At 44.3% G+C, this 144,179-nt stretch overlaps 2 protein-coding genes and 4 non-coding genes across 8 annotated transcripts; 2 read left to right on the top strand and 4 right to left on the bottom strand.

The window, feature by feature from the left end:
• Nucleotides 1-87,737: 87,737 nt before the first annotated feature.
• Crh (corticotropin releasing hormone) lies at nucleotides 87,738-89,827 on the top strand. Its single transcript, XM_041667777.1, has 2 exons — nucleotides 87,738-88,054; nucleotides 88,749-89,827. The coding sequence occupies exon 2, from the start codon at nucleotides 88,763-88,765 to the stop codon at nucleotides 89,324-89,326; it is 564 nt and encodes a 187-aa protein (XP_041523711.1). The 5' UTR covers nucleotides 87,738-88,054; nucleotides 88,749-88,762; the 3' UTR covers nucleotides 89,327-89,827.
• Nucleotides 89,828-91,027: 1,200 nt separating this feature from the next.
• Nucleotides 91,028-127,058, bottom strand: Trim55 (tripartite motif containing 55). Of its 3 annotated transcripts, none has more exons than XM_041667673.1 (10): nucleotides 126,763-127,058; nucleotides 126,111-126,283; nucleotides 120,014-120,179; nucleotides 117,864-117,959; nucleotides 110,705-110,938; nucleotides 110,292-110,314; nucleotides 110,066-110,190; nucleotides 108,883-109,121; nucleotides 107,413-107,700; nucleotides 91,028-91,960 (listed from the first exon to the last, which is right to left on the bottom strand). In XM_041667673.1, the coding sequence occupies exons 1-10, from the start codon at nucleotides 126,928-126,930 to the stop codon at nucleotides 91,838-91,840; spliced, it is 1,635 nt and encodes a 544-aa protein (XP_041523607.1). In that variant the 5' UTR covers nucleotides 126,931-127,058; the 3' UTR covers nucleotides 91,028-91,837. The 3 variants fall into 3 exon arrangements, with proteins under 3 accessions (XP_041523607.1, XP_041523609.1, XP_041523608.1); XM_041667674.1 differs by having other exon boundaries at nucleotides 91,824-91,960; nucleotides 107,448-107,700; XM_041667675.1 differs by lacking the exon at nucleotides 107,413-107,700.
• A 10,080-nt stretch (nucleotides 127,059-137,138) lies between these two features.
• Trnaa-agc lies at nucleotides 137,139-137,211 on the bottom strand. Its single transcript has one exon. It is a non-coding gene; the product is annotated as a tRNA-Ala (tRNA).
• Nucleotides 137,212-137,333: 122 nt separating this feature from the next.
• Trnay-gua lies at nucleotides 137,334-137,422 on the bottom strand. Its single transcript is given in 2 exon segments — nucleotides 137,334-137,369; nucleotides 137,386-137,422. It is a non-coding gene; the product is annotated as a tRNA-Tyr (tRNA).
• Nucleotides 137,423-137,776: 354 nt separating this feature from the next.
• Trnay-gua lies at nucleotides 137,777-137,869 on the bottom strand. The gene is made up of 2 exons: nucleotides 137,833-137,869; nucleotides 137,777-137,812 (listed from the first exon to the last, which is right to left on the bottom strand). It is a non-coding gene; the product is annotated as a tRNA-Tyr (tRNA).
• A 325-nt stretch (nucleotides 137,870-138,194) lies between these two features.
• Nucleotides 138,195-138,267, top strand: Trnar-acg. The gene has a single exon. It is a non-coding gene; the product is annotated as a tRNA-Arg (tRNA).
• Nucleotides 138,268-144,179: the final 5,912 nt, after the last annotated feature.

The raw sequence follows: 144,179 nt of genomic DNA, 5'->3' as shown, positions 1-144,179 counted from the left end.
CATTTGCCTATAAATTTCAAGATGTCATTTTTTTAAACCACTAAGTAATACTCCATTGTGTAAATGTACCAAATTTTTGTCATCCATTCTTTGGTGGAGGCGCATCTAGGTTGTTTCCAGGTTCTGGCTATTACAAATAATGGTGCTATGAACATAGTTGAGCAAATGTCTTTGTTATATGAGAGTGCATCTTTTAGGTATATGCCCAGGAGTGGTAATGCTGGATCTTGAGGTAGATTGATTCCCAGTTTTCTTAGAAACCATCACGCTGATTTCCAAAGTGGCTGTACAAGTTTGCATTCCCTCCAGCAGTGGAAGCATGTTTCCTTTACTCCACATCCTCTCCCGCATAAGTTATCATCAGTGTTTTTGATCTTAGCCATTCTAATAGGTGTAAGATGCTATCTCAGAGTCATTTTGATTTGCATTTCCCTTATGGTTAAGGATGTTGAACAATTCCTTAAATATCTTTTGGTCATCTGAGTTCCTTCTGTTGAGAATTCTCTGTTTAGATCTGTACCCCATTTTTAAACTGAATTATTTGGTATTTTGGTGTTCAGTTTCTTGAGTTCTTTATATATTTTGGAGAACATCCCTCTGCCAGATGAGGGGTTAGTGAAGATCTTTTTCCATTTTGTAGGCTGTCATTTTGTCTTATTGACCTTGTCCTTTGCCTTACAAAAGCTTCTCCATTTCAGGAGGTCCCATGTATTAATTGTTGCTCTCAGTGACCGTGATACTGGTATTATATTTAGAAAGTGGTCTCCTGTACCCATGTGTTCAAGGCTACTTCCACTTTCCCTTCTATCAGGTTCGGTGTAACTGGATTTATTTTGAGGTCTTTGATCCATTTGGATTTGAGTTTTGTGCATGGGGATAGATATGGATCTATTTGTATTCTTCATGTCAGCATCCAGTTATGCCAGCACCATTTGTTGAAGATGCTTTATTTTTTTCCATTGTATAATTTTAGTTTATAGGTGTGTGGGTTAATATCAGGGTCTTCAGTTCAATTCCATTGATTCATGTGTCTGTTTTTATGCCAATACCATGCTGTTTTTATTACTATAACTCTATAGTAGAGCTTGAAGTCAGGGATTGTGATACCTCCAGAAGTTCCTTTATTGTACAGGATTGTTTTGGCTATCCTGGGTTTTTTTGTTTATTCATAAGAAGTTGATTATTGTTCTTTTAAGGCCCGTCAGGAATTGTGTTGGAATTTTGATGGGGATTGCACTGAATCTGTTGATTGCTTTTGGTAAGATGGCCATTTTTAATATATTGATCCTTCCTATCCAAGAACATGGGAGATCTTTCTATTTTCTGGTATCTTCTTTAGTTTCTTTCTTCAGATACTTAAAGTTCTTGTCATACAGGTCTTCCACTTGTTTGGCTAGTGTTACCCCAAGATATTTAACGTTATCTGTGGTTATTATAGAGGGTGATGTTTCTCTGCTTTCCTTCTCAGCCCATTTATCATCAGTATATACGAGAGCTACTGATTTTTTTGAGTTGGTCTTGTATCCTGCCATATTACTGAAGGTATTTATCAGCTGTAGTAGTTCCCTGGTAGAGTTTTTGGAGTCGCTTATGTATTATTATTATTATTATATCATCTTCAAATAGAGAAAGTCTGTCTACTTCCCATCCAATTTGTATCCCCTTGATCTCCATTTGTTGTCTTATTGCTCTAGCTAGAACTTTGAGTACTATGTTGAACAGATATGGAGAGAGTGGAAAGCCTTGTTTTATTCCTGATTTTATTGGAATTGTTTTGAATTTCTCTCCATTTAATTTGATGTTGGTTGTTAGCTTGCTGATTATTGCCTTTATTATGTTTTGGTATATCCCTTGTATCCTTAATCTCTCCAAGAATTTTATCATTAACGGGGGTTGGATTTTGTTAAAGGCTTTTTCAGCATCTAATGAGGTAATCATGCATTTTTTCTTTCAGTTTATGTAATAGATTACATTGACTGACTTTTGTATGTTGAACCATCCCTGCATCTTAGGGGATGAAGCTTACTTCATCATGGTGGATGATTTTTTTTTAATGTGTTTTTGGATTTGGTTTGCCAGTATTTTACTGAGTATTTTTTTTTTTTTTGCATCATATGTTCATGAGGGAGATTAGTCTGTAATTTTCTTTCTTAGTTGAGTTCTTGTGTGGTTTAGGTATCAGGATAACTGTAGTCTCATAAAAAGAGTTTAGCAGTGTTCCTTCTGTTTCTATTGTGTGTAACAATTTGAGGAGTATTGGTATTAGCTCTTCTTTGAAGTTATGGTAGAATTCCGTGCTGAAACCATCTGACCCTGAGTTTTTTTGGTAGGGAGACTTTTGATGACTGCTTCTGTTTCCTTAGGGTTTATAGGTCTATTTAAATTGTTTATCTGGTCTTGATTTAATTTTGGTATGTGGTACCTATCCAGAAAAATGTCCATTTCTTTTAGATTTTCCAATTTTGTGGAGTACAGGTTTTCGAAGTATGACTAAATGATTCTCTGGATTTTCTCAGTGTCTGTTGTTATGTCCTCCTTTTCATTTCTGATTTTATTAACTTGGATGTTCTCTCTCTGCCTTTTGAGAAGTTTGGATAAGGGTTTGTCTATCTTGTTAATTTTCTCAAAAAAAAAAAAACCCCAACAAAACAGCTCTTTGTTCCATTGATTCTTTGTTTCTATTCTATTGATATCAGCGGTCTATTTGGTTATTTTTCTGGTATCTACTTCTCTGCGGTGAATTTTCAGCACTTACATTGGTGTGATCCTGAGCAAATGAATCTCTCTGTGCTTCAGTGTCCTCTCCTGCAGAGAAAGGACCATAACAGTGTCAACCTTTTAAATGTACTGTGTTCAATGTGGCAATGCTGGTAAGACGCTTCACACGGTGCCTGGTACCCAAAGCTCCCGGTCATTAGCTGGCACTGGAAGATGGGGAGCTGCTACCCAGACTTGCCTTTCCTCTCTGAGTAGAAGAACAAACCCCACAAAGAACCTCAGGGTATCTAACTTCTGAGAGAGATCAGGACCGATCATAAAGAAGAATTTCAAATTCAGGGAGTAATGACTTCTTCAGTAAATCCAAAGTGTTCATGACGTCACTTGATCCCCATTTTAGCATGCTATTGAGAGTACAAAGTAAATTTAACATTGGTATCCACATTAAAAAAAAATCACTTCTGTAATTGTTAATTCTCCTGGGTGTGAAGGCAAGAGATTCCACTTCTAGGTCAGTGTCTCCTCACTTCACGTGGTCCTGGAGCCTGCGCTCCACACACATTGGCCCGGTGCCGATAAAACACCAGTGAGTCAAGCCCTTCAGCCCTGGAAGGGCGCTGCCCCATGACTACTAAGGCGTACGAAGGATAAGGCGAAACCCTAGTCTCTAGGGAGATCCGGGAGTTAGCGATGTGTGTGAACCTCCTTAAACTGAATGTCAAATTCTAAACATAGCTTCCTTTAACGAAACGTGGTAAGTTGCTGGGTGGCCCGGTCCTTTGATGTGGCATTAGGGAATGTATTTGGAGCTTCAGTCTAGTCTCTGTGTTGGGTTCTCTCGATGATTCTTGAGGTGGGCAGTAACCTGAGATACACAGTTTCTGCTTTACCGGGTGGCGGGGGAGAACACAATTGAAAGTCTCATTGCAGTGTTTACTATAAAACGACAGTAATCACGACCACGGATTAGTACGAGGACAGAAAAACACAGCGACGGGTTAGAATATGGAGCCTCCAGACAGTCCCAGACACAAGTGGAAGTTTGTTTGGGGACGAAGATGTTAATACACAGCGGTGGGGGGAAACAGCTCTTTAAACAAATGGGTCCACTGATTATACACACGGAGAAAGAATCTTGACGGCTGATACCAACCTAAAACCACATGAGCCATCCAAGTAAACATGAAGGTGATGTGCAGGAAGGATTTCCTTAGGGTTCCGATAGGAAGGATCTCTTAGCTGGGAATAGTGGCGCTTGCCTACAGGTCTAGCATTGAGTCTGAGGCCAGCCTGGGCTACACACGTAGAGAATTCAAGGTCTAGTTTTCAAATGGAAAATTGCCAGTAGAGCTCTAAGTAGAGTCAGATGAGGCAAATCGGGAAGATAACATTAGACTCCTGGCTCCACCGTTCAGTCTCTTCTCTGACACTACCCTTTAAAACCGGGCACTTCCACCACAATCATTGCAAGCAAAAGAAAACCCGCAGCTGCTCCTCTTCCACGATTCAGTTCAAGAGTCCCCGAGAACGCTGCATGGGAATTATGTTGGAACACTTGCTGTACTGTCTTCACATGGGTAGTTTTGAGGTTTTATTTTCCCGTTGAGACACGTAGAGACACTTTGCAGGAGGCTGGATTAACAGTTGAGCAAGCCAGTTTTTGGCATAAGCTGCATGAACTATGGCCAACGTTGGTTCAAATGTGGCCAATCCAATCTATAATCTTGGTAGCAGTGTACGAGAGTATTGCAGTTCCACATCCTTGCCAATGTTTAGTAATGCCCATTTTTATTTGGAAAAGCTATCTTATTATTGTTGTAATTAGTAGTTATATAAATAACAATGGTGTTTAGTGGTTTTTTTCCTCTTCATCTGTATTATCCATTCAGGTACACTTAGAGTTTTCAGATAAACTTATTTTCTTTCTGCGCGTTTTCTATTAGTTTTGTTACTCTTTGGGTCTCTCTATGTATTTGATAATGATATTTTGTCGACTCTTTTTTATTTTTCTGAAGTTTCCTTGGCTACTTGAGTCTCTGTACTTTTGCATCTCCACAAAGCTTTTAGATATACTTATATTCCCACCACAAACCTGATGTGATCTTTTTCACTTAGTCCATAGATTAAAAATGGGAGTAATTGAAATATTCACAACATTTAGTTTTTAGATGTATGTACATGATAATTCCTTCCATTTACTAGGTTTTTGTTAGTACTTATCAATAAAATTTATAATTTTATTCCTTTTCATACTTTTAGGTTGAAATGTAGAGGTAAAGTAAAATTATTTTATATCCAGAAATGCTATTATTAAAAGCACTATTACCAGTCTAATTTAGACCATCATGAATTTTATATGAACACAGCTATATCATTCAATAATAACAACTGTGTTCTCCCAGTACTGCAATATTTTCCCGTGATGCTCTATATCTCTTAGTCTTTATCTTCATTTTCTCTTATTATACTTGGTAATATTGTTGACCACTTTCCAGTTCACTGAGTTTTATTTAGCTATATCTAATCTGGAGTTAAACCTACTCATTGTGATTTTAATTCCAATTACTACAATTTTCTTCTTAGAAGTTTCATTTTCAAGTTTGCTGGTTACCTCATCCTAATTTTCATATTTCTTAAAAATATTTTCAACCTTGATTTTTCACAGTTCAAACAGAACAGACTCTTAAAAATTATGTTTGGTAATGCATTTATTGAACATATTTTTTAAAGTCTGATTATAATGCTTTTTTTTTTTATGTTGTATCTGCTCCCAGTTGGGTAGAAACAAGCCTGGCATTATTCCAAGCAAGAACCTGCTGTATGCATTATAAAGACTGTTTGTTAGGCTATTTTGCTGTATAATTTCAGGAAATGGGTTCTGTCCTTTCCAAGGGGTCATAAATTACATCTAGGTCCAAGTGAAAATTATCCAGCTACAATATGTGGCTGTCAGCACAGGGGAGGATTCATCTTTATATTGGGTTCTGCTCCATGATTACCACAATGCCCTATTTTCCAAACGAAGCCAGTCCACGGAGGTTTTATCAGGGGGAGCAGAGTGGTCATTCCCTCCATATCACTCAACCACTTCTGGAACACCCCCGAAACACCTGCATACAGATGAAATCAGTGCAAGTTGAGACATGTGTGTGTGCGTGTGTGCGTGCGTGTGTGTGTGAAGTTTCCCCTCAGAGAAAATAACTCTGATTGGCCTGGAAAAATATTAATGAATTGCCCCTGGATTTTAATGCTGTTGTGCTATGTTTATTACCAGGTTGAACTAAAGTTTAATGAAGACCTGCTAATATGTTCCCAAAAGTGAGAAGAAAATTTAGTTTTAAGCATGCATGAAAATGAAAAGAATTTTATTGTGAGTAACAGTGCGCCTACCGCCTAGATTGCACACCTACTGTTTCAGAAAGCTACCGTGCAGCCCTCTGGTGTGAATAACAGTGTGCTTACCACCTAGATTCCGCACCTACTGCTTTAGAAGCTACCACACAACCCTCTGCTGCATCCAGCTCTTCCTTTGCATTGGCAGACCCAGCTTCTTTACGATGCATTTCCAAGCTTATTGAAGACATTAATACATTTTACCTCTAAGTAATTCAGTAGGCATATCATTAAACAGAGTTCAATATTTATTTGGTTACTTCTTGCGGTGAATTTTATATTTATTTTGTGGCATTCACAAACCATAAATGTGACAGTTAGTGATTTTTTTTCTTTGTCTTTGCAGCAGGATCTCTCTATGTGACCCCAGCTAGTCTGGAATTTAATATGTAGTCCAGGCTGGACTTGAACTCATGATCCTCCAGCCTAGCTTCCTAAGTGCTGGGATTACAGATTGGTTCTATCAGGTTCAGTTTTCATGAGTGCCCGTTAATACCCCAGCATTTAAGGAAGAGCATCCCACAGCTTGGAAACCCTCCAAACCCTTCTCAGTCATTTCCCGGGAGCCCCCAGAGACAAGCACGCTTCTTGTCCCTCCAAAAAAAAAAAATGTGTACAAATGGATTCATACTATATAAATTCCTTTAAGAAAATATTTTACTTTGGAATAATTACAGATTCTAAGAAGGAAGAAATAACTTGGAGAAATTCAGTGAGCAGATAGGATGAGATTATCCCAAAAAATCTGCTGTAAATTAAATCTTGGTATCGGTAATCTACCTCTTTTTAAAACTAGTATTTGGCTCTATCATTAAAATAAAGCCATCTGCTGGGTGGTAGTGGTGCACACCTTTAATCCTAGCACTTGGGAGGCAGAAACAAGAGGGTCTCTGTAAGTTCAAGACCTGCGTAGTCTAAAGAGGGAGTTCCAGGACAGTTGCCAAAGCTACAGAGAAACCCTATCTCGAAAAACCAAGTATGTATATGTTTTATACTATCCCTGAACATTATATTGAATTTAATAATTTTAATTTTTACATGGTCTCACACAGACACAGACACACAGACACACACACACACACAGACACACACACACACACACACACACACATTGAAGCCATCCTTCGAGAAATCCAACTTCAGTTCAGCATGGTCTATGATTCTTTGGATTATGCACAGAATGAGACTCTCCTAAACACAGGACCTGGAAGACGCAGCTAACAGAGGAAAAGGCCCCCAGAAAACAGTGGAAGGAAGAAGGTCAGGGGACCGAAAAGGACAGTGTTGACGCTGGCAAAAAGTGAGTGGAGCCCGGCAGAGGAAAGGGACTTGATCTGCTGTGAAGTCCGGAGTCCTGAGAGCGCGAATAAACCAAAAGCTTCCGCGTGCCTGAAAAGAAGCCGCTCACAAACGGTGTAGTATCGCACATACTCATTGCATCACGGCTCCTTGCAGGCTTCCCTGGCATTGCCGTCGTTCTTAGTGGTGCTGAGCCGCTTTCCCGTGCTCCTCCGCTGTCTGCATAACCCCCTTGGCAAAATATCTTTATACCTTTCAGCCATTTTTAACTTGACCAAAACAAAACCGTGACTTCTGATAGTTCTTCACTCAAGAAGCAGCTCCTTGGTCGGTAGTTTGCAAATTCTCATGTGGAGGCTGCCATTTCATTTTCTTCATGGAGTGTTTTAGTATGAACATTAAAAACATTAGTTTTTACTGAAATAGAATCCACATATTTAAAGTGAACGTCAAAGTTAATGCTGAAGCACATTGACAAACATGTGTAGCTACCACCACGGTCTATTACAGACATTCCCATCGACGCCACACACAACACCCTCCAGCCAACACACTGTTCTCCAAAGCCACCATGATCTGTTCTCTGCTGCTCCAGATTCCCCTGTTCTGGGCTTGCACAACTGGAATCACACATCATGTAGACTTTGTGACTAACTTCCTTCATTTAGCACAATGTTCTCAGTTGTCTAAGCTGCAGCAAGTGTCAGGTCTCAACCCTCTTTGTCTCCCATCATAAAGTTGTACCACATTTTCTAAATCCACTTGTGTGTTGATGAGCTTTTGGATTATTTTTTCTTTTTGGTTATGAGCAAGTATTTTGTTTTTTTTTCTGGAGTAGTTATAAGTAACATTTACAAGATCCATTATTTTTATTTATTTTATTGAACATCTGTCATATACCAGTCATTGTTTCTGCCCTTAAGCCTACATCATGGAAAAGTACAGTTATTACTTTCATTGATCTTGTATTCTAAACCTGGAATCATCAATAACCGTGTTTTTAATAAAGTTTTATTGAAATCTTCCTATGCTCACTTGTTTACCTATTGTCTAAGACTGCTTTGCTGTTATGGCTGAGTTGAGTTGTGACAGAGACTGAAAGATTTTCAAAACCTTGAGCATTTTTTTCTTGCACTTTTTACAGAATGTGATTTCTGGTCCGTTTTATTCTATCCCTGAACATTATTTTGAATTTAATAATCTTAATTTTTACATGGTCATATGAATATATAGAAATGTAAGTTATTAAAAGAAAAACCAGATCGTAGCATGTTTTATGTTGATATTTCTCTTTTAGAAGACCTATTTTAGGGTTGTTATTGAAAGTGCTGCTCAAAATCTTACTCATTTAATATAAATTCCACAAGATATTTGGTAGCACTTTGAAAGGAATTTAATTACTGTACTTGGAGAGATACTGAACAGAGGGAAAGAGACAATGAATTGGCAGATTGCAGATAATCTTCATTTTCTCCTTGGGCCCACTTGAATTTATTTTTTGTTAAGGACAGAGTCCAAGCAGTGGAGACAAGCTGGATTGTCAGGGAGACAGAAAGGGAATAGACAAGGCATTCTACACTAGGCAGTACGCTCAGGGTAAAGTCTATGGTATATTCTAGAGGATTTAAGGGTTTTCCTTATTTTTATTAGTGTCTATTAATTGAACAAAAAGAATGGGTTTAGTTATGGCATTTTCTGAAAAGGATTAAAAAATATGTATTAATGTTTTCCTTTTAAAGATACACTACTTCCTGTAGGGACCACAAAAGGGAAAGCAGAGGTTTCACCAATCAGAGTCTATTTGTCAAGTTGTTCAATCACTTCTTCAGTCCACATGGGCTTTGGGTATCACTGACACTATCCACAGCCAGTAATTGATGTTTGGAAACCGATGGTTATCCTTCTACCCTAAATTTGCTTCTTATTTTTCAACGTAAAATTCAGTTCAGTCTGCTATTACTGCGGGGCTGTGCTCTTACAATTAGTCTCCCCCTGATTTTGAGCATAGCCTCGTTAGCCATGAGGACCCTCAACTTTCCTCCTGCATTACCTCTGGGTGTGCCCAACCCGACACACACGTGAAGTGCAGTGCAAGACCAGGAGAGACGTTGTCTGTGTTCTCATTCTCGGATAAATTTATGTGGTATAATTGATTAGGAAACAGCATTTTCAATTCCATTTTATTGTATGCATCAGAGTAATTTCCTGTCAGCTTCACTGATGTTAGTGACTTCACTACGCCTTAGTATAACTATCTAGGGACAAATGAGACATCTGAGAGACAAATTGTTCATTTCATCTGAATCAGTTTGTGTCTGACTCACTTGCCGTAGGTTTCTATTGTATCAAAATAAAGGTTCTTTATTCTAATAGGACAAAAAAATTCACTTTAGGGATGCTAATGGGGGATGCTAGTGGGGATACTGATGGGGAATGCTGATGGGGATACTGATGGGGGATGTTGATGGGGATGCTAACAGAGGATGCTGATGGGGATGCTAACAAGGGATGCTAACAGGAGATGCTGATGGGGATGCTAATGGGGGATGCTGATGGGGATGCTAATGGGGGATGCTAACAGGGGATACTGATGGGGATACTAACAGGGGATACTGATGGGGATGCTAACGGGGGATGCCCCAAACTTATGTCCGAGTTCATATTATTTTTGGTTTTGAATACATTTCTTATCTTTTACATTCAGAGGTGATGCTTATGACATGTGGTAGCACCCATGCTTCATGTGATTTTCATTTATTTATTTATTTATTTATTATTTATTTATTTATTTTTTACCAAGTAGTAACTGAAGTCCTGCTTTGTGGCCTGTTCTAGGCACCTCGTGAGTAGGCAAATGATGTAGAGGCTATAGAATTCTTGAGGAGACAGGAATAGGTATCTGCAGCATATCATAGACAAAGTACCTCAGTCCACTGGAGAGCTGCCCAGATGATGCAGAGGTGTCCAGATGATGCAGAGGTGTCCAGATGATGCAGAGGTGTTTAGATGATGCAGAGGTGTTTAGATGATACAGAGGTGCCCAGATGATGCAGAGGTGTCCAGAGGATGCAGAGGTGTTTAGATGATGCAGAGGTGTTTAGATGATACAGAGGTGCCCAGATGATGCAGAGGTGTCCAGATGATGCAGAGGTGTTTAGATGATGTCGAAGTGTCCAGATGATACAGAGGTGTCCAGATGATGCAGAGGTGTTTAGATGATGTCGAAGTGTCCAGATGATGATACAGAAGTGTCCAGATGATACAGAGGTGTCCAGATGATGCAGAGGTGTCCATAGGATGTTGAGGTGCCAGGTGAGCTCAGGTTTTATAGGGCAGCAACCATGAGGTACACACCGGAAATCAGGGGAAGAAGTGTAGTCCTTAGAGATAGCATTATCCTTTTCTATTTTCTTCATACCTCTTATTTATTATCTGAAGTGGGTAATTAAATATTTATTTGTTTCTTGCTCATAGTTTTTTTTCGTTTTCCTCCAAGAATGTGATTTATGAGAGCGTGGGTTTATTGTGGGGCTACTTCTCCCCGCAGCGACACAAACAGCTCAGTAAAGGGAGGACTTGTGTGCTGCAGGGGACAGAGAGAAGTTTCTAGAGAGGTGCTGAGAATTACTGTGCAAGAAGAAAACCCAACCATTTATGAGTTTCTACTGATCAAAGGGAAATGCCTATTTAAAACAATGCCCATCGACACACCTCCAAGCTGCTGCTTTGTGTTTCGAAGGTCTGTGGAACTTCATTTGTCATAGATGGATTGGAAGAGGATGGTATTCCCAGAACAGGGAACAGCAGCTGCGAAGGAGGAGGACAGGCACAGCATGTGGGAGTGGTCTTAACACCGCCGGAGGTCCCCCGTAGAAAATAGCTGGATAACAAGAGGTACAGGAATCCAGGGATTGTTTAGGGCTTTAGGGCAGACAACTGAGAGGCAGTAATGAGCATCAAACACTGGAGTGGTGATAGACTGTAAGGTAGGGAGAGGTAGTGGCTGTGATCTGCTACTGTGGACAGTCTCCAGCTGCCTCAGACTGACTACGACCCTGATCTAGTCAAGGCATTTTAAAAGTTCTCGTCCTCCTCCTCCTCCTCCTCCTCCTCCTCCTCCTCCTTCTTCTTCTCCTTCTCCTTCTTCCTCTTCCTCCTCCTCCTCCTCTTCCTCTTCCTCTTCCTTCTCCTTCTTTTCTTCTTTTTCCTAGCAAGGGAGACACATGGTGATTGAATAAAGAAAGAAGGAAAAAGACTTAGGGAAGAAAAAGGAAATCCAAGGGCTGGTGATCTGGTTCAGTAAGGTGTTTTCAGAGGAGCTGAGGTCAGTCTCCAGAACCCACACAGGCCATGGTACGTGCCCCGCAGAAACAGGACCCCTGGGAATCACTTTCTGGCCAGGGTGGCTCGATTAACAACTTTAGGGTCAAACGAAAGACTGTCTCCAAGGAAGTGGACGGACAGCTCCTGAAGTTAACACCACAAGCTGCCCTTTAGCCTTCTTGTGCTCATGCACACACACGCACTCATGCACCCTGAATCCAGAGAGCATCAATGCTATGGGAAAATAATGAACGGAAAGGGAGTGGAAGGTGAGCATTTGGTGGCCAGAGGAGCGGGGAGGAGAAGGCCACTTGGGGAGCAGAGGCTGCACTTTCATCTCCAGCTGAAGGCCTGGCCCTGCCCCCAGATGCTGCGACTCCCAGGACACCCACACAGCAGGGCTGATGTGCCCCTGCTTGTTTATGCCTTTCCTTTCCCCCCTTTGTTATCTCTTTTTCATTGCCAGCGGGAGCTGAGCCCTGACATGTTTAAATCACACATTGAAACACAGCGCTCAGAAGAACAAAGCCTTATTTTTGTTAACAAATTCTATTGTCAAAAATAGCACCGTACAGTTTCTAGCTTCTTTTTTCTTGCTTCTCAGGACAGTGGCATGAAACATCATCTTTTTTTCCCAAGGAGCTTGTCCCTCCCACTGAGCTCCTGCAGCACATCCGCCCCATGTGGGTGACAGCCTCCTCCTTCCTGTTGGGATAAGATAAAGGGCCTCTAGTGTGTCGCGGCTGACCTCATAATGAGAATTGCCAGCAGGCGTAGACAGAGTCCCAAGGAACGGACAGGGCCTGCGAGTCTTTAATAATTAATGGGAGGAGGCAGAAGGTGTGATGCATGTATTTCTTTAATATGGAAAGTCCCAGTGGATTGTCAGTGCTCAAATTTAAACTAAACAAGAAAAGAAAGCTATATTGTTTGGGGCTTTTGTGTATACCGTGAAATCATTTCAGTTTGGAGGGAGATAACGACTCCTTTGGGAGCAGAGGGGTTTTGAGAATTATGGTCACAGCCTGGCTTTGGAGAAACTGCAGATAGTTGCAGAAAGGGTTGATGCTATTCATAAAGGTACTTCAGAGAGGAGAGAGGAGAGAGAGAGAGAGAGAGAGAGAGAGAGAGAGAGAGAGAGAGAGAGAACAAAAATTGTATGCCTGTTTTTATCTCTCTTTATCAAAAAAAATTGACTTATGCAATTATGGGCATCTGAGAGTCCTCTGATTCTATAGTTGGCAGACTGGAAACTCAAGAGGCCAGGACAGACTTCCTGTCCAGCGTCTGAATGCCCGAGAACTTGGGGAGCTGATGACATAAGTTCAAGTCCACGTCTGAGTTCACTAGGAGGCAAAGGCCAAGGCCCTTGTTGGAACGACACAGAGAATGAAGCTTGCCTGCTTGCCTTTTTGCTCTATGTTGGCCAACTGAATGAAGGCTACCCACACTGGGAGAGTAATCTATTTTCTGCCTATATGTCCTCACAAGTCTGACCAGAACAGTGCTTAACTCTCTGGGCACACAGGCAGCTCATCATGTCCTGGTGAATATGAAGTGTCCCTCGACGAGTAGAGGATGAGATTAGGAGAGTCTCAGAAGGGTTCTTTGGGGAGTTTGCCGAGTGCTGTCCAATGTGTGTTAACTCAGATCACTTCAAACCACTGTTGATTCCTGGTAAACCAGGTGGCTTTCCTGGCAGCAACATATCCCAAGATTGCAAGAATATGGAAAGAATGGTCTAAATTGCATTGTGTGTGAGTGTCAAGTCCCGAAGTCCAGACAATGCAACCATCCATGAAGCAAGGTGAGTCCTAAAGAAAATTCTCTTTGTGAAGAAGGAGGCCACTAAAAGGCACAGAAAGAGGGGCAACTTGCAGGGGAAACTGGGCTCTGACACAGTGATACTCCCATGAAATGAATGGCCACAAACAAGGTGCTTCTTGAACCCTAGTGTCAGAATCCTAAATGAGTCCAACATAAAGTCAGAGGCATAATGCCAATTGAAACAATAAAATTGAAGATTCTGATGACCTAATCCAAACTGATAAAGGCTGTGTCATTGAACTATAGTGGTATCGTTGAAGACTAGAGAGAATATCTAGTTATTCCTGCTCTTCCTCCTCTTATGATATATAATAGCAAGCCAAGTAGAGAGAAGATATTCTAAAGAGACACTTGCATCTCTGAGTTAACTGTCAAACTATTGAAACAACGGGCCCCAAAGAAATGGAGATTTTCCCAGGCATCTCATGTAAGGGGGGCCACCCAGAGGGGACACTTGTCCCCTGGAAAGGGATTTCCCACAGTACTATGGGATGAGACCAGAACCCAGAAGGATGGGTCCTGAGTGGAAAGGATCACAACCTGACTGGGACTGGTTAGATGTGCCAATCCTGGACGCTCCAATTAAACTTGGGTCTCACTCCAGGGTCCTGAAGATGGACTTGAGGGTTTTACATGATCTCTTTATAGCTGTTTCTAACGTGGCCACACTGAACGAATCTTTTTTTGCTTTCTACTTTAATCTGGCTTTTTTAAAAAAATGAGTTTATTGAGGATGTGTGGCTGGACCTGACTTGGGACATGAGCTATGACCCCCAAGTTAGATAAAATGCTCCCCAGCACAACTCCAGCACACCTCCCCAACTCAGCTTTTCTTTCGTTCCCGGCCTGGGGATTCCTTTACTGCGCAAACATCTGTTGTGGTCAATGACTTCATTGCACTGGACTTGAAGAATACAACCCAAAATTATATGTAATTTGACTTGTTTTAGTCCTCCATGCGTTTTCCTTTACTCCTCTGAACATTTAATGGAACTACTGACCCTGCCTGATGTTCTTTCTTATTCTGTGGTTGAGGTGGGCTGGGTGGGGGTAGCATGGGTAGAACTGCTTGTAGCTAAGAGGCCAATCATGTCACAGCAGGGAGGCCAGGACATGTGCTTGGTAAGCGGGAGTAAGCAGCAGGCATGCTTGAAGGGAAGGGGAGGGTTAACCTCTGGAGCCTGTTTCCAGTGATGCCTTGGGGGCCTGGCTGGACTGGAATTCTGCCAGTGACTGCCCTGTTGGGACTCGAGCAGGAAAGTAACGGCACCTTGAAATGGATCATCGAAGAGAATGAGATGAAAGGAATTTTTATGGGCAGCGCTAAGGAAATCAGATAAGGATGGGGAGGCACCTGTATGGTATATAGCGACATGGGGAGTGCCATCTGGTTGAAGTGTGACAATCTCATGGGGATACTCTCGGGAACCATGCCCTAGCCAAGGACTCTGACTGTATGGTGTAGCATCCTTTACTAACTGGAACATTTACAGGGATAAGCAAACCCACTTTATTGATGAGGCATTAGGTCAAAGATTAACCTAACACCCCCTATATCCAATGGCTGGGGGGCTGAGAGTTGAGCTCAGGTGTGCCTGCCTTTAGACGTCATGCTTTTGCTGGCCACGGCCATTTCATTGTCCATTCAAAGCCATCAGAGAGGGAATTAAGGTGTAGGACCACCCTAACCTTTCTCTTTCGTGAAGAAAGAATAGCTACCTCAGACACTTCCGGAAGACCTAAACTTCTTTCTCCATAGAGCTGTGTGTGGACTCCTTGCATGAGTCCCTTACACAGGTCCCTTGTGTGCCCACTACCGGGCTCCCCGTATCTTCAGGGCTGCTCATTGTTGCTGCAACAGACAAAGTGAAGAACAGAAATTTAACTGTCACAGTTATATAAGCCAGGAAGTCCAAACTCGGGCTTGCATCTGCTCAGAACTTTCCTGCTGTGTCATGATATGGGAGCAGATATGATGGGAGGAAAAGGGGCTGGGGGAAGGGAGGGGAGAGGAGACAGGAAAGGCTAGTTTCCTTTAAAACTAACCTGATCCATTGATCCATCCTTTCTGAGTGACTCAGTTGGTCTAAACCTCTTCCAGGCAGTGCTGCTAAGGTTTCTGCTTCTTCCAGGTAGCTGGTCTGGTCTCAGTGTCTTCTTTGCAGCTCAGCTCTGCTCCTTTCAGGGGTAATCTCAGCTTTTATAGCTACTTTGGAAGGGAGGGGCCTAGTGAATTTGGTCAGTTTTAGGAACTTCCTGGTTATTTTGCATTGTTTACCTTCCTGCATAAGGAGTTTCTTGCCGGAGAGAATGTTTCAATCTTGGAGGAAACTGTGACACAACATCTTCAGACACACTTTCTATCTTTTTTGCTTGCTTGTTTGTTTGTTTTTAAGACCTTGTCTCTCATTGACTTGGAACTTGCCAAGTGAACTAAGCCAGCTGCCAGGGGGCCCTCGAGATCTGCCTGTCACTACCTCCTGGCTTATGAGCACATACTATTATACCATGTATACTGGGTGGTTTTGTATGTCAACTTGACACAAGCTAGAGTCATCAGAGGAAGGAGCCTCAGCTGAGATCCAGCTGTAGGGCATTTTCTCACTTAGTGACCAGCGAGGGAGGGCCCAGCCCATGGTGGTTGGTGCCATCCCTGGGCTGCTGGTTCTATAAGAAGGTGAATTGAGCAAGTAATGAAAAGCAAGCCAGTAAGCAGCTCTGCTCCATGGCCTCTGCATCAGCTTGTGCCTCCAGGATCCTGCCTTCTTTGAGTTCCTATCCTGACTTCCTTCAGTGATGAACAGCAATGCTGAAAGGTAAGCCAAATAAACCCTTTCCTCCCCAACTTGATTTTTTGGGTAGGCATTTCGTCGCAGCAATAGAAATTCTAACGAAGACATCAGTTTTTTAAATTTTATTTATTTATTGATTGATTGACTGATGTAGCTGTGTATGTCCTAGAACTCACTATATAGACCTGGCTGGTCTCAACTTACAGAGATCTGCCTGCTTCTGCCCCCGACTACTAGATTAAATCTGGGTGCCATCCTTTACATTTCTTTTAATGTAGGTTCTGGGAATTAAACAAATCTTTATACTTTGAAGGAAAGTACTTTACCAGTTGGCCCATCTTCTTCATCCCTCAGTAAACATTCTATGCTTTAGATTTCATTTTTATGTCTCAACTGTGTGCCTGGGTATGGGTGTGTGCTTGTGAGTGCAGTGTCTGAAGAGGGCGACCAGGGCATCAGAGCCCTTAGAGCTGGACTTAGAGGCAGTTGAGCACCCTGTCATGTAGACTGGGAACCAAACTCTGGCCCTCTGTAAGAGCAATATGCATGCTTAACCAGTGAACCATCTTTCCAGCCTCAATGAACATCTTAGATGCTAAAGACACACAACAGAGATGCGGTACAAAATACAAAAACAGCACGGTGTATTAAGTTACACCTGAGCACACTGAACTGTCTACGAAGCCCGAGTTCTTATTGTTCGTTCTGGTTCAAGGGTGTCTGCCATCCAAGAAGTGTGAAGAAATTCATAGCTGTTCACAGCTAACTGGGCAAGTGGCAACTGAACCTGCACAATGGATCCATTGTCTGTCATGGCCTGAGGGCACCTGCTGCCCGCTGGTGCTGATAAACACGCTGCCACAAGGACAGGTGAGTGTTTAGGGTAGAGGAAACCGACAGCAAATGAACCCTGACAGAGTTCTTTTCACCCCTCTGTACTCAGCCCTCAGTGTCTTAACCTTATTTGGATCTCCTCCCCTTTCTGTGTGTTTTGAGTTTATTTTAACAAACCATTCTATGACCTGCTTGTAGTATATTTGATGCCCATGATAACATTTAGGTAGTTTCCCATATGACAAAGTTAGGCTCAGGCTATTGAGATGAATCAAGTCCCTTGGCCATCACACTAGGTTCTTCTGCTGCACACACAGAAACTGGGAGGCACCCTAAACACAAAACTTTTGGCCCGCTACTGGCACAAGGTGAGGGTCTAGTGCCCAGGAAGATGCGTCAACTCCTGCACAACCATGCAGTCTGACGTACAATGGAGATGGATCAAACAGAAGGACACGGAAGCTACTGAGAGCCTTTCACGTTGGAGAGAGGTTTCATCTTTGATTCTACACAATAGTCTGGGGAATATCAGTTCCATTTGTGAAGGATATTATGGGGTACTGAGGTTTAGAAGTTTGGGGGTTAGTCTAGAAATGTACTAGGGTAGAGGGTTGGAGGGGCATAGCAGAGAAATGGGGAGGCACGGCAGCCAAGTCTGAAGCAGAAGCTAAGACTAGGAGGAATGAGGAGAGTACCAGCCCAGGTGTGTGTGGAGGAAGAGGACTGAGGAAGCAGGTTCCAGGTAAGGAGTACCATAGAGCAGGAAGAAAAGGAGGCTGTGGATGCCCAAGCTGAAGGCCCAAGGGTTTCCTTGAGGTATACAAAGGAGCTACCTTTACCTAGTTTCCTGGCAATCTCGCCCCAGGGTATGCTTCACTTGTGACAAGCCAGCTGGGGTCTCTGTACACTGTTAGCTGGCATATGGGAGTATCTACATCTCAGGAATATTTAAGAAATCCAGACATTTATGTTTCTGATCAATTCTTGCTCTGCTTTCTTCTACCTCTGAGTCATCAGGATGTGAGCTTTCGGATGGGAACTTCAGAACCTGGCTGGATTAGTCAATGTTCTCTAGAGAAAAGGAACTGATAGAATGACTATATATGCACATTAAAGGGGATTTATTAGACTGGCTTACAGGATGTTGCCTGAGTAGTTCACAAATGGCTGTCTCACGATGGAAAGCTCAATAACCTGGTAGATGTTCAGTCCAAGAGGCTGTACGTCTCTGAAGTCTCAATCTCGTTCTGGAGTCCAGAGGAATTCCTGTACAGCTGCCAGCCACCAGTCTTTGCTGGATTCTGAGGACACTGGATTTAATAGCATCCCCAGACAGGAGAAACTTGCCAGGTAATGAGGGCCAGGAGACAACAGCAGTTTCCTTCTTTCGTGTCCTTTTATGTGGGCCACCACCAGAAGGTCATGGTCCATGGAGAGGATGGGTCTTCCTGCTTCAGATAGTCTGACCAAGAAAATAGCTCAGGGATGCTCACGAGCTTAGGATTTAGTTGACTCCAGTTATAGTAAAGCTGAAAACCAAGATTAGCAATCACACTAGTTTTTCCTAAAGAAGTTGCTTTCGATTATTGTTATCTTTTTTTGACCGTGACCCACTGTTGACAGAGGTTTTTATCCCTTCTGGTCCCACAGCAATTCAGTCCCAAAGAAATACACAGATATCTACATTAAGTATAAACTGGTTGACTCAGGCTTCTTATTAACTCTTATAACTTATATTAGCCCATAATTCTTGTCTGTGTTAGCCATATAGCTTGGTACTTCTGTCAGAGAAGCATTCTCATCTTGCTTCCTCTGCATCTGGGTCATGACTGCAGACTGACCTTTTTCCTCTTCCCAGAATTCTCCTGTTCTCATTGCCCCACCTCTACTTCCTGCCTGGTTGTCCCACCTATACTTCCTGGCTGGCTACTGGCCAATCATCATTTTATTAAATTAAATTATATGAAAACAATACAATTGAAAAATCTTTAAAGGATATAAGACCATTGTCACACAGCAACCCACGATAAGAAAGACATCATACTCCAGTTTATACATACCAGTATTTCTGCTTCCTCTTCTGTGATAATTCCCTGAGCCTTGGGGAGGCTGATATAGAAGTCCCATTTGGGGCTGAACAGTGAAAATGCACTTATTCTCAGGATACTGACGAGTTCTGAGTCTTTGCTTTTAACCCTTACCCCTACCAGAAGAAGTTTCTCTCACCGAGTTGAGAGCAGCAATAATCTATGGGCATAAAAACAAATATTTAGAAAGACTAGGACAGCATGCCCATGTGGTGAAAGAAGTAATAGTAGGGCCCCTCCTAGGCCTAGGACCTCCTCTAGCTGTAAGCTGTTGACGGATGTACTGTGTAAGGCAGGTAGTCCCTCCCACACAGCTGGCCTCAAATCCAATCAGAAAGTAGTGTTTATTCAGGAGGATGCCTATATGTTTTTCTTTGGGTTCTCCTTATTTAGCTTTTCTAGGATCACTAATTATAGGCTCAATGTCCTTGGTTTATGGCTAGAAACCAAATATGAGTGAGTACATCCCATGTTCCTCTTTTTGGGTCTGGCTTACCTCACTCAGGATAGTGTTTTCTATTTCCATCCATTTGTATGCAAAATTCAAGAAGTCCTTGTTTCTTACTGCTGAGTAGTACTCTAATATGTATATATTCCATACTTTCTTCATCCATTCTTCCACTGAAGGGCATCTAGGTTGTTTCCAGGTTCTGGCTATCACAAACAATGCTGCTATGAACATCATAGAGCATATACTTTTGTTGTATGATAAGGCCTCTCTTGGGTATATTCCCAAAAGTGGTATTGCTGGGTCCAGGGGTAAGTTGATCCCGAATTTCCTGAGAAACTGCCACACTGCTTTCCAAAGTGGTTGCACAAGTTTGCATTCCCACCAGCAATGGATGAGTGTACCTCTTTCTCCACAACCTCTCCAACAAAGGCTATCATTGGTGTTTTTTATTTTAGCCATTCTGACAGGTGTAAGATGGTATCTTAAAGTTGTTTTGATTTGCATTTCCCTGATTGCTAAGGAAGTTGAGCATGACCTTAAGTGTCTTTTGGCCATTTGAACTTCTTCTGTTGAGAATTCTCTGTTCAGCTCAATGCCCCATTTTATAATTCGGTTGGTTAGCCTTTTACGGTCTAGTTTCTTGAGATCTTTATATATTTTGGAGATCAGACCTTTGTCAGTTGCGGGGTTGGTGAAGATCTTCTCCCAGTTAGCCTTCACAATTAACCTTCAGCAAGCGATGAAAGGAGACAGAGACAGAGACCCACATTGGAGCACAGGACTGAATTCTCAAGGTCCAAATCAGGAGCAGAAGGAGAGAGAGCACGAGCAAGGAACTCAGGACCATGAGGTGTGCACCCACACACTTAGACAATGGGGATGTCCTACTGGGAACTCACCAATACCAGCTGGCCTGGGTCTGGAAAAGCCTGGGATAAAACCAGACTCTCTGAACATAGCGGACAATGAGGACTACTGAGAACTCAAGAACAATGACAATGGGTTTCTGATCCTTCTGCATGCACTGGCTTTGTGGGAGCCTAGGCAGTTTGGATGCTCAACTTACTAGACCTGGATGGAGGTGGGGGTTCCTTGGACTTCCCACAGGACAGGGAACCCTGATTGCTTTTCGGGCTGAGGGGGGGGGACTTAATTGGGGGAGGGGGAGGGAAATGGGAGGCGGTGGCGGGGAAGAGACAGAAATCTTTAATAAATAAATAAATAAAAAAATTTAAAAAAAAAGAAAGTAGTGTTTACCTCCCAGACAGTTGTGCCGCTACTTCATTACTGGGCACACCTTATCTGGTGGAACCTTGCCCTTCTCTTACTTATAATTATAGCAAGAACTTGCCACAGGTAGTTAAACGTTTTGTGGCAGTACATATCTTGTTTATTTCCTTCTTCAGCATTCTTTGTTTTTAGAATATTGAAAATATGGTCAAAATTGTCATTTTTATATGCCCAGTTCTGGTGTGTTTCCATACATGCAAGTAATAGAAACGCTTGCTGAAAAGCAGCCCATGTCAGTTGCTAGCATCAATTTGCTCACTTACAGGGTTTTAACTGATGAGGGGCTCTTCAGGCACACTTGCTTTATCTATAAGAAATACGGGGTTGAAGAGATGGCTGGGTGGATAAGAACATAGCTGCTGCTCTCATGGAGGATCTGAGTTTGCTTCCAAGCACCCACACTGGGCATCTTATGACAGGTCGTAACTTCAGCTCCAGAGGATCCAGTACGTTCTTCTGGCCTTTATGGGCATCCCCACACATGTAAGCTTACAATACACAAACAAATACATAAATAAAATAATAGAGAAGTAAGTAATGAAAGGAAATGATTATTGGTTTCATATAATTGACTTTATGCAGCACACATCCTTCTTTATGCAGCACACCACCTTCTCTGTGCCCTGTCTGCACACTAGCCGAGTCCCAGTCATGATCAATCATAGCTGATGGTGTTGAAGAATTAAATAATTGGTGTCAACTTCAAAAGAACACCTTTTATTAATGGCACTGCTTGACAAATAGATTTCCCTTTAAATACCAAGTTTCCATAATAAGATGTTTCAGTAGGCTTTATAGTTACTAGGTTTTAAAAAAAGGTTTTTTTCCTTCATTAAAAAGGAGTTTCAAAGGAAAAACACCCTACCATTTTCTGTTTCTCTATTCATATGTGTGTGCATGTCTATATGTATATGTATGCATGTGTGTATATGTGCATGTGCACATATATGTATGTGTGTAAGTGTTGTGCATGTATGTGCATATGTGTATTTGTGTTAAATCTTTATTAGTCTAGATATGCTTTAAGAAGTTGTATTTTCAGGCTGAGAAGGGTCTTGAGCATTTTCAAGAATATTTAGAGTCAAGAAATTAAGCCTCCACAATCAAATGGATACAACTTTTGCTGAAGTCTGGTTGATTTAGGGAAAAATGTTATTTGACAACCCCATCTCTCTATTTATTTATTTATGAAAGATTTCTGTCTCTTCCCCGCCACCGCCTCCCATATCCTTCCCCCTCCCCCAATCAACTCCCCCTCTCTCATCAGCCTGAAGAGCAGACCAGGTTCCCTGCCCTGAGAGAAGTCCAAGGACCTCCCACCTCCTTCCAGGTCTAGTAAGGTGAACATCCAAACAGCCTAGGCTCCCACAAAGCCAGTATGTGCAGTAGGATCAAAACCCCATTATCATTGTTCTTGAGTTCTCAGTAGTCCTCATCCCCATTGTCTCAGTGTGTGGGTGCACCCCTTGCGGTCCTGAGTTTCTTGCTCATGCTCTCTCTTCTTCTGTTCCTGATTTGGACCTCGGGGTTGTAGTCCGGTGCTCCAATGTGGGACTCTGTTTCTGTCTCCTTTCATCGCCTGATGAAGGTTAAAATCCAGGAGGATGACTATATGTTTGTCTTTGGGTTCACCTTCTTATTTAGCTTCTCTAGGATCACGAATTATAGGCTCAATGTCCTTTATTTATGGCTAGAAACCAAATATGAGTGAGTCCATCCCATGTTCCTCTTTTTGGGTCTGGCTTACCTCTCTCAGGATAGTGTTTTCTATTTCCGTCCATTTGCATGCAAAATTCAAGAAGTCATTGTTTTTTACTACTGAATAGTACTCTAATTTGCATGCAAAATTCAAGAAGTCTTTGTTTTTTACTACTGAATAGTACTCTAATATGTATATATTCATACTTTCTGCATCCATTCTTCCATTGAAGGGCATCTAGGTTAGACTCTAAAAGGCTAATCAACCCAATTATAAAATGGGGCACTGAGCTGAACATAGAATTCTCAACAGAAGAAGTTCAAATGGCCAAAAGACACTTAAGGTCATGCTCAACTTCCTTAGCAATCAGGGAAATGCAAATCAAGACAACTTTCAGATACCATCTTACACCTGTCAGAATGGCTAAAATCAAAACCACCAATGATAGCCTTTGCTGAAGAGGTTGTGGAGAAAGGGGTACCCTCATCCATTGCTGGTGGGAATGCAAACTTGTGCAACCACTTTGGAAAGCAGTGTGGCGGTTTCTCAGGAAATTCGGGATCAAATTACCCCTGGACCCAGCAATACCACTCTTGGGAACATACCCAAGACATGCCTTATCATACAACCAAAGTATATGCTTAACTGTGTTCATAGCAGCATTGTTTGTAATAGCCAGAACCTGGAAACCACCCCATCTCTTTTATACATTGATATTATGCATGAATTTATTCATCAACTTGTTTGATGACTGTTTATTAAATTGGAGTCAGTATGAATAAGGATGATTCTAGGCTTTGAGGGAAAACTTAACTGAGTTTATAATTATTGAGAGGAAAAATCATTAACATATGTTATTGAGAGGAAAAATCATTAACATATGTCTAACATAGTAGTTGATACTATAAAGTGAGACGAAGCATGCTTAGGGTACTATTTTAGGTTGGTTGCCGAGCAAAGCCCATAAAAGAGAGTGACATTTCACAAGGTTTATGATTGGCTGGAGGGAAGAGCCATGGAACAACATCTGGAAAGTGAGATGCTCCAGAGCACACACACACATACACACACACCCTATAGATTGGACAGATTATCATATATACTACTTCACTTAAAAATGTACTCTCTTAGAAATTTTCATGTACACAAAATGTTATTAATTATGGTATGAGGATTTCTTGGGAGATGTGAGGAGATGAGCTAGCTGAATTGCTTGCTATTCAGCTTCTCTGGGAAGCTGGATTCTACCTCAACTTTTGAATCTTGAGTTCTTTAGCAGGACAAAGATTTAGATAAGTTCTCTTAGTAGCTTTGAAAGAGTCCGTGCCTGAGGGAATAGAATTTACTCAGGCTGTGGCTCTTGCAGCTTAGTCACTGCTGGTAGCAGTAAAGTTGCAGTTGCTGACTGGGATAGTTGTAGCTTAAAAGCCAGCAACCATTAAAGAAGAGGACAATAATTGGCGCGCCCAATGTGGGGCAAGAAAATGTTGTGTGATGATTTTTACTCTTTTGGGGGTTTTGAGGGACCCACGGCCCAGCTCCCAAATAAATCCCACATACAGAGGCTTATTCTTAGTTATGAATACCCAGCCTTAGCTTGGCTTCTTTCTTGCCAGCTTTTCTTAATTTATCCTGACTAACTTTTGCCTCTGGTCTTTTATCTTTTTCTATTCCTTTATATCTTTCTTCATGACTTGCTATGTGGCTGTGTGGCTGGCCCCTGATGTCCTCCTTGTTCTCTTGTTGTTCCTCTTTCTCTTCACTTTTCCTTCTAGTTATACTCTCTGCCTGCCAGCCCCACCTATCCTTGCCCCACCTTACTATTGACCATTCATCTCTTTATTAAGACCATTAGCTCTTTTGGACAGGCACAGGCACAATAACACAGATTCACAAAGTTAAATAAAAGCAATGGAAGCAAAAGCCACACATCTAAAAACAATATTTCCCAACATGTATAGGCTTATATATTTGAATGCTTAGTCACCAGGGAGTGGCATTATTTAAAAGGATTAGAAGGATTAGGAGATGTGGCATATTGAAGGAAGTATGCCACTGGGATTAGGCTTTGAGGTTCAAAAGCCCATGCCAGACACAGTCAACTTCTCTTCTTCTGCTGCAGATCAGGATGTGGAACTCTCAACTCCTTCTCCAGCACCATGTCTTCCTGCATGCTGCCATCTTTCCCACCATGATGATAATGGACTAACCTTCTGGAACTGTAAGCTAGCCCCCAACTAAATATTTTCCTTTATAAGAGTTGTCTTGGTCATTGTGTCTTTTCACAGCAGTAGAGCAGTGACTAAGACACTCTCCATATGGCATGAGAACTTACAGGAAGCTAGGAAAGCATCTTTCTTCATATGGAGAATTGTTGCTTGAGGTATAAGTGTAATGTGAGAGGGTTCTGTTCATTTGATACCAACTGAGATGTTAAGTGAATTCTAACTCTAGAATTAATGTTTTATCCTGGAATTCTTCATTTTTTAGAAATATAAAAGGTAGACAGAGAAGTTAAAAAAGAGCCTGGGCTACCATCAATCTAAGGAAGCAGGTTGTCACTAATAAACACCTGTGGGAGAATTAAGCATGAGGCCTGTTTTTCTTGTAACCTGTCACACATAGAAGCATGTATTTGTAAGTCAGTACAAATGTATTGTCAGCAGCATTCATGATATCAAAAATATAACTCAATAGGATTTTGATTTTTTTAAAATCAACCATTTTATATTGTGAGAAAGCTCATGTTGCTGTAAAAACAGCAATTTTCTGTTGTTATATATCAGAATAGTTCAGACTTAACTTGAGATTGTTTTCATGTGTGATTACTAGTGTATTGTTTACCTGACAATATAATCATTAGCAGCTATGCTGTCTCAAAACACCTGGGCCAGTGCTTTATTCCCTAAAAATAGTTTTTGTGAGACAAGGTTTTACTGTGTAGCCCTGGATGTCTTGGAACTCACTCTGTAGACCAGGTTGGCCTTGAATTCAGAGATCTGCCTGCTTCTGCCTCTTGAGTGCTGGGATTAAACATGTGGGCCACCACTGTCCAGCTCCTTTAAATATTCTTAATTAAAGAGCAAAGGAAGAAATACTTCTGCTTCTGGAAAACTAGAAGGCATTCCTTTTATTCTTTCTGCCAATACAAGAAGACCCCAAACCTAGAAAACACATAAAATAACCCAAGAATTCTGAAAGGTTCAAAGGAGAAGCAAACCAGGCAGAAACTTGATACCTAAGGATCAGCAGCATGGAAGGTGCTTAGGGGTTTCTTCTTGCCTGACAAGTCCCAGATTTGAAACTTCTAATGTCACCAACCAGGAGATGCCGACAGGCAAGGAGCAACAACAGGAGATCCTTGGCCCTACCCTGCTGCTCAGCCAGAGGATCAGAATATGGGACCACTTAGCAAGAGAAAACTACTGTACTAAACACCAGAGGAGAACTGTGGCCCCCTTTGACCTATGCCAACCGGTGGACCCTCACCCAACTCTAACGTGGAAAATTATCACATAGGTTTCACAGAAACTTGGTAGAGAGTCAGGAGTTTTACCAGAACTCATTGGCAGTGAGGCTACCTCTCTGACTCTACACTGTCATTAAAGGTGGAAATTACATGTATATCTTACAATAATTAGAACAATCACCAAAGAGACAGATACAAAACAATATAGATATATCTCAGTGGAATTCTAAAAAAAAAAAAAGGTTAAGTGACCAATAGGAAGATGATGTAGGTGGGTCTTCTATCTATCTGTTGCTTTCATTGGTTAATTAATAAAGAAAACTGCTTGGCCTGATAGGTCAGAACATAGGTAGGTGGGAAAGACAGAACAGAATGCTGGGAGAAAGAAGGCAGTGAGGCAGTCACTATAGCTCTCCTCTTTAAGATGGATGTAGGCTAGAATCTTCCCGGTAAGCCAGCACCTCGTGGTGCTACACAGATTATTAGAAATGGGTTAATCAAGATGTGAGAATTAGCCAGTAAGAGGCTGAAACTAATGGGCCAGGCAGTGTTTAAATGAATACAGTTTCCATGTAATTATTTTGGGTAAAGCTAGCCATGTGGGAGCCAGGCAGCGGGAAGCGGCCTGCAGCTCCTTCTACAGGAAGACAGGAAAAATAAAGGTGAAATGAGAAGCTAAGATAAACAATTAAAAGTGGAACTGGCCAGATTTAGTCACCATGTATTGGTAATTAGTTTAGATGTGACTGGCTTAAAAAGACCAACTAGGAAACAGGCAGAATTACTAAAAGGCATGATTGAGCTGTGTGTTTCGTGTGAAGCAGAACAAAATAGAAATGTTGAAGGGAAGCAGATGCAAAAAGACAGCATGCAAGCAATCAAAATCAATCAGGAGTGGCTGTATTAGAGACACATGAAGTGACATCAGAACTAAGAAAAGCACAGCTACAAGAAGACATTACATAATGACATAGGTGAGCACACCAATCAGAGACAGAACTACAATGGCTACTATTACTCCAGGGTGTGAACTATCTGGAGCTACCAGGGATGTTTTCCCTAAGTGTCCTGGAAGAAAGAAGCAGCTCCAGTCCTCCACTGCCCACCGCCAGCGTGCACCACTGAGCGCTCACCTCCATGCCCGAGAAGATGCACCGTGGAGGATGTGTGCCCAACGGCCTTCCATGCCCAGATGCAGTAAAAACAAAGGAAAGTGACTCTTAGTCTCCAGTTTGTTAAATAATGGAAGAGGGGGAATGGGGAACTAAAATTTGCTGGAATATTTTAGAGTGCTTGGTTTCTGAGAGCCCTTCACATCCTGCCTGCTCTGCTCACCCCCAAACTCAATGTTTCCAGGGGTTTCTTGGTCTGTTAAAGTGTCTACCCAAGAAATTCTCTTTCTATGTAACCCAGAAACAATGTAATGAGGTAAATACTTGAAATTAATCAACCTGTAGTCCAAATCAAGACTAAGCATTCACAGGCCCACATTAGTGCTCCTTCCAGTACCTCTCTGACTAGGGGTAGTGGTGGTGGTTTGGGACTGTACTGGCTAATTTGATTGTCAATTTGACTAGACTGTCACTTAGCAGACAGCCCGCATGTGATGGAGTTTCTCGGTGGGGTTTATAGAAGAGAGAAGACCCACCCTCTGAGTAGCAGCGTTCCATGGATGAAGGTCTTAGACTGAATGGAAGCGGGGAAGCTAGGGGAAGGAGCCCCAACACCCATCTCTCTCTGCATCATGGCCCGTGAACACCACGTGATGGGCTTCCTTGCTCTCCCACTGCCGTCCTGCCTGGCCATGATGATGGATTCTCCTTCCTAATGGTGAGCCTCCATAAACACCTGCTTCCTCAAGTCGCTTCTGTCAGGGAGCTTGTCACCACAGCGAGGCAAATACATAAGAGAAGGACACCTGGGGTATTTAGCGTGCTCTTTTTACCCTTTTCAGCCTTGGGATCAGGGCTCATGCAAAGTCACATGACTGTCCAGCGTGTTAAGAGTAGGGAACAATCTGCAATAGGTTGGGAAGCTCAGCCTTGACCGTGAGGGAGTCTACTGTAGTTGACATCTTGGCCTGAGTAACCTCTTTTATTTCTAACTTTCTCCACAGCTTTGACTCACTTAGTCTTAACACCATCAATTCTTCAGTTCACCAGAATTTAGAATGCCACTGTAGGAGAGAAAGGGGTTTGGAATCCCTATTGTTTGGGTCTAGCACATAATGTTTTCCTCCCCTGTTGGAACTATTTGAATAAAGCTTATTTTATTATCCTTTTGGTAGATTTTCCTTCATAGTTTTTATATTCTACTATTATTCAAAGTTGCTTTCAGTTGTGTGGCTCAAAATGTCTTTGTTTTGCAGGAGTCTTCAGGCATAAGTGGCATTTGTCAGGGGTTTTCAGCATCCACAATGTATAATGTACATGTATTTATCTAGTCATTTTTGTGATAAAGTCTTCTGAGATATGGGGTTGTTACAGGAGCCCACAGAGATGGTCACTCAGACACAGTTATAGGCAAGTGAAAGTCTTTATTCCAGCTGGCTGGGACTATACTCAGGTATTTGGGACCCAAGCGTAGCCCTGAGCATTTATAGCAAGAGCTTTTTAAAGACAAAACCCATATCCTTTTAGTTTCTCAGGAACAGGGGGAGGTTTTGCTCAAGGAAGCAGTTTAAAAGAAGCTAAGTTAGCTGGGGCATCTTAACCTCGGGTTCCTAGAATAGAGTTGGGTGATTTTCCATGGGGATCTCCATCAAGGATCAGATTCTAGTTAAACTTGAAGTGAGCTCAGCAAGAACACAGGATGGAGGGGAACCTCTGCCCCGTCTTCCTCTGTCTTCCTCTGTCACAGGGTGACAAAACTGTTCCTGAAAGAAAATTTGGTTATAGAAAATAAATTTCATATCTGAGGTGAATAAAACTTCCAATACATTATCAACTTACAGTGTTTATCCGTAAACCACAGTTCTGTGAGGACCCGATACTTGGACAATGAGAAAAATCAATTGAGAGATCAGTGGAAAAAAAAGCAGAAATGAAAGTCTGCCATGAACAGGAATTATTAGTCACTCTCCAGCCCCAGGCCGGAAGCCTCAGTTTTCAGTCATGAGGTTTTAGGAGAGCATCCCTCGCATTTCCGGGACGAGCCATCACTCAGTGACTCAGAGAGCAGAGGTGTGCAGGAAAGCCACTTGGGGTTGTTCTTACCAAGAACAAGACAGCGTGATGTCAGAGTCAGCCCTGGGTGATGCGTCATCGTGTGCCATTACCAGGCAGCTCCTTCCTTGGTTCTGAATCTCAGAAAGCTCTGTAGGATTCTGGAGGGGCGAATCTGTCTAACAACATCGTCTACTGTAGGCATAAGATGAAAACCAATTTGATGCATCGGAGGTACCTCGACTCCCCGAAGATCTGGATGTACCCAGCTCCTGCCCCAGGGGGATTACTCACACTCCTCCAAACGCTGCCTCCACTGTGTCAGGAAAGGCAGGCCCCTCTAGGCAGCCCGCTTCTGAAACAGCTTTTATTTTGAGTAAGACATGAAATAGCATTTCTAACTTGAATGGCAGGAGAAATTGCAAGAAAATAAAATGTAATGTCTCTAGCTGGAATTTGACTAAATTATACAGATTAATAATTCTTTTTCAAAAGACTGTCTGATTCAAGGGGGAAAGCTCCTCTATTGCAAAGGAGAGCATGAGCTTATGGGGAGTTGTACAGTATGAAGGTGTCACAGCCCTGGTTGGGAAAAGAATGAACAGAAGCCAATAGCAGCAGGGAGAGGAAACCAACAACAAGGTCAAAAGGATGAGAAAACTGTAGGAGAAAGTGTGCCCGGTGCTTAGAAAGCTCTGTTCAATCAGCCACCAAAGGGCAAAGTGTGGTTTTCTGGAAGCTCTCTCCGTCTGTCTGTCTGTTTCTTGTGTATGTGTGTGTATGCTTGTGGAGGACAGAGGTTGCCCCTGAATATGTTCCTTAATCATTCTCTGCCTTAGTTTGAGACAGGGTCTCCCACTGCACCTGGCTGGCTGGCCAGCAAGCCCCAAGGAGTCTCCTCTCTCTGCCTCTGCATTGGGCTTTTTATACAGACCTGCTTTTTATACGGGTGCTGGGATTGAACATGTGTCCTCATAATTTCGTGGCAAAGACTTTGATGACTGAGCCTCCCAACCACCCCCAGATCCTGTTGAAGCTCTTGAAGACCTGTTTTTAGAGATAGGGAGTCCCTGGGACTGGAGAAACGGCTCAGAGAGTTGAGAGTACTTCCTATTCTTGCCAGGGACCAGAGTTAGGTTCCCAGCACCCACATGGGAAGACTCACACCTGCCTGCAACTGTGGCTCCACATGACCTGACCTCTGTGGCACTGGCACACATCATGTGTACACACATACATACAGAGACACAGGTTAAAAATAAAACCTTAAACAGAGGGTCCCTAAAGACCATCTTCTGTCTTCATACTGAATTGTTTAAAACAAATACAGAACAATGAAATGGATTCTGCGTGATAACAGAATCGCTGGGAACAGATGCCACAGCAGCAGGCAGTGTATTACCTGCATAATTCCTCGGGTTTCAATGAAATAGAGCTCTCCTTCGTCTGTACTTAGAGGAGAGTGGTAGCTTTTCATTGTGTGAAAATCATTCCTTCACTTGAAAGACCTTGTTACAAGACTCGTGAAAAACCCAGTGCTCCAGTCCCTTAAAGACTCTTAAGTTCTGCTACCCTGCTCCAGCCTTGTAAACGCTCACCTGAAGCACTGATCCAGACAGGGACCTGCAGCTGGTCAGGACTGCAGTTACTTAAAGATTTTTTACTTATGAATTCATTCTAGAAATTGACAGAGGAGATAGCAGTGAGCTGAAGGGCTGACATGATAAAAAAAAAAGCCAGCTATGTCCTACAATTTTCATATGTAGGATAAGTGCCAGAGACATGCACTGGTGGTAGGAAAACTGGAACAGAATCAGTTTTGGTTGAACTGAACTTTCAGATGCCCAACGATCAGAAGTGCCCAAGAGTGTGTGACACTGCAGAAGACACAGCTAGCGTCTGTCATCTTAACCTAGAAAGAGGCTGTAAGGTTTAAACCCGGTTGCTCCTGTTTTCCCCTTAACCATTGTGCCACATGGCAGTCTTGCAAGCATAGTTCCCAGGAGTGGTGGGGGTTAGTGGAAGAACTGTCATCGCAACATAGTCTTGGCTTGCAAGGATAGTGGTTTCCATTGGATCCCCTGGGTCTGTAGCTAAAAGCAGCTGTGTGCTAACCGACACGGGTGTTATGAGCTGAACTCTGGTCCCCTGCAAGCACTGTGTGTGCTTTTGACCACTGAGCTGTAGCTCCTGCCCCGATTAAATTCTTTCAAATGTGTTTGCGTTGTTGCATCCTGGAGCTGTGAGCTGGTGAGCTCTTGGCCTCAAGGTATCTGTGGCAAAGTCTTAGGTGGAACAAACCAGAAGCCCTATTTGCCCTGTCCTTGACTTCAGTGGTAACTTGAACCAAGTTCACACTCCTTTCATGATCAGACTACAAGATTTCCACACATTTCTACTCTTTCTCACTGAGAATCTGGGCAAATGCAGTAAGCAGCAAGCACAGCTTGAATGTTGTGCTAACATTTCTTCTCCCAAACACTCTGGTCCATTCATTTTGAAGTCAGTCTCACTCAAATCTTTACACCACAGGAAAAACACAGCCAGCACATACATACTTCTTAGAATATAGTAAGAAGGGTCTCTAGCTGAACTCCTTGTCCAGTTCTGGATTCCCTCTGAAGACCCAGGAACTTGGCCTCCACTGTCCACATTGCTTTCATCATTCCCCTTGCCCAGCAGTGCCAAAGCTCAGAAACCATAATCAGGTTTAGGGCACAACAGCCCATTTTTCTGCCAGTTTTCTCTGTTAGTTAATTTTAGTTACTGAGACCAACTGCCTGGCAAGACGCAACAGGGAGAAGACGGCATCATTTTGGCTCGTGGTTTGAGGATAGAGTCTGTCTTGATAGGGGAAACACGGTGGCAGGTGGAGGTCACACAGGTAATAGTGGGATCTTGTTCACATCTGGGCAGATCTGGACTGCCAGATGTGTGGCCAGATGCAGGGCTAGACTATTATTGTCAATACTTACCTCACAGTGATCCAGTTCTCATCCGTAGTTCTTTAGTTCTTCCTAAAGGTGCAATACCTCCCAAACTATACATGTACAATCACAGTACCGTGTGGGATATTTATATCAAAACTGTAGCAATGGATAACTGTATTGAAGCTAACATTATGTGTTTTTAATTTGATGAAGCTTCAAGCTCATTAGAACACTGAGATTTATGTAATATACAGCCGTAACATCTGAGCTACTTTTCCATTGCTGTAATAAAACACCATGACCAAGTTAGCTTGTTGATGAAAGCATTTAATTTGGCTGACATTTTCAGAGGGTTGGAGTTCATAATGACAGGATGAAGGAACAGCTGAGTGCTCAAATCCTGCTCCACAGCCCTGAGGCAGAGAGAAGGGGGCGGGGAGAGCACACTGGGAATTGCACAAGTCTTTTGAAACCTCACAGCCCATTGCAAGGAACACACTTCCTCCAACAAGGCCACACCCACCGATCCTTCCCAAATAGGTCCACCAATCTGAGACCAAGTACTGAAATATATGAGCCTATGAGGGTCATTCTCATTCAAACCACCATACATAGCAAAAAAAAAAAAAAAAGATAACGAATATAATTTTCATCAAGGTTGAACTTACTTCCATTCTGTCTTTTGGCTAACCCAGATTCAAAGAGAAATACTTCCAGAAACTTTCACTTGGCAGATCTGCTTTAAGGCATCTACCAAGTGAAGCACTGAGCATCCTTTAGCACTTGCTAGACGCTGGGTTTTCTATGATAAATCCCAGAGCTGACTCCAGTTCAGTGAGATCGTCTGTTCACAGAAACACAGTCTTCTGGTGGGTTGCCCTTATCTTTGGAAACCGTGGTTGTTTGGGGATTACACAGTGCCTGGGGTCCCCTTCTAGTTTCTGAATTTTAGAGCTTTGGTTGGGGAAATGGTGCTTTCAACGCTTGGAAGTAGTAGGGACACCACAGTTTAAAGTAGCTCAAGTGAAGGGCAGCTCTTTGATGGCCTCCTCCAGTCCATTAAAAGAAAGCATTGCTTGCTCCCTTTTCCTTGTAGTGAAACAGAAGAGAATTTTGTTTAGAGCATGGGTCCTGTACTACTTAATTAATCGATCTATTTATCGATTTCCCAGGGAATAAGTGCCCTGGTGGCTTCCAAGTCACGTTAGCTTTCCTCCCCTTCCATTACACGAACAAGTTAGCTTTATCTGCTGTGACTTTTTAATAATGGTTGTAGTGGTCATAGATTTACTTATGTTTTTAAACAGCTATTTATCAAAGTACATTAATTAAAATTGTTCATGATAATCAAATTTGCGAAAAGAGATATGTAGGAAAAAAACTGACATTCCATCTTCTAAACATGTTTTATATATTATATATATAATTTGCTTCCATCTATTATTTTAAAATGCAGATTCATATACTCTGCACATATACTCTACACCCTTTGATTTAAATCTTAAAGATATCCATAGTGCAACACTCTTTTCAGAATCTTTGTTTTAAATGTGTTTTTTTAAATGTGTTTTTAAATCTTTGTTTTAAATATTCCATTCAATGGGCTCACCTTATTTAACTCTATTCTCTTACACAGACGCCCAGTTTTTCACTGTTATAAGCAAGAAGAGTACAGCTGTGTAGATCAAACTAAGAATGTACCAGTTTCTATCTGGATAATCAACAAGGCACAGGGATTTAAGATGCACTTTGAATGAATGCAACCATTCTTGCATCTCCGGAATAAATCACGCTTGACCACACTAGACGATCTTTTGCATGCACTGTTGAATTCCATCCATTTCCTAGTGAGGATTGACCTCACAGGCTCATGAGCTTAAACACTTGATCCTCAGCTGATGGCTCAGTTTGGGGAGGCTGGAGAGCCTTTAGTAGGTAGGGTCTGGCTAGAGGAAGTGGGCTTCTTCTGGAGGGCAGGCCTTGATGCTAGGGCCTGGCCTCACTTCTGGTAGAAGGTCTCTAATTGTAATGGGGAGCAAGGTGCTTATTAGCCTTTTCTTCAAACTAATTTTTAAAAACTTTAGCTGCGTACATGATGTCATATCTTGTCAAAATTGTGTGGTTAACCTGAGCCCTGGGATATTATTTCTCCCCAGGCCGTTTCCTGCTGTTTTCTAGAAATGGGTTCTATGAAATCTTAAGGAAGAATTTTCAGTGGATGGAATCAGTCCTTGAGTTGACAGCTAGCATGTTAGAAAGGGGAGAACTTGATTTGAGGGGTGGAGTTGAGACGAGTGGATGTCTGAAATGACAGGCCCAGAGGGGAGCAGCCGCGGTTGGTTTCTTGTTAACATCTTTGCTTTTGTAAGGGGAGGAGTGATGTTCAGAATCCGTGGTGAGGATGGAGAGAGTGTGCCCCTGCCGACTCGTTGGTACATGGGAAGCAAACAGATGAGCGGCCTCTTGAGAGGCCTCTGAGGAAGACGATACTGATACCCATCCAGTAGATTGTTATTATCGCCCCTGATATACCAGGTCTCAGCTCTAATGCTGGGAAAGCAATATTCCCAGGCTGCTATAATCCTGGAAGATAAGCATGATACAAAGCCAAGTTGCACCCTTGTGAGCTAGCTGTCAATCAAGCCAAAGGGGGTCAGAAAAGGGCAGGCAAATCTTTCTGGTGTTTGAGGGTGGGGAGAGATTAAATTACAGTGGAGAAGGGCTGGGATCAGAGGTAGAGAAGAGAGTACCAACAGGCAGGGAGCAGTGAGGGTCACGGTGAGGAAGCCTAAGATGTCCTTCACCTTCCTTGACTCTGGCTTTAGTAGTTAGTATTACCTTGTACTTTTTTTCTTTTCCTGCACTGACTTTCTTTACACAGTAGAATATGGCTGCCCTCCAAGCTTGAGTGTGTGTGTGTTTGTGTGTGTGTGTGTGTGTGTGTGTATGAGTGTGAGTGTGTGTGTATGAGTGTGTGTGTGTGTGTGTGTGTGTGTGTGTGTGTGATTATCTTCAAGACACCAGCCTGGATTGACAGTGGGCACTCTGTAACACACATTAGGTCACCCTTGACCAAGGTACAGGTAGCACACAAATATACTTAAGACACATGTGTTGACAAAGGATGCTTTCCAGGGGGTGGCCAAGACTACTGGTTGCCGTCCCAGGGTCACCTTTCCAGCGTCCAGAGCTTAGGGGGGATGTCAGGGTCACAAGTCCCTGTGTGAAGTTTGTATGAGGAGATGCTGGGATTTGGTTTCACTGCCACAATGAATGGTTCTTTCAGACCAAAACACCAAGTATCTTTTGACCTAGTCAGGTCAACCTTAATAATAAACAGTTTGACTATTCCTCTGATGTGAGAAAGAATTAGTATTGGCTTTCTTACTCCTAAGCAGGCCAATGGTAATTAACAGCATGTTTTATTTATTTATTTATTTTTTACTTTTTATTTCTTTTTTGTTTTTCAAGGTAGGGGTTCTCTGTAGCTTTGGAGCCTGTCCTGGAACTAGCTCTTGTAGACCAGGCTGGCCTTGAACTCACAGAGATCCACCTGCCTCTGCCTCTGCCTCCTGAGTGCTGGGATTAAAAGTATGTGCCACTACCACCTGGATACATGTTTTAATTTGTAAAAAAAAAATGGTATATGTTTAATCCAAGTGAAAAATTAATATACATCTTAGTAACAAAGTAGCCTACGACGCTGGACATGTGTGGAGTTCCCACCTCATTGCAATAAGAGACCTCGTCATTTCCTAGACGTGGGACTGGAGTATCCAGAGACAATCTTTCAAATCCCGTGTAGTTGCTGGTGCCCTTGAGCTGCGGAGCCTGAATCACCCTGCTCATTTCCAACGTCAGTGTTAAGATCATCCTTGTTATTGATGATGGCAGGTGTGGCCTTTGGTAGCTGATGGATGGCGCCTTGGCCCAGGTTTGTGGATTCTCATTTCAATGCGACACAGTAGAAATCCAAATACTAAGGTGGATCTTGGGCTTGGTCCTCCCCTAGGTGTCCAGACCCGAGAACAAGATGATTGCAGGTGCAAGGGGCCTCCCAAGGGCACGGGCATCAAGCTCCTGTACTCATTCATATCATTCGCTCATCGGGACATGTTCAACATGATACTGAAGTCATATTATACACAGCAAGAAGACAATGATCGAGCCCGACTTCCAGGGACCTTTCTGCTTCCCCAGGGCAGTGTCCACCCCCATGATGATTACTTCTGTAGAGGAATAGAGTTGCAGTTGAGAATCTAGGAAACAAACTACCTTGGGCCTCTGAAGAGTTGAGCCAGCTTCCAGGTAGGGAAGTCTAAAGCATGAGTGGGTGTCAGCTGGTGAAGAAGGCATGGAAACCTTGTCCTAGGTCTGGAGAGACCCTGGAGAGACCAGAGCCAAGCATGCTAGATTGGTAGATTGGTAGATGTCTAGGAGCACAGTACAGCAGTGGCAGGGGCTGGAGCGGGCACCATTCTGTGCAGGCTTCCTACTCCACAAGACAGTGGGTGCCGCCTGCTAAGAGGACACAGATAGGGAGATAAGGAGTCCTCTCCTTTATCACCCCTGGCTACTGCTTCAGGGTCACAAAGCTTTATACCAATCTCACCGAAGCAACTAGTCAACATTTTTTGTTTTTGTTTGTTTGTTTTTTGTTTTTCAAGACATGGTTTCTCCATGACAACACTGGTTGTCCTGGAACTCACTCAGTAGACCAGGCTGCCCTCAGACTCAGAGATCTGCCTGCCTCCGCCTCCCTGAGTGCTGGGATTAACGGTGTGCACTACCACTGTGGGGCTGACTAGTTCACTTTTATTAATACTCCCAGGATCCTAAGTGCAAGTGTCAGACACAGATTCAAATCTGCATCTAACTTGTCCTAGTTTGCCAACTATTTCTGTGACGAACACTATTGGCCAAAACTAACCTGGGGAGAAAGGGTTTATTTGGCATAAAGGTTAGGAACCATCATCTATTCTAAGGGAAGCAGGCAGGAACTCAAGGCAGGATCTTGGAGACAGGAACTGAAGCAGATACCATGGAAGGACGCTTCTCCATGGCTCTTCAGCTTGCTTTTTAAATACAGCTCAGAGCCACCTGCCCAGATTGGCACTGCTCACAGTGGACTAGGCCCTCTCACGTCAATCATTATCATGAAATGCCCATTGGCTTGCCCTACAGGCCAATCTGATGGAAGCATTTTCTCAATTGTGAGTCCCTCTTCTCGGTGACTCTAGCTTGTGTTAATTCGATAAACACTCACTAGGCAAAGGATGAAGAAAATTCGTGTGTCTCGTCCTTTCTCTGGGGTTAAATGAAGTCAATTTTTTAGCTTCCTCTTTTCGTACACACGGTTTCTGAGCCAGTGTGATGAAAGGCCTTTGTCTTGGCACGTGAGCGACTGATTTAAAAAACCTGTGTCATAACGCATCCCCCAAGCGTGGGAGAGTACTTGGTAGACGTGATAGGATCCTTCTCATCCGGGATGGCAGTTCTCACAACACAATCATCTGTTTCCATGTCACCACAAAGGATCCTGGGGCATTCAAAGGACACATGACACAAATTCAAATTGGAACTCTGCTGTCAACAACTGTCCTCTAGAAACTTCCCAAGAGGACACCAGGAATGATTGTTGGGGGAAAATAATCATAAAAAAAAATCCCTCTTCATTTTGGCAACCATCTATGACCAGAGCTTGAAAGACAACTTCTAAGACAACAATTTGGTGCTCCTGAAGCTTTGCTTGCGAGTTTTTTCTCCAAAACTTTCCAGTTGTCAAGAACAGGCTGGCATACGACAAATGGTCTCAGAGTGCTGGCTCATCCAGTCCTGGGCCAGAGTCTGGCCAGAGGTCAGTGACCATGTGTTCACTTGTCATCCTGTGGTGAAGGCAGGGAACGGAGCCAGCTCCACAGCTGGCGAGACCCATCACCATCTGCATCCATTCATCAGCAAACTCCTGATGTTCAGTGCGTACCTGGACCTGGACCGAACAAGCTCTAAGGGTATAGAAAAGAGAGTCTCTTCCTCTGACCTAAAATTACAGTCAGAAGGGAATAACACCTAGGATCCTCAATGTGGTATGCCAAGGACCCAACAGAACACCTGAGAAGCAAGAGCCCACAGCCGCACTTGACCAAGAAGTGATGCTAAATTGTAGGTTTCAGAACCATTATGAGCTGAATAGCACCCCAAAGAAAAAGATCCACAGAAGTCCTAAGTCCTGGCGCCACAGTTCTGTTTGGAATTAGGTTTCTTACTGAGGTAATCATCAGGACAGGCTTTAGCCAACCGTTACTGGAGTCTTGAAAGTGAAGTATGGCATAGACTAGGAAACCACCAGAAGCCTATCCTCTCCAGTCCCTTTGCAGAGACAGGGCCTGCGCTAGAGTAGGATGCACAGGAAGGTGCCAGCGAGACTGTGGTCATAGTCTATGCTAGAAGAGCTGGAGGGTGCCAGAGCCCCTTTGCCTCTGCTGGGTTCAAGTGGTTGTGTCCTTACCAGAATTCTCAGGAGACATAATCCATAATAAACCAGTGAGGAAAAACACGACCTTGAAGAGATACTTAGACCGTGAAGGATCCTCTATCCTGAGTAGATAAATTTATAAAAAGCCTACATGGGTGAGGCCCTCATTTCAGTCTCTTCCGACAAAGTGAGCATCTGATCCCTTCCGGACACACAGAAATGAGATGCCATCTTAGAATCAGACAATATCATTCCCTAGACCTGGCACCTTTCCAGACTCCAACACTATGAGAAACAGGAAATTTCTGTTCGTCTCACAGAAGCAGAGGTGGAAAGAGTGTGAGAGCCAGAGGGGAAGGAGGACACTAGGAGAACAAGGTCCTCTAAATCTTGAACAAAGCTCCTACGAGCTCATAGCATCCAAGGAAGCAAGCACGGGACCTGCACAGGTCCCCACCATATCCTCTGAGCATATGTCATGGATTCTAGCTTAGCGTTTTCATGGGAGTGAGATTGAGCAGCTCTCTGATTCTCGTGCCTTCTCTTGGGTTCTTTCCCTTCTGTTCATTTGGTTTGTGCAACGCCAATGCATTAGTTTCTGTTTTATAATACTTTATTTTTGTTATTAACCTTTGGAAGCCTGTTTGTTTTATAATGAGAGATAGAAAGCAAGTGGATTGGGGTGGAATGGGAATTGGGAAGGAGCTGGGAGGGGAGGTCATAATCAGGATATTTTGTGTGAGAAAAAAGTCTATTTTTCAATAAAAAAATAAAGAGAAATTTATGTTTGCTTATAAATTACCAAGTCTCAAGTATTTTGTCCAAAACCAGGAAAGGATGAAGACATTCTTTTTTGGACTCAGCTGTTAAGTAGACCTTCCTGTTTTTCCTGAGGACCAGAGTTTGGTTCCCAGCACCATTGTTGGGCAGCTCACAACAACCCATAACTCCAGTTCCAGGAGATCCAGAGCCATTTTCTTGCCTCCATGGGCACTGCCTCCAGACATGTGGGACATTGACACATACACAGATACACTTTTTAGGGACATTGTTTTCTTCTCCAGGGTAACCTCTGAGCCCTGGACTAGTCCTTCCAGATCCTGTTATTACAAAGGCCAGAGAGGAGGCTGTCACTTCATCTCATGAGATGTCAGCCCAAGGGTACAGCTAGAAGCATGTGCTTTGTCATAACCTGTGATGTCATGAGATTGTGATATATGAGATGTCAGCCTGAGGGCCCAGCCAGAAGCGTCATAACCCATGGCACAGTTGACTTTCCTGTTGGGCAGCACAACCACAGGCTTCACAGGCTCATGGTGAAGGGGGCACTGATGCTCCTCAGAAGCTATGGCCTGAGCCAGGAGTGTGTGAGGAAACCCAGCCTCGGGTCACTGCTAAAAACACAGGGAGAGAGCACTTTGAGGGGATGCTGATGAAGGAGGGGTAGTGGTCCTGAATGGCCTGGGAACTAAGTGATGCTGGCAGTGTCTTCTGGAGTAGGGAAGACGTGCAGGATCTGAGGCCTGCTAAGCTCTAGCAGAGCTCTAGCAAGTACTTCAGTTCCACGTAAAGGCTGCAAGGGCTTGTCTCAGCTCTTCCCTGTTGTGGACAGAGTTACCTGTGACCTATGTGGACAGGATGATGGGACTGAGGGTGACCTAAAGGTCCTCACCATACTGCTAACTGTAGGGGCTCCTTTAGTTTTCTGCATGGCCAGTATTTAGATGAGAACCTCTGGACCAAATCTAATGGACCATTGCTCCCCAGAGCTGAGGTGATAGATGAGAATCTTTGGACCACATCTAATGGATCATTGCTCCCCAGAGTTGAGGTGATGGGTGCATGCTTGTTCATACTCCTGTCTTAGGGATGAACTAGGTAGCCAGTGTGTGCTAACGACTCTGCATTCAAAGGGTCCACCTTCTTTATTCTGCTGATCTTCTTTGGACTTCAGTACGTCACTGTAGAGACTGCCAATGTCATGGAACGATACACGGGCCTGGAAAGCTTACCTGTCTGACCTGTTGGTGGACTTTCTCGGTTCTGCCAGTTAGCTCTGTCCCTCCAGACAGCTCCCCAAAAATCCACACAGAGACTTATTACTAATTATAAATGCTCAGTCAATAGTTTAGGCTTGTTAACTTTTACAACTTAAATTAACCCACATTTCTTACTTACGCTCTAACACACGGCCGGACCTTTTTCAACAGGGCATGTTCATCTCCTGCTCACTCTATGTCCGACTGATGACCCCATGACTCTGCCCTCCTCCCCAGCATTCTCCTTGTCTGGCTCTCTTGCCTACCCTCTTCCTGCCTAGCTATTCACCAGTTGGCTCTTTATTAAACCAATGGGAGTAATACATATTTACAGTATACAAACAGATTGTTCCAGAGCACTGACTCAGATTGGCAGCTGAATATCTTAACTCTGGGCTACGCTGTGCCTGTGTCCTCAGGGCCATCCTAAACTCGATCACCACCAGGAAGACTAGGGAGGTAGTTACAGTAGGTGATGTGGAGAAGTATGTTGACCTCACTGATGAAGTGCCCCCCAGCTGTCATTGTTTTACTCTATTAGTGTGGTTATTCATTCTCCCACAGGAGGAGGCTGCTGTTATCAATTCTGCAGGGAGGCCATGCTTTGTGTGAGATCTCTTTCCATTCATCCTTCTTCTTTTCCCAAACCCGATTACATTTACTCCACTTAATGGCAGACCAGTTGTTCCCCATCGCTCTTTTCCTGCCAGTTCCTTTCCAGTGGCCCCGTGGCATTGGCTGTGCCTCTCTGAGGCAATTCACCCACTTTCCTGCCAGACTGAGTTGGCTACCAGTGTTTCTTGCAGCAGCTTCACCAGGAGGGATTTACTCATTTCTTATAACTGTGTGGATTAACTTTATTTTCTGCTTAAGACCTGGAAGCTGGCTGTCTGCTGTGAGACGGAAGAACTGGATTCTTGTTAGAAGATGCTCAGATGGTTAAAGGGTAAAGCTTTATTACTATTGATATCAGTTGACACCTACCCAGTAGGTAATAGAGCACAGGGCCCCATGCAGCCCAGAGAGTTGCACAGCCTTGTTGTGACCTGCAGATTCTGGACAATAGGCCCAACAGGGGGAAAAATAATAATGTAGTTTCTAATCAGTGACCTCTTGTTGTAAGGAAGGTCGCTTGTTGGTTCCTGGATGCTCAGCCTCAAAATAATCACACAGAAACTGTATTAATTAAATCACTGCTTGGCCCATTAGCTCTAGCTTCTTATTGGCTCTTACATCACAACCCATTTCTATTAATCTGTGGCTTACCAGCTAAAGTTTTATCTAACTCTAGCGGGGCTACATGGCTTCTCCCTGACTCTGCCTCCTTTCTCCCAGCATTCAGTTTAGTTTCCCCCACCTACCTAAGTTCTGCCCTATCAACAGGCCAAGGCAGTTTCTTTATTCACCAGTGGTATTCACAACATACAGAGGGGAATCCCACATCAATCCCTTAATTGTAGTTGCCACCATTCCCAAACCTGTGTGTCCAACTGTTTCTTAGTCCTGGAAGCCCAGAGTCTGCAGGGCAAATGGATCCCAGGATCCTGTATGTGTTTTGTTGTTGTCATTTGAGACAGGGTCTCTCTTTGTAGCTGTGGCTGGGCTAGAACTCAATAGATAAACCTGTTGTGGAATATTATTTTAACTGGGCAAAGATGTGTTACATTTGTTTATGCGGCAGAATATTACTTTACCTGTGTAAAGGTGTGTTACATTTGTTTATGCGACATTTGCTTAACGATGTAAGGATGTGTGTTTAATTATGTAAAACTAGATTGTGTCTGTTTTGCCTTGCATTCCTAATCACCTAATTGATCTAATAAAGAGCTAAACATGGGAGAAATTTTATATTCAAGTCAGAACAGGCTTTCACAAAGGCCAAACTGGAGTGGGCATTTTCTCATTGAGGTTTTCTCTTCCCAGATGATTCTAGCTTGTGCCAAGCTGACCAAAGACTAGACAACAACAGCACACATAGTGACATGTTTGCATCATCTGTGCACATCCTCCTCTATTCTTTCAATAACAGCTGGTCTATTTGTAATATACAATATAAATGCTATATAAGCAATTGTTCTAGTATATTGTTTAGGGAGAAAAATCAAAAGAAGAAAGAATGTACATGTTCAATATGGACCATTACTTAACCCCCCAGAATATTTCATATCTGTAGTTCGTTATGCTTGTGGAATTCATGGAGGCTGAACTCTTGAATGTGGAGGAAGGACCTACACTACTATGGGAACCAGAGAAGAGAATTACTCATTTTTGCTGAAGCTGAAGAGACCAGAGAAGCCTTGACTGGAGCTTTGAAGGATGGTAGAGAGGTGTCAAGGGGTACAAAGACATTGTGAGGAGAAGGGATATAGGTGAAAGGCAGGAAGGCACAGAGCCTTGTGGTCTGTTTGGAATTACCAGTGATGCCATGAGGAGAACAGATCAATGCCAAGAGGTAGGCATTGCAAGAGATGCATTTGAAGGCCGAGGAAGGGCTGTCTGGACTAAACCTGAAGGGCCTTAGAGCACTTAAGCAAAAGAGTATGGGGGTGGTTAGAGGGAGTAGGGGTTATAGGTGGGGTTGCAACTGCGTAGTGGACAGAGAGCTGAATGAACAGAAGAATTGTAATCTGGTGGATACCCTGCGTTAGGATAGAGATACTTCCCATATATGCATGCCTGAGCCAAGTGGAAGGTTGGAAGTTAAATGGCCTCTCACAGAGAGTTCTGCAACATCTCCACTGCCCGCCTAGCTTTGATTATTTCTACAGCACATGCATAGCCAGGAAGGGATTATACATACGTATTTCCCAATGGCAACTGCTAAGCCAAGGGGAAAAGAACATTGATATTTCTTAAAGAAGTGATTGAGATTCTAAAGCCACCCTGGAGAGTGTACAGTAAATATTGGACAGCTTGCAAGATCCTTCCTGCTCGTTGGCATGAAAGTGCAGATCAGATTCACTTGCCTGTGACACAGTTTTTAATTAAGTGTTTATAATGAGACACTGATAGTCACTTTAGAGGCCTTTTTGGTCCTTCAGGGAGGAAACATGAAGGGAGGGGAATTCTGTGATTCAAAAGAAATTAATGCCAAAGCAGATTCAGTGTGCATTTAGGAAAACCCCATAGGAGGATGCACTGTGTGTGGTGAGACTTGTCACAAACATTAAAACGAATGCAGTGGGGGACGTGGGACCGTGTGCAGCCTCCGCGTTCTCTCTTCTGGGTATCTCTGTGGGAAAGCAGCATCAATACTGATGAAAAAATTAAGAGCAGTTTCAGGGTGATTAACTTCCATTTAGTTTTGATTTTAGAAACACTGTGTTAAAGTAAATACCCAATGTGTCCTTAAAACAAGGGAACTAAAGATCAACTGTCATGGCACAGATGACCCATGTTCCTTGTGGGTCATCCAATTGGGTGGCTCAACCCTAGGTCTGCAGTGACAGGGTTAGCTAGTTGCACAGAGACCTGCCCCAGCTAGACTCACTTGTGTTTGTAATTGCAAAGAAGACATGTTACACAGCAGCTAAATTTTCTCCTTTTTGTTTCCTTTCTCCGAGTGCCTGATTTTGTACTCCCATGCATACTGCTATTTCTAACTGTGCTGCTGTCTCTCAAGCAAGGGACTTAAACCAGGCCTGGTGGCTGTAGTCCATGTACCCCAGAGGTTGAGGCAAGATCACCAGTTTGAGGCCAACTTAGACAACACAGTGAGACCTTGTCTGAAGTGTATACGTGTTCCCTACAAAAGAGCTGGTATTGCTGTGTAATATTGGCTTTCTTTTATACTCAATGTTTTACCATTAACAATTTCAGATCTGGAGGCTGGACAGATGGCTCAGTGGTCAAGAGGACTGACTACTCTTCCAGAGGACCTGGGTTTGGTTCCCAGAACCCACATGGCAAGTCACAACTGTCTGTAGTTCCAGTTCCAGGGAACCTGATGCCCACGGCAAAACACCAATGCACATAAAAACAAACAGACAAACAAACAAACAAACAAATGATTTCATCTGTAGGTGGCATGATAATGTTGGTTCAAGTCTCTTTCACTACCACCTGTGTTTATGAAGTCCCGAGGTCAAAAACAAAAGAAAAAGCACCACTAACGAAACCTGCTTTTCTAAAGTCTTTAAACAGACAAGTAAAAATTGTATGAATTTATGATGTACAATGCATTTTGGCACATGCATGGAATGGTTATAAAGTAATTACCATATATGTGATGTCACTGTGTTATCCATTTTCTGTCACTGAAACAAAACCCCTCAGATGATCAAGCTATAGAGAAAGAGCTGAGAGTTGTCGTGCAATCCTTTAACCCTGTAACATCAGCACTGGGAAGGCAGAAGGAGAAGGATTGAGAGATTTTGTTTAAGACCTGGCCGACATAGTGAGGTCCTATGTAAAAAAGAATTAAAACAAAAAAAGAGATCTATTTTGCCTTTTGATTTCAGAAGTCCCGGTCCATAATTTTTGAGCCTGTTGCTTTGGAGTTGGAATAAAGAAGTAAATCATGGTAGAAACATACTGGAGGAAGTCAGCTTGGGGTAGGCAAGCATAGGGAACAGCGTGGTAATCTGGGGCACCACTTGGCTTGGGTAACTAAACACTCCTCTCCTAATGATGTACTTAAATAGACTAACCTGCTGGTACCCTGGGACTCCCACCTGCTTCAGGTTGCACATACACTTGCTTTAAACACTGGAAATCAACCACTCCCTTTAGCAACCTCCTGCTAATGCTTCATTTCTATTCAAACATCCTAAAACCAAGGGAGCTGGTCCAATCAAGTCTGAACTGCTTTGGAGTGTGTGCATAAAAAGGTAACTTCAGGGAGAACCCCCTATTTACTATCTTACGTATATGCATACTTGGGGGTTCATAGTACTAAACCAGATTCACGATGGGGGGAAACATAACAGTAGACAAAGCTTGCATATCCTTGTCTGTCAGGCACAGCAGAGATGCCCTGAAGTGTTGTCACCCACAGTGCTCCGCTTCCCCTTCCCCAGACCCTCAGAGCTGGAGCAGCGACAGGGCTTCTTGAGTCCTCCCTCAAGTCTCCCAGTGCCTTCTCTGGTAGCGAATCTGACTTGTATTTTCTCTTAGTTTTTTTTTTTTTTTAACAAAACTCCCCACCACTTTATTATCTGTCTATGGTTCTTCAATTCTTTTGACAAGAAAATCACAAATCTAGAGACAACCAGAGAATCCCAGTGAGAACAGTATCTCATGGGAGCAGGGAAGCAAAGAGAGAGGGAGGAGCTGTGATCTCTGCGTCATCTCCCAGGGCAAACCCTTATCTCACCCTCACCTCTTAAAGGGAGTGGATAGAACTCGGGTCTCCAGCCTCTAACATTGGGCATTTGGGGGACTCGGCACGTCTGCCTGTTGAAGCAATGCACCATTGCTTTCTTCGTGATGAGAACATTGAAGCTACCCTCTTGCCATTCTTCTCAAGCACACAATGGACCATGATTAAGATAGTTTGCAATATTTGTCTTCTCATCTCTACTTAGATTGCATATTCTTTGAGAGTTTCACTTTTTAATTTTCAAAAAAAAAAAGTTACTTGGGTCTAAAGCCCCAGAGTATTGAGTTAAAAATATTCTTTCTGTTTTATCTTTGTACTCTCATAACCTGTTCACAAAGAGTTGAAGAAGAGTGATTTCATTTTCTTCTGTGCCCTTCCCCTTTTCTTCCTTTCCTTAATTTTTTTTGTTTTATTATGGATACTGTGTTTCAGCTTCATTTGCTAATTTTTATACTCTGTTGTCTTGCATTTGATTCATGGTATGCTCAGATTAGCTCAAATAAGATATATGTTTTCATTATTATTTATAGAAAATGAGGAGCCAGAATCAGCCACTGCATGTATTAGAAGCATTTCCTTAATTAATATTTAGTGATTACTTTATTGAAATTATTGTGTGACAGACTTTCTTGTGATTACTTTATTGAAATTATTGTGTGACAGACTTTCTTGTTTTATGACAACCCTTGTATAAAAATTACCTCATATTTCTCAAATTAGGGTAAATTTATATTCTTCTGGGTATAAAAGGAATAATCACTGTGCAATAGAAGCTTCATTAGGAGTCAAACCTCGAGTCTTGTTTACTTAAAAAAAATTACACTGTGCTCTGTCAGTCTACAGGCCAGTAGGGAACTAAATCAAATGGATATACGATTTTGATGTTCCCTTTAAAGACAAAGAATATTAAATGAAAAATATAAAATTAGTTACTGAATTAGTTCAAGAAATCACAGGAAAAATGTAGACTTTTCAAAAGCTATTTTAAAAAATCCAACAAATATCACAAAACATATACCTGACCCCTTGTTAGAGTATTCTCTCCCTACATTTTGACTGTAATTTTGCATTGTAGAAAATTATTTTAACTAGGCAAAGATGTGTTACATTTGTTTATGCTGCAGAATGTTACTTTAACTGTGTAAAGGTGTGTTGCTTTTGTTTATGTTGCATTTGTTTAATGATGTAAGGCTGTGTGTTTAATTATGTAAAGATGTGTTGTGTTTGTTTCACCTTGCCTGCCTAAGGCACCTGATTGGTCTAATGAAGAGCGGAATGGCCAATAGCTAGGCAGGAGAAAGGATAGGCATGACTAGCAGAAGAGAGAATAAGTAGGAGGAGAAATCTAGGCTCCTAAAGGAAAAGAATTGAGAGGAGAAGGAGGAGGAGAATTAGGGACACACTTGGACCAAAGCCAGGCAGCTGTCAACCACCCAGACAGAGACAGCAAGAAAGTAAGAAAAGGTAAAAACCTCTGAGCCAAAAGGTAGATAAAGAGAAACAGGTTCATTTAAGTTTAGGCTGAGCATCCAAAACTAATAATAAGTCTCTCTGTCATGGTTTGGGAGCTGGTTGGTGGCACAAAAGAAAAAGCCTGGTACAATTCTGCTTTTGTTTATTGAGACAGGGTTTCTCTGTGTAGCCCTGGGTGTCCTGGAACTCACTCTGTAGACCAGGCTGCCCTTGAATTAAGAGATCCATCTATCTCTGCCTCCTGAGTGTTGGGATTAAAGGCGTGTGACACCACCGCCAGGGTTTTTTTATCATCTTTTTCTAGGACAATTTTGAAGTTATTTTCTATAACAGGAATAACAGGACAGTTCTGTCTTCTCTCTTCCATGGTCAATGAAAGCATATTATTACTGTTGTTGCTGCTATTGTTGTTATTATCGTTATTGTTCTTATTATTGCTGTTATTGTCATTACTAATGGCTTAGGAAGGCTTCCTGCATCTCACAACTCATTTTGATGGGCTCTTCTTTTGTATCCCTCTGCAATCCACTATATGCCAGGAGTTTTGCACAGTTTCAAGAACTTTGGCCATGGGTGGAGGTGGAAATTTTAGGATGATATTATTTGACTCCAGCATTGTTGTTTACCAGATATTCTTAACTCTTGGTTGTTCAAATGTGTCAGGAAAAAAATGAGACTCCCAAATATTTTCAAGCCAGAAATTTTTTTTTGTCAATCTGCTATACTTGGAGTAACTTATTTTTTTAAATGAGTTTAGCCAGTTTCCATGACCACTGATGCCTTTTATGCTTTAATGTGTCCAATAAAGTCTTCACAGCACAATGAATGGACTCTATTCTCTCCTTTTTGACTCTGTGTATGGCAGAGCACTGAGAAGCCAAGCTACCTCACCAAGCTTGGTTCCATCGGGTGAACGGGAGGAGATGACTTTGCCCCTGGCCGCAACGCATCTTTATGCAGCATCATCTTCTCAATAGCGCCATGGCTAGCTGGTGAAGGGAAACCGTTCCGAAAACAGGAACACATGTTATCAGGATGAAGTACCTTCTACAGACAATGGTGGATGCTTCTCTATGGGTTACCTAAAAATGAGTAAAAGGGGAGAAAGGGACAGAAAAGTTGGCGAAACCATTTATTGCAACTCCTACAACTCTCCTGTCATTAAAGCAGTCACCACATCATGATGCTTCCATTGGTCAGCTGTGGGATGAGCAAAGGCTTTGGAGCGAACTCCTGGTTCTGCTGTAACTCACTGTATGGTATTAGGAAAGGGGTGTACGCCTCTAGAAGCCTTAGCCACCGTGTGGACGACCAGAAGTCTGGAGGCTTGTTCCTGGAAAATCAGAGCAGTATTGCTAGTTAGTCATCTGGCACACTCATTCTCGTGTGACAACTGGAGCTGCGCTGTCATTCACGCTAACCTGGAGAACTTTGCACTTAAACAAATGTAACAGGGCAGCCCTCTGTGCCTTATTGTCATTGCAAAGTAGAACCAGAACAAAGCAAACCGTTGGTGTATCTGGTAGGATAAGAGACCTATGGAGCTGTTAATATAATATCTTATGATAGTTAATTTTATGAATCAATTTGACTAGGTCCATAGTATTCTGATATTTGGTCAAACATCAATTTTGATATTGCAAATGGTTTTAGGATGAAATTAACATTTAAATAAGTAGAATTTGAGTAAGGCAGATTACTGGCCACAATGTATCCAGGTATTGTGGAATTAGGAGAGAACGCACTTCCTGCAGGAAGAAGAACTCCTCCCTACACAGCTGTGGTCTTCAGCTGCCTTATCAGTGGCCTCTGGCTCCGCAGCAATGGGTCTGCCATGTAGATTCTGCGCTTGTCAACTCCCACACTTTTGTGAGCCTGTTCCTGAAAATAAATTCTAGCCTCTTTCTCACACTGTCTCTCTCTTCGTCTTCTTGGTTCTGCTTTCCTGAGAGCCCTGATCAAGACTAATAAATATTTTGGGCAGCAATGACTATAAATTTGTATGAATCCTTGTGTTTCTACAAAGGCATTCAGTTTGGTTGGAGCCTTGCCTCTCTTTGTCTCCCTGTCCCCCTCCTCCCCCTTCTCCTCCTTTGTGTGTGTGTGTGTGTGTGTCAGTGTGTTGGTGTGGGTGTGTTGGTGTGGGTGTGTTGGTGTGTTGGTGTGGGTGTGTTGGTGTGGGTGTGTTGGTGTGTTGGTGTGGGTATGTAAGTCAGTAGCAGTGTACACATGTGCACATTGAGGCCTTGAATTTCCTCTTAAATTTCTTTAGCCTTATTTTTTAAAAAGGCTCTCACTGAATGAAGGCGCTCATCATGGAAAGTAGCAGCCCAGGAACTCTCTGGAATCCACGTCCCAGCTCTGGGGTGACAGGCACATATGATTGCCATGCAGAGATTTCTATATGTGTGCTGAAGATGCCAACTCAGGTCCCCATGCTCATACCACAAGTGCTTTGTCAAACGAGCCACCTCTTCAGCCCGTGGTTTTTTTCAGTTGGGTCTTATTCTGATATTAAGGGCTTTTGAGGATCGAATACTTATTACCTTTGCTTAGTATTTGACCTCTGTCTTAAGGATGATCAATAAAAAAAAAAAACCCAAGAAAATAGGAAGTATTTGGGTAATGTAAGTATATATGTATAAAACGTATTTATATGCAGTAGTTATAGCAGCCTTCTGTAATAATAGTGTGCTTTAGAACTGAAAGAGAAACGAGGAAAACACAGCAGGGATTGACTCATTCTGTGCTGGGCTAAGCATGCCACAGCGTTCATCTCGTATGAGCTCACAGCAACTCCTGCTGAATCCTGTTTACAGTCCAGCCCTGCATGGAGCACCACCAGCAAACGGCTAGCCAGAACTTGAACCCTGCTCAGCTGATTCCAAAAAACCCCGCACTTTGTCTCCCATAAAAAAAAGTGTTTTCTCACCCCCACCCCGGTGGACAAGACAGCTTTCAGAGCCTTTTGTAGCATGGGTCTTGTACTAGCGTTGGTATTTCTGGAACTCAGCTAAAGTCTAGGACTCAATTAGGACAGCGATAGATCAAGTGACCAGGCTGCAGGACTAGAGCATTGTCCCTCCTGTGCTGGAGTCTCATTTATGACTATTAATATTGAAAGGGATGAAATGTATCTTTAAATCAGTCATCAATTTCCCCCTGCCTTCACATTTGCTGCAGAACAACTCCCGGGAACATTCAAGGTAACTGGAAAAGTCGGGGAAGGGCCAGAGGCTCTGTAGGGCTCCTGGAGAACCCCTCCTTTGCCCTCATCTCAAAGAGGAAACCGAGGCAGGCATTAAGTCATTTGCTTATAGGTCTATAGGATGCAGAGCATCCAAAGTTTAAGATGCACAAGGCTTCATTGGGAACGTCGTCAGGAAGCAGATTCTGGCTCTGTAGGGGCGGACTGGCGGCTGCAGTCTGTTTATTACAAACTTCCAGGCAAAGGTGATGTTGCCATCCTGGGAACTGCCCTGGGGGAGGGGGGAAGCAGAAACAAAGCCTATGGCAGGCGGACTAGTGGCAAGGATTGAAGTGAATTACTTTGGGTTCTTCTCTTTTTCTTTCTTCTTTTTTTTTTCTTCAGACATGGCTGGCGTTGAACAATCATTCTCCCTGCTTAAGTCTCCCAAGTCCCGGGATTACAGTCATGACTCGCTCTTGTCTTGACAACCACGTCTTATCAGACCTGTGCTAATGATCTATACTCTGTTCATTAATACTTAGATCAGCTGTTCATGTGTCAATTTATCGATTATGACATGGTTTTGGAATATTTGAAATAATGTCATCGTTAACTAAAATTGAAATCATGTCACAGGCACCAAATATTTTGACAGGCTCTTTGTGGAAGTCAGCATGGCGGTTTCTCCGAAAATTGGAAGTAGAGCTCCCATATGACTCAGCGCTGCTACTCCTGGGCATACTCGTAGGACTCCATGTCTTACCACAGAAATAATTAGCGTCTATATCTGTTGCTGCTCTCTTCACAACAACAGGGAAACACAGAAGCAGTCCAGAAGACGGACAATGAGGAGTGGTTGCGAAAATACATATATGGCAATAACACAAATTGAAAATGACATTTACAGGAAAACATCTGGATCTGGAAATTATTAACTGAGGTAACCTAAAATCAGACAAATAGAACGTGTTTTTTCTCATATGCAGACCCTAACATCATCATCATCATCATCATAATCATCATCATCATCATCATCATCATCATTATTATTTTGCTGTGTGTGTGTATTTTGGAGATCAATTCAGGTCCTTATTTGATGGAAAGACACTTATCAATTGATCAACCTCCCCAATTTTAATACATCATTAAACAAGAGCAGTCTAGCCACATAGTGAGGCCACCTCAGAAACCAGTGAGTTTCCTGTCACTAGAGGCATTCAAGTGACCTCGAGAACTGAGATCCGTATATCTGAGGCTTTCATAAGTCTGTGTCACTGCCCAGTAGATGGACGCACAGCAAACATGACCGGCAGGTCCCCTTCCATTCTGAAGAGTCTCCGCAGATGGACTTTCCCATCTTTCCCCTGGTTATTAAAAATGAAAGTGGAAAAATTGCTTCATTCAAATGTAACTCTGTTCACATCTCGATCCAAGAGAGATGGGCAGAAACAGACTTTCTATTGAGCATTTCGCTCACAATTCCAAAACGGAACATTTTTCTTTGAGTTCTAAAGTGGCATCAATCCATTTGTCTGGATATCAGGGGCCTGTCTTTCTTCAAAAATAATGTCGTTCCTCACCAAGGCCAGCTGGCCTGGGTCTGAAAAAGCATGGGATAAAACCGGACTTGCTGAACATAGCGGGCAATGAGGACTGCTGAGAACTCAAGAACAATGGCAGTGGGTTTTTGATCCTACTGCACGTACTGGCTTTGGGGGAGCCTAGGCAGTTTGGATGCTCACCTTACTAGACCTGGATAGAGGTGGGCGGTCCTTGAACTTCCCACAGGTCAGGGAACCCTGATTGCTCTTCGAGCTGATGAGGGAGGGGGACTTGATGGGGGAGGGGGAGGGAAATGGGAGGTGGTGGCGGGGAGGAGGCAGAAATCCTTAAATAAATAAATAAATTTAAAAAATTAAATAAATAAATAAATAAACCACACAAAAAAAATGTCGTTCCGAGAGGCATCATCTCTTGTCCGGCGTGAAGATGGCAAAGGAAACCTCAACTGCGGGAAATCATTTTTCCCATTGGTCTTGTCGCTACATGTCTAAAAATTCTATGTCATCATTCTTCCTGTGCAGAACCTATTAAAATGAGAATGAGATACGAGACAACTAACATTGTTATGTTATCAGCTGTTATCTGCACCCCTGCCTTCTCCAGACCATGTTTGGGCATTAGTGTTGTGGCGCTCCTGAGAGCACAGGGCTCTGTTCTACTGCAGCCAGCACCACTGGCGGACACTACTAGCTATCAGCCCTCTGCAGTCTCCACGGTGTCTGCACCCCCCCCCCCATTTCCTGAGAGTCACCCCCAGCCAATGATTAGCCACGACATTCTAATGGAAGATTCCTGAGCAATGCAGGGACTCCTCCTACAGACGACCCTTGGGTGAGGATTCCCATCAGCTAAGTGCTCCTAGAAGCTGCTCTACAGTCCAGATACGCCCCCTACCCAAGGCTTTTTCCTTCCTTTACAGCATTCCACCTGCATTGGGACCCTCTTGTTCCCTCTTGACCCTCATAGGCATCATTCCCCCTGCTAAGTCTCTTGCGCATCTATCTCTTGAAGACCCAAACTCACATGGGTGGTGGCAGGAATACAGGCTGAGGAAGCAAAGGGTAGGCTGGGAGCGTGAAGCAGGCTAAGTTATCAGAATAACTTCCGGATAACACGCAGGACATGGGAGGTCCCTGGTCAATGGAGATGCCCAAATACTAAAACTTTCACCTAGAGAGACCCAGACCAATGAGTAGGAATTTAAAAACCACAAGGAGAGAGGCAGGAGTCTATGAGGCAGTGTGGTTTACTGGTCACTACCAGGCTGTATGCAGGCCTACAGGGAATGGTGTTGGGACCTTAATGAGAAACCGAGGGCTAATCTGAGAGCCAGAGAGTCTTACTGATGGCATACGAAGACCCCTGGTCCTGCAGGAGGTGCTAGATACAGGCGAGTGTGTGCGACAAGTTAGATAGTTGGGGAGAGCTACGGAGCAAGTCTATTAATGCCGAGTTCAGAACACTGGGTGTCACAGCCTAGCCTGCTGGAACGTGGGAAGGGATGTTCCAGGTGGGCATTGATGAAGACTACCCCAAGCCCTCTGAGGTTGCCAGGATGTCCCACCTTTCCTGAGTATGGCCCAACAGCTCACAGATGATAGACAACCACAGAGGCCTCATCACTGCTCAGCAGGAACTCACCCTAACTGCCTAGAATAGACCTCTCACTGGGGAGGACTCCTGATACTAGATATCACGGGAATGTGATAACAGACGTGAAATCTGGTTTTGTCCCCAGAACTGAAAAGTGTGTGTACGCGTAGAGGTATGTAAGTTACACGAATATCCTATATGCTGTGTATTATACATTAGGGACTTGACACCTACAGACTGAGTGTCCTGGAGCCTAACCTCCCCAGAGACTACAGAATGACTGTCCTAATGCGAAAATACTTGGTATCACGTATTAACACACAAAAATGTTTTGCTGTGGAAGAGGCGCTGAATAACCAATCAGCCAAGATGGCTTAGCCAGTTGACTTTAGCGACCTCCACGACTAGCCACTGACCTGAGAGAAACATGTATGATGTGGCCAAGGTGATCGAGCTGGACGCTCAGTTTGGAGCAGTGGTTGCTCCTGTAAAGACTCTGGGTTCAGTTCCCAGTTGTCACACTGCTTCCTGAGTCTGTGGGGGGGAGCGAATGTGCCACGTGGCAGGATGACAGCGGTTAGCATGCGAGTGACTGTCTCAGATCTCAGACCTCCTGCCTAGAGGAATACTGACTGACAGTCCCAGATCACTGCCTCACCCTGTGGCTTCCTGTCCCAGGGCTTCCTTCCCCAGGGCTTCCTTCCCCAGCTAAGTGATGTCCTCTTGAGAGATGTGGGGTGGGTCCTTGCAACTCAGTCTTCCTCTCCTTCCTTCCTTCCCTCCCTCCCTCTCTCTCTCCCTTCCTCCTCTCTCCCTCCCCCTCCTTCCTCCCCCCCCCACACTCTCTCTTTGATGTTTGATGTCAAGCTCACTGTGTAGCTAAGGCTACCCTTAAACTCTTAATCCTTTAACCTCCACCTCCTGAGTTCTCGGATCACAGGTGGTCAATGCCATGCCTGGCCTTTCATGCAGCCTCCTATCAAAACAGCACTCACTGCAGTGCCACATGACCTCACTGCCCTGCTGCAGGTCAATGACGAGAAATGGACCTACTGTGTGCCTATCACAGGAAGCACACTACAGGTCCTTCTCATACGGAACTCATTTAACACTCAGTATAGCTTTAAGAACAAAAATGTATTTTAATTGATGAGAAAAATTACGAGAGTTTAAGTCACATAGTTAATGAGGGCGGAGATTAAAAACTGAATCTAGTACTGAGTGAAAAAGTCAGCTGTTTCTCCTTTATTGTATGTGTGCTGGGTTGAGTCCTCTGTGAAGCAGATGTAACGACAGAATTAAACACACACGAGATTCAGTGACAGGAAATATCAGAAGGTACAGAGAGGGAACCGGAAGAGTGGGGGTCTCCAGAAGGGGACCAGGGCTCAATCCTGGGATGGGAAAGGGAGGGGAGGGAAGGGGGAGAAGGGATGGGAGAGGAGAGGTGGGGGGAGGAGTGAAGGGATGTCGTGGGTATTTTCTATGCCATGACCTTGGGTTACCTGACCCAATAGAGGGGTGCTTCTGCTCTGCCAACAGACCCCCTTAAAGGAAATTGGGGGCTAGTCCCTTGCTCTCTTGCTCTTGCGCTGGCTTAGGTGATAGGAGTGGAGCAGGGAGCTAGCTGTTGGTGCTCTTTCCCCTTGGTCAGAACAACTGCAGTGGCGTCTAACTTGTCCTCTATCAGTGAGCGTCCACCCCTATTGCACACTTAAATCAATTCGTCTGAACCTCTCCCTGACCCTTGTGGATTCAATACTACGCTGGACACTGTGTCTCCGCATGGGCTACCGGTACCTGTTTTCCATTTATTTCAAAGCTTCCTAGTGCGGTTGTTAGGAACCTTGGTCCATCTTATGCCCTGAATGAAGCACTCAGGATTGTCTCACACTAGACGAGGAGCCATAGCAAATAATAACACATGTTTTACCATGACAGGCAGATCCCTTAGAGCACTCCAAGGGCAGGCTGACTGCCTGTGGAGCTTGGAGCTTGGAAGGACAATGCGTTGTGCTCCAAAACCAAGCACTGTTACAGGCGGCGTTTGTCTCTTGTGGGGCGGTGACCCTCAGAATGGACCTTCATTCACACGGCCTCTCTCTTCCTTCCATTCATGAGTCCACAAAGAGCCGTATTTTTAACGAGGTGCAGGCTGGTCTGAGACCAAGAAGAACTACTACACTGTAGCTCACAGGCATGTGGAAGTCCAATTCCAAGGGATCTGAGCTTTTCTGGCCTCCGTGGGTAACAAGCATGCATGTGCTACATGAGCACACATGCAGGCAACATGCTTATACCAAAAAATAAAACGCAAATTTAAGTTAAAAAATCAACATAGAAAGGAAATAGAATCCTCCGTCAAGAATTATCCTCTGTTCTGCAAGGATGGACTTGAAGGGACTGTGAAGTGGTAGCACTTGCAGTCTTAATGCTAGTTTCAAAATTTAGGCTCAACCAATTTCTGTAACTACCTAGAGATTTCCACCGTCTAAACATTCAGGTACACTTAATCTAGAAGGCTACACTTAGGTTACTTTACAAGATGTACTGCCCGAAAAGTACAGAAAAGCACCGTACGTACTGTGTCTGCTTAGTCTTCAAATCAAGTTCAGATCTAACAGGCTACACATTGAACTCTCAGGACAGGAACCAAAAGGAAACCCAAGGGGCAAGGACACATGCTCTTGAGTTGCACACAGTTCATGGCATATCATAATTGATATCACTCCTTATGAAAAATAATCCCCTCACATCTAAGTGAGTGTTGTTGTAGCTCATAGGAACCATTATGTAATGTGGGAAAATGAAGACTCCCCAAAACATTCAGAGAACCCCAAACCCTTCAAATCTGTTCATGGTCTTACTTTATAGACAGCATTTCAAAATGCCGATGGTATTGATGTCATTCTTTAGTAAATATATATGTGAGATTGGATTGGCACTTAAATGTACCCTAAGCAAAGTCTCAAGTGTAAATGGAGGCACACTGAGGATTTATATTTGCCATGGGAGCTAACGTTGAACAGGATTAAGGTGTGCTCCCAGAGACCTGCACATTAGGCGGTGGGTCCCCCCAGCAGACTGCCGGGCGCTCCACCCTAACAGTGGCATTCATAGCAAACAGTTTCTGAGATTAGAAGAGATGGAAAAGGAAGTGATTCAGGGTTGCTAAGAGGAATAACTGAAGAGCAGAGGCTAAACAGAGCTAAGAAGCTTAGCAAGAAACGAGAAGTTTAGATGAACCAAGGAGTAGAAACCCAGCAGCGATCTGGTTCTAAGAACACGAACAGCTCATCACATCCCCTCCGCTCAAATAAAACAATGCTTCATGAAACAGTTGGCGCTGATGTCTCAGCAATCACAAAAATTACTCCTCAAATGAGAGATAAAATCTTAGTGGAAATTGGAAAGACAATTGTGTTGTAATGATATGCACATGAAGTCTGTGCCTGTACAGAAAACTGGTTTGGGTGAAATACAGACGTTTCCATAATTAAGAACTTGAGATTTTGTGCAGAACCAGAGCCACCAAATTTGTCTGTCATTATCTATGTATGTCTGTTTCTGATATCTGTGCACTTACGTGTCAAGGGAAATAGTTAGGTATCATCTATGATATATCTGTATAAGTACACACATACATATAGTGTATCATATATCTATCTATTTAATCATATTCAAACAAGAGTGATGTGTGTTAAGCATTGTGCTCTAAGGAAGGATACAGAACGTAGTCACACCACCATGGAAAACACTGATGGAGTAAGTGTGGAGCAGGTTTAGTACCGGAACCAGCCCTTACAGTTTGCCCCCTCTTACTTACTGAACACTAACTATACATTTCCTTAGTAAGCAATTTGATGGAAAGGAAAATTCAGTCAACCCTCTTTACCTCTTGCTATGCTTTTCTTCCCAATATTTCTGAGCATGATCCTTAATTATTGACCTCTCCCCCCGATCGTCACAGGGCAGCTTGTCCACCAGGTGATGAGAACTTACACAGGGAGGTAGACGGACACACTCTGTCTTCTTATGGTTCCCGGTGACTCGAGAACAATCTGAAGGGCTCCTCCCTGCTGCTGGATGTTCTTTGCACCTGTAGGAGAACCATCATAGGTGCGGATGACTAAGCGGTATAGGAAGACGCCTCCAGTGGCTGGGATTAGCTTCTATCTTTCAGGGGCTCTGAATACAACCCCATTGTCTTTCTTTACCCATTCTTTAGCTCCTTTCCTACACTAATATAGGACCCTTAGGGTCTTTCCTATATTACTGTGTTCATTAGCACGGCTCCTCCAGGAGGTAAACGCTATTATTATCCTTGTCTTACAAATAAAGAAAAGTGTCTCAAAGAGGTCTAGTAATTGTTCGAAGTTACACGGCTAGTAAACCGCAGAGCCTGAGTTCTAAACTCCCACTAGGCTTGATCTGGAGTCGGCCTCAACTGCTGAGCGCATTGCCTTCCACACAGCAAAGGAAACGAGACTAAGAGGAGAAGGTGAGGATTGTGTCTCATCTGTTAGTACCCCCGTGCTGTGTGACTAGAGGAGACAAGAGGCCTTCTTCTGGCCACCTCTCTATTTCTGTCCTTCTTCAGTTCCAGACAGGACAAACGCGACAAGTCCATCCCTGTGGGAACTAGAATTCTGAAACCATGCGGGAGTCACCCAGGCTGTGGTCTCAGCCTCATGCCGATAAGGCTGCACTGGGTTAGTAAAGGTGAAAAGGGGTTTTAAAGGAAGATACATGTATTCTTCCAGAAATGAGTCTCTCTGTCTGTCTGTCTCTCTCTGTCTCTCTCTCTGCCTCTCTCTCTCTCTCTCTCTCTCTCTCTCTCTCTCTCTCTCTCCATAGATAATGAATTGCTTCCTGGGTGAGCAGAAACCAGGAAATTTAGCTATTTGTGGTTTCAGACTCTCCATTGGTCCCTGGATCACAGGGACAGAATGTGAGAGAAAGTCTTGAGAAATCCAGTGCTCATGCCAACTCTTCTTGCCTGAATGGGTAACTTGAGAGGTGCTGTCCTCTTCCTTTGTTATCTTTGTTTGTTTGTTTAGCTGATTAGCTATGACCGCGCACCATGTGTCCATGCGTGCCACAGTGTTCATATGGGGCTCAAAGTCGCCACCACTGTCTTAGCTCTTGTGTTCTGTAGGGCAGGAACCAGGCAGGGCAAGAACCTCCTGAACAGTATCTGGGGCCAGGATAGAAAGGCTTGGTTGGCTGGTGTCTGTACAGGTGAGTCCTTGAATCTGTATTCCAAAAGAAGCAGACATCCCACAGATCCGCAGCCAATCCCAGCTCAGTCTAGCCACACAATCTGTCAGACAGCCGCAGAACATCCTTGCTCTTCCTTTAGACGACTCGGGTTTGGGGGCCATGTTTTATCCCCTCCTTCATCTCCCACCACCACCCATGCTGTGAGGGTCTGGGAAGAACTCAGAGGACCACTTTCTCTTTGTCATTTCTAGTGGCATTTTGAAGACAGGCAAGTGGACTGAAGTATTACCAGAGAACTTTAAAGGGGAAACATAGACTACGAAAAAGTATTTTTGAGCCAAAAAAAAAAAAATCCTATGTTAGCCAAGAATAGACATGACTGAGGTGATGGCAAGTTGTTGTCGGGAGGCAGGAAGAGGGTGTTGGCAAGAAAGCTGTGACCTCACAGCTATGAGAATCCAAGCTGTGGGGAAGCTTAGCTGTTGCTGCTTGAGTTTAGGGAGCCAACTGCCAAAATATTGTGATGAGATGACATGAATAGCAGATCATCTTATTTTTTCTTTTATTGCTTTATTTTTGTTTTAAATGGTTTCCTAAATATGCTCAGAACACATTTTCTTACTGAGCTTGCTACTGTGGGACACAGGAAACAAGGAAACAGTCATGATCCTCTGCCCTCAGGTTGGGTGGTATTAATTTTAGGATGTGCTTCATGCTTACCAACGTCATGCACAAAGATGGGCAGAGTGTACATCTGAATTAGCTCCTCTCAGCTGGAAGTTACAGGGTACCTGAAAATGGGTACACTGTAGTATGTTGTTTTTTTGTGGGACCCATACAGTGAGGAGGAAGACCTGCAGTTACAGGCAACAGTATGCTGACTTTCACGAATAGTGTTGAAAGCAAACAGACATAAGGCGGTATTATTTCAGTCACATAAGATACATACAGCAAAATACATTTGCACTGTCATGCGGCTAGAAAATAGTTACTCTGGAGGAAGAGCGGCTGGGGAGGCAAGAGGGAGGGACTTCTGGCGACTTTCTGTTTTGGAGCTAAGTGCTACTTGCTTGGGTGTAGTTGGCATGTAAGACTATGCACTCAGCAGGAGCATTTTTTCTCGTGTATATTTTGCTTCAGTTAAAAAATTAAAAGCAAAGTATTTACACTTAAATAAGGACAAGGCTATGAAAAAAAATGGATGATTCAGAGGAAAATACAAGAATTCTTCTTATCTCAGTCAATACCTAGAAACAAATTCTACTCTTGGGACCCCCAGTGGCCTCTCCTGGCTGGACTCGAAAGTTCTGCCTGCTAGGCAGCTACAACCACCATACTCTGCAACAGAACCAAGGAATGAAGCACCCACCCAAGAAAGACAAGACTAGATATTAGCACCTAGAATTGCAATCATCCTAAATCCAGATGTCTAGACACCGTATAGAAACACAGTCAATAACAGTCATGATAAATGTCTCTACCAGAACCCAGCAGCACTACTACAGTAGATCCAGAGAAGTGCAATATGGCTGAAGCCATATTAAAATCCATTAATAAAATTAATAAAACGGATGAAAACACAAATAAACAGTGGAATGAAGTCAAGAATACAGTTCAAGTTATGAAAGTAAATATCAAATCACTAAAGAAAGCTCAAACAGAGGTAAAACTGGAACTGAAAAATTTAGGAAGTCAAACAAAAGCTTTAGAGGTGAGCCTCACTAACAGAACACAAAAAATGGAAGAGAGAATCTCAGGCATTGAAGACAAGATAGAAGAAGTGGATACCCCAGTCAAAGAAAATGCTAAATTAAAAAAAAAAACCCAAACCAAAACACAACAACAACAAAAAACCAAAGCAACAACAACAACAACAAAAAACAGGCATGAAACATACAAGAAATGTGGAACACTGTGCACTATGACTAATAGGAATAAAGGAAGGAGAAAAAACCCAGGTAAAAGGCACATAAAATAGTTTTAACAAAATCATATAAGAAAAATTTTCAAACTTAAAGAAGGAGATGCCTATAAAGGTACAACAAGCATACATACCTATGAAGGTATAAGAACACCTAATAGATTGGACCAGAATAAAGTCCCCTCAATACATAATAAGAAAAACACTAGACATACAAAACAAAGAAAGAATATTAAAAGCTGGAGGGAAGAAGACTAACAAAGGCAGACTTACTAGAATTATACCTGACTTCTCAATGGAGACTCTAAAAGCCAGAAGGGCCTGGAAAGATGTTCTATAGACTCCAAGGGACCACAGATGCCATCTCAGACTACTATACCCAGCAAAACTTTCAATCACAATAGATGCAAAAAGAAAATATTCCAAGATAAAACCAAATTTAAGTACTATCTATCTATCTATAAGTCCAGCTCTGCAGAGGCGCTAGAAGGAAAACATCAACCTGAAGAGGTTAACCAAACCCATGAAAACACAAGGAATAAGTAATCTTAGATCATAAAATCAGAAGAGGGAGGAAAAACCCACAACAGAACAGTAAAACAACAGGAATTAACAAACACTGTTCATTGACAACTGTCAACATCAGTGGTCTCAATTACACAACAAAAAGACATGGAGTGACAGATTGGATATCAACCTTGATACAGGAGGGAGGGCCTTGGTCCTGCCTCAAGCTATGTGCCAGACTTTGTTGACTCCACATGAGAGACCTTACCCTCTCTAAAGAGTGGATGGGGGTGGGGTAGGGAGAAGGTGGAGGGCATGGAATTGGTATATAAAATGAGAAAAGATTGTTTTAATAAACAAACATGCAAATAAATATAATACAGTACAGGCATGCTTCTTGGGTACATTTTCTGAATATATATAATCTTTTTACCCCAAGGTGATGTCTAAGGGGTATTTACTGAGAAGGATGGATCTCATTTTTATATCCAATCTGTCACTCCATGTCTTTTTGTTGGGTAACTGAGATATAGGAGTTATTCCAACTTTTTTTTATTTATTAAGGTTTGCTTCGTAACTGAGTACATGGTCAATTTTAGAGAAGGTTTCACGAGGTGCTAAGAAGAAGTATATTCTTTTGTGTTTGGGTGAAATGTTCTAAAGATGTCTGTTAAGTCCATTTGAATCATGACATCTGTTAGTTTTCTTATTTCTCTGTTAAGTTTCTGTCTAGCAGACTTGTCCATTGATGAGAATGGGATGTTAATGTCTCCTATTATTACAGTGTGGGGTTTGATGTGTGATTTAAGTTTCAGTAATGTTTCTTTTACATATGTGGGTGCTCTTATATTTGGGGCATAGATGTTCATAATTGAGACTTTATCTTGATAATTTTTTCCTGTTAGGTGTATGAAGTGTCTTTCTCCATCTCTTCTGATTGATTATCATTTGAAGTCTATTTTGTTAGGTATTAGGATAGTTACACCCACTTGTTTCGTAGGTCCATTTGATTGGAAAATCTCTTCCTAACCCTTCACTCTGTGGTAATGTTTGTCTTAGAGGTTGATGTGTGTTTCTTTTATGCAGCAAAAGGATGGATCCTACTTTGGTATCCATTCTCTTAGCCTGTGTCTTTTTCTAGGTGAATTGAGTCCATTGATACTAAGAGATATTAATGACCAATGATTATTGATTCCTGTTATTTTTTAGTGTCTGTGTTTGTGTGTTTCCCTTCTTCGGGGTTTGCTGGTGTGAGGTTTTCTGTTGCCTGTGTTTCTATGGGTGTAGCTAACTGGATTGGGTTGGAGTTTTCCTTCTAGTATTTTCTGTAAGACTGGATTTATGTGGAGGCATTGTTTAAATCTAGTTTTGTCATGGAATATCTTGTTTTATCCATCAATGGTGATTGAAATCTTTGCTTGGTATAGTAGTCTGGGCTTACATCCATGGTCTCTTAGTTTCCCATTACCTTCTGGTTTTCAGATTTTTGACTGAGAAGTCAGGTGTAATTCTGATAGGTCTGCCTTTATATGCTACTTGACCTTTTTACTTTGCACCTCTTAATATTCTTTCTTTATTCTGTATGTTTAGTGTTTTGATTATTATGTGACAAGAGGACATTTTTGTACAGTCTATCAGGTGTTCTGTAAGCTTCCTGTACCTTCATTGGGATATCCTTCTTTAGATTGAGAAAGTTTTTTTCTATAATTTTGTTGAATATATTTTCTATGCCGTTGAGCTCGAGTTCTTCTTCTTCTTCTACCCCTATTAGTCATAGGTTTGGTCTTTTCATGATGTACTGGATTTCTGATGTGTTACGAATTTGTTGGATTTAGTGTTTGCTTTGGCTGATGAATCTGTGTCCTCTATTGGATCTTCATCACCCCAGATTCTCTCTTCTATCTCTTGTTTTCTGTTGGTTGCGCTAACATCTGTAGTTCCTGTTTGTTTACCCAGATTTTCCATTTCCAGAATTCCCTTGGCTTGTGTTTTCTTTATTATCTTTCTTTCAATTTTCAAGTCTTTAACTGTTTGAATTGTTTGCTTTGCTTGTTTGATTGTTTTTTCTTTGTTTTCTTGGTTTTCCCATGACCGCTAGATGTGCTTGGTGCTCCCATGACCTCTCCCTAGATGTGCTTGGTGCTCCCATGACCTCTCCCTAGATGTGCTTGGTACTCCCATGACCCCTAGATGTGCTTGGTGCTCCCATGACTCCTAGATGTGCTTGGTGCTCCCATGACTCCTAGATGTGCCTGGCTGCCACCCATATCTTCTTGCTCCCAGATCCTTCATGATCACCTGTCTTCACCTCACCTCATGAGAACATTCTGATGTGGTAATATAATGTGGTCACAGCCTTTTTAAAATTCTACTTCCTTTTAAAACATGGACACAATGCTTTCCTTTTATTCACTGATGCGTATTAACACTACTGCATGGTCCAGTGGCATTTTATAATATTTGCTATGGAGTAAAGGGAAGCTAGCTGGGCAATGGTGGCACACACCTTTAATCCCAGCACTTGGGAGGCAGAGGCAGGTGGATTTCAGGGAGTTCAAAGCCAGCCTGGTCTACAAAGTGAATTCCAGGACAGCCAGAACTGTTACACAGAAATGTTATACACAGAAAAACCCTGTCTAGAAAAAAAATGGAAAAAAAGGAAAGTTAAAATGCATATCACATCAATAGTTCTATATTTCATCATTCTGCTCTGTGAGCCTTTTCCACCCCTCCCCTGTTACTGGAGCAACAGCTATCTTTCCTGTACAAGTGTATGTTATCTTTTTCTTCACAAGGTAGATATTCAAAATAAAGAAAAGTGGTTATCCAAAGAGTGGACAATATGACAGTTGACACAATTATTTCACCTTGCACCATGAAAAATAGAATGCTATTAGAGTAATGGACACTCTCCATCTCATGCACCGACAGTTAGGACACTCTTTCTATTCAGGGTTCCCGCAGGGTGAGTAAGTAGGCACTTCTATATATGCGTGACTGAAAAAGACTCACCAAAACCAACAGCCAAGAATAAATGTCGAAGAACCTACTCCCAAGAATGCATTCTAAATTCTACTCAAGGAGCAGATGCTTCCAACAACTTTCTAAAATAAGCCTCTTTTTTTTTTCAACCGAAGATACACAAAGAGTGATATGCAGTCTCATCCCTGAGCAGTAGGACAGTGTCAGAATCTATCAGAAGCGTTGTTTGTTTTCCCATTATATTTCCTTTCTGACTTAGGCAGTTTTCATTGGCCTCGTGATGGAGCAAGGTCATTGGCCAATAAAGAAACTGCTTGGCCCTGTGGGTGGAGTAAACAGAACAAAATGCTGGGAGGAAGAGGAAGTGAGGTCAGAGTCTCGACATCTCTCCTCTCCGGAGCAGACGCCTGAGAGAGACGCCATGCCCCGCTCCCGGGATAAGCCATGCCCCGCTCCCGGGCAGACACACGGCATGAAGCTCCAACCCAGGATGGACTAGGCTAGAATCTTCCCGGTAAGACCCGTTCTCACAGATTATTAGAGATGGGTTGATCGGGATGTGAGAATTAGCCTGTAAGTGCTAGAGCTAAAGGGCCAAGCAGTGCTTAAAAGAATACAGTGTCTGTGTAATTATTTGGGGGCATAAGCTAGCCGAGCAGGTGGCCGGGGTGCTGGGAATGCAGCCCCGCCGCCCTAATTACTACAGCCTCGCTTTAGATGACTTATTTGTTTTTATTTTATGTTTATAATTGTTTGTCTGCATTCATGTATGTATATTGTGTGTGTAGTGTCCCCAGAGGCCAGAAGAGGTTATTGAATTCCCTGGAATTGGAGACAGTTGTAGGCCTCCACGTGGGTGCTGGGAGCCCAACCTGAGTCCACTGGAAGAACAGCAGGTGCTCTTGACTCCTGGGTCACTTCCCCAGCTCCCTGCCGTTATTTATGTAATGTGTGCATGTATGTATGTACATGTGGCATGTGTATAGCAGATACATATGCCTTGGCACACACGTGGAAGTCAGAGGACAGTTAGACATAATTTAAGATTACAATGACGTCATTACTCCCTTCCCTTTCCTCCCGTCAGTCCCTCTCACTCAAATTCATGGCTTCTTTTTCTTGAATTGTTATGTGTATGTTTGTGTGTGTGTGTGTGAATGTATGAAAATGCAACCTGCTCAGTCCATATAATATATATGTTTTCAGGACTGATCATTGGATAATCAATTGGTGTGCTCTTCCTTGACGAAGGCTGTTTCTCCTGCTCTCAGACTTCCTTAGTTGTTTGTAGCTCTTTGTCTAGGGTTGAGGCCTCATGTGCTTTCCCCGTCTGTGTTGTCCTGTTTATTGGGATGGTCCTTGTTCAGCTCATGTTTGGGCAGCCATGTTGGTGAGACTTTATGACATTTCTACAGGACACAACCTCACAGCAAGCTTCCTGACCCTCTGTATGGCCTTTCTGTCCCTTCTTCAATGATCCCCAAGCCTTAGGGGCAAGGGTTGTGTTGTAGATGTGTCTCTTGACACTGGTCTTCACAACTCTGCATATTGATTGGCTATGGTTTTCTGTGATGGTCTCCATCTGTTGCAAAGAGAAGTTCCCTGATGAAAGGTGAGACCGCACATACCTGTGGGTATAAGGATAAAGCTATGAATGAGGTTAGGGGTTACGTTGGTTTCGTAAAGTGGCAGCTGTGGGCTCTCCTCCAAGATGCAGGACTTCCCTAGCCCTGGGCATCTGGCTAGGTTTCCAATACCAGGCACGATCTTTTTTTCTTGCTGACAAAGTCCTGCATCCAATTAGAGAGCTGTTGGTTACTGCCAAGTAACACACGATACTATTGAACCCTTAGGATCATTGTGCTACGCTGGTTGTTTTTGTGGTTTATAGACATCCTAGTTGGGTAGGACTACTGGTTGCTTCCTTAATTTGGAAGTTTGAATGCCACTCTGTGGTACCTCTGAAGCTAGTCCTCAGGGAGGAGGCTTTTAGATCAGGTCCAGTCTAGGTCAGAGGATGACTTTGGGGAGTCAATTCTCTCCTTCCATCACATGGGTCCTTGACATTGAACTCAGGTAGTCAGGTTTGACTGCAAGTGCTTTTACCTGCAAATCATTTTGCTTGTCCAAGTGCCCCTTTATTGATGTACTGGTTCTTGTACACTTATACAAACAGCAATATTTTATAGCTCTAGTTACAGCGTGTCCTTGTTATCCCTTCATGAAGCTCTCTACCCTGGTAGGCAATAAGATACCTAAGAGCAAAGAGCTCTGCTTTCATCCTTCTATTCCTAGCACACAGTAAGTGCTCACTGCTGTTGCTGTTGCTGCTGAGTTCAATGAGATTTAGCAAGAGAATAAAATTATTTTCCTCAGTGAGCACTTGTTTTCCAGACTCCATCCCAATATACTTGCAACTCAAAGGTGTGATTAAAAAAAAAATCTAACAACAGCAACAAAAAAAACAGAGATCGAATTAAATGGAATGCTTCGTGAAAATGATTTCCTGTAAAGGTGGAAACAAAACCCAGATGGCTAAAACATGATCCTAGGTGTTCTTGAAGCAATGAAATGTGTGTCATGATTGGACAGACCTCTCAGAAAATAAATAAAACTCCAGCCCTCCTAATGAAGCCATAAGCACACAGGGGGATGACGAAGGAGATCATTATCATCCTGGTATTTTTAGAAGTTCTTTGGTGACAGGTCGGGCTTTAGAGAGTCGGAAAACGATAAAAATAATCTTGTTATTCCACAAAGGAGGCTCTATATATATCAGGCCAATTTTGAGCACTGGCTGAGAATGTTGAGAAAATATTTTTAAGTGTTGGTAAAATGATAGGCTTTGGGGCAGCCCTGCTGTGTAAAAGACTCATCTTGAGGGAGACAAGGAATTTTTGCAATGTGGGTGTTATACAGTCGCAGCAGAGAGTGGTAACTGGGTTTGTTTCCCAAAGTTTCAAGATAAGAGTCCGTGTAGAAAAATTTCATGATATGTAGAGAGCTAAAAATTGCCTGTTAGACCTTCAAGTGATGCCCAGGGAGGCCCCCTGCATTGTGGCCTTGCTATCCAGACCTAAGTACCCGCCTCCTAACTGCACTTTGGGCCGCAGGATTCTAGGATTCTCTCGTATATTCCATCAGTAGCTATTGTAATAATGTCCCACAATTCTGCAGGACTCGGGCTTTGGGTTCCAGGAAGAAACAAGCCTTATTTGAGAAGTTTACTTCTGTATATATCCAACCATCATACTCCTTTAAGTACTTAAGGTTAGTCATAAGTGAACTAGGACAAAAATGATGTTATAAATAGTTTATTGCATTATCTACTCAAGACATTTGGGCTAAGCTTATATATCTAACCTACAAAAAGGAAGAAGAGAAAGAAACCCATGATTATTCTAAGCATGACAGTTTCTTTCTCATTCAAAATATAAATCTAATGAAAATGGGTCCCAGGAGATTTTTGTGTCTCTTTTATTAATATTTTTTGTTGTCTTTTTATTTCTTGTTTTCCTTGTCTGAATTTGAGTCTTTAAAAGTATTCTGACTATGTCTCATTTGAGTAGTTTTAAAATGTGAATTAAAAACATAAATTCACATATCAAAGAGATTTTCTGTATTTGGGGGAGAGGGGACGGGAGTGAGTTCTAGCTATCCTGAGTCTATTTCACTGGGTAGTAAAACCGTGATAAAGTTGGCCTTACTGAGACCTGTGAGACTTGACTATGAAGTTGAAGCAATATTAAAATATAAAATTGAGAAATAGGTAAGAAAAAATATGCCAGATGTATACACTAGAACTACGAGACTATAGCCTGCCATATAGGTATCACTGTATGCGAAGGGCATGAGGCGCAACTTCCACAAGAAGATTTGAGGATCTGATTCATTTGTTCTGAAGAAGTTTACCTGCCACAGGGTCCACAAAGTCTTTCATCTTTCAGTTGTGTCGACTTAGTCATCAAAGCCTCTTGAAAATGCAAATGTGAGACTGGAAAAAACCACATCAATACATGCAAATGGTGCTGTCTGCTCGACCAGCAATCTGGAGAGGAGGAGGAAGGAAAACGAGTCCTAAAGGGCAATGCTGTTGTATCTCAGCCAGGGGAGCGGCCATGGAGCCCTTACCTGGGTGGGTAGCTTTGGGGAGGAGAACTGAGGATGCACGAAGATGGAAGGGAAAAGATGGAGACCAGCAAGGCTAAAGGAAGCTTTTATGAGGTTGGAATGGCCAGTTTGGCAGTCACTTGTAATAGGCAATATTTTCATCAAGAATTTACATAAGCTTTTTCCAGTGTCCTTGGAGCTTCTACAAGCCAAGAATTCTATTATTGTGAAACATTTTCATTAAAGATTCTGTAGTCTTGTGCACCAAAAATGAATTTATTGTAGGCAACCTATGTGGGCCAGCACTCTCTGGAAAGGCAGATGCTTTCTCTGGCAGGCATCAGAGGAATCCTATCTAGAACATTCCCTGGGTTTCCCTCCTCCCCAAGACCACTTGTCCTGGAAGCGGTCCTCTTCCTACAGTATGAATAAGAAATGCAGGAGTAGCCCTCACCATGATGTGGGGCTTGCAAAAGATGTCAAGACAGAAGACAGATGTTGCTGTGGGCCCCCAGTTGTTGTATCCAGTGCCTTCCAGATGTTATACACTAAGTTGGTACTAATAGACAAGGTAAGTCTTCTGGGTCCTTTAATGAGAACCTTGGTGAGTGTCCTCTTAGACCACTGGTAGCTACAGTTTCTAATCTCCATCAGATTTCCCAAAGTGTTAGCCTCTTATGGAGGGCATCGCATTTCCAGACATCCCAGCCCTTGAGGAGAACCTCTTTCCCACTTTTTCCTACGTGTCCTCACACCTAGGGCTCAAGGAAACAAACTGAATGAGTCCGTATGTTCAAATGCATTGTGGTAATCTGAAGCCCATGCCACTCACGACAGCTAATTAGTTTCATTGAATCTCATCTTCGAGATGCGGATGATTGAAATAATTATTTAATAGAGATGTTGAGAAGACAAAAGAAGGTCAGGAGTGAAAACTTGACATTTATCAAAATAATGTTCAAGAGGTTCCCAGTGGCCTGACTGCCTTCTGATAAAAAAATAGCTTGGGTATATGCCAGATTCTTTGGAAGGCAAAGTTCCAGGGTTCCTGCAGGGTGAGGGGAGCTTCAGGGGCAGCTTATGTGACTTTCAGGCGTGAAGGGTGCCTTCAAAGTCATCCTGCCCAGACATACTTGGAACTTTTTAAAACTTAGAATTAATTTTCTTAAAGGAATAATGAGGATATAGTTTTAAAACAAACACTTCTAATAAAAAACAGGTTTCTTACACAATTGCTCCTCAAATCAAACAAGATGTGATGACTTGACAGATTCAGTTTTATGTGTTATCCAGCATCTATCACTTAATATTAACATAGGCGTTTTCCTCATTGCACCTAGTGCCTATCTCTCCTCCCAAAGCGGTCATCTCTCTGTTCAGTGTCTGTGTGTGATAGTGTGGAGACTTCAGCATATAAAGATGTGTGTATGTATGGATATGCACTTACGGAAGGAAAGAGATAGAGACCAGCAAGGCTAAAGGAAAGTTTTGTGAAGTTGGATTAGCCAGTTTGGCAGTCACTTGTAAAAAGACAATATTTTCATCAAGAACTTACATAAGTTTTTCCCAGTGTCCTTGGAGTTTCTACAGGCCAAGAATTCTATTATGCATATACATTCACACATCTATATATGCATATACCTATACACATACCTATACCTATATACACATACACACACATATATACATATATGTATGTGTATATATATATATATATATAATTCCATTTTGAGATTTAATTCTGTCCACATTTTGAAAGACAAGGAGACAAGGCTACTAGCACTCTGCCCTCCTCTTTATACTTCACCTGCCGATCACAAGAGTGGATCTCTTGGGTCCTTCCCTGAGCCCTCAAAACCTTCCTCATATTTCCCTCTCTCCTGTTTCTGTCATTTAAATCTATACCTCTATGTTGCTAAAGTCAATGGCATAGCATTCTTCTGTATGGTCTTATTATCAAATGATTTATTTATAAGTTGCATACAAAAGCTTAAAAATCAATCATCAGTATTTACCCAAGGTGGTTACATAAATGTAATTTATGAGATCGAAGAAAGACAATGACTACATTGCTTTTATTACACCGAATTTTGTTTTCCCATGAGTTTATTATTGCCTATTTTTCATCATAAATTTGCTGCTATCATTTATTCATTTCAAAAGTTTAGAACTATGCAGGCTATTTATCAAGGGATCCCTCTGCTAGGGATTCTCCATTATTCTCTTTTGATATATGTTAGTTGATTTCTATATTTGTTACCCTATGATTTGACTCTTTATTTTCTGTGTTGAAGATCACGTTTCCTGGATCTTGAGTTCCTTTTCATGGAAGCACTTCATGAACTGGGGTACAGTCTCCATTTCCTATAAACATGGCTTTTCCAATGCGCATGGAAATTTAGGCAATTTTACAGCTTCTTTTTAGACAAATGATTTGATTAGAAAGTCACCGGGCATGGTAGTAGTCATCTGTGACCACAGCACTTAGGGGACTGAGGCTTGCGTATCATGACTTTGAGATAATAGTAAAAAAACGTATATATATATATATATATATATATATATATATATATATATATAAAGCTTTAATCTTAAGGGCAAAGAAGTGATCCCACAGGTTGAGTTTGGGTATTCTAGAACATGTTTACTCCACTTCACGCTATGTAGGCTGTGTGTGTGGCAACAAATGTCATTGAAGTTTACTGATTTTTAAAGTTTAATAACAGGTTATGTTAAATTCAAGTACATTTAAGTTATTTATGTATGATTTTATTAGTATAATTTTGAATTAAAATCTACTTCAGAACTATTCCTCTAAAGGTAACCCTGACTTCCCACCTTTCTATTTACTGGAACAGATAGATATCCACAATGCTGTAACCAAGGTTGTGTCTCTGACATATAACTTTGAGGAAAATTTTTATTTACTTTGATATTTCTTTCTTGGCAGAACCCCATCTTAAAGAATAAATAATTTTTTAAAATTACAAATATAAAAGCATTATATGAATCATGGGTCCATATTGGGATACAGTATTTTGCTGCAAACCCTTTAGAATAATGAATAGCGGTGCAGCAATAATATTTCTTATTTTGCCAGTGTATATATAAAGATTCTTTAGTATTGATTGGTAACTACACCACTTCTGGATAATTTTGTACTTGAACTACAAAAGAACATCAGTATTTTTATGTTTATAACGTCAAGTTCTTGGGAACATGTGGTCACTGAAGTTGAATATCTATGTGTCTTTATCTTTTTGAATACCATTGATTAGATTCTGCTTGTATCATCCATCATGAACCTCTGAATATTCCAGTGAGCCCTTCAGATCTTGTGGGTTTGCTTTACTCATGACGGTCACACATGCAAGCCCCATCGAGAGTAAGCTGGGGAAAATAAGCAAGAATTACGTTTTGATTACATCACCTTACCACTTAGGATTTACAACATGGAGTAACACATGTCCCACGCGTATCCCCTCTTAATAGTGTAGTAGCTATGTTCCTAGAGAAAGATTCTGTCAACATTAACCTGACCCTTTGCTGCTACCAGTACAGAGGGCTGCGGTGGGGATGAGAAGAGCAGACTCACTGCTCCAAGGAGTGCCTCACTGCGGGGCGGGGTGGCAGAGCTTCCGCTAATCCGAGATATATGACACCTGCATGTACCTGGAGGCAGAGAGGAGACCCCAGTGGGAAGAACTCACTACTGTTGCAGAACAAATGGTGCTAACTACCTGGAAGGAAATGGCATAGGCACCGCAGAAGACCGCCTGTGTGGTGACTTCCCTGGACACTGGCTGAGGGGCCAAAGGAAAAAAGAATGCCTGTGCCTCCTCATCTACCTTTGGGCTCGACACTTGGGTGTTGGAGATCTGAGGTAATCTGACAGAGTAAAGCCAGAAGAGAACTGATTCATGGGCTCAAGGCAAGGGCAACTGTGAGCTTGGGTGTGATGTGTGTATGTGGGACAGTCTGAATGAGAATGAGCCCGTAGGCTCATATGTTTGAATGTTTGCTCCCCAGTTGGTGGAACTGTTTGGGAAGGATTAGAAGGCGTGACCTGTTAGAGGAGGCGTATCACTTTCAAAAGTTCACACCAGTTCTCTCTCTCTCTCCCTCTTTCTCTCTCTCTCTCCTTCTCTCTGACTCTAATTTGTGGATCTACTGCTCCAGTGCCTGTCTGCCTGACAATACAGTCACCACCATGATGGCAATCACTCACCCTCTGAAACTCTAAGAAAGCCACCATTTAAATACTTTCTTTATAAAAATGTTTCTATGCATTCCTACCATGATGTGACACCCTCTGCTGCTCTCATGAGAGGCTAAATCAAGAGTCTGCCTAATTAGAATGTGAACCTCTAAAATTGTGAGTGCAGTAAATCTTTTCTTTTTATTGGTTATGCTTGCTTGGCTATTGTACTATATTTGTGCAGAACCAACAAACAGAGAGGGTTCACGGAAATTCAACATGCCAGTGTCAGCCTGGTCTCAGTGAGGTTATAAGAGAAATGTAGGACTGGACAGTAGGAACCCTCCTGAAACCAGGGCTTGACCAAAGATCTAAAGACAATGCTGTGGAGTGAGGCCTCAAATCTCTAGCCGTATCTGGTCAACCTTGTGCACAGGGGCTGGGGCGAGGTAGCTAATATTCTTGTTTTTTTTTTATAGTACTATTATCTTTCTGTTAAAATGCTCAGTATCTTTTCTTTATTCCTGATTACTGAAATTTTATGATGATGAGTCTAAAGGTGTGTACAAGTGGATATTTGTACAGAAATTTGGTAGCGAATTGTCATGAGCATTCAGTGGGCTTCTTAATTTGGAGACTCGTGTCTTGTGACTCTGGAAAATTCCATTGAGATATTTCTCTGATGATTTCCTCCTCTTTGTTATTCTTTCCCTTTCAGTCCTGTTAATCAACTGCAAGGCTTCCTGGGATTCTTTGTGAGTCTCATCTTTGCCTTTCAGAGCCCACAACTCCATTTCTTTGCTCACTATCAAGTATGTCTAGATTCCACTTATTTCCTATTTGAACATCAGAGTTACTTTTCTTTTTCTAATTTTACATTGTTTTTCTCTTAAAATGTTAATAAAACTGTTTCAGCTTCCAAAGCAATAATAAGTTCCTAATCAGTCCAGGAAGTCTTCCGTTGCTGCTGATCTCTAATTTCTACATGTGTGGGCACATGCATACACTCATGCACACAACCTTCACAAATGCATGAACACACACACACACACACACACACACACACACACACACACACACGGAGGCAGGATTTGGAATTCAGCCCAGTTAGCTTCTAGCCTCGTGTCCTTTCTCAGCTCTTCTGCTTTGGTCAACACTTTGCCATTCTCAGCAGGATTTCCTCTCCTTAAAACAAAAGCCACTTAAATATTGTTTTTTTATAAATTAGAGATTCTAACAACTGTTACTTTGGGAGCATGAATCATTTTAAGTCAATTTCTCAATTTCTTTTTTTAAAAAGAACTCCAATATTAATAAATGATTTTTTAAAAAACTCAGACAGTTGAATATGAATGGTTTTGCTGCAATGAATCACGGGGCAAGTGATCCCACTCTCTTATTCTCTTGTATCTTTTTCATCTGTTTCCCCAAAGGAGTGTGCGTGCGTTCCTGTGTGTCTGCACAAACTCGTTTTTCTCTCTGTCTGTGTGTCGTGGGGAAGGTGACCCCTGAGTACTTCTGGGCTCACAGAATGAGTTTGCTCTAAAAGGAATAAAGAGAATCACCCTGGAAAGATCTACACAGCGCTTCCTCTCAGCCTGCATACACACACCCAACTTCACTGGCTTTCATCTCTGCCTCCACGGAGCACTCTGAGGTGTCTTCCAACACCTTGACAGTGGAATTTGACCTAACTACCCTTGTCCTAGTTGGGCTGACAGCACTGGCGGCCTGGCGCCTGGAGGGCTCCAGCTGCCCATCAAAAAACAAAACAGCAACAACAAAACCTCCCTGGAGGTTTCCAAAACATATATGCAGGCCAGGCTGGTGTGAGAGAGTCACCATTTTTTTAAGAAAACAGTCAATATTCACTGTCTATGTTCCTGCTTCTCAGTCCACTGCTAGCTGGCTTTCCTCCAAAACATTGCGACTGGATTGACACATCACCGTGCCTCAAGCCACTGTGGGAGCCTGGAGTGTACAGTGCTCTGTTTCCTGCTGTCACTTGCCTTCCATTGTGTCGCACTGATAGAGGACACTCCAGGGAGACGCAAGAGGAGGGGAGAACAGGCTTCGGCTTCCTGTCTGCCTGCTGTGGGTATCAGCATGACTCAGTCACAATGCTGCATCGGTCTCTGGCTCCTACCTGCACCATCACCCCGGAACTACCTGCAGAACCCCTGTTCTTTTGGGCTCACAGTCCAAGCTTCCAAGGGCACAGCTCTGCTTGAGCTGAGTTTCCTTCCCTGACTTTTAGCTCCCTAAGGCTCTTTGTCTGAGCTGGAGGTATCAGAATCAGGAGGGAAGCACACACCCCACCCCCACCCCGGGTGGAGCCACTTCTGAGGCTCCAGCCTCTCCTCTTTGTTTCCTGGTCCTATTCTCCAAATCCTGTTTCCCCAAATCCTATGTTAAATTTTCTCTGTGAAATGAGTAAAGTTTGTGGTTATCCTGATTGACTGATAACATGATTACCAAACATACAGATTGCCAAATCCAGAGGATATCCTCTCTCATCCCTCACTCCACAGCCTCCTACACGCCCTTCTGACTGCCACGGCCTCACAACCTTGCTCTTTCTTGCTTTTCCTTCTTAACTTCGAGCTATCACAGCTCAGTTTCCCTAAGACTGACCTCTTCTTTCAGTCGCCCCTTAAATCTGGGTTTTCCCCAAACTGCCTCCTTGGCTTTTCTCATCATTTACTCTGTCTTCCCAGGTCCCCCAGCAGCAGCGGCAGCAGCAGTTCAATTGCTTACAGAAAATTCTAACTCTCTAGCCATTCAGTCTGGTCTTCGGAACTCACACACTGTGGTAGTGGCGATAAGGGTATTTCTACTCAAATGTTCCCTAGACTTTGCATTCTCAATAGTTCCCAAATAAATCCTACCAGCTCTCTTATTCGCTGCTCCCCTCCTGTGCTGACCATCTGTCTCACTGCCCAAGACAAAGCAGTGAGATTACTTTGGACATTTTCCTCTGCCCCAGCAGGCTCTAACTCCTGTCTTCTCCATGCTATAGTTCTTATGACAATTCCCACTTTTAAAAAGTCTTGACATGGACCAAAAGCAGTGCTAAGGGCTTTATGTAATCAGCTCATTTAATCCTCCCAGTAGTAAATAAGAAGAGGACCCTATTTTCTCTTCTATGAAGAAACCAACATGCAGACTGTTACATGGTCTGCCTAGTTACATACATATGACTCACAAGAGCTGGGACTTGGATCTAGGATGGCCGGCCACAACCTTTGTTTGACAAGTTCTCGAGTATCCTGGCTGTTCCCAGATTGCCTTAATCCACTTGAAGGTTTCTACTGGGCATCCGTTCTTAGGCTCCTCAACCTTGTGCCTTATGTAGTCAGCATGGAAGCATCTGTTACCATCACCACTTTGCCTGCTGTCCATCTCATCTTGTTCAGCCAACTTGAGGTCTCTGTCTGAAGTCTGAATCTGCTGTGTCATTGCCACTTAGTCCTCGTTGACTGGGCCCTTTAGAGTTGGCCTCTGGGGACCATTCTCCCTTTGCCTCCCAGGTCTTCCTTCTCTGAACACCACAGGAAACTATGGACAGTTCCAGAAACACTGTCTGATGCAGAGCCCCAGTCTTGCGTCTTCTGTTCTGAGGTTGGTTCTCTGGGAGAGGCTCCCTTTTACTGAGCGTCTTTCCCTCCCTTCTGGTCTCATCTCGGCTCTTGCCCCCTCCCTTGCTCTGTGGAGCTCTTCTCAGACCTTTCCCCCCTCTTTTGCATGAACAGAAGTCCTCTCTGCCCATACACAGATTGCCCATAACAAATGTTGTTTTCTAACATGTCTTCCTCCACGCACACTGGATATCACAAGGGTAGTGAAGATTCTTTTTCTTCTTCTTTTTTTAATCTACAACATCAAGCACAGGACCTGGGGCATAGTAAATATTTTGGTTCTTAGTTCTGTCTATCAAGTGGTCTGAACCCTGAGTAGGATATTCTGTTGGGTATGTGTGTAACGGCCGAAGAATACTTCCTAAAGACAGCACACAGCAAGCTAGGACAGACACAGCAACAACAAAATCTTTGCAAAGCATTGTGACCTGAAATGTGGCTTCAAGGACCCTCCCAAATAGCAGAGGGAAGAGAGAGAAGCCAGTCTTTCTCCCAAGCCAACCACTAAATCAGCTCTCTGGGTTATATCTCCTAAGATAAAAGAATCACACGGACACCGTGTAATTGTCTGCCTTCATTATGTGTGCTTGTTCTTTCCTTCATTATGCACAGAATTTACAAGTCGCTTTCTGCTTCCCTTCCATTTCAAATAGTCGATTGGAGATTTTAGCAAAGGTACACATTCATTAGCAGCTTTCTATACAGCAAATATTAATTTAGAAACCGGTGCGAGGAGGCACCAGCAGCAGTGTATACCTTTGACAGAATTAAACACCGCAAGTCTTTTGAAGGGCAGAGATGTGAGCTGGAAGAGTGGGCTCTGTCCCTAGGCTCTCTGTAAACACCTTTGATAATGGCTCTTAACCATTGCCCCTCAGTGGCTGCTGGAGATGTCAGAACGGGACTGCCAGCGTGGTTCATGCAGAAGAGGAAGGAGGGTTCAAATTAAAGAAGGGATGTGGTTGTGAGCCGCAGAGTGATTAAGGGGTGCTGTGCCAAGCCAGCTGCTGGAGTCTTCTCTGGTAGGACGCGCACAAATGGGGTGGCATTTTCCATCATCACACCTTGTGGTTAATGATGAGGACAGAGACATCCTGGAAGCCTGGCACATCTATGGGGTCTGTTCCTTCGAAACACGGGACCGCCATACCCCTACCCAGGGCCCCGGGGGAGCCTGAATGATAGGAAGGAGAGGGGGAGATGAGAAAATTCCAGCTCTTTCCACACACCTACTGGGAGACGGGAAGCAATTCACCCACCCATTCTGCACCTCTGCTTATTCATCTCAGTAATGTGGATAATAATTCCTACTTCCCAGCAGGGTTCTGGGATGAAGGATTAGCAGCACAAAAACAAAGCTTCTGAAAGAAACACAGACAAAGGAAGCTATTATTGTACTTTCCTTGGCCCAGAAGGAGGGAGCTGCAGTGCCCCACATTTCTTAGCAGAAAGGGCTGCGGCCAGCTTCTGAGCAGTTCCTCAGCCCAGGAAGGAGGTTTCCAGTGGAGAATTCCCCCTAATGCTCTAGAGGATACTAGAGTGGTCGTTTAATAGTTCATACCCCGCTCCAACCCTCATGCGCAGCTCTAGCTCTTGCTGGTTCATGGCTTTACTCTTGGCTCTTTGTCCAGTCCTTTCCCCAGGAAAGTTCTGTGTGCTGGAGAGAGGTGTTGTGGAACTCAGGTCTCTAACCTTGCTTGGGGAATGCACCTGAAATTTGGTCCAGGTCACCCAGCTAGGAAGTAATAACGTCAGAAAAACAGTAAGACAATTGGCTGCTGCCATCTCAGAACTTATCTCGGAGGAATGTTTGCAAAGCTAGATGAACAGTTTTGCCCTTAAGAAAATCTTTAAGCAAAGATGCTATGAGGCCTTCCATAAAAAATGTCATTTATTTTAGTGTGTTCATGGAATAGGTGACTTAAACACTGAATATGAATTGATTTTTCAGTTCTGGAGGATAGGAAGTCCAAGATTGTTGGGAGCATTGAGACCCCAGATCCTAAATTTCTTGTAATCCCCTGATCTGAGTGCCTACAGATGCTCTGAGCATGAGACCTTCAGGAGTTCCTGATGGCAGGAGAGGTTTCTGGTGGGTTTGGCTGGGGCGTGGCTATCTCTATATAATCTGCCCCTGAACACAATAAAGGGGGCATTCTTGGGGAATTCAAGGATGACCCGTGTGCTGTCTCTCTGTGTGTGTCTGTGTATTTTAACCTCCAGCCCCCTTGCCCGAAGCTCGCTAACTGGGTGCCAGCGCACAGAGCGCAGACACGGGGGCGCAGTGCGCGACACAAGAGCAAGTGGATACAGTGTTTGCTGAGAACCCTCTTGCTTTCGGATGACAAAGGGTTGGTGGGAAAGAGAGGCCATCATTCTTGTCTCCTTTAGGAGAGCACCAATCCCATTCAGGGTGTGTCTACATTCATGTTCTCCCAAAGGCTGTAACAATGAGAAGGAGACTTTGATGTAAGAATTCGGAGGGCACAAAAATTTTCATTACGTAGCATGATTCTTCTTTAGAAACTGAGCAGCACTTTTTACAGAGGAAACCTATCTAGTTATGTAATTATAGTTCTCCATTCAAATAAAAAAAATCCCCTTTGCAATTACTGTTGTTTCTGGGAAGCTAAAAGTGCCAATGCACACGGCAGAATTTTAGAGCTATTAAGAATCAAAGTACAAAGAAAACAAGTTGGGAAATTAGGTGCAACTCAAAGATATCTCTATATTTAATTTCATATGAATAAGACTATTAAACTCGGCTGCTGCCTGAGGCTATTAAGTCTTTTTCTATTTTCCTGGGGATATGATTGCTCGGATCACTCCAAAAATGTATTCAAAAAGGGGGAGAAAATGTGGCAAATCAGGCAGTCCTTACTCCAGACATGGGTTTCCCACAGCCCCCTTCCAAGTATCCATTAGCTGTCAGAACTATAGGGCCAATGGGGCCTTTCTGCTTAACAGGACTTAAACAGTCAGCCTCCCGTATCCAACACTCACTGTGTGAGAACTGTGTATTAAGTCTCAGATGGTGAAGAAGTGGAAGGCAAGGTCCTAGACGAGCTGAGAGTCAAGGAGGGCACACATGTACACTTGTAACTTTCCTGATGGATGCTAATATCCCATTTCTATATATGGACCAGAGAAGCCTTGGAGACACACACACACACACACACACACACACACACACACACACAAGTTTGTTTCTCAGTTCCCGACAGTCATGAATCCAGATCTAGGGAAGCATCTTTGGAATCCACAGCTCTTGAACACTGACTGCCTTGTTGCTTCCTGTCCCTTTGGGTAACTGAATTTCCAGAAAAGGAAGGCAGTGTCTCTCACGGCAATTGGTTCTTTCTAGATCCCTTCCTCTGAGAGCCAGGCCTAGAGGTCTACACTGAGTAACTATGCATCACCTTCACCTGGCCAAGAAAGTCACAAGCAGGCTCGATCACCCCATCAATGGCAAATGAGCATTCAGCAGCCTCTTCCTAGGAGCTGACCCTTTCAAGAGCAAGAATTTCTGAGCACCCTAAAACGTCAGGGTCATCATACCCCAAGATGCTCTTCCAGAGCAAAATAGGCCATTTTCCTCACAGAAATGATGAAAATAGCTAGCAGGTTTAACTGTTGGCATAAATGTTAGGTGCCAAAGGAAGGCCATGCAGGGAGATTCCTTCCAGACAGTGCTGTTGCAGTCACTCTGTTCCCAGCTAGCCTCCCCATAGCAGGCTGTGTGGGCAAGTCAGTCTAAAGAGTCTGAAGATTTGGGATTTAGAACACTACAGAATAAAAATGTAAAACACTAAAAATTCTTCAGTAAAATATATGTTCAAATTCACTTTATCTCTGCCCCTTCCCTTTTTGTAAAACTAGTAATTTCCCTAGGAACCTTATTGGAGGACTTATTCTTCAGAGCCTTTTGCCTTCAGGGACATACCAACATGGTAAATGTGATTAGGTTTAGACTCTGGCAGGCTGAAGGAGTCTGTATGTTGTTGTTGTTGTCTGACAGAGTCTTACTGTGTAGCCCAGGCTAGCTTCCAGCTGTGATTTTTAAATGTAATGTTTATGAATATAAATGTCTACTCAGGATGTTTGGTTGGTGGGTTTCTTTCTTGGGCCAACTATATTGTAAGATGATTAGTTCCTGCAAATTGCCATTGTCTGAGCCTAGACCAGAAACTTCAATGTAAATAGAAAGGTCAGTCTTGTCTGTCATGACCAGGGGACTGGGCTTGTCAGGGAAGAAGACGTGGCTCTTTCCTGATGTCCTGAGTCATCTCACCAGGGTCAGTTACTTCCGAACTTCTGGAAAAACAGAGGGCTAGGTGACAATATCCTTGCCGTTTTCCGAGGAAAGGAGACAAGGTGTCCAGGAAGGACTCCTGGATGCTGAGAGAATGGCTGGTGGGAACTGAGATGGAGCCCTGTCACCACCACAAAATCTGGACAGTGTGGTTTGGATGTGCACAGGTGGAACATTCTGTGTTCTCTGGATCCCGTCCTTGCGTCTGTAACTTCTGTCACCTCGGGTCCATGGCGTCAACTTTGCAGATGAGCAATCGAATGAGCAGAAAGTGTAAGTGTGTCTGTGTGTCTGTTTGTTTTACCCTCTGTTCCCCAATCTGTTTGCTGCACTGCATTCAGAATTATCAACCCCTCTCTGAGGCCATGAAATGACGGTGCTATCCCAGTAAGGTATAATGTCAGCATAATCCCTGGTAAAGAACCATGTATGTGTAGAATGTTTGTCATGCTTCTGAAAAATATCAGGAAAAAATGAAGTAGCATCCAAGGAAGCAAAATGAGGAAGTTCAGGGGACAGGAGGACAGAGAGGGTGGAGTGAGTCCCAAGGGAAGGGCTTTGACAGGCAGCAAAAGTGAAGGCCTTCTGGGAGTCTGCTGAAATAGGGGCAGAACCTAGGCCAGACAATTGGAATTCTAGGTACATACGACTCAAACTCTCTCATCCTCAGGGAAGGCAAGACGTCCAGATGTCTGCCAGTTATGCCCAAAGCAAATAAGTGAGATTTTATAAAATCTATTGCTAAGGGCTGAGCTGTGTCTTCTTCCTTATATACATGTATTGACATTCTCACCCTCAAGGTCTTAGAATGGACTGGGTTGTTAGAAATGACCTGTTGGGAGGCAGTTCAGTAAAATTAGGTCATAGAGAACTGTTAGGTATGTTCGCTTAGACGAACCTCTCCACTGATGCAAATAATCCCAATCAGACCAAGTCATATCGAATCATACCGAATTAAAGATGCCCATGTTTAATGGAGTACTCCTGGGTGGCCCCCAGAAAACATGGAGAGGAGAAGAGAGAAGGAGAGACCACACAAAACCCAGTGACCAAGTGTTCATTTTCTGGGGCAACTTAAATAGCCTGTGGGAGTGGTCTCACTTCCCTGGGAAGGGGTTACCGTTTGGTGGGCTTTCTTGACCCTCCTTAGGGAGGGCTCACCATTTGGTGGGCTTTCTCAGAGATGGAGTTTGGACTAAGGCAACTCCAGAAACTGGGGTGAAGCCCCCAGGCAAACAATCCAGACTTTTTGTATAAAGGGGTGTTAGGGAGCTGAGATGATGTTTCTGACCAAGTAAGAACTGTTTGCACCATATCTTTAAGTGGAAAGGGGGAAATTATAGAATACAGTTGTGCTATTTAGTTGTTTCGGGATGGTAGACTTCTGCATGAACTTTCTGTCCTGCATTCAATCAATGGCTGTGGAATATCCACTCAGATTATGGAGTGACCACTACATTCATTCAGTAGGCTATGAAGTATATGCTGAATGCATTCAACAGGCTGGGGAGAGCCCACTGCATTCATTCAACAGGCTGGAGAGAGTCCACTGCATTCATTCAATAGGCTAGACAGTGTCCCCTGCATTCATTCAGCAGGCTTGAGAGAGTCCCCTGCATTCATTCAACAGGCTAGACAGTGTCCACTGAATTCATTCAACAGGCTAGAGAGTGTCCACTGCTTAATTTGACAGGTTAGGGAGTGTCCCCTGTGTTTTGAACGGGAAAAGGCAACTCATGCAGAAAACCCTTGTCTTGGCACACAGTACATAGTCTATGTTGTGATAGTGGCTACTGAAATGTGAGCTTTATGATGAGGGGCATCCATTCTAGCAGAACATAAAAATACAGGTCCTACAGAGATGGAAAACAAGGAAAGAGATATTTTGATAAGAGGGGACCATTATGGGACTAGCAAGAAACATGGCACTAGGAAAATTGCCAGGAATCCACAAGGATGACCCCCAGCTAAGACCCTAAGCAATGGAGGAGAGGGTGCTCGAACCGGCCTTGCCCTGTAGTCAGATTGATGACTATCTTAAATGTCACCATAGAACCTTCATCCAGCAACTGATGGAAACAGAGGCAGAGACCCACAGTGGAGCACTGGGCTGAGCTCCCAAAGTCCAGCTGAAGAGAGGAAGGAGTGAGAGTGTGAGCAAAGAGGTCAAGACTATGATGGGGACACCCACTGACACTGCTTACCTGAGCTAATGGGAGCTCACCAACTATAGCTGGACAGGGAAGGAACCAGCATAGGACCAAACTAGGCTCTCTGAATGTGGATGACAGTTGTATGGTTGGGGTAGACTGAGGGGCCACTGGCAGTGGCACCAGGATTTATCCCTACTGCTTGTACTGGCTTTTTGGAACCCATTTTCTTTGGATGGATACCTTGCTCAGCCTAGATATACTAGGGAAGGCCTTGGACCTTTCCCAAAGCAATGTGCCTTACCCTCTCTGAAGAGTGGATGGGGGTTGGGGTGCAGGGAAGATGGAGGGAAGGAAAGGAGAGGAGGGAGTAGGAACTGGGATTGGTATGTAAAATGAAAAAAGATAGTTTGTTTCTGTTATGCCCAGATCTGCGAAGTCACCCAAAAACCAACAAGGAGACCGAGCTCTGTATGTAAAAGCAAAGAGCCTTTATTTTATACAAGTTTGCAAACTCGGTCTCTCCATGTGTCCAATGTATTGGAATGATCAGAGAGCCCAGAGCTCAGTTAGAGTTGGGTTTTTGTAGTAGTAAAGGTGGGGTTGAGGGATTTCTAAGGTTCAGGACCCCTGATTGGCTGACATTTGTCTAGGGGTGTCATGGTGAGTGTGTGCTGGCAGGTGATCCTATCTACAACAGTTGGAATGTTAGGAATTTCCTTTGGATGGTCTATTCTTGGGTGGTGCCTGGAAATCTCAGTTTGTGGTTCTTCCTGCAACCAGGTATTGCTTCAGGGTAAACTACTGAGACTCAGGCCTCCAGTAAGCTTATCCTGCCTGAGTCCTACACTGGTAGGTGATAATGGCTGGAAGTTAAGAACTTTCTTTGGGGGGGGGTCAGTTCCTTATCATGGCTGGCTGAGTCCTACAGTTTCCTTTTAAAAAATAAAATAAAATAAAAAATACAGGTCCTAAACTTAATCTGAGAAATAGTCCAAAAACAAACCACTTATTAATTAAAGGATTAATCTACATTGCCAAAAAGTTATACACACATGCAATATACATGTTTTAGTATGTGCATACATCATGGTACAGCTAAGTGGAGCTAACTTACCTGTATGCCATTTTCTGTGGTGAGAACATTTAAAATCTACTCTTTTTTTGCATTTAGGGTTTAGAACATAAGTTTCCTTTAAAGTGGAAATCACAACTAAAAACAGTATGAGCTCTATTGAGAAAATATCTGATCTCATTACAAACACTTGGAGACAGGTACCAACATGGTAAGTGTGATTAGCTTTAGGCTCTAACACACTGAGAGATTCTGTGCAGTGTTGTTGCTGTTGTCTGACAGAGTCTTACTGTGTAGCCCAGGCTGGCTTCCAGCTGGGCTCCTCTTGCTTGCTGAAGGTGATAGGAGGACAGAGATCTGCCACCACACCTGGCTTGTGTCCTTCACTGCCTTTTTCAGAACCCTCTATGAAGATAGTATATGGCTTTGATACTAGAAGAGACTATTAAAAGTTACAATGTTCCTGAAAACCTTTCCCCATCATCTTATAGAGGGGAAGGGTGGCTATTAATCTATCTAAAGTGCAGGGACCACAATGATTAAGCCACGTGTCCATCCTAGGCATTTGTGAAGTCTATGAGTAAAGATAGTTGATTAAGTTCAACAATTGAAAACTTGGAGAGTGGATTTTTTTTGACTGAATTTGCCAATAGAAGGGTATGAAGATGCAAAGAGATGCAGGAGTTACCCTCTCTCTGTCTCTGTCTCTGTCTCTCTCTCTATCTGTCTCTCTCCCCTCATGTGTTCGTGTGTGTGTGTGTGTGTGTGTGTGTGAACCCATGTGCCTGTGTGTGGTATTAGGGCTTGAACCAGGCAAGTGCTCTATCGCTGAGTTACATACCCAACTCTATTGCTTCTCTTTTGTTTTATTAATCTGTACTCCATATTATTTAATTCTACCCTATGTTATATTGCTATTGAAAATATATTTTGAGCAGGAATTATTTGGCACCCATGTTTTTGGACAGTGTTTCTAGGATCTGAGCATTTGTGTTGGTCCTTCCATGACTCCTGTCAATAGGGACATGGTATCTCTTGGTGTGAGTCTTATGAGCCCAGATCCTTAGTCTTATCTGATTGTGTCTTACATTGTTACTTCTGCAATCACAACCTGTATCATAACTTCCAGAATCTTCCATACTCTCTGTATTCTGTAAAAAGATAAAAATTGAAGCTTTTTAAAAGTCATCTGTGCACTTAAAACTCCACATCATAAACCCAAGTTTCAGCTAACATGAAAATAGCATTGTGCACACACGGACACTCGGAGCCAATAGGGACTGCATGGAGAATTTCTGCTTTCTCCTATCTTGGGAATAAAAGAAAAACCCAAGAAAAGTACCTCACGAACTGATATGTGTGTTGCCCCACTGAAATTCCACCCATCTTAACTCACTCATGTTCCTCTCCTGAGGAAGGAAGCCCAAAGGATATTGAGATCCTGTATATGTGATTAGTAAGGCTGGTGGTCACAAGAACTGAGGAAGGAAGCCCAAAGGATATTGAGATCCTGTGTATGTGATTAGTAAGGCTGGTGGTCACAAGAACTGAGGAAGGAAGCCCAAAGGATATTGAGATCCTGTGTATGTGATTAGTAAGGCTGGTGGTCACAAGAACTGAGGAAGGAAGCTCAAAGGATATTGAGATCCTGTGTATGTGATTAGTAAGGCTGGTGGTCACAAGAACTGAGGAAGGAGGCCCAAAGGATATTGAGATCCTGTATATGTAATTAGTAAGGCTGGTAGTCACAAGAACTGGATTCTCACTCTGACTTTTTCACTAGCTGAGTGACTTCAGATAAGCTACATAACCTCTGGTTGTCACTTAAACCAAGCAGTCACTTCCAGTGTGAGTGCTCTCTGATTTAATGCGATCTAACTTTGGGTAAATTATGATGCTCCACAATCTATATTCCTGGTAAGGACTCAGGAAGGATAACAGAGCTAGAATAAGTCAGCTTTCCCAAATGGCCCTATGGGAAGGATGTCAGCCAGAGCCCTATACTTGCTACTTCTCCCCTAAGGACCCCCCCTGACCTCCCTGGCAAGCCCATGGTTGCGCTTCTTTTTCTTACTTCCTCCTCAGGATTCATTGACCTGCCTTCCCTCTCCGGAGTGACATTTAAGGTGAAGTTTGTGAATGAGTAGAGAAGAAGTAATGAAGGAAAGTTAAAGCCACAACAACAAACCCCAAACCAACTTCTCAAAAGCCCCAAGTAACAAGAATGAAGGTTCTGGAGGCCTCCGTATCCATGCAAGCACAGCTTTGCTCCAAACCACTGTTTAATCATGACTTATTAAAACCCGCATTTTCCCAGTTGACAGGATCCTTTCTCTGTTCTCTTCTATCAGAAGTAAATCCCACAGCACATCACTCCAGCTATGAGCTGATTTCTCTGGAAATCCCCAGTGTGCCCCTACCGTCCTCTTGTTTCTAGAACAGTTGTGGATTAGTGCAGACGCCAAACAGAGGTTGAAATCTGCATTCATTATCTGTCCTGTTAGTTACAGAGAAAATGGCAGAGATATCCAGAAACAAGGAACAAGACAATTTGGAGAGCAACCATGGCGGCTATGAAGCAGCCAAAGTGAATCACAGACACCAGAGTTTGTAACAGCGCTGTGAATTGCAGGATTAAAGGTAACTGCTTCCCACTTAGATAAAATATCCATTTAACTCAAGAATTGAGAGTGGATTTGTAGATTCGGCATTCCATTAGGTAACAGTGTCAGAGTGCAATTATTGATGACACTTGTGGTGCACATTTGTAGAAAGAAACAGAAAAAAAAAACCCAAAGAACCTGAGTGCCTTGCTGTACATGTGCTCATGGTTGCGCAGTATGCGGAGGTGAAACAAAAGATCTTTTCACAGATTCAGTAGCTGATGTTTCCCCAGGGTCTTAACACATGAGTTAGAATGGATGCCTTCCTCCTTGGGTTTGTAGTATAGACTCGGAATATATTGTTAAATGCCTACAGGTCTCTGTGATCTTCTGAGGGGAACTGAAGAGTCCTGATTAACTTTAGACTCTGAGAGGAACCCCACAGAAGGCCTGAGATTGTCCTGAACCTGATGTCTTTGTTAGAATCTATGTTTAGGCCCTTCGACATTGAAATAGCTCTTTCCTCATCAAGACAAACACTGAGCTGGGTTTCACAAAAGAACTTATTGGTCTTGTCCTCAGCTCCGTGATTCCTTTATCTGCCCTTGGGAGGACTAAGTGGTTAAAAGCTAAAACCTGGTTGTCTTTGCACCAATGTCCCCCTAGTCCTTCATTCTCCTCCAGGCAGGAAGATGGTGGGACCATAGTAAAGATGTTATTTCACATACTGAGATGTTTCTTGAGAGGACAGCCTGACAAAACAGTTAGGTGGGGGCCGTGGAGCATCAGGGGATGTCCAGGTCTCCCCTCTTAATAGTGCCTATTTTCCTGGTAGCACTGTACTGATGGGCCTCTCTCCCCACCTCTTCTCTCCTTTCCCAGTCTACGTCTCTTTTCCGGTATTTATCTGGCCTATCATAGTAAGAGGTCAGTATGCTTCCCACACTTGGATAATCTCATTCAAGAATTTTTGTCAATGGACAAGTCATAAGAAGCCCTTCCATTTTAGGGCTCGTTGACGTCACCAAGGAGGCGATAAATATCTGTTGATATAATTGGATGTGAGATTCAGTGTTGAAATAGCAGAACTCTGTCCCTCGCTCCTTGGCAGGGCCCTATGATTTATGCAGGAGCAGAGGCAGCACGCAATCGAGCTGTCAAGAGAGCGTCAGCTTATTAGGCAAACGCTGCGGGCTTTCTGAAGAGGGTCGACGTTATAAAATCTCACTCCAGCCTCTGGTGTTGAGAAACTCAGAGCCCAAGTACGTTGAGAGGCCTTGGGGAAGGGAAGAGGCAACAGAAAGGGAGAAGAGAAAGGCAAAGAGGAAGAGATCCCGCAAGAGGCGTCCTGGGAGAGGTCCCTCTGCAGAGGCAGCAGCGCGTCTCACCTGCCAAGGGAGGAGAAGGTAGGCAGCGCCTAGACGGGCGGGCGGGCGCCGCCAACTTTGTACTGCCTGAGCTTCTGTGGTGAGCCCCGGAGCCAGTTGCCCCTGTGCGGGAGTGCCTGTGTCTGTGCATGTATGTGTGTGTGTGTCTCCAACTGTGCCTTAAAATTCCAATCGCAGTGGTGATGTAGCAAAAGGCAAAGTTAGACGGCTGCTCATCTTTATCCACTCAATTTGCCACTTACCGCTCACAGTTTGTGTAAAGAATGGCTCCCCCATAACGCCCCACGTCCATCCTGACCCCCAAGCAAAGGGAGTAAGGGCAGGGATGGAGACACGGAGGAGGCCGTTTTCAATTTGGGAAAAAAAGGCTGTCCGAAAGGGGGCGATCAGGGCGGGCGATAGCTTAAACCTGTGGCATTTCTTCGGGCTCAGGGAAGTCCGTCTTGGGAATACGTTTGGGAGATCCTTAGGAAGAGGAGGCAAGGGCTGTCCTTTCTAGGTATTCAAAGACGGGTCACCTGCTGGTTAGCAGATGAGCCTTGCGGACGCCTAGCTTCAGCACCGCGGACAGCGCCACCAAAGCCCAGCGCCGGGCTGGGGGGGGGGGGTGTCAGGAAGCCTGGGTGCAACTCCTAGCTGAGCTAAACTCTAACTAGTCTTCCTTCTCTTCCCCACCTTCTCTCCTCTGCCCTCCCCCACCTCCGTGCCGCAGCAAGCGCCCCTAACATGCGGCTGCGGCTGCTGGTGTCCGTGGGCATCCTGTTGATGGCTCTGTCGCCCAGCCCTCCATGCAGGGCTCTGGTGAGCAGGGGACCTGTCCCCGGCGCCCCGCGGTCCCCTCAGCCCCTGAATTTCCTGCAGCCAGAGCAGCCCCAGCAGCCTCAGCCCGTTCTGATCCGCATGGGAGAAGAATACTTCCTCCGCCTGGGGAACCTCAACAGAAGCCCCGCCGCTCGGCTGTCGCCCGACTCCTCGCCCCTCTCCGCGGGTCGCGGCAGCCGCCCCTCGCAAGACCAGGCAGCGGCTAACTTTTTCCGCGTGTTGCTGCAGCAGCTGCAGACGCCTCAGCGCTCGCTCGACAGCCGCGCAGGGCCGGCGGAGCGCGGCGCAGAGGATACCCTCGGTGGACACCAGGGGGCGCTGGAGAGGGAGAGGCGGTCCGAGGAGCCGCCCATCTCTCTGGATCTCACCTTCCACCTTCTGCGCGAAGTCTTGGAAATGGCCAGGGCAGAGCAGTTAGCCCAACAAGCTCACAGCAACAGGAAACTGATGGAGATCATTGGGAAATGAAATGGTGCGTTTGACCAAAACGATTCTGTATTTAGCACACCAGTAAAAATTAAACAATTAAAACTCAATATTCTGTACCATATCGCAGCTCTGATATCATTTGTTTATTTTTATATAGCTTGAAGCATAGACTATGTACAGGGAGAGAGCCTATACACCCCTTAATTAGCATGCACAAAGTGTATTCGTATGCAGTAGCAAAACAGCGTTATTGAATTGCCCGTGCTTAGCATCCATGTGCAAATAGCGTCTTTGCAGCTGTATCTTACAGAAAAGGTGGACCCAAGGGGGAAAGCTTTGTGAGAACCATGTGGAAGGTGCCCATTGTTTTTGTTTGGGGTCACAGCAGAAGAGAATTCATTCTCGAGGGGTGGCCAGGAATAATGTGTAAGCTCTTCGAATCAACTTTTTCTTGTAAACGTTTCACTAATAAAACATCTTTCCAATCCTTGGTCAATTTGGTTGTGTAAGAGAACGTTGAATATTTATATTTTTAATAAAATCTGCAAAGGTTATTGTGATTTTGTTTTTCCTCTTTAGTGTGTCTAAAGAAATTGCCCCAGCACAAGAAAATAAAACCACAACAACCTCCCCTCCCTATCGCCTACATTTTTCTCCTGAAAACACCAACATCTGTCCAGTAGCTCACGCAGACCTTCTGACTATCCTGGGCTCGTCCATGTCCTCGGGTTTCTCTTCAGAGACCGAATTAAATAATTTTAGAGATCTCTCTGGCCTCGGAAACTTGGTAATTTTGCAACTGGAATATCAGTCACAGTGGAAATTAACATGCAAACATAATCAGTGAGTGGAGGGGGGTGTGGGCGGGCAGGCGTGCAGCATGGCAAATGTGGCGCCTTCGGAGAACCACTAGCAGGGGTCAGCTCGCTCCTACCTACCATGTGAGTCCTGGGGACTGAGCTCAGGTCTCCAGGCCCAGAGGCAAATTCCTTTCCCCACTGAACTACCTCGCCAGCACGAGCTAGGACAAGCTTAATAACGCAAACACTTCAAGTAACTGTTGTGATCCAGCTGCCCTCACTCCCACTGACTGACAAGGGAACTTCCTTGTGGTCTGTAATTGACAAGGATGTTTGTGTTCTTTTTGGCCCGCGGGTCTCCACAGAAGCAGTAGAGGTATAAAAGGTTGCTGGGCAAAATAAAGGTTGCTGGGCAAAATAAAGGTTGCTGTTCTTCCACCTGAAGAGAAGCCTCTGTGTCTCAATCCCGGCACCCCTTGCCAGTCTCAGCTATCCAGGCTGCGCTGGCTGCAGCAGTAACTAAATATATTTGCTGAAAGGGACACTTGGGAAATTTTTCTTAAAAGGAACATTTTGATTTTTAATAAACTACACAAATACCCTTCATATTTGTCCCTATTGCAGTCCTAAAAACTGTGACTTGTAGGACTTGATTATTTGCACGTAAAACTGAACAGCGCATCTAATTAGTTTGACAATATACTTGCCTCTAGTAGTTTAGTTATAGCTTTAAAATGTTCAGTCCCATGATAAATACTTTAAAATTAATTTATATGTATGAAGATGGTGCTTCTCTTGAGAACCTTGAATTATGCTTGACTAATGACTTAATAATAATATGAGTAATTGAATAAATCATAGGAGACTAAGGTTTTTAAAAACAGCATTTATTTAAGAGTTCACTTAAAGTTATACTTATGTGAGGAAGGCATCACAGTGATAGATGATAGATAGATAGATAGATAGATAGATTAGATGATAGGAGGAGAATTGTGTATATCTTTAAATACATGCAGCTGTTCCACAGTTTATCAACTCGCTGCTACGATGGGCACATAAGAAAGTAGATAGTTCCTCCCAAAAGTCTTCAATTGAAATGTCTGATGTATGAATATAAGATTATGAGATATGTGATTAAAATTAGAAAAATGTCAAAAGAGATACCCTAACCGTTGTCCTTCTGAACTACAGAAGTGTGGCCAAATTCAGAGACTACTTCTGGCTGCACATTCAGTGACGTGTGTAGAAACGAGGAGCCTTCTTCCCAGCCTTGGTCAGCAACCTCTCTCATGCCGAGATTTGGATAAATCGGTCAGTTCTGAACTGACACTGAATGTCACCAACAAGCTGCAATGCTAAGGGAAAAAACACGACTGTGCTAAAAATAACAAGAAGCCATGCCCACGGGAGACGAGAGTGGAGTGCCCACTTTGTTAACACTTGCCACTTAAAGCTGACGTGCACACATGTGCCACACCTACACAACCTTCAGAATGATGCCCACATAATAAAGGATTTGCATAAGATCAAGTTTCTTTATACCAGTGTTTTCTGCAATTTTGTTCTGAGCATATTGCATTTTCTCAGCAAATTAGATAAGTCATCTGGAATTAAAGGTTTATTATTTTCTCTCAGAAATCCTGTCCGGAGGTCCCATTCATACGCGTCACGGTGAATTTCACCCAGAAGTTCCCCGCGGCTTGGTGCGCATCTCACCCGGGCCGCCAGGGGGCAGCAGCCAGAATATATATCATTCATTCAGGGAATTCAACCAGGAGAAGGAGAAGACATGGCGAGCTGACTCAGAATCAGCCCCACCCCCACTGCCCGAGGCTGATGCCTGTCCCTGGGGAGAAGGGGCCTCAAATCCAATCTGCAAAAAAAGAAAATGCGTTTGAGAGAGAGTTGGGAGCAGACCTTTGGGGAGTTGGACCAGTCACCGCTCTATTGAGGAGAGAGGACGATAATAATAATTATAGGAAGCATAATTATTATTATGACGGAAAGCAAGCTGAGGTTATCTTAGGCATGGTCAAGAGCCATGGAAGTGATTCACACTCATGATTCAAAGGAAAGAGCAATAACGCATGCAGTGGAAGGAAACACTTGATGGGAGGGGCCAGGCTGCCCTGCTTGTTTTCCCAAGTGCAGCTATGCATAACTTACTGACCAGACAGTCTCGTTCATAGAAACAGGTACCTAGGTTTACAAAAATCTGCAGAGCTGCTTAAAATCCTTCTGGATTTCTACCTCATAGCTCCGTGCTTTCTCCGCATAGGTAAGGCCTGAGTTCACCACCAATGTTATAAAAGACAGAGAGAGGGCAGGGGAAGGAAGAGAGGGAGGAGGAGGGAGGGGAAAAGAGGAGGGGAGAGTCCTAATTTAAATGATGTTGCTATATCACAACACTGCAGGATGTATTCATATTCATATACTCTCTCCACTACTGAAGTTCGACGTTCCCACCAGATTCCACTCACGCACCACCTGAGGGGGCATGCTTCCTAAATTCTCACCATTAGTGAGTTCACTGTTGTGCCACACCAGTGCTCTTGCACACATACTAATATGGCGGCAATATCAGCAAGCCATACTGTCTGAAAGAATCATACACAGTGATGCCGCTGATGAAAACATTATTATGCATACAGTCATAAGTTTATCTATCCCTTCAGCTTTGCATACACCCCACCCCAGCTTTGCAAGGCTGAAGGGTTAATCTTGAGCAAATCCAGCAGGGAATTTCCCTAGGCATTAAAATCTGAATATTTTCATACAAAACCAAATCTAACATCAAAACTTCTAAAAACGGTAATTTCATTAAATATCTGGCTGACATGGGCTATAAATTTGAATTAACTGACCAACTTGGTCTTACAAATGAACTTCTTGTTGTTTTGAACTTTTAAAGTAACAGCTTAATGGAACAACAGAGACACGTATAAAAGGACTTGCAATTCGATTGTGTTCACTCCGGCTATAGAGGTACCATGGTGAATCTGGCTCTGCCCAGGGAAAATGGTCAACTGTGTCCCCACGCTTCTCTGGTAAACTCCGTAGTACTGAGATGCCAAAGGCTTTGAAGCAACGAGGCAGCACACACAGTCAGTGCAGAAGCCCAGGGGTGGGGGTGCAGCTACAACGCCATACAGAGCAGAGCTTTGGAGAGTATAAATATATTGTTGCTATTGATAGAGATCCCCTGATACTGAGGTGGAGCCAGGAGTGGCGGCGCGGTGAAGGCAGGTCAGCAGTTCAAGGTCATCTTCAGCTACACGGTGAGTTAAGGTTAGCCTGGGCTACTTGAGATTCTGACTCAAAAAGAAAGAGAAACTGAGGTGGAGTAAGACGTTGGTTTCAGAGTCCCGTGGCTGATTATGCTAGACTTTCTCTTGCCGGGCAGAGCCGTCTAACCCTGATGCTAAGCCAAGGCAGCTCAGCCAAGCGCTGGAGGGTAAGGCATTACTTCTGATCATTTGGGACGAGACGGCAGGGCATTCTGCCTGGACGCTGTGTCTTTGCTTTGAAGGCAGTGCCCACTCCAGAGAGGCAATTTCTATGACAGCTGGGGAGAGCTAGCAGGGGTCACTAATAGGGCCAGCTATTTCCTCTAGAGGATTACCGTGTTTAGACAGGGGTGGGTGGCTGGCATGCTGTTGGGGGTTGCTCTTGGAATTTGCTGCCTTATAAAAGCTTTCCTAGGCAAAGTAAAAGTATTAAAATCTACTTGCTGTTTAAATTTTGAGCTGTTGATACTGATAGCTGTCAAAACCGGTTTGCCACTCCTGTACCCACCATAGTTCCAGGCACCCCCCCCCCAATATGAAGTGATATTCTCTCTTTCAGAGAAGAAAATGACAGAGAAGGGGTGAGAGCCAAGATTATCCGGAATATCTTCATTGCTCATGCCAACTCCTTAAGCTGGGGATTTACCAACAATCTCAGCAGGAAAACCCTGGGGGCACTTGACTAAGATTTGAGTCTCAGATGCCATTTTTAGCATCAGGTGTTACCTTGACATACCCTCAGTTAAGGAACTGCCTACATCTAATTGGCTGGTGGGCATATCTATGGGACATTTTCTTATCACTCATTGCTGTGTGTGACCTGGTCCACTGGTGGTGGTCCTATTCCTAGGTAGACAGATAGGGGCTGTTGTCTTAGTTAGGGTTTCTTTTGCCATGACTAAGGCAACTCTTATAAAGAAAACATTTAATTGAGGGTGGCTCGTTTACAGTTTCAGTCCATTGTCATTGTGGTGGGGAGTACTGAGGTATGCAGGCAGATGCGGTGCTGCGGCGGGAAGTCCTACATCTTCCAGGCGACAGGAAATCGACTGACTCACTGGGTGCCATTCCAGCCATAGGAAACCTCGAAAGCCACCACCACAGTGGCACACTTCCTCCAACAAGGCCATACCCAATCCAACAAAGCCATACCTCCTAATAGTGCTACTCTCTATGAGATTATGGGGGCCAATTCCATTCAAACTACCACAGCTGTGTAAGAGAAATAGCTGAGCCAAGTAGTAAGCAGCATCTTCTATGATTCCTGCTTCAGGTTCCTGCCTCCCTCTCCAGCTTTGGCTTCCCTGGAGGCTGGCCTATAATTTTTAAGCCGAACAAAACCTTCCCCCTGCAAGTTGCTTTTGGTCAGTGTCTGGCTACAGTGACAGAGAAGCAGACTAGGACACCAGACCAACTGCTTCCTAGCCATATGACGTGGACAAGTTACTTAACCATACTGGGCACCGCCCTGGGCACTGTCCTGGGCTTAGCGCTCTCTTCTGAGAAATACAAATGAGATCCTAGATCACGAAGATTGAATAAGGTAACATACATGAAACACTTTGCACACAGCTGCTCTCTAGCCAGACAGTCCTCCCTCTCTGTCCTCTCTCCTGCACTTCCCTCTATCCCCTCTTCTTCCTTACTACAGTGAAGAGGCTCCTCTGTCACAAAGAATGACCTGGGGGCTATTTCTGCTGAAATTATAGAGCATCAGGAACCTCCAGGGAGGAAAAACAATCGTATGGTAACTGTACCTTCCCAGAACAAGAGGCGATTTCTACGACAGGACTCTTTTGGCGTGTGGTGATTATGGTCCTCTATGATGCTCTTCCATACATCTCTAGTGGTCCAAGTCTCTATATTATTATCTCAGGAGGGAGAGAAACCACCGCACAGCAAACAGAAAACATAGATTCTTCCTGCAGTCTTCCTTTGAAATGGAATCCTTTGCTCTGGGCTCTCTCAAACATTTGTTGGCAAGACAGAGCAGAACAAAGGGTTGACTGCAGCTAGTTTTGATCTGTGTGAGGAGGAAAACAAGCCCCACATTGATTCTAGGTTCTAACATTTTCCTTAGGAGGCTGGGGTGCATAATCTCCACTGTCACCTTGGCTGCATTCCGAGTTGCCGAGGAGATGCACCAGTACATGCCTCATGCCCGTGAGGGCCTCTCCACAGCGGCCTCATGCCCGTGAGGGCCTCTCCACAGCGGCTTCAACGTGGACTCAAGACCAACTCTGAAGGTGGACAGCATTTCTGGGGTGTGGGCCCAGACTGAACAAAAGCAGGGAAAGGAGGAAGCTGCTGAATGCCCGCATGCACCCACCTCTCTGTTGCCCGACTGAGGCTACAACATGACCAGCTGCCCTGTGTCAGGAAAAGCACTGACACTGTGGCCAAACCATGCAGCCACCATTTGGCATGTGCTCGAAGACCACCAGACTACAGATAATTGGACAAATACAAACTTTCATCATGAAAAGAAACCAGGAAGTGGAACAAAGAGGCAGACTTGATTTCATCTCAGTTATGAATGGAATTTATCAGAATTCACATACACAGGCGGCAGGAGGAAATGAAGGACTTTTCCTCTATGGTCTCCTTAGGTGAGCTTGACCGAGCGTTCTATCTATTGTAAGACAAGACTCTCAAAGCACAGGCTGCTCTCTTTCCCTTTGGTCCTGTTTCCCTGTTGCTATCAAATATCCTTTGAGAAGGGGTAAGTGAATGTCTGCAAATAGCACTAGGTCTTGCCTCACCCCACTGGGAGCAGGGTGAGGTGAGGAGCTCCCACCTAGAGACATGTGCTATGCAGTCATCATCCTACGTCACAGGTGACCCCCCATGTCACCTTCTTGCTGATGGGGATTAAGGAACATGCATCCTGCCAGAAGCCGGTGGGCAGCCGACTCTCAGCAGGTCAGCTCCAGGTCATGGACGGTGTGCAGTAGCTGAAGAAAAACATGAACTAGTTGCAAACGTCAAAAAATCAGGAGCAAAGATACAAAGAGATACCAACCAACTGTCCCTCGCTGGTGGGAAAGTGAAATGGTGTCGTCATACAGAGCGCAGTGGAGTGGAGTCTCACAAAATTAAACATGGGCCAGCAGGACGGTTCAGAGGGTAAAAGTGTCTGTGATCAAGCCTGCTTATCTCAGTTTGATTCTCCTGGACCTACATGCTGGAAGGAGAGAGCTGACTCCCACAAGTTTTCCTGACCTACACATGCATCATTTGACAGGTCCTCTCCTGAAGTAAATGAAAGAAAAAATATTTTTAAAATTAAACAGATTCCAGGAGGCCCAACAATTTCACGCCTGTGTATATGCTCAGAAGAGCTGAAGGAAAGAACCTGCACAGAGTTTCATAGCACATCAGAGCAGCCAAGAAGTAGACGCATTCGTAGTGTGCCTCCCTGCAGAAGGGGATAAATCAGGATGCCATGGACATCCAATGAATACTGCTCAGCTTAAGAAAGTAAGGGACTTCTACGGAAGCTGGTTCACAGAAACGGAGGGCGGTTGCCAGGGCCTGGGGCCAGGGGAGGCAGGATTGAAAATTTTTGTTTGATGGGTATACCATTTTATTCCTGCAAGGTAAAAACTGTCCAGGATTAGTTACAAAATATGAATATAGTTATCATTTCTGCCGTGTACAGTAAGAAACGGCGATGATGGTAAATTTTATGCTCCCCTCCCTCCCCCGTTGCCCTGACACAACCCTTTCTCAGAAGTGACTTGATGTGAAAATCTGCACTTAGAAGTTCCGTGCGCAACCATGAGATGTGCTTGTGTGATCTGCGGGAGAAGCCGAGCAGCTCCGCACCTTGGGCGGGGTCCGCACCTTGGGCGGGGTGAGTTCCCTCCTACAAGTGTCTAGTGCGGACTTCCTCACCTGACCCTGCTGCAGTGCTAGCATGAGCAGCGCCTGTCGTGCAGTTTGCACAGTAGCTATGCTTGGAACTGAGGACAGGAGACTGTATCTCCTATTTACGCGTCTGCCAACGTGTCTGTCATCTGGGCCTATTTTGTCACTTAGACCGCTTTGTTGATAAAACTTGTAGAAGGTTTTGCTTTGAGTGGGGACGGAGTTGGCACCCAGGGCCTCATTGCACACACTAAACATCAGCTCCGCCACTGGTCTATACCCACAGCCCCTGCTCACAGCTCTTGTTAGGTTATTTTATGTAGGAAATTGTTTCAAAAAAGTAAAAATACTCAGTGTAGCTTTTAGATTGATCTCTATGTTTGATGTGATGAATTAAGGCCCGGGGGAGCCAGAGTGAATCTGTGGCAAGATTCTTGACACTGAAATCACGAAACTGTTGTCAGATTGACTCGAGAGCAGATCAGCCCCCAGGTGCCGATCATGGAGTCTAACTCGGTGTAGCATGTAAGAGCATGCACGTGGCTGGCTTACGGGGTTATGTTAGCAGCCCACGTGACCTAATGCACCTGCCTCATGCTCTGTTGGAGAAATAAAACTGAACAGGTGCTGTCCTGGCTTTCGCTTGGGCACAAGTGTCTGAAGCCACACCTAGGAGGGACATTCTTTTAAGCTAGCCCAAAGTGGAGAAGTGAACTCATTGCCACCAGCCATGAGTAACCCCAGCTGCCTGGCAGCCTCTCGGGGTGTGCATAGCATTCCCCGAGCTACTCCTGGCGGTGCCCGGTTACAGTTTACCGTAGCTGGGTTCTGCTCTTCAGGTGAGCAGACATACTGCAATGGAGACATTCGTGAATGAAGATGACTTAATGTGCACCCACCAGACAACCTGCTTCTTAGGGATGCCAGTATCTTACGGCGAGAGATCGATGATACCAGGCCAGTGAAGGGATTGCTGGAATGGGGGGTTGGATCCAAGTGCCCACACTCAGGCTGCCACATCCCCGTGTCTGAGAGCTGCAGCGGGTGCCAGTGAGAAATTCAACCTGACAGAGTCTGGATGCTGCTGAGTGTTAAATGCCACTCTTTTTAGGTCACTTCAAAAGAACCCTTGCCTGGCTATAATAAAGTCTGCTTGTTTTGAGGAATGTGGATAGGAAGAATAAGGCTTGAGGTTTCCCAAAGTGAAGCCGTCCAATATTTATCCTGTACTTGCTATAGGCTGGATAGAGAATCAAGGCCAGTGTTTGAAACAGATGTGAGCAGAAATCCTGAGTATCCAGAATGCTTACTCAAAAAGAAGAAGCCCAAGCCTTGGTCTGCTTAGCATTTGTAGCTTAAGTGTTACACACTTGGAGTGGGAAGATAGGACAGCCCAGGTCCTTGGCCAGCTCATCGTGAAAGCAACCGGAGTGTGCTGCGTGGCTCTGAGCCTTGGAAACATCGCAGGCACACCTTTCTTAAGCACATGGGCATTCCTGCTTTGAACAAAGCAAGCAGCATCCGTTGTCTGAAGCCCAGAGCTCTAAAACGTGTATCCAGTCTTCATGGACGCTAGTGGAGAAAAAACATGGATTCTCCAAACAGGCCAGGGAGGCACACACTCACTCAAGAACATCTCTGAGTGATGACGTGATGGGGGCTTCCTTGTGAGTGGATCCTCCGTGGGAAGCAAAGGCCAGAGCAGCATCCTCAGGAGCAGCAGACGGCATCACTTTTACTCCCTTCCTCAGCCCTGAAGAGGAGGCTGGAGTGTGTCCTGCTTTGCCTGTGTCAGACAGGGTTCCTATGACAGGGTCAGAGCGAACAGCAGATGATCCGTGTTGATGTGAAGCCAGCCTTCTTCCCGGGTATGGGTCTGACAGCTGTATGGGCTTCATGTTTGTGCTCGTTCATACTGAGAAGAAGCCATAACTTTTCACACAAGGGCTTCTCTACATTATGCTAAGCAAATGGATCAAATATGAGATTCAAGATAGGGTTAACTCAACAATAGAAGACAGGAGTGTCTTAGTTTAAACACAACTCAAGGATTGGATCACTCTCATTTGCAACGAACTGAAGAGAGTGCCTAGAAATGACCCCTTGGTGCTTTGCAAAGCTATGTAACCACTCAGGATGGCGAGTCAAAGCAGGGGGTCTCTTAGTCATGTAGATCCCAATGAGCAGAGACTCATCCGCTCTTCATAAATCCTAGTGGAGCCTCCGTGGCACCACACACCACACTCTGAGGTGAAGGGCGGAGACAAACGCAAGGAGCACCCAAATGCTCTGTGATCCTAAGTAAGTCCTCAGGGTCCTCACCTCTGTGCAGAGCTGGTGTGGAGATTAAGCTAAAGATTGTCTGTGGAAGACTCTGTTCATGAGATGAAGCTCTGCGCGCACATGTTACTGAGCCCACCACGAGCCTTGGAGTCTGGGGTGTATTTACACAGTGTTCCTCTTCATGGGAATCACTGAGATACACAAATGAAGACAAAATAACAGGCAGGAAGCAGGACTAGAAGGGGTCTGAGGCTAAACTGGAACAGCACACTACTGAAAAGTATAAGACACAGACTCGACCATCTCTGTCTTAACAGCTCCCCTAGAACCCTCGCAACTGCCCAGCTCTCCTAGTGCCCTTCCCAGTGCCCAGCTCCTCTAGAGTGCCCTCCCCAGTGCCCACTCACAAAACCTGGGGAAATGAATTCAGGACATGGTTGCAAACAGTTTACATAGTATTTGACTTTTTTTTTTTAAATGGATGTATTCATTTTATTTCTCCATTAAAGTGACATTTACTATTTGCGCCTGTGAAAGAGAACCTGTAATTTCAGGATTGGTTTGTGTATTTGACCTTTCAGTAAAACAAGCAAATTGGTAATAATTAGAATGTCACTTTCTCAGCAGAAGGGGGAAAAGTACAAAAATAAGTGGAATTGCAGTGTTGTGAGACACCAATGCAAAAGCAGCGGTAATGGGATGGTCTCACTGAAACTTGCTTGCTGTGGAAAACCTCAATCCCCCTTACAGGGATTTTACATAAAAGTGTCTGCATCTCCCCATCGTATCCCATAGCTGCTAGGATGACTAAATCCCGACAATGCTACCCTGCAAGCGGAGGCCACTCCTGAGCAGCACCGGTTGTCACTTTCCATCTTGCGGTGGGAAACCCAACACAAGCACGCCCGCAGAACAGTGACATGTAAGCTTGCATCTTGTAAAACGCACAGCAATCGATCTCAGCAGGGGCTTCTGCTTGAAAATAACTTGATACCCTGAGTCACTCAATTAAGTTTAGGGAACATGGCTGAATTTTCATTCACTTCTGTTTGCCTTGGAAAATTAAGGAGATCGTTTCAAAGAACGCAAGACATAGAGTCACACTCAAGGGAAATCATGTTCTTGGTCTCCTGTCTATGTTTTCTTGCTTTCTTTATTTTTTAAATGTAATGACTACCTTGTGAAACGAATCTCAAATATAGACGCTTCCTGGCCCTTTGCCGCCTGCTTTTCTTACCTCAGCCTCCAGTGGCAGTTGGAGGGATGTTTACTATAAAGCCATGGCGGATGGGTTAGTCTCAAAGATCATTGTATAAACATGATTTCATCTATTCACATGCAGCACTGGGTGAAGATACAGAGCTTTGCGCTGGCTGACAGCCTTGGGACTTCGGCCTGTTGCTCACCCTGGCCTGGGAATATGGGAACGTTGGGCGGTGCACTACTCGACAGGGGTGCAGCTCTGGAAACAGAGCTGCTCTGAGTGCCTAAGAAATAAGGACTAGCTGCAGGCACAGCCTTCTGCTTAGCTTTCTACCCTTTGCAGTTCTTTCTTTCTTCCTCCTTCCAGGCCCTTTTCATATTATTTCCTTTTCTCTCTTCTTTCATCAGCTTAATTATTTTTTTTTTCTTCTGGAAACATCTTTATAGCATGTACATTTTTTAGATTCTGGATGATAGGTAAATCAGTCAGCTATGAGTTGCATTTCCTTGCTGACTCTTTCCCATTGCTTTTGACTGTAATAAGTCACTGAATTTAACCTGTGCACAACCCCCTCCTCCATGAGAGTGATGATCCTTAAGGTAGGGGGAACCCACACTGCTACTGAGACAATGATATGAAAGAATCGGAGATACAGAGCAGACCACATCTTCTTTAAGCACTGGGATCAGTCCTTCTCAGCCGACAGGCCATCTAGTGCTTGAAGTCACCCACCTACAACACAGTTGCCCCTGTGGTTCTATGGCAAACCTCAGTGTATGCATATGAAATGATGCTCAACAAAACTAATTGTCAAGAACTTGTGAATTAGACCAGAAGGAAGATCACACATACGCATTAGAATGGCTAAAATGCAAAGGATGATGCACTGCCCATCAGCTAACAGGGAGAGGAGAGGAGCTGGGACACCTCCTTTCTTAGTGGAAGCACAAGACCAATAGACCGTGGAAAACAGGTTAACAGTTTTTGGTAAAGTTAGCCACATGACAACCATACAACCAAACAATTCCATTTCAAGGTACTCACTCAAAATTACTTAAGGAACAACCTCGGGCATAGGTGTGCCATGAACATGCTCAGAGAGAGATATTAGCTGATAAATCAGCTGAAATCAAAACTGAAAGCAGAGCCCTGCAAAATGGATCACTAGACCAAGAAGTTTGGCTCAGGTGCTCAAGTCTCTCAACCATCCTGACACGTGCTGCCCTCAGTCCTGTGCTGCCCTCGGCCCTGAGCATGGCTGAGGGAAGAAGGGAAGCTAGGTGTGCTGGACCCAGGCCAGGAAGTTTTCCCTGAGGGCTGCTATCCAACACCACTTTCCCCCAGGGTCTTCCCTAGCACCACTACCCGTGGTTTATACAAAACATGGCAGCCACAACCTGTACAAGTGGATGAGAATCATCTATACACACCTCAGAGCAGGCCGCTATGAGCAGAGAAGACATTCTGTTATTAAGAAATACTTCATCTTGGAGTAAGTTCTTGAGGGAAACATAACAATGTTAAATATGAAAGTACCTACATGAAGTTTCAAAATATAAGAGGCAAAAGCCCCATAGGTCTGCAATGTCTAAGTAAATTCCTAAGTATGAAAAGTGATCTCCAAATTCCTTTCTCAGCCATTGATAGAGCTGGTAACAGAAAATCAGAACTAGAACAACATCATCAATTGCTGTAACTGACATTTATAGAAAATGTCAACCATAACAGGAAATTTCTGCATTTCACAGAACACTTTTATGTTCTGCAAGCTGAGTCACATTCCAGGTTGTAAAACTTAATAAACTTAGAAGGGTGAGTGCAGATAGAGCAATTCTGTTTCCATAGCAAAATCAAATTAGAAGTCAAACAGAAAAAAACTCTGGGAGAAAATCCCCAGTGTCTCAAACTTTAGCGACCCCTCATCTAAATAAGTCATGCCTCTGTGAAGAAATCAGCACATTCATCAAGAGATGTTTTAATCATCAAAATTAAAAGAAAATACAACACGCTAAAACTTGTGGGATCCAGGGAAAGCAATGAGTTCTAGGGCCTGGAACATCCATATTGAAGAACAAGAAAGATAACAAATCCACAACCCAAGCTTTCATCATAAAAAATAAGAAAGATAAAGAGTAAGAAAGGAGACAAACAATAAATAATAGAAATAGCAAAATAGAAAATCGACCAAAAATAAAGAAAACCAATAAAACTGAGTTAATTCTTCAAGAGATTAGTAAGAATAATAAATAGTAAAAAAAATCATTTTGAAGCTAGATCAAAGGTGGCAAAGCTTATTCGTGTGAAGGTTTTATGAAACTATAATAATCAACTGATGGAGAAAACGTAGAGCAACGGCACAAAACAGAACCGAGAAACAGGCCCACACATGTACGGCCAGCTACGTTTATGTTTCTAGAAGGAAGGGGAAATCTTCAACAAAGGAAAGAAAAATGTGTCGGTGCAACAAATGACAGGTATCCAAAAACCAAGACAAGGAATGACGCCCTTCAGCCTCATCTTGCATATGAAACTTAGAAATTACACCAGAACTTAAGAGATAAAATGATTTCTTTTTAAAAAAAAAAAGTCATAGCGAGTAGGTGCAAATCCCCGTGATTTAAAATTAAGGAAATATTTCTTAAATAGAACAACAAAAAGCAGAAACCATACAGGAAAAGTGAGAAACTGAAGTTAGTAAAAGCTGAAGACAGATTTACACTTCAAAGCAAGCCTGTTAAAGGCCAGGGAAATTTGGACGGGGTCTGGAACATTGTAAATAACCACGTTGATAGCTACGAAATGACACGGATTTGTCACGACTACTTAAACTGTACACTCACATGGGGTGAGTTTCAGGGTACGCATAGCTCAGTAAAGCTGACTTTAAAAGCCATTCAGAGTCACCCGTTTCGTATTAGGACCGCCTCTGATGTGTGCCTTTGTCTTTGCTCTACTGGGCCACAGGATGTTTAAGAAGCCTTACATGGACTTCAGGGTGCAATCATCACGGGTTGCACGGAACTCACAGCTTCACAAACAAGAGGAACAACGGTGCAACTACTGAGCTATAAATAGGTACCCGGGAGATATGTGTAAGTCAGCATGGGAAGCCAGGAACTTCTGTGAGGATGCAGCAACTGTAAATGCAATTCGAGAAATGCAAAGGATTGTCTGTTCACGGGGCATCTCGTCTTATTATACTACTCCGAATAACTTGTGCCAGGCCCAAGTCTGTAACACCCCCCTCCCCCGCGCCATGAAAATATCCTGAAACACGCTCTGAACTTCTCATTCCTTCTCAGTCTCTCTCTACAGCTGTCTAAGTAAATGAATCAGCTCATCCACTCCCCTTATTTTCCTGGTGAAAAAACCGAGGCACAAGCAACAGAATGCTCAGTCAGACACAGGTAGATCGAACGTCCTTTCTCTAATCACATTGGTGTCTCCATTCCCAGGAGTCTTGGCAGAATCTCTACATGATTTGAGTATCTATTCTCAGGCTTGGAGAATGGAACAGTGGGCAGTCTAGTCTTGGAACAGCAAAGAGCTATAACATGGTAAAGTTTTCATCTCTTGTTACTGTAGCTTCATCTTCTAGTGAGATAGTTGATATTATTCACAGTACTTGACTCCTGCTTCTCTTTCTCTCTCTCTCTCTTCCCCCTCTCTCCCCTCCCCTCTCGTGTGTGTGTGTGTGTGTGTGTGTGTGTGTGAAGTGCGGGCACACAGGTGCAATTGTGGAAGGGGGGAAGGGGCGGTCCTCTGACCTTGAAGCACCTGCCAAGTCCAGCTCAAGTATCAGCAGTTGCTGAGCTAATCCACCCCAGACAGAGACATTTTCCCAGAGACTCCTGTTCCCTGTGCAGCTCCAGTTGAGTGATGTGGATAGATTCTTCCATGGGAGCCATTAAAAGACACTGGGCAGGCAGGAAGGAAGAGGAACCGAGGCAACCCACTGGCTCAAAGCCCACCCCTTGCCTCACTCCCAGCTCACCACACAGGCAGATGAATGTCAGCAGACAATGGCATGAGGTTGGTGAAGGACAGCCATACAGCCATGAAGCATGACCCTCCCCTTACAGCCTCGGAGGGGATTGAAAGGATGCATGGCGACAAGGTTCCAAACCCACATTCTTGGAACGTAAACGGGACTCTTCAGACAATTATTCAGATCCACAGTTAGGCCCTGCTTCCAATCACCACGTTCTCATCTCTCCCCATTTTTGTCCCCGAACCCATTGTCTATGACTCCATTTTACCACAAATCATGTGGAAGGAGGTGTCAGGCAGCTGGAAAGAGTCTGTGCATGCCGAAGACTTGAGTGTGTAAGTCCCCAGCTGACTCTTAGGCAGAAGGTGGGTGGGGCTTCTGCTCACACAGTTACAGACACGACTGGTCCACAAAGAGCTCCTACAGCCTCTGAAGAATGGGAGGCTAGGGAGACATGAAGAGGCCTATCACGGGAGGTTAGGGAACCAGAAATAGCTGACACCTCTTAGCACCAGAATGCTGGACTGCTTTTTGGTTAAGGGAAAGGGAGCGAGCGCTTAGGCCAGTAGGGCCCATCACTCAAAAATTCATGCACATGAGTTCACGCACTTCATGCATGAACTAAATGGGTAATTTTCAAAAGAGTATTCCAAAGGTAAGGTGCCAGTCCCAAAGCAAACCTCATAGCTTGTCTATGAGAAATGTAGCTTGATCCAAAAGGCTGGGGCTGTTGAACAAAATAGTGGTTTTTCTTTGCTTTAGATTCTTATGGTTGCTGTTTGCGCATTAACGCCTGGCTCTTTAGTCAGTGGGTCTAATGGCTGCTGCACTTGTAACATCTTTATCTCAGAGACCTCTTCTCCAGGGAAAGACCCTGAAGAGAAGGAGGGTACAAAGGGAACCAAGTCATAGTCTAGAGCAGAGACCGCCCTGGACAGCATTCCTGACAGCAGCTACTTCCTGGGCCTGGCTGGGTGAACAGGAAATGCACCCTCAACCCGAATGGGTTTTTTGCTGTGTCTCCCTGCACTATAATAGAGTCCTTACGTGTCAAGCATGCCTAGTACAGCTGTACTCCCATAATGGCCCTGGAGGGTCGTCTCCTACTGGATTACTGAATAATTGCTCACAGAGTCGCTGTTCTGGGTCAAGGTTCTCCATGCAGGAACAGAAAACAGACGGGGCCTCCTTCAGAGGTGCAGGGGCTCCTACAGAGGTACCGCAGGGAGGGAGCTTGTGGCCCTGACGTGAACATGGTTTTAGAGACCCAAACCCAAGTGCATCTCTGGGCCTAAAGAAGAGGACTACTACGGAAGAGAAGACGGGAGATGTTAGCAAACAGAAAAGAAGACAATTCCTACCCATTAAAGCACAAATCAAGCACTGAATCTGACTCCAGATGTAGTGGAGAATAAGAAAAGCCAGAAGTGCTAGGCAGATTGCTAACTCCTGTGAGAAAACAAGAAGAAATCTTCACTGACATCATCACACATTGCTTCTCCAATATCATTTACACAAACTTTCTGTCGTGAGTGGGAGACCTACTATGCGTTCCTTGTGGGGAAATTGCATTGCCGCTAAAGAAAACAATTCTTCCTCCTCAAATACGGACATCTCCATTCAATTTCTAGACGAATCAGTCCATCTCATTGTTTTTGCTGCTTTCTAACCTAAAACTGGCCCTGGAAAGGTTACTTTACAAACATGGACTTTTGTCATCTTGTGTCTATGAATGAAGATCAGGTGTAAAAGCATGACACTTCTAACTCTCTAAAACGCTGCCCTTTTGTTTCCTGGAGAGTCTGGGGTCCACTCGAGCAGATACAATGAAATCGTGTTGCTTATTGTCCACTGTCACTGGATGGCCCATGGACGCTGAGTGACAGCTTCCTGACTATCCCAGCAACACTCACTCCTCACACCTAACTTAGGAATCCCGTGTCTGGGATGACTGACCTTCTTCCTCAGAAAGAACCTGTAGATGTGTTCTATTGGCTCACGGAGACATGCAAACATCTAACTAAGCCACAGAAGGAAGACTTGGACTTCAAATTTTCATTATAAAAATAAAAATTTATCAAGTTATATTATCAAATACTTTTTTTTTAAGTTACCAAGAGACCTTAATGGAGGAAACTCTCCATGTTTTCCTGCCCCCAGGACACAAATTTAGGAAGCACAGGTTTAATGGAACAAAGACTATCTGGTCATGGCAAGCACATTTCTGGAAGGCATGAATCGCAGATTATTTTACAGAGCCAGTTTAAACCAATTGGTGTTCGCTAGGAATGACTCCAAGGCAGGCGATTAGTCTTTGGAAGCCCAAGAGGAGATCCTAAAAGCCGAGTAAGGGCGAGTGAATTTCACAAAGAACCACAGACGCCAGCCAGCCAGTCACTGAAGATAAGGCGGCTTTGCACACCATGCCTAAGGGCTACACTTGCTTGTGCCCCATCCCTGGAAAGCCTGGGATGAGGTCGCCCATGGGCAAAGGGAGTTCAGTTTGGTTCTTTGTTTATTCTGGGGTAGAACGCTAACGTGCAAGCCAGCATTGGAGGATAAGACGTTGCTGCATTTGCTCAGGCAGTGGCTTCCCTCTGCTCCCTAGAAAGCCCTGCTCTCTGCGCCTATTCCAGCAGGATTGTAGCAGGTGTGGGGAAGCATTCAGACAGAAGAGATTCAACACTAACCTGAGAGGTAGCAGCAGGCGAACTAGATTCCTTACCACTCACTGCTGCCTGCTCATTGGCTGTGGCTCCTGCCACTCCTGCAGACTGCGTACTGGAATCCTCAGCACCAGGACGCCCTATTTGCCCCAGACCTTCACTCCCAGGAGTGCAAGGCGGGTTGGAGTTGGTTTTCCGGTTTTGGCCTTTATACCAACTAGGGTAAAACAAGGGATCCGCGGTTTCCGCTGCCGAAGGGCTTGGAGTTTCAGATTGTGTGGTCGGCTGAGAGCCAATGGGCACCACCTCCCTCTTAATCAGAACAGATGGGGTCACAAGTGAAAAAGAAGAGGAAAAAAGTAGTTGGTGTCATTTCCCTTTGGGTTTGAACACCCTGAGCTCTCTGGGGGATGCTGGGGCAGAATGCTGGCCACAGCCCTATGCCTCTGACAGGCATCCACAGGCTCTGGGCTTACCACCCACCAGATGGGAGCCCAGAGAGGGAGAAAGTAGAAACCTCGAGTGAAAATTTGTTTACGAAATACCTCAGACAGCAAGTTATTGACCAAAATTAACGCTGGCATTATGCGTGGGTCCCCAAAACGGATTTTAAAAAACCAATGCTGACCTAATTAATCAAACCCAGCCCTCATTACTGTCTACCCTTCTTTCAATGCCAGTGCGGCCGGGATGTTCAGAAGTTCAAGGTTCTGGGAAATAAAAAGTGTTTCATCCTGGATTCCTTGGAAACCAGAATACAGATTGCAATTCCATGTCTGGGTTCTCTGTGGTGTCCTGGCTCTGTCAACCATCTCAACCCACAGAAGCAGAACCAGGACCCCTTTGGGAAGCAGAACCAGGACCCCTTTGGATGAGCCTGCTTTCCCCACCACACTCAGTGACTGGGATTTTGTGCCCCAGAAGTCCCCACTTTCCTAGGATACCTTTAACCACACTCTTTAAAATGACCAACAGATGGCTTTGCTTGCTTGTCCATCAAAGGAAATGAAGTTGTGCTTCAGGGGAAGCTACATGAACTCCTGCGGTTTCTCTGTTTACTTCCTCTATTCTGTACATGAGAGTCAAGGCTATGAGGTAGAATCACTTTCATTTCTCACCTTGTATAATTTCTACAATGTGCTCTATGATTTCATTGACTGTGCAACCAAAGGTAGACTACATTCCCATGAGCAGCTCTGATTTCCTGCGTGTGCGCCTGCACACATACACACACACACACATGCAGACACACACATACACACACACATACACACACACACACTTTCTTGACAGAGGTTGCCTCAGATCTGAGAGCACTGTTGATATAAAAATGGCATTACATTGAGTCTTGCCAACCAGCTGTAATGGTGATGATCCTCTTGAGTCACCTAGAGAGCGTTTCTCCCTGGCGTTGTGACTGTGCTTACCTCTTCTTGTCTTATAGTAGAATATGTTGTTTAGAGCATTTGGCAATGAGGCCATTTGGCAGGTTACCTGTGTCACCAGGACATCTGCAGCAGGTGGCATGGATGAAGGTGGTTCTGGAGAGGAAGCAAGAAGTGGCGTCGGGGCCTGGAGCTCTGAGGTAAGCTGAGAGGGCTCCGGGGCTTTTTCCAGGCTCTCCTCTTCCCCCGATGACTCCATTTGAACACTGTCTACCTCTTCTACTTCCGCTGCATCCTCTCCTTCTCCTCCTTCTTCTGTTTCTCCTGCGTCCTCTTCATCTTCCTCTTCTAGTGAGATAAGACCATGGTAGCCATGGAAACAGTTAATAGCTAGCACCTACAGTCTAGGGCTAGAGAAATCATGTCAATTGACACTCGACAGTGGTCCAGGTCATGCTGAGACCTTGCGCTGCTCACGTTGACCCCGGCAGGGCCAATATGAAGGAAGCATTGGCTTGCTTTCCTCCCCAGTATAAAGTTGTTCCCTGCCCCTCACACAACCTCACTCATGGAGCCTGCTCACATTTCTACCACAGCCACCATATCTGCAGGCTCCTGCACAGATCGTGATAATCCATTAGGAAGACGGGCCTTGGAACGTGTGTCTGTGGGGCTGGTGCAAGCTCACGGCATAGCTAGTGGTCTAGCCGGCTGCTGTTTTCACCCCTCTTTCATTCTCCTATGAGTCAAGGCAGTCATAGCTGGAGCCAGCTCCAGAGTTACTGTCTCCCTTTCAAGTATTTCATCAGGAGAGTTCAAAGAATGGGAACTCTGAGTCAAGAGTGAAAGCTGCAGTTACAGCTCGTGGACCCTATCCTATTTCCATGCTCTGGCTGATCTCACCCTCTGTGTGCTGGCCTCCCTACCCCAAATGCCTTCTGTCTTTTCTTTGGACTCATCTTGAAACTTTTTTCCTTTACACCACTCTGATTCATATTCTGGGGTAGAGTTGAAGTTGAATTATCACCATGTATGTCACTTATTAAGGACTTCCTTACCCAGTGTCAAACTCTTGATAATGGCATTAAAACACTATAAAAATAAGCAGTCAAGAGCTATGTAATCCTGTGGTGAGACCAGGCATCTCAATGGTTTGTGATCCCTGAGAAGTTATAGATGTACTTCCTTCGGGGTTTCGTACACTCCCCGCTTTCTCTCCCTCAACCGCTTTCTCTCCCTCAACTGCTTTTCCGCAGCACAGTTTGAAACAGCTCGTTAAAGCAATAACACACCTCTGTAAAAGTCAATTTCACGTATAATTTTTTCTTCTCTATTGAGGTTGACGGTGAAGTGGTTCATGATCTCATAACCCTGTTCCACTTTCTCCATCTGAAACGCCTTCGACGCTTCCGCGATCCTGCAGCAAAGACAGGTGTCATTCTCTGTCACCGACTAAAGTCTGATAGCCTTGGGCAAAAATAAAAAAGTGTGCTGTTCGGTCAAACAGAAAGTACTCACTTTTGTAGCAGGGTCTTGGCGTTCTGGGAAAGCAAGAAAGAGAAGCTTACTTGGCGTGTTCACATTAAGTTGGTGAGATTTAGTCCTCTGTTTGTGACTCAGAACCTCCTAGCTGGGTTTCTAGATGCCACCCTCTCTACTTAAGCAATACCAAATGGAGGAAGCCTTTAGTTAATGAAATGGATTTTTTTTTTTTTTGGTTTTTTGAGACAGGGTTTCTCTGTGGCTTTGGAGCCTGTCCTGGAACTAGCTCTTGTAGACCAGGATGGCCTTGAACTCACAGAGATCCGCCTGTCTCTGCCTCCCGAGTGCTGGGATTAAAGGCGTGCGCCACCACCACCCGGCCCATGAAATGGATTTTTAAACCGAAAACCTGCCTTTTAGTTTGTGTTCTTGGTGGCAAAAAGCATTACCTGCAGAAACACTGCCATCTCCGGCTCGTCCATGAACTGGATCCCTGACTCCACCAGCTTTGATACGTTCTCCAGGTGGTCAGAATGCTTCCGGATCAGGGCTCGGACGTGCTCCAGTTTCTCCTCCTGTGTTCGGGTGATGGCTTGGGTCATTTCGGTCTTCCTCTCCTCCAGGATGCCGTACAGGTAGTCAAACTTCTCACACAGGTCCTGTTTCTGCTTCCTGCAGCATTCCTGTGAGATGGGCCAGCCGGTGTTAGAAACGGTGTGTGAGGGAGTCTAGTGAACCCATCATCCGGACACGTTACGAGACAAGAGCGTCTACTGATGGAAGAAAAGTACTCCGTCCCATTGCTTAAACAAATCAATGGTGTGTGTGTGTGTGTGTGTGTGTGTGTGTGTCTGTTCATATCCATGTGTGTGGGCATACATGTGCCAATACATGTTTAAGTTTGTGCACGTGTGTGTGGGCATATGTGTGCCAATGCATGTATAAGTATGTGCACATGTGTGTGGAAGCCAAAGATCGATGTTTTGTGTTTTTTTTTTGTTTCCATCCATCATATGTTTTAGACAGTGTTTCTGCTCTTCAGTGCTGGGATCACAGGTCCCTTTGCTGTGCCTGATCCTTTGTGTGAGCGCTGAGGATTTGAACTCAGGTCCTCCACTTTGCTGTGCCTGATTGTGTCAGCACTGAGGTTTGAACTCAGGTCCTTTTGCTTGCACGGCAAGCGCTTTACCAACTAAGTCATTTTTCCATCCCTGGTCTTCTTCATAGAAATCAGAACAGGTTTTACATTCTATTTTATTTAGATTGCGCATGCTACAGGCCATATTTGGCAAGGGGAGGTGAAGAAAATTGTGCTCCTTCCTAATTTGTACACACTTGCCTCCCTCTTCTCACATGGAGATTCTGTAGTTTCCCACAGGCCTCTGCACCTGGGATTCCCTTCTCCAGCCCAAGCAACTGGATGCAGCCAAATTCGCTGTTTTAGACCACAATTCTATTCATGCTTTTTTTTGTTATGGATCTCTTGAAAGGAACCTTGCCTCCACTCATTTGTAACCCTTATTATCTGAACGCAGCAGTGAGCTGGATGTGATACAGGAGATATTATCTCATAAAGGGAAGATTATCCTGTGCACACTGATGTGGTAAGATGGGAACAGGTGGAATATTTCTTTCTAACCAAGACTGAAACCCCAAATGAAAAGAAAAGCAAATCAGGAACTCAGCTATTCCCAGGGAAGTAGGTAGGGCTTCATCAATACTGACTTAAAGTCACCAGCTGGCTGTAGCCTTTATAGAAATGTCAAAATGGAGAAGGTCTGTTTTTAGTCGTCTTTATAAATTATCAGCAATAATTCAAAACAAGATGTACAGGGCTGTGGAGATGGCTTGGTGGGGGTAATGTTCCGCAATCACGAGGACAAGAGTTTGTATCCCCAGGACCCAGTAAATGCTGTGCAGACATGCCAGCTCATCTGTAACCCCAGAGCTTGGAAGCAGCTTCTCTGGAGAAACCTGGCTTGTCAGACACAGCAGAGTGGTAAACTCTGGGTTCAGCCAGAGACCTTGCTTCGGAATATAAGGCAGAGCAATTGCTGACGATACTGACCTTAGCCCTCTATGCACACATGTTCACACCCACACCCACACATACAAGAACACACAAACACAGCCATGTAAACTACTCACATAAGCACACCTCAAACACATTTGCTAAAACTGGACAAGCATTTGAAAAAAAGAAGCTTTGTATGGAAAAACAAGAGAGTGTCTTTTACCTAAACAATGATTATGCTAAGCTGTCTGGCTAGCAAGCCCCAAGAACGTATGTCTCTCTGCCTCCCCTGTCATTATGATTACAAGTATGTGTCTCATTCCAGGGTTTTCTTACGTAGATTCTGAGTATCAAACTTGGGTCTTCATGCTGACAAGACACACCCTTTTACCAACTGAGCTATCTCCTCATCCTTAATGGTCGGATTTTTATTGGTTCAGTTTTCCTTCCTAAGTACTTATTTTTCTACAAAATTAATGTTGCACGTTTGATTAACTGTCTAGATACTCTATTAGAATAAGCATTTCCCAAAATTCAGTGTCGTTGTATAATATTAGTTTAAGATATGTTACACTCATTTATGCTGTGGAATATTTGTTTAATGATGTGAAGATGTGTTGCACACTTTTATGTTGCATTTGTTTATCTGTGTGAAGCTGTCTTACTTTGCCTGTTTAAAACACCTGATTGGTCTAATGAAGAGATGAACACCCAATAGCTAGGCAGGAGAGAGGGATATGTGGAGCTGCCAGGCCAAGGGAATAAATAGGAGGAGAAATCTAAGCTCAAGAAAAGGAGAATGAGAAGAGGGAAGAGTGAGAGAAGGAGGAGAGGAGGAGGCCAGGGGCCAGCCACCTAGGTGTAAGAAGGAAAGAAAGATATAGATAGAATAAAGAGAGGTAAAATGCCCAGAGGCAAAGCTTAGTCAAAGAGAAATGGGATAATTTAAATTGAGTTAGAAAAACTGGCTAGAAACAAGTCAAGCTAAGGCTGGGTATTCATAATTAAGAATAAGTCTCCATGTATTTATTTGGGAGTGGGTGGCAGATCTCCCACAGAGGGAGAAACAACAACTACATGACATCTTTTATGTTTAGGACATGGCTATTTTCTAGCATTATGTTAATACAATGAGACATTCAATAAATTCTTGGGAAATAGGGGTTTGGAAGATGATCAAATGGCTATAAAATCTGCATCTATAAATATTTGACTTCACCCAAAAATTTCCATTTCATTTGTTTAGAGAAATGAATACTTAAATGTATGATCCAAATCTCTACTTCATCAACTCCTCCAAAGGAAACACTGAGTTACAACTATTCAAAGTTATGGGAAGCACTTAATCTTGGGACAGTTTTTAAAAAGATGATTTGTGATGGTAGTGACAGGCCAGATTGGATAATTGATGGTATCTCTCTGACGCCACAGCTCCAAGACTCTGTGACTTAGAAATGTGGAGATCCATCTGATGTTCTTTAGGCTACAGCATTCCCCGCTCCATTCCCAGCCGCTTTCAGAATGTCATCTCCCGAAGTAAGACAAAACGACAGACCCAGTTTAGGCTTGTGCAATAGGCATGACGGGAAAATTCTGAAGTGATGATAACCACTGCTCTCACCATGTAAGGAGCAGAGCTCTGCGTCCAAAATAGCCTGAAGATAAAACCTCAGCCTGGCCACTTGTCGCTGGGCACCTGTGGCTCTGCCACCCACTCGTGTCTCCGCTGCATTCCTCCAGCGTTTATCTGGACACTTCTGCAGACATGCAGCTGTACATGAGATACAGTACTTCAAAGTCCCCTTCCACTCTCCCTCCCAAAAAAGAAATAGAAAAAGAGACATCAAGTTAATAACACTGAACAAAGAACCATCTTATGAGGAATGAGGTTAGTAAGTCCACACGTTCATTCAGGGCTCCAGCTATAAAACTTGGAGAAGTCCCATGAACACAGACCAGAATATTTCTAGGAAAAGAACAAGTCGGACCTTTATGCACAGATTGGGCTTCAGCTCCTGCCCCCTCAACCTGTGCCCTTGCTCATTAAAACAGCTCTGTATGGGCCGAGGCTCTGGAGTCTCCCAGATGATGCTCAGTCTGTTGTATTATTCCTTCTGTGAAGAGAGCTAAGTGACATGTGGCATTTAATTAATGCTTGCTGTTGCCAACCTTGACGTCAGGGCTTTTCTGGGTTATAGGTGAACAAGATGGAGGTTGGCCTGATCGCAGGCCTTTTAAAACAGAATATAGGAATTATAGTTAAAGCTCTCCATGTGGCTCTGAGGCGGCCCCTCCATCTCCACCTGAAACACCTAAACTGGCGAGAAAGAGCCATGCTTATCCATACCACGTCTGCTCATTCCCGCCTGGTGTGACCACATCTTATTCCCACTTGGTGTGACCACATCTGCTCAGTCCCACCTGGTGACCACATCTACCTATTCCCACCTGGTGACCACATCTGTTCACTCCTGCCTGGTGTTACCACATCTGCTCATTCCCACCTGATGTGACCACATCTGCTCATTCCTGCCTGTGTTACCACATCTGTTCATTCCTGCCTGCCTGCCTGGTGTTACCACATCTGCTCATTCCCACCTGGTGTTACCACATCTGCTCATTCCCGCCTGGTGACCACATCTGCTTATTCCCGCCTGGTGACCACATCTGTTCATTCCTGCCTGCCTGCCTGGTGTTACCACATCTGTTCATTCCCGCCTGGTGACTATATCTGTTCATTCCCGCCTGGTATTACCAGTTATTAAAAATATGGGACTCACAAAGCTGGGAAATGCAGGAATACATAAGCAAGACATTGAAAATTTCCAGGCATGATGGCTTATGTCTCTAATCCCAGCATTTAGGAGGCTGAGGAAGGACATTACCACAAGTTCAAGGCCAATCTGGGCTACAGAGTGATAAATGATCACAAACAAATAAACAAACAAACAACCCCCTCACCCCAGTCCTGCTACTTAAAGGTCCTAGCCCTTTAGCATTTCCCCCCATGAAAGTACTGGTTAGATATGGATGTAGGCATTTAACTTGGTCAGGTATGATTCTGTATATCTTATACAATATGCATAACCCTATGCTCATGGTGCTTTAAAAAAAAATCTTATTTTCTTAATAAGACAAAATAAATAAATGTGAAATAAACGTGTGGGGGGGGGGTAGATTAATCTCTCCTCAAAGAACTGGGCTTTGTGTGCTAGAAAATCACTCTTTCTCCTCGGCCTCTTTTTATTCTTATTTTATTTTATTTTTATATAGGCTAGTCTAGATCTCCTAATCCCTCTGCCTCGCCCTCCTGAGAGGCTGGAATTAGGGGTGCACGTCACCAAGCCTGGTGTGACGATGAACACTTTAAATACAGCCACTGTCTTCCTGACTCGGAAGGAGTGATAGCACACCCTTCTCTAGGGCTCTGTGGAAAGACTTAGAAAAGTATGCTGAATTAGATGGTGATGTTACCAGTGAGAACGGGGTGATGGTTCTGACCTCGGCTGCTCTCCATACTGTCCCTAACTAAACCCTTCCTGCTGAATTAGCTTTAAACCTGTACTTTCTTGGCGTGTTCTCAAGTGTAACTAGAGACGGTTGTTTCCTGCTGAGACCCTGGCTAGCCTCTGTGACTGGCGACCTATTGTCCTTCCTAAACACAGCCAGGGTGAAGTTGTTTCCCTCGCCCACGACTTCAGTGGTCCACAGGACTTAACACACATCTTTTAACGTCTTTATCCCAGACAGGAAGCCAGCCTCTCTGCAAAGACATCTCTGGGGAGGAGCCACAGTTCTAGGAGGTGACTAGAGACTGCCACCTCGTTCAACACAGGCAACAGGCTATTTATACACACCAGACTCAACGCAGCCTCATATTGGCATGCTGATTCATGGCTAGTGACTGATCTTCACTGTAAATAAGTAGAGAGAAAACAGTTTCCATTGCCCATTTCTTTTTCTTTTCTTTTTTTTTTTGCCTTTTTTCCCTTTATTTATTTTTATTTTTTTAATTAATTTATTTATTTATTAAAGATTTCTGCCTCCTTCCTGCCACCGCCTCCCATTTCCCTCCCCCTCCCCCAATCAAGTCCCCCTCCCTCATCAGCCCGAAGAGCAATCAGGGTTCCCTGCCCTGTGGGAAGTTCAAGGACCACCCACCTCCTTCCAGGTCTAGTTAGGTGAGCATCCAAACTGCCTAGGCTCCCACAAAGCCAGTACGTGCAGTAGGATCAAAACCCAGTGCCATTGTTCTTGAGTTCTCAGTAGTCCTCATTGTCCGCTATTTCTGAATCACTTACACTCTTCACCAGGAGAAAACATTCCCTGTAAGTGAATCTCCACATACCAAAGATCTTTTCAGTAACAGGAGTGTGGAGAGAAAGGAAATTGATTTTAATGATGTATAAATCTAAGATGGGCTAATGATAACTAATGAAATCTTGATGCCATCCCTTCGGACATGGACTTAAACTTATAATAATAGACTTGACCTCGGTAATAGGAAGGCGATGACATCATACACTTCTCACCAGGTACCGTGCTAAGCATCTTCATGCCTGTAAGCTCTGCAGAATAAGTGTGACTGTCACCTTTCATGCTTATAGTAACATAAATGGGTCTTAAAAACAAAATGCTTGGTTCGAAACGCAAAGAAGCCACGATGCCATAACATTTGAGAAACTCAAAGGCTGTGATGCTTTGCTCTCACATATTTGGATGCTTGGTCCCTAGGTGGTAGAACTATTTTGGCAACGATTAGAAGGTATGACCTTGTTGAAGTAGGAGTGTCACCGGGGGTAGGTTTGGAAGTTTCAAAAGCCCACACCAGGCCCAGTCTCAATTTCTCTCTCTCTTTTTCTCTCTCTAGCTCTCTCTCTGAAACTCTCAGCAAGCCCCCAGTTAACTGATTCCTTTTATAAACTGTTTTGGTCATGGTATCTCTCATAGTAATAGATAAGCAACTAAGACACATCCATAAAAAATACCTATTTTATGAGAAGGCACACAGAGACGATCCAGCATCTGTCGAAACTGTTATCTTTAGGAGATGGGGACAGAAGGAAATAACAGGCCATGAGAGAGGCCTCGCACGCAGCAATGAGAACCGTGCACCGGAAGCTGAGTGGTTAGTACCCTAGCCTGCTAGCCACAACTGGGGAGATCTTTCTCCTCCTTGGGGTCCCCCATGATGACTGTTATGAGGACACAGCTGTGCAGCTCAGGCCTTTACAAGACTCTCTGAAGCATTGTTAGCATTTCCAAAGACTGTTCCAGGTTTCCACCAAGAAATCTTGTTAAATAATAGCAACAGTGTTCCCTTCCATTGCCGGCAACTGATTGCATTGCTGCTAACCTTTCTAAAGGAGTTGACTGAGGAAGAGCACACACACAGTTATTACTGCCCGAACAACTATGGTAAGAATCTACCTCATCAAGCCATGAGCTAAGTCCCCTTAAGTGCCAGGAACGAGGCCATTCTATAGGGGAAGAATGGAACATTGTGATGGGGTCTCTAGTGTGCCACTGAGACAACCATGCGCCTGTAGGGCTATCAGGACTGGTTTTGAGTCCCTGTGAGTCAGCTGACCTACCTCGATTGTTTTACAGGTGTCCTCCAGCTCGCTGATCACTCCCTGGATCCGATCGTTGCTTCCCACAAGCACAGCAATGCCATCACTGAGTTCCGACTAGCAGAGAAAACAGACTCCAGTTATTTAGGGGTTTCCTAGCCTGGATGATCATGGGCTGGTCACAGCATTATCCTCCGGGGGATTTAATCCCTAAGGAGAAAACAAGCCCACAAACAAGCTGGTGGATTTCTCACGAGACATATTCTTACTGCGGGAGAAGAACAGAAGCTGCTGGTGACCTACATCACCCGTTTAGGCTGGCAGGGTGGCTCAGTGATGCCGCTCTGGCCTCTGGCCCCAGAAAACAAGTCTGAGGATGAAGATGGCCAAGGAAAGCCAGAATGTTCTGTCATTATTAATTTAGATGTGAATTAAGTCACTCCTCATACCAAGCCCAGGGATTGTAATTAATCCCATCTAAAGACTGAGGTGGAGGCTCGTCGTGGGAAACCTGGAAACCTCTTGATACTGTAAGCAAATGCTGGCTCTGTGTGAGACAAGGTTCCATGGTTTTCGTGAATTCAGTTAAAAACACGAAGAACAATTATAAGCTATCAATAATAGTATATCGAAGCTGGAGAATTCTAAACAGTTCGTATCTAGGACGGTGTGACAGACTCAAATATGTGACATATTTCTCAAATATTGGGAACTTGAATGAATTGTCTAGTGCAGCTCAGGACTAATTTTACTTGAGCAATAAATGCAATAAATATTTATCTATTGGGCACATGTATATTGCAATCCTCCTATGCTAATATAGTGCAGAAATGTTCATAGACTGTCGCACAAACTTAGGCTGTAACATGAGGCCGGCTTTAGCAAGGGTGTTACAACTTTAAAATTCTTGTGTTCTTTTAACCCAACACGTATTCTTCTCTTCCTGCTTACCCTCCTCTGGCTCGGACATGGAGCCACAAGGTGCACTGAGTGGGGACTTGGGAAGCCTAGCCCTCTGGCCTGACCTTCTCCAGGTTATTGAGCAAGACATACAACCAATTTGAACCTGAACTAAAGGAGGGGTCTAGGCCAAACCCTAGTAAGCCTGGTTGTCAAGCATTTGAAACTGTAGTTGAATCTATGTGAGCTTGAGGCAGCCTGGTTTACAAAGCGAGTTCCAGGATAGCCAGGATTACATAGAGAAACGCTGTCTTGAGAATAACAAAAACAACAACAACAACCTGCAGCCGTCTCTCCATGTGGAAGTGAACATGGAAACCTATAGTGAATGTGAAGCTACGCTGACCAAAGAGGAAAGGCGTGGGCGTCCCACTTCCCCTCCCTTTGCCCATCCCGTGGATCTCCGGGCCTCTGAGGGAAGTAGTCAAAAGTAGATACCAAACAGCTGTACCATGCTAGGCCTTGGGGGCAAGGAGAGGAGGAATCAAAGTTAATAAAATGAAGCTGAAAATAAACAACAGCAACAAAAGCGAATCAAGGTTGCTGGTTGCGAGATTGTTGGCTGCAACAGGTGTCGCACGAGTCTGGCTTCCAAACTGATTCCAGCTCTGGCCTTTGAGACAGAATTGGAATCAGTGATTGCTAAGTAGAAGATGCGACTGACCCCCCCCCCCCTTTATCTTCATAGACTCATGAGTTCTAGACGGCTGCCACAGGAAGCAGAGTCCCTGAGCTGGTGAGGAGACTGCCCAGGCTCAGAATGGGGAGGGCCAGATCCGGTCCCTGGAAGAGGGACATTTGAAGAGTCCCTTTTAGCATTGGCCCAGGCGACTTAGAGGCCAGCAGGAGGCCCAGACCTCAAGCCGTGTTTCTAGGGGAAAGTGAAGCCCATCGAATTCTTGGCTGTAGTTTAACTCTGAGTCATCGTTAGCAGCTGGCACTAGACCAGCCCCCTTAACACAACGTATCTTCAGCAACCTCCAAAGGTCACAGAGAGTCACCAGTCCTTCTGTGCCATGCTCTAAACCTTAGCATCCTCCCTCTCCGGCCAGCACCTCAATCTCGGAGAGAACTGAATATGAGAGAAACTACAGGACTCCTTCCCGTGGGGCCTTCCACGTACAGCCTGCCTTCCACTGAGCTCCCGTTTCAGCTATGCGGAGTTGCTCCGGGTGCTTAGAAGGGGCGGCGCGGAGAAGTGAGATTCCTACCTTCTGCCTCTGGAACACATGGGTGAGGGGAGCCACCTGGCAGTCCTTGTGAGCGCCGAACACTTTGCACAGGGAGCAGGTGGGCACCTCGCAGTTCAGGCAGTAGATGTTGATGCGTTCCTCGTCGTGCTCCTCACACATGGGCTGCTCAGACTTTTTCTCTGGCCTGGGGGGAGGCAGGGAGATAAATCTGTATCGACAAGCATTGCAAATGCACTAGCCCTGACTAACCCCAGCCCTGACCAAAAGAATGCCAGAGTCTCTCGTGTTCCATTTGGTACTACTTTTTTTCCCCCTCAGTTGCTGTTGAAATCTCCTTCTTAAAAAAACCCACAGGGCTGTCTAAACAAAGAATTCCTCTAGCAAGTAATGGGCAGTATTTCTAAAAATCAAAATGTAATAGAGCAGTTGAACTGGGAATTACCCTTGATAAGAATTCCAGGTATCAACACTTGAAAGTATACGTGTGGATTACGTACGCACACTGTGTGATGTAAATATCACTCAGATGTGTAAAGATGTAGTGTGATGTGAAGCACACTCTCTCCTGTGAGTCATGCCTCCAAGTGATGGAGCACCCCAGTGCTGGTGTGTGGGATTACATGTAGCTGCAGTACCAGACCCAGAAGGCAGGGGGCGTGGTGCTACATCGCTACTGTACTGGGTAGAAGTCACGTACAAGACACTGGCAGAAATAAATGTTGCGAAAGCTCTAGATCTTGTAAAGAAGTTTCATGAGATTCCAGGTCCAAGATTTTGGAACCTAGTGTTTGCAAGAGGAATCTCTCTCTGGTCGTTCATGAAATCGACGGCCTCCCTCTTCACCCGTTTATTTGGTACTCAAGTCAGAAAGCATGGCCATGAACGGGCAGATTGCTTCCCTTCCCAGGCCTGTCTCCTCCTCCACCAGAAGGTGAGCCGCAGTCGGTGGTCATCTTTTTTGCTGTACACCCTGTGCCTAGAGCAGCGTTTCCCACACAAAGGAGTGCAGCTGAAACAGGTGTTCGATGAATGGCTGATAAAATCGAGAAGAAACTGAAAGTGGGAAATCCAGTGGGTTATCTGAGAGCGGGAGTCACAAGTTGGCCTCTGCCAGCTCTGAGTTGGCCTCTATGCCTGCACTTGGTGTTAACTGCGGTTTTGCTGGAGCAGTCTGGTGCATATCTGCTGGAACCTCCCCGCCCCCAACAGGCTTGCTTTCCTCCCCATGTCCTGAGGGCACCGTGGCCAGCTTTTGGGGATGTGACATCACAGAGCTCAGGCGATGCAGAAAACACGGTTATTGAACATGTGGAAACAGCCAGAAGGTTATATTTTATTTTTGTTCATGATACAATTTACTCATTTTTCCACAATACTTCCTTTATTTATTAGTAATTTTCTTGTTTTGTTTTTGCTTCTTTTAGGAACAACATGGGCCTAGAGGCACCAACTCTTCTAAATAAGAAAAACCTATGGACCACTTACACCAAATAACAGACCTGAAACAAGTTTGGCACAGAGAATGGAGGATGTAAATACTTTCTGGTGGCTGTGGCTGAGCACACAGTTCTGGTTCAGGGCTCAGTACTGAAGGCTGGAAGTAGCCTCTCACTGTTCAGTACTATGGGCACCTATAGCTATTCTCTCTGGTCTCCTAGGTTGCTGGGGCTGCCATAGTGTTTACTGAGGAGTGGACATTAAGTCCTGGTGAGGAAGTTCAGCCAGTCCCATTGTATTAAGGTCATCTGATGAGGAAGTTCAGTTAGTCCTGGTGTCGTTAAGGTGATCTGAATGCTTAATTCCAACTTCTGCATGTGTGGATGCATGCATGTATGTATGGCCTTAAATGCATTATTAAACCAGTTTTCATCCATCTGGGAATAAAATGAAGTGTCTTCTAATTCAATGTGGCAGAATGAGCAGAGGCGGCTCTTCGTGCCTCCTGTGGGAATCTCCCAAAAGAGATCGAGGAAATAAAAATATATAAAAGTAATGTACACAAATGTAAGATGGCGGCAAGCAGGAGAGGTCAGCCAAATGCTGAAAATTGGAAATGTCTATACAAAACAAAAGTGACTTTCTTCAGTTGCATTTCTGCTGATGGCCTGCTGGACAGAAGCCTATCAGAAACCTAGAGTCCCAGGAAGTTTTGAGAACTGCAGCCCAAATCTTTAGCAGAACCTCTATGGGCTATTGTGAAGGTGGGTGGCTATAAAGAGGGACTCAGGGGACATTTTAAGAGATTGCATATGGAAATGTGGTCCACAAAAGCAGCAGTGTAAGCTGACAGATAAGACGCGGGTCCAAGAGAGTCAACCCTAGAGGGAGAAAAAGGAATTCCCAAGTAGAGAGTAGGAACCTGCAGTGAGAGGGATCCCCCTATCCCTAATATTGGAAACAAAAGCAGGAGATAGAAACATAGCAGCACACACACGGGGTGGGACTGGCTCTGTGGTTAAAAGAACACTTTGTTGCTCTTGCAGAGGACCAGAGTTTGGTTCCCAGCATCCACATGGTAGCTCCTAACCATGCATAGCTCTGGTTCTAGGGGATTTGACACCCTCTTCTGGCCCCTATGGGTATCAGGCACATAACATGGTACACATACATGCACGCAGGTAAAACACTCATACACATAAAGTAAATAAATCTAAAAATGTTGTTCAAAAATAAACAAGTAACACAATTATCATTGGTGGCAAGCAGCAGGAAGTAGCTAGGAGAATTAAAAGTAATTGCATTTGGGGAGTGACAGTTTAGGGCTTGCGACAGAAAGGCAGGAACAACCCTTACTAGAGGCCTTTTAGTCCTGCTTAAGACTCTCTAAAAATTAAAGTGTTTATGTATTCATTCCTATTGGAGCAGTTCAAAAGGGCTGGGAAATACATTAGTCAATAGAGTACTTGCCATGCATTTGATTCTAAGTATCCTTAAAAACAGTGTGGTGGCCTGTGCCTGTGATCCTAACCCAGGTGACACCAAGGAAAAGCCGTCTTGACAGCCAGCTGTGCTCTCGTTCCAGTGACAGATCTTGTCTTAAAAAATAAAGTGGAAGCCGGGCCGTGGTGGCGCACGCCTTTAATCCCAGCACTCGGGAGGCAGAGGCAGGCGGATCTCTGTGAGTTCGAGACCAGCCTGGTCTACAAGAGCTAGTTCCAGGACAGGCTCCAAAACCACAGAGAAACCCTGTCTCGAAAAACCAAAAAAAATAAAATAAAATAAAATAAAGTGGAGCTGGGCGGTGGTGGCGCATGCCTTTAATCCCAGCCCTCGGGAGGCAGAGGCAGGTGGATCTCTGTGAGTTCAAGGCCAGCCTGGTCTACAAGAGCTAGTTCCAGGACAGGCTCCAAAGCTACAGAGAAACCCTGTCTCGAAAAACCAAAAAAATAAAAATAAAAAAAGAAAAGAAAATAAAGTGGAGTGTAACAGAGGGGAACGTCTGATCAACTACTGACCTCCACACACGCATGCACATACACCTGCCCACACGTGAACATGCACACATGCATATCTCACACACGCATGCGCGTGCACACACACACATGCATAAGCATTCAAAAATTTTGTTAAAGGGATAATATAACCCTCCTCAGTGGACTATTGGGAACACCTAATTCATAGGTAAAGCACTTGAATAGAGTCTAACACACAATACAAAGCCATTTTGCTTATAATAGCAGCAAATTAATCTCTATTTTCAATGATAACATTAACCAAGCTAGTGGCTTCTCTTGCCCGACCCAGACTGTGGATAGAGCATCACCATGCAGAATGCTAGCTAAGGCCAGAATTTGTCAAGATCCCAGCTGTTCTGTAAGAGGCCAGAGTCGAATGATACTTCAAAGTCCATCACGGTAGCCTTTTCCCTTTCTGTTGACACTGCCAAAGACTAGAGCTGGGGTTAGCTTATTCTGTGTGCCAAAGGTTATTCTAAGGTTATCTAATATATCCCAAGCCTTGGGGTTCAAGTCTGATAAGACTTACAAACTTCAGGAACAGCTAAGTTAGATGTGACTAAGCCCTTCTTGGCAACTAGTACCACATAAAAACACCCCAAAGCGACGTGAGTTTAAGAAACGATGGAAGAATCTTATAATCACAAAATTATCAGTCTTCCAGTTGGCTCTTGCTTAGTGGTAGAGATTTGGCTCATTGTTTTTGTACAGTTTGTTCCCCATCCTCTCAAGGGGCATCAGGCTGACTTTATGGTGAGACAGGCTGTGTCTTGTAGTTGGACTAACACAACAAGCTTTAATACTTCCTGTCCTCTAGATTTCATAGAAAATGCTGTTACACTCATGTCTGGAGTTCCCACCAGGTGAGCAGTGAGACAGAAAAATAACAGCAATAGATAGAACCCAGAAGCCTGTCAGCGGGGCATTCTCTGTGCAGTGTAAGGAGCGAGCATTGCAGAGGCCCTGTTCTGGAAAGGCACTGTACGTGATACTGAAACCATAGCCACATAAATGCCCTTTAAAAATTGTCTGGTTATTAGTTGCCAGGGTAATCTCATAAGGAGACAACGTACAGCTCCATTTTTTTATTTTTGGGATTATAATATAATTACATTATTTCTCCCTTTTCTTTTCTCTCTCCAAGCCCTCCTATCTACTCCTCATTTCTTTCAAATTCATGACCACTTTTTAAATTGCCATTATGTGCCTATATGTACATATATATATATATATATATATATTTCTAAATAAAACCTGCTCAATCTATATATTATTTTTTTTATGTTTTCAGGACTAACCATTTGGAATTGGGTATCCAATTTGTGCACTCTTTGCTGGGAAAGACGATTTCTCCCACTTTGAACAACTCTTTGTCGCCTGTGGTTCTTTGTGATCTGAAGCCTCGTGGTCTTTCCCCACCCGCTTTGGCATGTCTCTTCTTGTTGTCCTCGCTCAGTTCATGTTTAGGCAATCATGCTGGGGGGAGGGGGGCAGCTATGTGTGTAGCTTCTGACACGGTCTCACAGCAAACTCCATGACCGGCTGGCTCTTCGAGTCTTTCCACCCTTCTTCTGCAATGTTCCCCAAGCCCCAGACATGAGAGCATTTTATGGATGTATTGAATTTTAACACAATGAAATACAACGGGATCAGATCCGTAACTCTGGTAACCATTTTCCTTCTTGTCAAAAGATTTGGAAGCAAGGGAGACAGGTGGCCACAATATGTCCTCAGCAATTCCCTCAGTTCCATCTATAGCCTAGTGCTAGCTGATTTAGCTCTGAATCTTAAGCAGAAACTAATGGGCATAATAATTGCAATAATTACATGTTAGATTAACGGAACAACTTTCCTGCAAAGGGCGCATGGCATTTGCAGCCCTGCAGATGTTCCGTAAGCACGTGCCCCATTTCTGCATGATCTCCATACGGATGCTGAGGTTTTGAACTCAAATGACCCATGCAGGATTGAGATAGGGCTCTTCACACTGTGCCTTCTAGGAATAAACTCTAGGGAAGGAACGGTGTGACCTGTGTGGTGTGATGATAAGAAGCCTTTACAAATATTTCAGTGAATGAATACATACGACACGCCAATCACTCAGCAAGTAGGTGCTAAGTCTACACAGTCGTAGGGAAACAGCTGGAAGTTTGTTTCCTCTCCCACTTCTGTAGATGAAGTTCCTGAAAACCAGCATTATCTCTTGCCTTGAGCATTCCGTAGAATCAATATTAGGACAAATGAGGATGTCAGGGTGTTTGAATTGGTAAAGTTGTTGTTGTTTAGACAACTTTAAGGCAAGGCAACTGGGACCTGAGGTATTTTGGACATTGATGTTTCTTGCCTTATATACATGTCTGTACTAGAGTTTTTCTGTAACATAGGATCTGGACTTACAATGAGTCTACAGTGTATCGATATGTCTAAACTGAAGGTAATGCAAGGCTGTGGGTGGCAGGACACCTCTTCCAACATGACCACCTTAGATGGTACAGAAGCAGGCTCACCAGCTTCCTTCTCTCCTCCGTGAGCACCTCTATCTCATTGGGAAGGACTGGCAGTGAAAAGCCATTTAAAGAACAATGTAATGCATCGATTCATTGAGCTGAAAGCAAACAGACAAAGCCTCCAGCAGGCTTGGCTCTCAGAGCCGCTCTTACCTGGTGGACTCCTGCTTGTAGATGTCGATGATGTTCTCCACGAGCAGGTTTCTCTGCAGTCCATAAACCCCGTGTCTGTCTAACACCACCTCGTGTCTACAGGAGGGACAGCGGAACCGGCCCCCTGACGCCACAGTGGTCCCTCCTCTCGTGGGTAAGTACGGGTTAGAGGCCTGTTCTTGCCAAGTAAGAAAAAAAAGGAACTGAGTAAAGCCACGGGAGTCTTTTAGAGACTATTTTCACTCTCTGACACTAGGCACAATAAATATGGACTCCTCAGCTTCCTGCAAGTGGTCCTGAAACCTGCCCCCCCCACCCCCGATCCACAGCCAAACCTACAGTGAGCAATAAGCATTTGTCTATCCTGTGTTTTCATAACCCCAAGTTTCAACCAGATGTTCCAACACTCATACCCTGGCCGGTAACTCATTTTCAATTTCTAAACAGGTTCGGCGCCTCTGTTTTATTTTACTAACAACAATTATGGTTCTTAGAATTAAAACACAAGTGGATTTGGAAGCGGGAAGGGGACTTGACAGCCAAACCTGGGGAAACAGCCTCAGAGAGCGCTCTAAGGGAACCGGCTTTGACTTCAAACCCTTGACACAGGATGGAGGGCTCTCCACACCCTCCAAATTGCAGACAAACCTACCTGGAAGATGTCACTGGCACATTTCCTGCACAGGTTGTGCTGGCAGGGGAGAATGACCACAGGCTTCGTGAACATCTCTAGGCAGATGGGACAGATGAGTTGCTTTTCCAAGTTATCCATGGTCTGCTGCTCTTTGGAGAAAGACTTGTAATTCAAAGAAGCGCTCATTTCCTGGCCGTCCCGGAGAGTGCTGCCAGGGACGGGAGCTCCCGGACGGCTTCTGCAAGTGTTTCCTGGAAATAATTCCACGGGCTGCGCGATCAAGTGTCCTTTATGGTTCTCTCTATGGAGGACATTGTTTCAGGCCCTGGTTCGGAGTGGGTGATGGAGCTGTTTTTAGCAACCCAAGGTCACATGACCCTGGGCCGACTTGTCCATATAAGCCAGTGACAGGAGGATGGATTCTGACAGGTGATGGAGAGCAGGAGTCAACATTCTTGCCCTGGGGAGTAAGAGCGTGGGTGGGGAAGGGATTACAAGTCCCATTTAGCAGGGGTTCTGAAGGGAGGGCGGTCTATAGCTCACAGCTGTCAACAACATATGCAAAGGCACAGGCCGGGTCTCGGAGCCATGCCCTCCTGGAGCCCTTGGAAAGAACTGGGTGACAGGCTCCTTCTGAATGCAGCCCTACAGTGTAACTGTAAGAAACGTAAACATTGTTTCTTATACAGTGCAGTGTAACTGTGTAAGAAACATTGTTTCTTCAGACTTAAGGAAACAAGCTGCCCAAAGTAAGGTCATGGCAACTTCTTAGGTGACAGCAAACAGAGCTTGTTTGCAGATCTCCATCCTGATCTCACAGGGCAATCATGTAAAAAGCAGCTCTTGATATTAAGTTTTTCATCTCTGCCAAGATTGCATTGTAAGGGAAGTTCCTATTTAAAAGCTGAATTCAAGACGCCATCACCATGAAAGCACCTACAAGAGCCTTTCCTTTTTGCGCATGTCTATATGTATGCATGCATGTTCATGTGTGTGGGGGTGAAGAAGTGCACATGCATGTGTGGGGAGGCATGGGGCTGGCTTCCTCCATCGCTCTCCACCTCTGTAGAGACAGGATCTCCCAGCTGAAGCTAAAGCTGGTGGGTAGGACTAGTCCGGCCTCATCTTCCTCTCTTTTCCATGGACTTACAGGTGGGCAGCCACATGCAGCTGGAGCTTATGTGAGTTCTGGGGATTTGAACAGTAGCCATCAGACTGTGCAGCAAGTGTTTTCCCCACCAAGCCATCTCCCCAGACCTCTTTTAAAAATTAACCAGTTGTTGAGTACGTTGCCCTCCTTCCCACTTTTATCCTGTACCTTCCACCCCACATATAGCACAGAACACAAAGACAATCTGTGACAGTTTTTAAAAAATCTAACTTAGTTTACGACAGCAATTCTCAATGGAATAGCAGCCCGTATATGAATTGCATGTTATAATTGCATTTTATCATATGTTAGAGGAAGATAGAATCCTACCCACTGCCCAGTCTGCTTCTAAAGTGCCTGTATAATTCCCCCTTCATCCAAGGTTCTTTTCTAAAATAATAGTATCCCTGATAATTTCTGATATTCTTGCTCTTCTCTTGCATCATAAACACAGATTCTGACATTTGCCAGGGATCTGTGAAGGCTGTAACTGATATGGACTGCACATAAAACGTTTAAATCAGCCAGAAAGTGAAAGAGAATTCATGTCATTTTTTTAAGTGATGAATTTTTAATCTCATTTCTCTATGATTTCAAAAGTCCTAAACAAAGCACAAAAATCCCCAGTGTGTTCTTCAGTGTGCACACTCTTGTTCTAGATGCATGGGCAGCTTATTTGCAATTTATAAGCTCGGTTATCTAATAAATTATGCAAATGCATAGACATTGGGGGTGGGAATCTTTGAATGATTCTCTCCAAACTTCCAATATTTCTTTAGCAACCACAGTGAAGGAGGGGATTCGTGCCATTTTCCTGTCAACTCGCTTCAGCAGTTAGAGTCTGTTTATCATTACTCTGGTTATGGATCTCAATATGTGAGAAAATTTCTAGGGAAGTTTCTACTGTAGAAGTAAAAGACCTTGATATCCAAAGAAAAACATTTATCAGTCGGAATCATATCAGTGATGTATATTCACACATATATGTATGCACGTGTATATATGTATGAGTATATATATGTATATATATACATGTATATGTATAATTGTAAGATGTTGTTGGTTGTTTTTAATTCTTTGCCCTTTGACTCTTTTGTGGGCCTACCACTGAGCTCCCAAATAAATCACACATGGAAGCTTATTATTACTTATAAGCGTCCAGCCTTGGCTTCACTTATTTCTAGCCAACTTTTCTTAAATTATCCCATCTACCTTTTGCCCCTGGGCTTTTTCTTTTTGTTACTTCTGTATATCTTACTTTCACTCTGACTCCATGGCTGACTGTGTGGCTGGGTGGCGGGTCCCTACCATCTTCCTCTCCTTGCTCTTGCTCTTCTTTCTCTCCCCCCAGGTTTTTCTTACTCTTTATTCTCTCTGTCTGCCAGCCCCACTTATCCTTGCCTCGCCATTGGCTGTTCAGCTTTTTATTAGATCATTCGGTGTTTTAGACAGTCAAAGTAACACAGCTTCACAGAGTTAAACAAATACAACATAAAAGAATACAACACATGATTGAATCATTAAACAAATATTCCACAGCATAAACAAATGTAACACATCTTAAAATAATATTCCATAACAGTAAGAAGGGTTGACCAGATAGGATCACACGACAAAAGGCTGTATAATGATGTGGGAGTCCCCTCTGTGTGCTGTGATTGCCATTAATGAATAAAGAAACTGCTTTGGACCTACAGCAAGGCAGAACTTAGCTAGGCAGAGAAAGCTAGGCTGAATGCTGGGAGGAAGAGGGTGAATCAGGGTGATGCCATGCAGCCGCTGCCATTTTTCTTCACATCTTTATCCTATAAACCTCTTCTGTGTTTATTTTTAAACCTTTTATCAAAAGTTAAGACACATGAACACGACATTGGTCTAGACTCCCCAGCAGCAACATCACTACAAACACATCTACAATGAGCTATGCTTGACGTTATGACCACAGAGACAACACCAAGTGATTCAATCTTATGGGGCCACCAGCATATAGACCGCCGATCTACCGCTGACTGAAAAGTTGGTATACAGTACATGAGTGCACACCAAAGGCAGAACCTTTGGTGGAAATAATCCTTCCCTTCTAAGAGAATCCACTGAATATTTACCATGTGGAATCGAAAGACTAATAAAAGATCAGGATACTGCCTCCCAGGAACTCAGCATCATGGAGATATTCACATGTAAGAACCCCAGCGAGGAAGGGCCAATGAGGAAGACTTTATAGGCTGGGTAACTCTTGAATGGATCCATCGAGGAAAGACATATTTGCAGAGACTTGGAGCAACAGGCATGCAGAGAGCTTCAGCACACTGGCTCGTTTGAGGTGAAGAACACACTGCCGAGGCACTGACAGTCCAAGGATCCTGTACCAAAGGTTGTTAGTAAAACACTTATTACATCATGCACAAGGAAGTCACTGAAAGTTTCTCATAAGAATCTTTCCATGAGCTCGTGTGTGTGTGTGTGTGTGTGTGTGTGTGTGTGTGTGTATTAAACCTCCCTGCTGTGGTGAGGACACAGAGATGCATACATACAGAGAAACGTTATCCTGGGATGTTCACCCACGCTTCTGAATACAGATCTAACACACAGGCATTCTGGAGTTGAGTGTTGGTCATGTGACTGAGTATCTGTAGCCCTCCTTGCCTCTCAGAAGCCTGGCTGATCTTACATGCTGCAGAACTCCAACATTCTAATCATAGGGCTACTCTCTCCATCCCTTCCTGGGTCATCTGATTAGCATAATTATCTCAGACGTGCCCATGGTGCAGGAAATTCTAAGAATTTTGAGAGGCTGGGACCAGTGCCAACTTATTCATCATTCTCTCAAAGCTCAGTACGATCTTCAGGACCGGGGAAGGGAGGCTCTGAAATTATTTTTACTTCTGTTTCAGCACAACAAATAAACACACCCTGAGTCCCACTCGCTCTGTATCACAGCAGCCCACCATAGCTGTCGTTATCACCGGGTAGCCAGCTGTGGCATAGTTGCTAAGTTGTGCAGAGAGCTCTGTTTCATTGTGGATCCCAGGCTCTCTCTCACCCACCATGCTATGATACCCTCATGCACCAGGTTGGCACTTAGCATCAGGATTTTTCTGTGACGTTGAAGATACTCTGTCTGTGCTGTCTGACTGACGTGTCCAGTACTGGTCTGGAATTAAATGTCTTGTATACTGTATATTAAATAAACAAATTTTGCCACAAGAAGCCATTTTATCCATCAATAGGTTTTATGTCTGGGTATTTTAGGGTGTATTTCATGTGGTGAATTCCCTGTGCAGGAGCTTAGTGAGCTGTATCATTAGTACAGACAGAACGGAGCTTGATCCAAGAGGGCTGGAGACAGCTCTCCCTCTCAGCGAGACAGCAGATGCTGGAGCAGCAGGAGGCACAAGCTGGACCTGATGCTTGTCTCCTTAGTGACAGGAAGTGACAAATCATGGCAAGAATCTAGAACCCTGTGTGAGGCCTCAAGCCAAAGTGCTCCCATGATCAGATCACTTCCAGTGGTCCTGCCTTCTGGCTTGGCATAGGGAGCCACCTCATTCCTTCTCTCAGTTAGTGGACACCAGGCTTGCCCGTGACATCGTCAGACATGCTCTGCTCTGGTGGGTCCTCCTCAGCTCCTTTATCACCCCGTTTTCTCCCCTCCCCAAGCTTCCTCCTTTCCACTCTCTTGTCACACGTGTCCATCACCTCCTGTCCCCATTTCCCCAATCTCTGTTTTCTCCTCTGTCACATGTGTGCATCACCTTCTGTCCCCATCCTCAGATCTCTGTTTTCTCCTCTGTCAGTCACATGTGTGCATCACCTCCTGTCCCCATCCTCAGATCTCTGTTTTCTCCTCTGTCAGTCACATGTGTGCATCACCTTCTGTCCCCATCCTCAGATCTCTCTTTTCTCCTCTGTCACATGTGTGCATCACCTCCTGTCCCCTCCTGAGATCTGTTTTCTCCTCTGTCACATGTGTGCATCACCTCCTGTCCCCTCTTCCGATCTCTGTTTTCTCCTCTGTCACATGTGTGCATCACCTCCTGTCCTCATCCTCAGATCTCTGTTTTCTCCTCTGTCACATGTGTGCATCACCTCCTGTCCCCTCTTCTGATCTCTGTTTTCTAGTTTCATGACTTACCCCCACACTCATTCCCACATAAACACACACATACGACGGAAGCTAAGACCCACATGTGTGAGAGAACGTGTGGTGTTTATCTTCTGAGCCTGTGTTACTTCACTTAATGTGTGACTTCCCAGTTTTATTCCCTACAAAGTCTTGAACTAAATTTTAAGTTTTAAGTTCGTATTTAAATGACCATATGTGATTAGTGGTTTCTTACTGGGCAAAAAGTCTTTGGATGTAAAATTAAAAGAAAAATCTTGGGGGATAACTGAATTATATATAAAGGACTCTCCAACAGGAGTTGGGAGACCTCATTGGGTAGATTCTGTAATTTATAGCAAGGATGTGAACTCCCATTGGCTCCATATGGCTAAAGGAACAATATCAATGGTTTGCTCCAACTTCCAGAATAGGTCAGAGCATTCTGGGGACAGAAGGAATTAGAACAGCAGTAGTCATGAGCGGCAGTCATTCTTAGCACTCCAGAGGGCCCTGGGCACTTCATTTACCCCTGGTCCCTCTGTCTCATTGACAGAGACTATTAGAAATTATAGAGGCTTAGCTTTGACAAATATATATTCCTTAAACAAAACAGAACTTATGGAGACAGGGTGGGACCAATAGGAAGTACATTAGACAGAGCTTGCATTAATGGCTTGGCTTATTGCTGTACCTGTTGAGAAGAACTTAGGCTTACGGCAGGGACATTGTGAGAGTACAGCTCGTCCTGGCAGGGGCGGTGTGGGGGCCCCGAGCAGCTCTAGCTGTGGTATCAGGAACGTGGGGGGCAGCAGGTCATTGAGTCATAGTGAGGGAGCAAGAGATAGCTATCCGGTGGTGCTCACACCTTTACGTGGTGTGTGACCCCACCCAGGGAATGGTATGCATGGGGGCGGGGCTTCAGATCTAAATCCCCGGAAATGTTCTCACAGACAGGCCGCCCCGCCCCCCAGACTGGCCACCTAGGAAAGTCTAAAATCCGTCCAGCATTTGATTAACACAGCTTGATGGGGGTGGGGCCACGTAGGGAAAGGGAGACAGGAACTGCAAGGCCAGTCTTCCTTCTGGCTTAGTCTCTGGTACCCAGTAGAATCGAGGAAGTTGTGATTGACTCCATAATTAAAACAGAGGGAAATACAAATGAAGCAGGATCCGAACCCTGGATGACGTGAATGTTGGAGGCCCTGGTGGCTGCTGAAGGAGGAAGCTTCGGCATCCCGGGAAATCGAGGGCACAGTGTAGGCCATGGCTTGCAGGTTAACTTCTGAGCTTGACTAAAGGGCCCCCAAATCTTGATCCCAGACCAAAACAAAGCAGCGAATAATTAATCTTTATAAACTAAGTGCTCTTGGTGTGTGTATATATATGTGTGTGTGTTTGTGTTTGTGTGTCTGGGTGTCTGGGTGTATGTGTGTGTGTCTGTGTGTATCTGTCTGTGTGTGTGTGTGTGCTGTGTGTATGTGCTATGTGTGTGTCTCTATGTGCATGCACAAATGTGCTAGCTCTGCATGGAGGTGTATATGAAGGCCAGACATTGACATTAGCTATTTTATTCTATTACGTTCCTCATGATTTTGAGACAGGGCAATTGGCTAGACTGTCTGGCCAGTGAACCCTCAGGATTCTCCTATTTTTTTTCTCCCAGCACTAAGGTTACAAGTGTTTTTTATGTGGGTGCTTGAGCCAACTCCTGGGCCACAAACTATAGCCACTGTAATTAAGAGAGCAAAAATGTTAGCTTTCAACAATACACATCTACTCGCCCTATCTACCTGCCTACCTTCCTTACTATTGTAAGTATAGTACATGCTCCATAAAGAAGGCAATACTTTATCTGATGGTTTTTTCCCAAATACCAGGCTCTGCCGTGTTCTGCACAACTTGATCCTGGAAACATAACTCAGGGGACATAGGGATGAAGAAATGACAGACATGATACTTAAAAGCTGTGTGTGTGGGGGCACCTACTATACAATAAAAAACTCAGAAAGTTTATTCTGTGTAGACAAGTTTTCATCTGTTCAGTCCCTCATGCATTCAGTCCCAAATATATTAATTATAAACTGTTTGGCCTATTGCTTGGGCTTGTTACTAACTCTTACAACTTAAATTAACCCGTAATTCTTGTCTATGTTTAGCCACGTGGCTTGGTACCTTTTCGCAATGAGGCTTTCTCATTTTGCTTCCTCTGCATCTGGCTTGTGACTGCATCTCTGTCTTTCTTTTTCCCAGAATTCTCCTAGTCTGATTGCCCTGACTATACATCCTCCCTGGCTACTATCAATCAATGTTTTATTAAACCAATACAAGAGGCAAATCTGTACAGTGTATACGAGTATCATCCAACAACAATTGTGCATATTCCAAAGGGAAGAGGCTAACTACCTTCAGTGGGAGGTCCCTGAAGGGGAGCAGTCTCAGGGTTGCTGCAAATTCCCAGAAGGAGGAAGCATATGGTGGATAGTTTCTGCACTCACTAGTCTTAGCTAAAGCCCAGTCCTTCCTCACTAGTATGTGGGCCTGAGGAAGGCTTTGCTGCTCCCCAGTCTGATGCACTGGGGTCCTTGACATGGACTCCATGTTAACAATAAATGGTCAGTCAGGACTTCCTCTGCTCCCCACAAGCCTCCATAGGTCAGCTCTCCCAGAGAGAACAGCTCTTCCTTTGCTTCCTTAGAGCTGAAGGATATGGTTTTGTAAAGCACTTCCTCAAAAGCCACATTTGATTTGCGAATGCCTGTCCTCCCAGCACTTGGGAGGTGGAGCCCTAGGCCAAACTCCATTCATCCTACTGAAGGGAGTCTGGACTATAGGAAGCCACCACCACACACAGCAACAACAGAAGCAGTCCTAATCATTATTTGTCTGAAGAATTTGCCATCATGTAACAACCTTCAAAGTTACTGAAAAACAAAACACAGCCCCTAGCTCTCTTTGCTGCCATGGGATTCCTGGTGTGGCCTCCACCCCAGACCCGATTCAGGACGTCTACAGAATGTTTCCTACACTGCTTCTGCCTGTTCCGCCTTTCAGTTTCTCCTGCTACCTGGCCATAAGAACTCTGAACACATGATTTTAAGCTTTTATTGAGAAGTAGCATTTCATGAGGATGAGCCTTTCAGGGAAGTGACGGACATGAACCTGCTTGAACGCTGTGGCGGTCCTTCCTCAGGTTGACTGTAAACTTCTCACGGGAGGCTGTCTTTCACCTTGATAACCGCTCCAGCTTCAACGCTCTTCTTTATAAATTTCACTTCATCATACGGATTTCTGAGGAAATGTGTAAAATCTATATATTGAACTTTCTTCTGAATGTGTCTCGGGACAATTTCTGGGCTAGAAATAAGCAGCGACAGCCCACCAAGTGGCACATACCGAAAGCTTCACTTGGGCGCCAGGACTTTCTTAGGACCACCTTAGCCATACTCCCCTGCCCCCGTGAGTCCTCAGTAAATATGTCAGTAAGTATACACATGCAGTGATGTGACCATACTACAGTGTGCTTAGCCTTTGTTTCCAGACTTGTCTGCTTCCCTTGCTCCCGGAGGTCCAAGCACCCCTTCGCTGCAACGTCCTACGTATTTGCACAGCACACGGAGAAACCTGAAAATCCTCTGGGCCTTACTGTAGGTGTGGTGGGTCTATCAGGTCTCTGGGTGTTGAAATCTATCTCAGTCTCTGCAGCATGCCAGCAAAGCCCTGTTGGTGCCTCTTATTCCCCCATCCCTTTCCTCCCCCTCCTCTTTTTCTCCTCTCCCCTAGTTTCCCCTTTCCTGCTCTGAACTAAGAGATTCCAAGTTCTATCTTAATTGATAGGAAGTGTGGTTGCATCTGCAACCATCATTTGCAGATGATGAAATGGAGATAACCTAGCAGCTGAACAACCCGTCCGAGGTCCTAAAGAGCCAGGACAGACCATTGGCTTTCACTGCCCACATGACTAGGTTCTGTGTGATGCCGCCTCCCGATTTATACCTGTGACTGTCTGTGACTTCCCTGCCTGGGCTACTGACCTCAGGAAGTGACTTGACTCTGGCCCAGGTGCTGTCCTTCCTAGTCCTGGACTTGCCACTCCTTTCTCTTTTCATCACGTACTTTTAGAAGGGTTGTTACCGTTCACACATAATACTTCAACGGCAGAGCATTGTGGGGAACACCAGTAATCTCAGTTCTGGGAGAACTGAGGTAGACAATCAAGAGATACAGGCCTGCTGGATGTGGTACCACTGGCCTTTAATGGCAGCACTCGGGAGAGAGAGGCAGTTCAAGGCTACCCTGGGCTACTAAAGCTTTGCCTCAAGACACTAAAAATAAAAAAAAATTAAAATTGCATAATTTATATGTAGGGAGATAGACTTAAGTGGTTCAAAGATTCAATTAAAAACCTTACTAAAAATAGCAAAGTGAGATTGAAAATGGAAGGGTAGAAAGTGGAAGGCAGCAGGCTCTATACACTGGGAAGAAAAGCCCACAAGTTGCCCAGGACTCTAAAATGGACAAATGATTTATGATTCTTTTGTGATCCTCAAAAGGATAATAATTCTGCCGTCGGCTGAAAGGGTAACGCTCCGTGTTGTGGGAACCACAAGATGGCTTCTGGAGGCAATAACTCTTTTTGAGACTCTATTCTAGAAAATAGGAGAGGGTAGCCGATTCCCAAAAAGAATTTTGAGTGTTATGTCACTATCTAAATGTTTGCTTCAGAGTATGGTGTGTGTGTGTGTGTGTGTACAAGAGGTGTCTAAATTGAACTTTTAAATATTTATTTTTAATTTTCCATTTTCCCTTCGTGCTGGTCCCTAGTCAACGCAACGCTCCAGAGTTTCTTCCGGGAGGGCCCCGGTGTCCCAGCGTCTTTGCAGTTGGTCGCCCCTGCGCACCAGCCTTAGGCTCGGCCTCCATGCAGCCTCCCAGCCGGGGAGCCTCGGCTCAGTTGGTGTACAGCTGCTCGGTGCGCAGGTCCTGCTTCATTCGCTTAGCTTCGGCGAGCCTGGGAGTTTGGGACAAATCACAGAGGTGAAATGCCACCTCGATGAGCTTTTCTGACAGTCTTTCTACTGACTTACGGTAGATCCCAAGACGAAAGGGAAAACCAAAGAAACACGAAGAGAAAAAAATAACTGGAGGATGCGGGCATCGATCCCGCTACCTCTCGCATGCTAAGCGAGCGCTCTACCATTTGAGCTAATCCCCCACCACTGGTCGCGACTGTTTTTCTGTTCCTCTAGAGGAAGTGCAGAGCACAGCTCGGCAAAGAAATTGTGTTTTGAATAAGCCTCATCGTTGAAACTGATAAAATCAAAAATATAAGCTCCTTCCTTCGAGCCGGAATCGAACCAGCGACCTAAGGATGACCACGGTCGTACGCCTACAGTCCTCCGCTCTACCAGCTGAGCTATCGAAGGGAGCGGGTGGCGTCTCGGCAGATCGGCTCCATAACGCCGCGTCACGGCCCCGGGCGGCGATATAGCAGGTCCTGCGTGGGGCCGTGTGTCACCTCGGAGTTCGGGGGATCGCGCGCCCGAGGAAGCGACTCTTGGCCGGGGGCAGCTGCACTCGGAAGGGTGTGTGAACACACTCTGGTGGGGGGTGGGGAGGGTCGCAAAAGGTTGCGCAAGCGCGGAAGCGGACGAGCCCGAAAGGGAGCGAAAGTTTCGGAACTGCCAAGAGGGCACTGAGGGCAAGTTGGTGACCGGGAGAGCAGACGCAGAAAATGGCCAGTTGGGAGTCGGAGGAAACGTGGGGAAAATGTTACAGTCTCCTTCGAGCCGGAATCGAACCAGCGACCTAAGGATGTCTCCTGCCGGGGAGTTAGCTACAGTCCTCCGCTCTACCAGCTGAGCTATCGAAGGGACACAGGGGACCCCTCTGCCCTTTGACACTGAGCAGGTGTGAGTCCGGGGAATTCAGCCGGGCAACCGGAAGCGAGCATGCGCACTTCCCAGGACTCGCGACTCTCACGGCCGCCTGCCGTTTCACGCCTGCGCACGACCGCAGGCCCGCCTCACTGGCCACCCTGAGCCGCCCAGAAAGGACTGCAGCGCCGGAGGCAGCCGGCTTCCCGGTAGTCACGTGACTGCCCCTGCCACAGCTTCCTTTCTCACCCCGCGTCGCCCGGGTGACTGCTGAGGACGATCTTATGGTGTCATCCCGAAAGCCCCCTCGGCCTCCATCGACGGGCCAGTGGCGCAATGGATAACGCGTCTGACTACGGATCAGAAGATTGTAGGTTCGACTCCTGCCTGGCTCGAGTTTTTGTAGCCTCCGTTTTAGAACCTAACATTTGTGAATAAAACGAACCCAAGATCCTAAAACAAACCAAGACCCTGGAACACGGAATCTAACATTTGTGAATAAAACGAACCCAAGATCCTAAAACAAACCCAAGACCCTGGAACACGGAATCCCCAGAGAGAAACAGTGCCGTTTGTGTTTCTGTAGCGCTCTGTGTGCGGGCGGGTCAGCGCTGAAAACCTGGCTGCCTGCTGAGGAGTCCCTAGACGTGAATCCCGGTCACTCCCCTCCACTCACACAATGCAGGGAAACTCACCAAGTATACTAAAGTGCTCCTTTTAAAATAAGGTTCTTAGTTTTCCCAAGAGTTCCTCCCAAGTGGGTCATTTCTTGGGAAGTTTATTGAGTTAGTAAAGTGTTAAGGGTTTGTCGCCATTTGCTATGACAACACCTCAGTTGTCATTTTGAGCCAAACAAGCCCCGTGGACGTTCCCGTGCCGACGATCGCGGCGCTCTAAAGTTCAGGTCTGAAGTCGGAGGTGTGGACTCTGGCCTCCGAGCCCCTCGATCCCTACCTGGGACGGAGTCCTGGCTCCTTGCGCCTCTCATCCGACCTGGCGGGGCCCCTTCCCCTGGCTTCTCTTTCCTACAGAACCCAGCCATTTCGGCTACCCTGGCCTTTTGCTTCTAGGCTGCTCGGCTTCAGCCTGTCCCCGCGTGGCCTGGTTCAGTTTGCAGGCCGCGTTCACTGTGGACTCTTCCAGAAGCCTCTGCCGTGCTCCCCTAGATCTGCAGTAAGACTCCTTAGGAGCAGGCGCGTCCTCCTGTTATTTTAATTTTTTAAAATGGAAATGCGGCGGCTTGCTTAAAGGTGGCTAAATACCTAAGACTTAAGAGGGTGGGAAAGCATAGACTTATTTGAAAATGATGGGAAGTTTTCTTTTGGTTTCCTCTTGATATTTGTCAGTTTTTACGTGGGAAGGGCTGTTATTTTTAAAGCTGTATAGTGTTTCTCAGAATGTTTTTTGTTTTGTGTTTGTTTTTTAAGTTACCTTCGTGGAAGATGGGCGAGTGTGTTGTTTTCCTTCACCTGAGCTCATAGACAAACCAAATCATTTAAGAGCAAAGAGCCTCTATTTTATTTCTTTTCTCTCACGCACAGAATGGCAAACAAGATAATTATCTGCGGGCCATTGTCATAGCCACCATTGCACTGTGACAGAAGCCATTACCCTTAAACAGCCTCTCTGGAACAGTAGGGGACCGGGAAGTGTGTGATATCCGGCTCTGGTGACCAAATTTCATGCGAGCTACAAGAGGCATCCCTAGGAAGCAGAGGATGAAATATCAATGTCTTGAAGGCTCCTCCCTCAGTGCCCTCAAACCATCTCTCTCGTGTCACAGTGCCTTCCTAAAGGTCCCCCAAGCTTTCTGGATATCTCAGTCTGTCGCAGAGAGACCCGTTCCCTTTCGCAGGCAAGACTGGGACTCTCCCTTGTACTGGCATTTTCTTTCATGAAAGGAGCCACGGAGTTGTGCTCAGTTCCTGCCCCCATGCCCCGCTGAAAAGACTTTATAAGAAGAGAAGGAGTGAGGGGGGGAGAAAGACAAAAGCTGTGTCAAAAGCCTGAGAGATTTTATATAACATTTGGGAGATGGAAAGCAAAGGATTATAGAATGGGGGATGGGACACCCTTCAAAATATGCACCATGCCCGGCGGTGGTGGTGCACACCTTTAATCCCAGCACTCGGGAGGCAGAGGCAGGTGGATCTCTGTGAGTTCGAGGCCAGCCTGGTCTACAAGAGCTAGTTCCATGACAGGAACCAAAAGCTACGGAGAAACCCTGTCTCAAAAAAAAAAAAAATGAACCATGCAGCTCACAAAGCAGGAACCTTTTTCTACCCAGAGTTCTCAAGAGGCCCGAGAGCAGGGGGTGGCAGCAAGATCAGTGGCCCAAATACTGCTCAGCTGTTTGAATTTGTCCCCCTCTGGAGGTGCCTGGAAAATTGCTTAAGCAGAGGAGAGCTTTCTGGGAGAGCCTATGGGAAGAGAGAGGGAGCTGGGGAGAGGGGCCGAGCAGAACCTACTAACAGACATGGAACGGAAAGGTAGAGCATCCAACCTGACTCCGTGCCTACCTGCCTGGGCCACCACTCTCTCCACCATGGCGGCCGTGGGGTCACCCCCGATGAAATGCTTTTTTAAATGTTTTTATTTTATTTATTTATATATTTATTTGGTTGGTTGGTTCTTCGAGACAAGGTTTCTCTGTGTAACATCTCTGGGTGTCCTGGAACTAGCTCTAGTAGACAGGGCTGGCCTCGAACTCACAGAGTTCCGCCTGCCTCTGCTTCCCTATTGCTGGGATTAAAGGCTTGCTCCACCATTGCCAAGAAAATGCTTTCTTTTATAAAAGTTGCATTGGTCATGACATCTCACCACAGTAAAAGAAAGTAATTAACACAATCTCTAAATGTCTTTCTGAGGTGAAATAAATATTATTTGAAGGTCTCATACTGGTACGTTTTCCAGCGATGAAACAGAGACAAAATTAGAGTGTACGTGTTTAATGAGGAAATGGAAAGGAGGAAGACACAGGCCCTGTTAGGGAAAACATCATGTAGTGAGGCTGAGCTGACTGTTTCTGTAGTACCCTTGGGAGCGCCATGGCAAGTTCGCTCTTTAGAAGAGCCCCGAGGCCCTTTGTACCAGTCACTGGCCAGAGGCTGATAACATCTAAAGGACCCATACATAACATTCTACTAACTATTGGGCTTACAGAAGAGCCTACCTAGTAGGAAGCCACGAGGCTCTTGAAGCATGTCCTCAGAAGGGATTGTATGACTTCCTGTTTTACATGTGACCCTTCAAACAGATGCTATAGTTAGTTCTTTTTGTTTGTTTGGTTGGTTTTTTGTTTTTGCAAGACAGGGTTTCTCTGAGAAACAGTGCTACCTGTCCTTAACAGCCCTATCTGTCCTGGAACTAGCTCTTGTAGATCTGACTGGCCTCAAACTCACAGAGATCGACCTGCCTCTGCCTCGAGTGCTGGGATTAAAGGCCTGCGCCACCACCACTGCCCAGCTATGCTAGTTAATTGTAACTGTCTGTATACTAGACAGAATTCAGAGTCACCAGGAAGAGGGCTTCAGGCGAAGAATTGTCTAGATCAGGTTGGCCATATCTTGGAGAAGATGTAGAGAATTGTCTTGAGTATTAGTGTGGCAAGACCTAGTCCACTGTGGGTGGCAGCATTCCCTAGTCAGGGATTCCTTAACAGTGGAAAAGTGGAAAATGCAATTGATCAGAGCAAGAACAAGCAAGCAAGTCAACATGCCTGTTTCTCTCTGCTCTTGACTGCAGATGTGATGTGACCAGCACCTGCCCAGATTCCTGCCTAGATAGTCTCTCAGTGATGAACTGTATCATGTGACCAGCACCTACCCAGATTCCTGCCTGGATAGTCCCTCAGTGATGAACTGTACACTGGAACTGTAAGGTCAAACAAGCCCTTTCTCCCCAAAGTTGCCTTTTGTCAAGGGATTTTACCACAGCGACAGAAATAAGACTACAACATCCCATAATTACAAATTACTCTGTCACTTCCTGTGATCACTGTGGCCCGAGACTGTCTGCTGTACAGGACTGTCTTCCAAGATGAACACATCATCTCCAGAATTCTTGCTGGGCCTGCCTAAAGATCACCACAAGTGATGCGCTCTCTTGGACGGACTGAGTGAGAAAGGTCATGGAACACTCACCTGAGCCACCCCTCCAGCCAGGTGCACGCAAATCTGCCTTAATTACACATGACCTTGGGATCTCTGGGAAGGACAAGATGGCGTAAAGACAAGGGATAGTGCTCCATTGACGTGCCTATAGGGAATCCCTAGCTGGCTCAAGTGTCTCCATGTCCTAATGTCCTATAAGGATACCATTAGCCCCACCCTAATGTCTACATTTTAACTTAAATACCTCTTGAAGGCCTGTCTCCAAATGTCTCATTCCAAGGTACGGAAGTTAAGTCTTGGATAGATGGATTTGTGGGAGGGAGACAGTGCAGCTCATGACACGGGCATCGATTCCTCAAATTGTGCCACATTTCAGTTTGTTTTATTTTGGGCCATTTTTTCTTTAACAAAGTCTTTTCTATTTTATTTTAATTTTTTTTCAGAAATTCCTAAGTATCCTTGTCCTACTTTTCAAAGGAAAGTCAGGTAAGCATCATCTCCCTAGACCCTTAGTCACACTCCCGTTGTACAAGCGTCACTTGCCTTTTGAGAGATCAATCTTCCTTGGGCCATCTGGCCTACGCTCCCCACATTTGTCCTGATTACAGTTCTGTCCTGCTGCAGCACATACATTACCGAGAATTTCTCCACTGTCGTGAAATTTCTGAGACAGGACAACTTTATCCAGGGGTTGATTTGGCTCACAGCTTCAGTGGTTGAAAATCCAAAGCACACAGTAATGAAGCTAGAACGTTTTCCCTCTGGGAGAAGAAACCAAGGCCTACTCCTTCTCCTAAGACCCCAGTCACAAACCAAGGTGCAATTTTGTCGAAGTTCACTCTAGAGGAACCAGTGAGTTTATTGGACTTCCTCACAGAGCTTAGGTGAAGGGTTGCTCACAAGGAGGTACGAGGTCCTTTCCCAAAAGACCACGCCCCCACAGCACTGTAACCACGCCCCACAGCACTGTACCCACACCCCACAGCACTGTAACCACACCCTGAGGACTTTATGTTTTCTTTCTAAGGCCTCTTGTACCAACACCCCTGATGCTTAGGTGTGTTAGTACCTCCAACAGAACATTTTAAGTGGCAAAATGAACAAACAGCACAAAAATGCGAACCCATAACACTCAAAAGGATGTAAAGGATAGCCGTTTACATTAGGAGAGCTACTGAAAAAGACAATGTGGCCCTGTTCAACCTCCCTGGGCCCGCGTTGCTCTGCAGGCCACATCGCCTCCCGTATCCACTAAAGAATGGGGAAGTGCTGTATTCGGTTCAGATTACAAATAAACCTTAGCAAGTAGGTGAAGGGGTTCAGAAGATGCTGCCCCAAATCTGCTGCCTTGATACACTGTTTGTTTGAACTCAAGGTGCCTGAGGAAACAGGGACAAGGAGGAAACTCTACCTAAAGGCAAGCAAAAAATTTCCTAAGGGGAAGGAATGCTCAGTGTACCAGGAAGAGAGCATTCTTAACACTGGGGACTTGGAGTTGATATCAGAATAAACCCATAAAAATAACTCTGACTTTCCGTTACTTCCCCACCCCCCAGATATTTTCAGGTCACTGTCACATTGACCCTAGCTCCAGCCGCTTTCGTTTGTCACATGTCCACAGTTTATCAGTTTTATTTAAAGCAGCACTGGAGCTTTTGGACTTAATGGCTCTCTCGGGTCCAGGTATCAGGTAAAGCATCCTTCCATTTTCTCCTGTCAGTGCTCAGCACTGACGTCAAGGTCTAGCCACAGAGCCTGAGCACCCAGAAGCTTCTCCTCTGATATAATCCACGTAGAAGTTCGTTGTCTCCACAGATGTGAAATGGGAGCGGTGAGGATTAGCTGTATTTTTATGACAAACTAAACTCTGAATTGCATGTAAAATCACAGCATCAAAAAGATCCCAGTCAGAATAAGGGCCGGCTCCCACACCCTTCAAGGAGATTAACCGGGGTCCATTGTATGGCGGACAGATGGCTCAACTGACTTCCATCCGGTCCCCAGGGACCCACAGAGCCGGGCATGCTCACTTGTATCTTTCAGATTCAGGAAAACGAGGCTCTTAATGGTTCTGACTGGGGGACGTGAGGAGGCTACGGCAGGGGCAGGAAACCTTCCTTCAGGGACACTTTCTCCACCTACTTATTTGACAGCTGCTGGGCACCGTTCCAGAACGCAGTTCTGGAGAGGCAGAC

This window comes from Microtus oregoni, unplaced genomic scaffold (assembly GCF_018167655.1).
Source record: "Microtus oregoni isolate MIOR12 unplaced genomic scaffold, Mior012 000017F_ref0000208, whole genome shotgun sequence".
Taxonomy (NCBI): domain Eukaryota; kingdom Metazoa; phylum Chordata; class Mammalia; order Rodentia; family Cricetidae; genus Microtus; species Microtus oregoni.
Note: the sequence above shows the minus strand (reverse complement) of the source record. Positions and strands in the feature narration are given on the sequence as shown.

Excerpts from the sequence above, each read along its gene's own strand:
- Crh (XM_041667777.1), top strand. The coding sequence starts at position 88,763 with ATGCGGCTGCGGCTGCTGGTGTCCGTGGGCATCCTGTTGATGGCTCTG.
- Trim55 (XM_041667673.1), bottom strand. The coding sequence starts at position 126,930 with ATGAGCGCTTCTTTGAATTACAAGTCTTTCTCCAAAGAGCAGCAGACC. Across the intron at positions 120,180-126,110 it reads TACAAGCAGGAGTCCACCAG|GCCAGAGAAAAAGTCTGAGC; the intron begins GTAAGAGCGGCT and ends GCCTCCCCCCAG. Across the intron at positions 91,961-107,412 it reads CGCCTGCTGCTACCTCTCAG|ATTGGATTTGAGGCCCCTTC; the intron begins GTTAGTGTTGAA and ends CTTTTTTTGCAG.